This window comes from Salvelinus alpinus, chromosome 4, assembly GCF_045679555.1.
Source record: "Salvelinus alpinus chromosome 4, SLU_Salpinus.1, whole genome shotgun sequence".
NCBI lineage: Eukaryota > Metazoa > Chordata > Actinopteri > Salmoniformes > Salmonidae > Salvelinus > Salvelinus alpinus.
In genome coordinates this window covers 71,079,516-71,186,608 of record NC_092089.1, presented here as the reverse complement: position 1 = coordinate 71,186,608, position 107,093 = coordinate 71,079,516, and the positions used below count along the sequence as shown (strand labels likewise).

Below are 107,093 nucleotides of genomic sequence, written 5' to 3'. Positions count from 1 at the left end.
GGTGGGAAGCCAGGGTGCTGTAACCCCGGATAAAGCGTTGATAAAAGTTTTCAAATCCCAGTAAACATTGCAGCTGCACCCTGGACGTAGGCTGGGGCCAATCCACCACCACTCTCACCTTCCCGGTATCCATCTATACACTCCCTGCAGCGATGATGTACCCCAGGAAGGGGATGATGGAGTGATGGAATTCGCACTTCTGCTTTCACAAAAATCTGGTTCTCCAGGAGGCGTTGGAGAACCTGTCGGACGTGGATCACATGTTCTTGGGTGGAGCAGGAGAAGAAGAGGATGTCGTTGAGATAGATGAAGACGAACTGGTTCAACATGTCGTGGAGAACATCATTAACCAGAGCCTGGAACACAGCTTGGGCGGTTGTTAGGCCAAATGGCCTGACCAGATACTTGTAGTGACCGCTGGCCGTGTTAAAGACAGTCTTCCACTCGTGCCCTTCCTGTACCCGCACCAGGTGGTAGGCATTCCGTTGGTCCAGCTTGGAGAACACCGTGGCCCCCTGGAGCGGCTCGAAGGCCGAGGAGATAAGTGGTAGCAGGTAGCGGTTCTTCACCGGGATGACGTTAAGGCCCCGGAAGTCGATGCACGGGCGCAGGGTTTTGTCTTTCTTCTCCACAAAGAAGAACCCTGCGCTAGCGGGCGAAGCAGAAGGACGGATGAACCCTGCAGCTAGTGAGTCAATGTAGGTCTCCATAGCCTTGGTCTCCGGACTGGACAGAGAGTACAATCATCCCAGGGCGGAGTGGTGCCTGGAAGAAGGTCATTCCCGCAGTCATAGGGTCGGTGCGGCGGAAGCGAAGTGGCCCGGGCCTTACTGAACACCTCCCAGAGGTCCTGGTACTCCGCGAGAATAGCGGAGAGGTCCAGAGCAACTTCCGAGACCCCAGGAAGACATCCTGGGGCAGGCTGCGCTGACTTCAGGCATTGAGCGTGGCAGAACGGGCTCCCACCCTTGATGGCACCAGCAGTCCAGTCTATGATGGGCTTGTGTCTCTGGAGCCAAGAGAATCACAATACCATGGAACCTGAGGAGACTTACTGAGCAGGAATTGGTCCGTCTCGCTGTGGTTGCCTGACACACGTAGGTTGATGGGGGTGGTACTGTGGGTGACCCGGCCTATAGAGCGCCCGTCCAGCGCTCTAACGTCCATGGGAATGGAGAGGGGCTGAGTGGCGATGCCCACCTCAGACACCAGGGTAGCGTCCATAAAGCTCTCATCGATGATGAGTCGATGAGAACCCGGAGAGATTCAATTGGTTCCCCCACAGCAACATGGCATGAAAAGGAATGCGAGTAAGGGGAGAGGAGAAGTTCTCCGTATGGTCCACCAGAGTACGCGTTCCTACTGGTGAGCCTGGTCTTTTAGTGGACAGGTGGAGATGAAATTACCAGTAGTCCCATAATACAGAAAACTCTTAGTGTGAAGCCTGTATAGCCATTCGGCTGGAGTCAGCCTAGCTCTGCCTAGTTGCATTGGCTCGGGAAGAGGTGAATCAGCAGACTTTGGAGACTCTCAGGGGAACTCCGGTTCTCTTGGCAACGGAGAACTCACGTACTTCCGGGATGCCTTGGAAGCGAGGCGGAATTCTTGGGTGGGCGAGTGAAATCAAATCTCTCCTTCGTTCGTTCCCATAGTCGCCCATCGATCCGAATGGTGAAGGCGATGAGCGAGTTGTGATCCGTCGGTAGTTCCCGGGCTGCAAGCTCATCCTTTACTTCCTCCGAAACTCTGTGCAGGAACATGTTGAACAGCACTTCTGGGTTCCAGCCATTCTCAGCTGCCAATGTGCGGAAATCCACCGCATAGTCTGCCACACTGCGGGAGTCCTGCCCGAAGCTCGAGTAACTTCCGGGCAGCCTCTCTCCCGGACAGTGGAGCATCGAAATCTTTCTTTACCTCCGCCACGAACTCCTCCAGACTGAAGTACACGGCCGACTGTTGTTCCCATACTGCCGTTGCCCAGGCGAGAGCCCTCCCACACATTAGCGTGATGAGGTACGCTATCTTAGAGCGGTCCGAGGGGAAGGAGGAGGGCTGCAGCTCGATGATGAGGGAACACTGAGTGAGAAACGCCTGACAGTTGTCCGACTCTCCATTGAAGTGTTCCGGGGAGGTAAGCGGGGTTCCCGGGAAACTGAGGTGGCCGGGGAGGCGGTGCTGCTAACAGCTGGGTTACTGAGGGGCTGGGAGGTTACCGTCGTAGTAGGCTGCCTAACAAACAACCAGCGGAATTGCTCCAGCAATGTGTTCAACGCTCGGTCATGGGATTCGGTCAAGGTCTGGAACTCTTCCATAAGACCACGAAGCAACTCATCGTGCCTTCCAATGGTGGCTCCTTGGGAGGAGGTGGCTTTGCGGAGCTGGTCTGTGTCTGCTCGGTCAGTCATGGCCAGTTCGTACTATCACGTTTTAGTGAAGACCCAGATGCAGACAGTGTCGAAGTAACAAAAGTTTATTACTAGAACAGGGTGCAGGCAAAACAACAGGTCAAGGGCAGGCAGAGGTCGGTAATCCAGATCTATAACGTTTCAGGTAAGACCCAAGTGCAGACTGTGTTGAAGTAACAATGTTTATTACAGCAACAGGGGCAGTCAACGACAGGTCAAGGCAGGCAGGGGTCGATAATCCAGAGTAATGGGGCAAAGGTAAAGGACGGCAGGCAGGCTCAGGGTCAGGTCAGGCAGAGGTTGGTAATCCAGAGTAGGGACAACAGTACAGGACGGCAGGCAGGCTCAGGGTCAGGATCAGGGAAAGGCAGACTGGTCAGGCAGGCGGGCTCAGAGTCCGGACAGGCAAGGGTCAAAACCAGGAGTGCGAGAAAAAGTGAGACTGGGGAAAAGCAGGAGCTGAGAAAAACGCTGGTTGAATTAACAAACAAGACAGGCAAGCAGAGATCAATAATCCAGTGTGATGTGATAAGGTACAGAATGGCAGGCAGGCTCAGGGTCAGGGCGGGCAGAATGGTCAAAACCGGGAAAACTAGAAACAGACAGGAGCAAGGGGAACAACGCTGGTAGGCTTGACGAACAAAATGAACTAGCAAGAGACAAACAGAGAACACAGGTATAAATACACTGGCGATAATGGGGAAGATGGCAACACCTGGATGGGGGGGAGACAAGCACAAAGACAGGTGAAACAGATCAGGGTGTGACATCTGCAGAGTATTGTCTACGTTGTTCTGTTCTGCAGAGTACTGTCCACATGTTGTTCTGTTCTGCAGAGTACTGTCTACGTTGTTCTGTTCTGCAGAGTACTGTTCACATGTTGTTCTGTTGTTGGGTTAAATTGGATTTAAAGGTGTTTTGTGTTCACATGTAGTGAGACTTTTGTTTGTTCAGGAGTCAGAGCAGAGAAGTGCTATGATGAGGAGAGGGAGAGTACGTGATGGAGGAACAGAGATAGAAAGCCAAAGAGTTGTTTTCCTTTTTTCTCTTTGTTCAGCGAAAGGGGGAGGTCCAATATGACCATTACCCAATGTGTGAGAAAAAGAGAGAGAGGCAGGGAGGGAGGGGGACAGAGTGACCTATGGAATGTACTAAATCATTACAAAGATAGAGGCACAGATAGGGTGAAACGAAGAAAGAGAGGACACAGGGAATTTATGCGAAAAGTCTTATCAGCAGCATTATGTGGTAACTAAATGCTCTCACTCACATACTTCTAAAGAAACTGATGCAAAATACACTTATCGCTGTAGCTGTCTCTCATATAGACACATGCACACATACACACAACCCAGCTCTCAGGATGCCTAAGATATGGGCCTTTATTACGGATTTCTTCACCTACGAGACGACCAAGTCGGTTGTGGTGAAGAGCAGGTCTGTTGGAATCATCAACCGCGTCGTACAACTACTCATCATCATCTACTTCCTATGGTCTGTACAACCTGTTTTTGCCTCTGTGTGTGTGTGTGTGATAATGTTGACCTCTCTTCTTCATCTCCTTTCCTCTCTCCAACATTCTAGAACTCTTGTTAATAATCCTCCTTCATTCCCCCCCCCCCCCCCGTCCTTCTCCACAATCTTCACCTCCATCTATCTCTCTTTCTGTTGTCGTTTAGTTGGGTCTTTTTACACGAAAAGGCGTACCAGGTGAGAGACTCGGGCATCGAGTCTTCTGTCATGACCAAGGTGAAGGGCTTCGGTTACCATAACAACCGTGTGATGGATGTGGCGGACTATGTCGCCCCTACACAGGTCTGTGACACCCTGACCCTGACCGTGACCACTAACCCTTGACCCTAATCTGAGACAACACCAAAGTTATACTGCAGCGCAACCGTACTTAGTTACTGTACACAACCTGTATATTGTACACTCCCCTCCTTATTTTTGCTCGATACTCATTTTGGATTTGAGATAAACTGTTTTATATGAGGTGGTAGTACAGAATGTCACCTTTTATTTGAGGGTGTTTTCATACATATCTGTTCTACTGTTTAGAAATGAAAGCACTTTATGTATCTAGTCCCCCCATTTGAAGCTGTCATAAGTATTTGGACAAGTTCACTTATAGTGTATTAAAGTAGTCAAACGTTTTTGGATTGTATTGTGTCCAATAGAAATTAATGATAAATAATGCACAACATTTTTTTATATTGGTCCCATGACTTGAATGGGATTTGTGCCACAAATGCTAAAACGTTAGCATGTGGAAACAGTGCCAAGGAAACTAAACCAAAGCATGAATTGCTGTCATGTCTTGTCCATAGACTGCTTACGGGGTAAGGAAACCATAGTCATTTTGTAATTTGGGTGAAGTATCCCTTTAATACATTATAAGTGAATTTTTCCAAATACTTATGACACCTTCAAATGGGGGGACTAGATAAACAAAATGCTTTCATTTCTAAATTAAATGAAAATAACCTCAAGTAAAAAGTGTCAATCTGAACTGTTGCCTCATATAAAACATTTGATCCCAAAACAAAAATTCTGGAGTATAAAGCCAAATTAAAAGTTTTTGCTTCACTGTCCAAATAAATAAGTAGGGGAGTGTAACTGTGTATACTGTGCAATATACAAAATATTGATTCAACTTTTGATTAAATGATCGCAATATGTAGGCGGAGTTCACTCAGTTGAAACATACCCGAACAGTCTTTTGATACTTGATATAAAGTGATTGAGCACTTAGTGGTGGTCATTTTAAACACTTAAAGGGAAATGTTTTGTGTGAGGTGATGATGGAAAAGTCCTTTGGTTGGGTGGAAGAAGTGGCTGAGTGGCTCGTGATGTATAGCTACTACGTCGGTTTACCATTAGCCCAACAAACGGGTTGAACAATTACAAACTCATGCATTGGTTGAGGCTTTGAGATGATTTTAGCAGTAGGCCTGATATGTTGCCTTGACGATGTTTAGGCTAAACTGTTGGTTTTGAATATGATCTGACAGGGTGCCGCAGTGTTCTGCATCATCACCAAGCTCATCATCACAGAGAACCAGTTCCAAGGATTCTGCCCGGAGGTGAGTCCAGTCCAGTATACATGTACCTACCTGCTCCAGCACTCTATACCAGTGGTTTTTGTTGTAGCCACAGACAAGCATATCTGATTCTACTTGTCAACTCATCATCAAGCCCTTGACACGTTGAATCAGGTGTTTTTGTCTGGGGCTACAACAAAAAGGTGTGCTGTTGGGGGTACTCGAGGACCGGAGTTGGGAAACACTGCACCTATGCCATGTTTATAACAATACAGTGTACTCTACTCTATGAAGTCCCGGCCATTACCACTGACAAAAGCCAAGGCATTTCATATTGGGTGGTGACAGAGTTTCTGAGTTTCTGTATGTATCAGGCCTGCCTCTATGTGCGTATCTGTACTGTCTGTGTTCAGAGTGAAAGCAAGTACAAGTGTGACACGGATGAAGAGTGCGACAAGTATTTGGGGAGCTCCACTGGAAACGGTGAGTGCCTCTCTTCTCTTCTTCTTTTCTCCATCATTCCCGTGCTGGGACTCCATTGTTTCTTTCTCCTCTCTCTCTCTCTCTCTCTCTCTCTCTCTCTCTCTCTCTCTCTCTCTCTCTTGCTCACTCTCTTTGTCACTACATCCGCCGAAGTCGGCCCCTCTCCTTGTTCGGGCGGAGTTCAGCGGTCGACGTCACCGGCTTTCTAGCCATCACCGCTCCATTCTTCAATTATCCATTGGTTTTGTCTTGTTCCATTCACACCTGGTTTGCATTCCCCAATCACACTACATGTATTTATTCCTCTGTTCCCCCTCATGTCTTTGTGTGTAATAATTTTGTGTGTTACTGTACGTGTTGTACGCACTAGGCTAAGCGTTTGTTATTTTCCGTGTGTTTTCACAAAGCTTATTTGTATTGCTATACATTTATGCTGTGTGACATTTGTGCGCGCTATACACTTTGCCTTGTTGGCTGGAGGAGGTTTTTGACGCAGCTGCGTCCATCTGTTTATCTCTCCTGCCGTAATAAAGTGTGCGCCTGTTCACAATTCTCTGCTCTCCTGCACCTGACATCACCACAAGTACGCACACGCCTGACACTATTTCTCTGTCTCTTTTTCTCTTCTTCTCTCCCTCCCTTACTCACTCTCACTCTCTATCTTCCCCCAGGAATAATAACTGGTGCCTGTGTGAACTCCTCTAAAGGACGACGCTGTGAGATGGAGGGTTGGTGCCTTGCAGAGGACGACAAAGTCAACATGTAAAACCTTTATCTCATTATAGAAAAACCCTTGAATGAGTATGTGTCCAAACCTTTGACTGGTACTGTATATATATATATACAGTGGGGAGAACAAGTATTTGATACACTGACGATTTTGCAGGTTTTCCTACTTACAAAGCATGTAGAGGTCTGTAATTTTTATCATAGGTACACTTCAACTGTGAGAGAAGGAATCTAAAACAAAAATCCAGAAAATCACATTGTATGATTTTTAAGTAATTAATTTGCATTTTATTGCATGACATAAGTATTTGATACATCAGAAAAGCAGAACTTAATATTTGGTACAGAAACCTTAGTTTGCAATTACAGAGATCATACGTTTCCTGTAGTTCTTGACCAGGTTTGCACACACTGCAGCAGGGATTTTGGCCCACTCCTCCATACAGACCTTCTCCAGATCCTTCAGGTTTCGGGGCTGTCGCTGGGCAATACGGACTTTCGGCTCCCTCCAAAGATTTTCTATTGGGTTCAGGTCTGGAGACTGGCTAGGCCACTCCAGGACCTTGAGATGCTTCTTACGGAGCCACTCCTTAGTTGCCCTGGTTGCCCTTAGTTGCCCTGGCTGTGTGTTTCGGGTCGTTGTCATGCTTAGGTTTAATTTGTCTAATCTTAGCAATTTCTTCTTAGCTAGCTACATAGCCGTCTTTGTATCAAAGATAATTGCGTAATTATCGTATTTCGTCGTCCTAACGCAGTCTACACTGCTATCTGCCATCTGCCCAGCAGCTAGCCAGCTAGCAAACATCCACCGTCTACCGAATAGCAGCACTGTAGCAACTATTACACCCAACTGAACGACTTGATTAGTGTAGTGTTAGCTAGCTACATAGTTGTCTTTGCTGTCTTCGTATCCAAGATAATTGTGTAGTTTAGAGTGTGTAGTTTTAGAGTGATTATCTTAATTTACCGAGGCTAGCTAGCCAGCTGTCTGTCGTCCTTAACGTAGGAGACACTGCTAGCTAGCCAACAGCTAGCCAACGTCTACCGAATAGAACTTCTGCACTCAACAACCCGGTCGCATTCCGCTTCGCTCCACAGGTAGTATCACATTTTCATTTCATTTCATTACAGTACAACGGTTTGATTTGTTTGATCGTAGCTAGCTACATAGCTAGCTACATAGCCGTCTTTGTATCAAAGATAATTGTGTAGTCTAGAGCGATTTTCTAGGTTAGCTAGCCAGCTATTGTCGTTCTCTTAACGCAACGTAACGTAATCAACACTGCTAGCTAGCCAGCTAGCCCCCGAATAGCAGCACTGTAGATACTATTACACTCAACGGAACGACTTGATTAGTGTAGTGTCAACAACGCAGCCACTGCCAGCTAGCCTACAAAGTCAACAACTGCCAGCTAGCCTACAAAGTCAACAACGCAGCCACTGCCAGCTAGCCTACTTCAGCAGTACTGTATCATCTTAATCATTTTAGTCAATAAGATTCTTGCTACGTAAGCTTAACTTTCTGAACATTCGAGACGCGTAGTCCACTTGCCACTCCAATCTCCTTTGCATTAGCGTAGTCTCTTCTGTAGCCTGTCAACTATGTGTCTGTCTATCCCTGTTCTCTCCTCTCTGCACAGACCATACAAACGCTCCACACCGCGTGGCATCGGCCACCCTAATCTGGTGGTCCCAGCGCGCACGACCCACGTGGAGTTCCAGGTCTCCGGTAGCCTCTGGAACTGCCGATCTGCGGCCAACAAGGCAGAGTTCATCTCAGCCTATGCCTCCCTCCAGTCCCTCGACTTCCTGGCACTGACGGAAACATGGATCACCACAGATAACACTGCTACTCCTACTGCTCTCTCTTCGTCCGCCCACGTGTTCTCGCACACCCCGAGAGCTTCTGGTCAGCGGGGTGGTGGCACCGGGATCCTCATCTCTCCCAAGTGGTCATTCTCTCTTTCTCCCCTTACCCATCTGTCTATCGCCTCCTTTGAATTCCATGCTGTCACAGTTACCAGCCCTTTCAAGCTTAACATCCTTACCATTTATCGCCCTCCAGGTTCCCTCGGAGAGTTCATCAATGAGCTCGATGCCTTGATTAGCTCCTTTCCTGAGGACGGCTCACCTCTCACAGTTCTGGGCGACTTTAACCTCCCCACGTCTACCTTTGACTCATTCCTCTCTGCCTCCTTCTTTCCACTCCTCTCCTCTTTTGACCTCACCCTCTCACCTTCCCCCCCTACTCACAAGGCAGGCAATACGCTCGACCTCATCTTTACTAGATGCTGTTCTTCCACTAACCTCACTGCAACTCCCCTCCAAGTCTCCGACCACTACCTTGTATCCTTTTCCCTCTCGCTCTCATCCAACACTTCCCACACTGCCCCTACTCGGATGGTATCGCGCCGTCCCAACCTTCGCTCTCTCTCCCCCGCTACCCTCTCCTCTTCCATCCTATCATCTCTTCCCTCTGCTCAAACCTTCTCCAACCTATCTCCTGATTCTGCCTCCTCAACCCTCCTCTCCTCCCTTTCTGCATCCTTTGACTCTCTATGTCCCCTATCCTCCAGGCCGGCTCGGTCCTCCCCTCCCGCTCCGTGGCTCGACGACTCATTGCGAGCTCACAGAACAGGGCTCCGGGCAGCCGAGCGGAAATGGAGGAAAACTCGCCTCCCTGCGGACCTGGCATCCTTTCACTCCCTCCTCTCTACATTTTCCTCTTCTGTCTCTGCTGCTAAAGCCACTTTCTACCACTCTAAATTCCAAGCATCTGCCTCTAACCCCAGGAAGCTCTTTGCCACCTTCTCCTCCCTCCTGAATCCTCCTCCCCCTCCCCCCCCTCCTCCCTCTCTGCAGATGACTTCGTCAACCATTTTGAAAAGAAGGTCGACGACATCCGATCCTCGTTTGCTAAGTCAAACGACACCGCTGGTTCTGCTCACACTGCCCCACCCTGTGCTCTGACCTCTTTCTCCCCTCTCTCTCCAGATGAAATCTCGCGTCTTGTGACGGCCGGCCGCCCAACAACCTGCCCGCTTGACCCTATCCCCTCCTCTCTTCTCCAGACCATTTCCGGAGACCTTCTCCCTTACCTCACCTCGCTCATCAACTCATCCCTGACCGCTGGCTACGTCCCTTCCGTCTTCAAGAGAGCGAGAGTTGCACCCCTTCTGAAAAAACCTACACTCGATCCCTCCGATGTCAACAACTACAGACCAGTATCCCTTCTTTCTTTTCTCTCCAAAACTCTTGAACGTGCCGTCCTTGGCCAGCTCTCCCGCTATCTCTCTCAGAATGACCTTCTTGATCCAAATCAGTCAGGTTTCAAGACTAGTCATTCAACTGAGACTGCTCTTCTCTGTATCACGGAGGCGCTCCGCACTGCTAAAGCTAACTCTCTCTCCTCTGCTCTCATCCTTCTAGACCTATCGGCTGCCTTCGATACTGTGAACCATCAGATCCTCCTCTCCACCCTCTCCGAGTTGGGCATCTCCGGCGCGGCCCACGCTTGGATTGCGTCCTACCTGACAGGTCGCTCCTACCAGGTGGCGTGGCGAGAATCTGTCTCCTCACCACGTGCTCTCACCACTGGTGTCCCCCAGGGCTCTGTTCTAGGCCCTCTCCTATTCTCGCTATACACCAAGTCACTTGGCTCTGTCATAACCTCACATGGTCTCTCCTATCATTGCTATGCAGACGACACACAACTAATCTTCTCCTTTCCCCCTTCTGATGACCAGGTGGCGAATCGCATCTCTGCATGTCTGGCAGACATATCAGTGTGGATGACGGATCACCACCTCAAGCTGAACCTCGGCAAGACGGAGCTGCTCTTCCTCCCGGGGAAGGACTGCCCGTTCCATGATCTCGCCATCACGGTTGACAACTCCATTGTGTCCTCCTCCCAGAGCGCTAAGAACCTTGGCGTGATCCTGGACAACACCCTGTCGTTCTCAACCAACATCAAGGCGGTGGCCCGTTCCTGTAGGTTCATGCTCTACAACATCCGCAGAGTACGACCCTGCCTCACACAGGAAGCGGCGCAGGTCCTAATCCAGGCACTTGTCATCTCCCGTCTGGATTACTGCAACTCGCTGTTGGCTGGGCTCCCTGCCTGTGCCATTAAACCCCTACAACTCATCCAGAACGCCGCAGCCCGTCTGGTGTTCAACCTTCCCAAGTTCTCTCACGTCACCCCGCTCCTCCGCTCTCTCCACTGGCTTCCAGTTGAAGCTCGCATCCGCTACAAGACCATGGTGCTTGCCTACGGAGCTGTGAGGGGAACGGCACCTCAGTACCTCCAGGCTCTGATCAGGCCCTACACCCAAACAAGGGCACTGCGTTCATCCACCTCTGGCCTGCTCGCCTCCCTACCACTGAGGAAGTACAGTTCCCGCTCAGCCCAGTCAAAACTGTTCGCTGCTCTGGCCCCCCAATGGTGGAACAAACTCCCTCACGACGCCAGGACAGCGGAGTCAATCACCACCTTCCGGAGACACCTGAAACCCCACCTCTTTAAGGAATACCTAGGATAGGATAAAGTAATCCTTCTCACTCCCCCCCCCCTTAAAAGATTTAGATGCACTATTGTAAAGTGGCCGTTCCACTGGATGTCATAAGGTGAATGCACCAATTTGTAAGTCGCTCTGGATAAGAGCGTCTGCTAAATGACTTAAATGTAAATGTAAATGCTGGAAGACCCAGCCACGACCCATCTTCAATGCTCTTACTGAGGGAAGGAGGTTGTTGGTCAAGATCTCGCGATACATGGCCCCATCCATCCTCCCCTCAATACGGTGCAGTCGTCCTGTCCCCTTTGCAGAAAAGCATCCCCAAAGAATGATGTTTCCACCTCCATGCTTCACGGTTGGGATGGTGTTCTTGGGGTTGTACTCATCCTTCTTCTTCCTCCAAACACGGCGAGTGGAGTTTAGACCAAAAAGCTCTATTTTTGTCTCATCAGACCACATGACCTTCTCCCATTCCTCCTCTGGATCATCCAGATGGTCATTGGCAAACTTCAGACGGGCCTGGACATGCGCTGGCTTGAGCAGGGGGACCTTGCGTGCGCTGCAGGATTTTAATCCATGACGGCGTAGTGTGTTACTAATGGTTTTCTTTGAGACTGTGGTCCCAGCTCTCTTCAGGTCATTGACCAGGTCCTGCCGTGTAGTTCTGGGCTGATCCCTCACATTCCTCATGATCATTGATGCCCCACGAGGTGAGATCTTGCATGGAGCCCCAGACCGAGGGTGATTGACCGTCATCTTGAACTTCTTCCATTTTCTAATAATTGTGCCAACAGTTGTTGCCTTCTCACCAAGCTGCTTGCCTATTGTCCTGTAGCTCATCCCAGCCTTGTACAGGTCTACAATTTATCCCTGATGTCCTTACACAGCTCTCTGGTCTTGGCCATTGTGGAGAGGTTGGAGTCTGTTTGATTGAGTGTGTGGACAGGTGTCTTTTATACAGGTAACGAGTTCAAACAGGTGCAGTTAATACAGGTAATGAGTGGAGAACAGGAGGGCTTCTTAAAGAAAAACTAACAGGTCTGTGAGAGCCGGAATTCTTACTGGTTGGTAGGTGATCAAATACTTATGTCATGCAATAAAATGCAAATTAATTACTTAAAAATCATACAATGTGATTTTCTGGATTTTTGTTTTAGATTCCGTCTCTCACAGTTGAAGTGTACCTATGATAAAAATGACAGACCTCTACATGCTTTGTAAGTAGGAAAACCTGCAAAATCGGCAGTGTATCAAATACTTGTTCTCCCCACTGTATCTCCCTCCCCCGTTCTCAGGCAACCAATGATGGAAGTGGAAAACTTCACCATCTTCATCAAGAATAGTATCCGCTTCCCTATGTTCAATGTTACCAGGTGAGTCCCACACACCTCCCATTTCTGGGGCTGTAATGGGCAGACCTTTATGAAGTTGTGCTTGAGTACTTTCAGGAGGTCTCACCCATATCCGCGGGAAGTTGTTTTGAGTAGTGAGGCTAACAATAAAATCAAAATTCCTAATGTGATGAGTACCCAGAGCATAGGACAAGATTGGTTAACAGTATCACTGCAGCCTCAGTTAATTTAACTCATGGCTGTTTGCAAAACAAAGTCTGTTGTGTACAGCACACATTTCTTTGTACTGCATAATTACAACAGGTGTGTGAGAGAGAGAGAGAAAACAAGAGGGGCGTTGTAACAAAATAAGGTTAACACAAGATTGTGCCTAATAAAAACTGAAGGGGGAAAAAACGGTTTCATGAACATAAACAGCTATGCGAGACATCTTGGAGAAAAGCCCTCACCTCGATACAGCACCGACGGGCCGCGACCTGTGTTGCTTTCTAGTGGGCTCATAAGCAGTATGTATACGTGTTTGACGTGGGCCGGAGCAGGCCTGTGAGCCGAGGGAGAGAGAGTGACATGTTCCTTATTTGATATTGGTCCCTTTTCGCCAAGTTTAGAATTGTGAATTGAAAATAGAAGACTATTGCGAGCACTGCTCCAGGTCACTTGATATTCACCTTAAGGGGAAGAGGGACAGGAAGAGGAAGAGGAGGGAGAGAGAACCAACTCAAACGAAACTGTCTATTGCACAGCAGAGCATGTGTCGGAATCCAACCCCCCTCAACTGAATAGATAAGGGCATAAATCATGAGCACATCACTTACAAAACAGGTGCTGAGCGCTCTCCATGGAGAATCGGGCCGGTGCCACCCAACTAAATCTAGCAAAGTGAATTCATTTATCACCAAAGCCTCCCACCAAAGCACACATTCAAAAACAAAATCTCAACAAACCACAACATAACACAAATGCGTTCAAGAAGAGAAAAAGCACAGTTGACACATGTTTTTAGCCAACACCATATTATCCACAACCCACTGGGCACACCACATCATTTCAACGTTTATAATTGGGTAATATTTGGTTGAGACGTTGATCAATGAGATTACAACCATATTCACCCATTCAAAAAGACAGCCAAAAGTTAGTTGAATTTCCAGTGTGCTTTCAACCATCTAAAAGCACAACCAAATTCCAATGGAAAAACAATGTCAGATTTTTGTTTAGTTGTCATATTAACATACTATCAGTGCTTTTTCAACCATTTATAAGCACAGCAAAGTTCAAATGGGAATACAATGTCAGATATTGTTTATTTATACAATCACTGTGCTTCATCTAATACCAGAACCAAATGACCTGGATTGCGGTTGAGATTACATAAAAAATAGATGGAGCAAGTGAACAATACCATTTGAGATTCTGCACAGATTATTATTTTAAGAGCACAAGGCGAGACCCAGATGCAGACACGGGAGACAGATGGTTTGAGTCTCTGATATTTATTATAATCCAAGGCGTAGGCAAGAGAATGGTCATGGACAGGCAAAAGGTCAAAACCAGGTCAGAGTCCAGGTGGTACAGAGTGGCAGGCAGGCTGGAGGTCAGGGCAGACAGAATGATCAGGCAGGCGGGTTCAGAGTCCAGACAGGCAAGGGTCACAACCGTGAGGAATAGCAAAACAGAGAGAAGGAAAAAGCAGGAGAATGGGGAAAAACACGCTCGTTGACTTGACAATCAAGATGAACTGGCAACAGGCAAGCAGGGAACACAGGAATAAGTACCCAGGGACTACTGAGGAAAACAGGTGACACCTGGAGGTGGGTGGAGACAATCACAAAGACAGGTGAAACAGATCAGGGCGTGAGTTACAGCAATTGTGAAGATCTCCACAGACCTGCGATGACCTATGCATTCTATAACATGCACGCTTTATATGATTGCATAAGACATTTTATAGTTACAGAAAGCTCAACATGTGGCCATGAATGTGTTACTCATTTTAAGGTTGAATGTTTCATTCATTTGTAAGAGCCTTAACTTTAAGATATAAAGTTTATTTTTATTTTTGTAAATGTATAAAACATTTACAACTGAAATACCACATTTACATAAGTATTCAAGCCCTTTACTCAGTACTTTGAAGCACCTTTGGCAGCGATTACAGCCTCAAGTCTTCTTGGGTATGAAGTTACAAGCTTGGCTCACCTCTATTTGGGGAGTTTCTCCCATTGTCCTGTAGGAAGGTGAACCTTCGCCCCAGCCTGAGGTTCCGAGGGCTCTCGAGCAGGTTTTCATCAAGGATCTCTCTATACTTTGCTCCATTAATCTTTCCCTCGATCCTGAGTAGTCTCCCAGTCCCTGCCGCTGAAAAACATCCCCAATGCAGGATGCTTCCACTAGCATGCTTCACCGTAGGGATGGTGCCAGGTTTCCTCCAGATGTGATGCTTGGCAATTAGGCCAAAGAGTTCAATCTTGGTATCATCAGACCAGAGAATCTTGTTTCTCATGGTCTGAGAGTCCTATAAGTGCCTCCTGGCAAACTCCAAGCGGGCTGTCATGTGCCTTTTACTGAGGAGTGGCTTCTTACTGGCCACTACCATAACGGCCTGATTGGTGGAGTGCTGCAGAGATGGTTGTCCTTCTGGAAGGTTCTCCCATCTCCACAGAGGAACTCTGGAGCTCTGTCAGAGTGACCATCGGGTTCTTGGTCACCTCCCTGACCAAGGCCCTTCGCCTCCGATTGCTCAGTTTGGCTGGGGGGCAAGCTCTTCTTCCATTTAAGAATGATGGATGCCACTGTGTTCTTGGGGACCTTTAATGCTGCAGAATATTTTTGGTAACCTTCCCCAGATCTGTGCCTCGACACATTCCTGTCTCGGAGCTCTACGGACAATTCCGTCAATCTCATGGCTTGGTTTTTGCTCTAACATGCACTGTCAACTGTGGGAACTTATATAGACAGGTGTGTGCCTTTCCAAATCATGTCCAATCAATTTAATTTACCACGGGTGGACTTCAATAAAGTTGTAGAAACATCTCACGGATGATCAATGGAAATAGGATGCACCTGAGCTCAATTTCAAGTCTCATAGCAAAGGGTCTGAATACTTATGCAAATAAGGTATTTCAGTTTTTATTTTTAATACATTTGCAAAAATTTCTAAACCTGTTTTCGCTTTGTCATTATGGGGTATTGTGTGTAGATTGGTCCATTTATTTAATTAATTTTAGAATAAGGCTGTAACGTAACAAATTGTGGAAAAAGCCAAGTGGCCTGATTACTTTCCGAATGCACTGTATCTACTGCTTGGATGGTTCCATCTGAGCACCTGGTTTAATCACATTCTTTAACAACATTTTCTGGTTGAGTTGGAGATGTGAATGCAACATATAATTTGTTAACTTGTCAACTAGTTAACGGGCTATTTACTGTTCCAGTTTGTCTATAGGTTAATAATTGATATGTTGGATATGCGTCTCCATCTCAACCAACAATCTCAGTTAAAGAAGACTAAAGAAGGTCCTATTCTTTAACTTAGATTTTTGGTTGAGATGGAGAAGTGGATCCAACATATCAATTATTCATTTGTTGAACAACTGGATATAAAGCCAGACTAAAATCAGTGGCAGAGATGGAACTATCCAAGCAGAAGACACATCTCCTTCAAATGTTGTTATTTGGTTATGTTGACAACCAAACACAATTCAATGTCACTAAATGTCATTACATTTAAAATCAACCAGAACTTAAAACCCTAGGCCTATATGTAAAATATAAACGCAACATGTAAAGTGTTGGTCCCTTGTTTCATGAGCTGAAATAAAAGATCCCAGAAATGTTCCAAACGCGCTAAAAGCTTATTTCTCAGACACTCTTATCAGGCACTCTTATCAGGCACTCTTATCAGGCACTCTTATCAGGCACTCTTATCAGGCACTCTTATCAGACACTCTTATCAGGCACTCTTATCAGGCACTCTTATCAGGCACTCTTATCAGGCACTCTTATCAGGCACTCTTATCAGGCACTCTTATCAGACACTCTTATCAGGCACTCTTATCAGACACTCTTATCAGGCACTCTTATCAGGCACTCTTATCAGGCACTCTTATCAGGCACTCTTATCAGGCACTCTTAGACCCTCTTATCAGACACTCTTAGACCCTCTTATCAGACACTCTTAGACCCTCTTATCCAGAGTGACTTACAGTAGTGAGTGCATACGTTTTCATTCGTACTGGTCCCCCGTGGGAATCGAACCCACAACGCTGGCGTTGCAATTTCCATGCTCTACGGGGCCATATATGAACTGTAACTCAGTAAAATTGTTGCATTTTTGTTCAGTATAGTTCAATTCTGGGTTGAATTGAAACAATAGCTGTTGATGACTTTGCAAATGCTATATAGACCTAAATAGTATCATTGATGACATATGTAATGAAGTATGGTTACATTTAATTTGCTCTGTTAAACCTACCCTGAGGAGGCTGGTGGGAGGAGCTATAGGAGGATGGGCTCATTGTAATGGCTGGAATGGATTAAATTGAATGGAGTCAAACATGTGGTTTCCATATGTGTTTGATATCTTTCCATTCATTCCATTGCAGCCATTACAATGAGCCCATCCTCCTATAGCTCCTCCCACCTTCCTCCTCTGAAGACAGCACATTAACGGCCCTGCTACACTACACCATCGGGTGTGGCTTTGCTGTCAGACATCAGCAATTGAGGGTATGCTTCCTTTGAAATCAATGAAAGCTGCTATACTGCCCGTGTTGCGTCACATCCAATGGCAGCGACCAAGCTCGACAATTGCGGAGGTTACATTTCTGATGGCTTGCCGGTAGTCATAAAACACCAAATGTGGCCTTGCGCTTGGGGGTGATTCTGATGAAGGCCCTCATCAGGGCATGTTAGTCTAATAGAGCCCCACATTGGAAGTGTCATGATACCCATAAAACCTAGCGGTCAAACAGGGAAATGGTTCCAATCGTTTTTCCAACATTCATTTTTCCCATAGGGAAAATAGGAAAAAGGAAATAGGAAAAACACTTAAAATAATGGCTGTGTTTCATGTAGGCTTACTCTGGCATGACGTTTTAAAAACTGTGTAAATCTCTCCAGGACAAGGTGACTTTTATCAATATATTCGGCTCGATTTGCTCTCAGATTCAAAAATAGTAATTAGCATCAAAGTAGACATCATGCAAGACAAATCCCTGCAAGCTCCTGCACATCATCTCTAGCTGACACCTTTGTTAACAGGTATTGCGTCAATTTCAAACTTGCACAAGACAGTTCACAGAATTGTCAATATAAAGAAATGTATTCATTACTAAATTTAGATAGTTAATCCAGAGATTCTTACCTTTGCCTCGATTCCTCAGTCTCATCCAGATCATCATGGCATTTGTAGTTCTTTATTATAGCCTCATTAGCAGCTATTTGGCATTTAATATTAGGGGGTAAATACAGGCGAATATTAATAAAAAGTCACCTTGTCCGAGAGAGATTTACACGTTATCAAAACATCACACCAGGGTCAGCCTACACGAAACACAGCCCTTATTAGAAGTGTTTCTAAAATCCCCTATGGGAAAAATTAATGGTGGAAAAACGATTGGAACCATTTCCTTGTTTGACTCAGGGGCGTAGCCAGAATTTTGAGGGGATAGGCCTAGAAAAATTTAGATAGGCATTTTTTTCTACTTATTTATTTAATTTATTTTGCAACGCTCACCGTATATTATTTAAGAATACAATCGTTTTACACTAGTGCATAGTACTAGGAGCAACCTCGTTACATATACAAATAATTACCTGTCCCAGCATATTAAAATAAGACAGTAACTTTAGATCAGTTGTCAACTTGCCAACAACATAAAACTTATCTTCAGATGCACTTTAATCTCGATGGGCAAGCAAGCCTATATTTGATGTTACAATTTATACCACGGCGGGCAGTAGTACTATAAAATGGTACCTTACCTTTAGAAGACGTATCATACGGCGTGACCTACATCACAAGGCGCAGACGGCGAGGCTTTGAGTTGAATATGATGATGATTTCATCATAATCCAATGTATCTGTCAGTTCACGCTCAAAAGACAGCAAACTGAAGTAGTTCAGCCAGGCGCTTGTCATTGATGTGCGAAGATTATTTATTTATCCTAGTTGTTGTTGAGAAAAGTCTCTCCACACTGCATGATGTCATTGGAAGTGTGACAATGATCCTTAACAGAGAGTTTATATTAGAGAAAATATCATCAGGGCAGCTGTCAAGTACACTCATTAGGGAGGAGAAGTCACTCTTTCCCATGTTCATTTTGCGACTGCTGAATAAAAACAGTGAATTCAGCATCCTCAATTGATTTTGCATAATGATCGCATGTGATCTTCAGCTGCTCTTTAAGGCCACAGGTTTGGGATTCTTTGGAATAAGAGTAATTAAAACATGCTAATAATGGATTTTTGAGTACACCAAAAAAGGTATGATAGACCTCTACTGGTATACCGTCAAGCCCTTGTGTTTTTCCACACTGAAAAGATTTTATTGCCTCAAAAAGTTCCTCTTCTGTAAGTTGGCCTTCACGCAGGTCTTTGTGTAAATTTGTTAATTTTACATTATTATTAGGAAAGAAATCCTTACAGTTAACATCATTCAGTGGAAAAGGAGGAGGCTAAAAAGAAAACATATGCTTAAAATATTTTGCTTCCTCTTTCAAAATATAATTTGGTGAATCATGGATAACTCCATTTGTAACGAGTTTCTGTACATTCTTTTTGGTAGAATTTCTATGTATTTTTCACCATTTTCCATCCAATTCGCATTATTTTTGTAATACATTACACTTGATCGTTCTTGAATAAGTACCTCCATTTCTTTTGTTTTTCCTCTAACCTATTTTGTGCCTCTATAGTACAGTTTCCGTTACCATCTACCTGCGCTGTTACTTCCTCTATTTCCTTTATTAGTCTCATCTCTTTTGACCTAAACTGCTTTAGTTTTAATGATGAGTGTTGTATTGAATGGCCTCTAAAAGTACATTTGAAAGTGTCCCATACAATACGGGGATCTGCTGTACCTATGTTGTACAAATAAAGTTAATTATGAAAAAACCCAGCGGGGTTGCAGTTCTTGACACACTCAAATCGGTGCGCCTGGCACGTTCAAAGGTGCTTAAATCTTTGTCTTGCCCAGTCATCCTCAATCCATGTCTCAATTGTCTCAAGGCCTAAAAAACATTATTTAACCTGTCTGCACCCCTTCATCTACACTGATTGAAGTGGATTTAACAGGTGACATCAATAAGGGACCATAGCCTTCACCTAGCTTCACCTGGTCAGTATATGTCATGGAAAGAGCCATTTAGTACACTCAGTGTAAGTATTGGATGTGTTTTAACCTTGAGTTGTCTGTGTCATTCGTTTAATAACATTTGATTTTAATACAAGCCTTGGCTGTCATCTCCTCCATGATGAGGTCATCTCTTAGTGCCCTGACCCGTTCCCTCAGCACATTTGCAGATTTTAGTGCTTTCCTGTCAACTCGTTGCCCTCTCTTTTCTGCTGAAGGGGATTTGGCTCTATCGCTCACGTTTTTACCTTCCCTCTCTCTCCCACAGAGGGAACTTCCCATCATCCCTGAATGCGACTTATATCAGGAGTTGTACGTATGACCCGGAGCACAACCTCCACTGTCCCATCTTCAAGGTGGGAGAAGTGCTGCGCTACACAGGACAGAACTTCTCCACCATCGCTCAGACAGTGAGACCTATCTCCTCCTGTCTTCCACCTCTCCATCTCTCTCCCCGAGAGTCTCCATCTTTCTTTCCTCTACTCTCCCTCTATCTATCTCTCTCTTCCTCACTTCTCCCTCTCCATTTTATATATCTCCAGTCCCACATGCTTCTCCCTACATTTTCTCTTCCCTCTCCTCACTTATCTCCCCGTCTCTTCCCTCCATCTATCTCCCTCTACCAGGGTGGAGAGATTGCGATCAACATTGAATGGCAGTGTAATCTGGATGAGTCAGAAGAGAGATGTGAACCACACTACTCCTTTACGCGACTTGATGCTGTGTTTCAGAAGAACGGCATCTCTAAGGGATACAACTTCAGGTACTGAAACCCTTTTCAGTTTAGTGTCGTTCAAGGGAATCCCCCTCTTTCTTCCTCCTTCTCCCTTTCTTCTGTCAGGTCATTTTCCACCACCTTTTTCTCCTCTCCATTTTCCTTACCCCCTCTTCCTCGTTATAAAGCTGTGTTCATTGACACTGTCTCCTCCCTCTATCTCCCTCCACAGATTTGCCAACTATTACAAAAATGAGAACGGGACGGAGTTCCGCACTCTCCACAAGGCCTACGCCATCCGCTTTGACATCCTGGTCACTGGCCTCGTGAGTGTGGATTAGGGTGTGTGTGTGCTTTTGTACCTGTTATCTGTGTATCATATGGGATTAATCTGTTTCTGTTCTTTCAGGCAGGGAAGTTCAACACAGTTCCTACTCTGATCAACGTAGTGGCAGCCTTTACCTCTGTGGGACTGGTAAGGCTTCTGTACTCAGACTGTATGTTTTAAAAGGAGGCCATGCAATACGTTTTGAATGTTACCACCATTAAAAGCAAATACAGTAAGCTCCAAAAGTATTGGGGCAGTGTCAAATGTTTTGTTATTTTGTCTCTGTAATGCAGCAGCACTTTGGATTTGAAATTATACAATGACTATGATCTTAAAGTGAATAGTTTTTAACCACTTTTTTCTCCCCAATTTCCTGGTATACAATTGGTAGTTACAGTCTTGTTCCATCACTGCAACTCCACATGGACTCGGGAGTGGCGAATGTCGAGAGCCGTGCGTCATCCGAAACATGACCCAGCCAAGCCGCACTGCTTCTTGACACAATGCCCGCTTAACGTGGAAGCCAGCCGCACCAATGTGTCTGGGGAAACACAGTACACCTGGCTACGTGTCAGCATGCATGCACCCCGGCCCGCCACAGGAGTCGCTAGAGCGCGATGGGACAAGGAAATCTCGGCCTGCCAAACCCTCTCCTAACCCGGACGGCGCTGGGCCAATTGTGCGCTACCTCATGGGTCTCCCAGTCACGGCCAGCTGTGACACAGCCTGGGATTGAACCCAGGTCTGTAGAGACGCCTTAAAACGCTGCAACACTCGGGAGGCCCCACGAAAATTGATTTTAACCTACGGGATCGCCCCCCCCCCCCCCCCCCCCCCCCACGGGACGGTTGAGCTAACGTAGGCTAATGTGATTAGCATGAGGTTGTAAGTAACAAGAACATTTCCCAGAACATAGACATATCTGATATGGGCAGAAAGCTTAAATTCTTGTTAATCTCAATGCACTGTCCAATTTACAGTAGCAATTACAGTGAAAGAATACCATGCTATTGTTTGAGGAGAGTGCATATTTGGGCAGTCTTGATGCAACATTTTGAACAGAAATACAATGGTTCATTGAATCAGTCTAAAATGTTGCATCTAGTGGCCAAAATCGAAATTGCACCTAACCTGGAACAATACATTGTGACCTTTCTCTTGCATTTCAAAGATAGGGGGGGGGAAGAAAGAAAAAATGCATGTTTTTACTATGTATTATCTTTTACCAGATCTAATGTGTTATATTATCCTACATTCATTTCACATTTCCACAAACATCAAAGTGTTTCCTTTCAAATGGTATTAAGAATATGCATATCCTTGCTTCAGGTCCTGAGCTACAGGCAATTAGATTTGGGTATGTCATTTTAGGTTAATTATCTTTGATTTTCCATCTTTATTATTTCCCCCTAAACTTACCCCCACCCCCCACCCCCCTAATTTGAGTAAACTAATGGACAACAATACTTAGGCTTCTACTTCCAGCTTATACAGTTGAAGTCGGAAGTTTACATACACCTTAGCCAAATGCATTTAAACTCAGTTTTTCACTATTCCTGACATTTAATCATAGTAAAATTTCTCTATCTTAGGTCAGTTAGGATCACCACTTTATTTTAAGAATGTGAAATGTCAGAATAATAGTAGAGAGTGATTTATTTCAGCTTCTATTTCTTTCATCACATTCCCAGTGGGTCAGAAGTTTACATACACTCAATTAGTATTTGGTAGCATTGACTTTAAATTGTTTAGCTTGGGTCAAATGTTTTGTGTAGCCTTCCACAAGCTTCCCACAATAAGTTGGGTGAATTTTGGCCCATTCCTCCTGACAGAGCTAGTGTAATTGAGTCAGGTTTCTAGGCCTCTTTGCTCGCACATGCTTTTTCAGTTCTGCCCACAAATTTTCTATAGGGTTGAGGTCAGGGCTTTGTGATGGCCACTCCAATACCTTGACTTAGTTGTCCTTAAGCCATTTTGCCACAACTTTGGAAGTATGCTTGGGGTCATTGTCCATTTGGAAGACCCATTTGCGACCAAGCTTTAACTTCCTGAATGATATCTTGAGATGTTGCTTCAACATATCCACATCATTTTCCTTCCATGATGCTATCTATTTTGTGAAGTGCACCAGTCCCTCCTGCAGGAAAGCACCCCCACAACATGATGCTGCCACCCCCGTGCTTCACGGTTAGGATGGTGTTTTTCGGCTTGCCCATCCTTCAGCTACAGTACCCTCAACCCCTCCCATCTATCTCTGAAGACCATCCAGTTTTGATTTCTAGCTGCCATATATTTTTAAACTATGCTGTAATGTTTCACAAAAGTGTCTGAACCTTTCTATTCTCATAGTTTCTACCGATTGTAAATTAAAGACAAAATGTTTTGCTAAGAGCATTATATTATTGAACAATTGACTATGACTTTTGAAATCACCCAGCAGTGCTAATTGCATAGTTAGCTCAAGGTAAATGTTGTAATTCTTAAGTCATTCCTGAACCTGCAACCAAAAACAAGCTACTGTACATAATATGGGCATAACCAAGACTATGGGCTGTACCAAAACAAGTGAGCTAGTGATTCTGTCTCTTCACAGCAAAATCTGCAGAGCTGGGATGGTTGTATCCCTCATAGATATAACATAATTTTGGTTTCAATACATTTTTTTATTCATTTCAATTGAAAAAGTTTTGAATCTGGCGTCGTTTTGTGTATCAGTTCATAAACCATGTGCCATGGAATCGATTAATCGAAAATCTCTTCCCAACTATTTTGCAACCTGTATGGCACAGCTGTACATTTTTTGGTCCTTAAATTAAACCAGTATACTTTCTTATTTATCATAATTTTCTTTAACCAATTTTGGTCTTTAATGTAGGTTCCTTACCTTGTCCCCCTTCCACTTTCAATTTTTGTGTTAATGCTGCAATTAGTTGGTTATAATTTTGAATAGAGCAGACATTTCCATATATTTTTGTTAGCTGCATGTGCGCCATAAGTAGCAACCAACTTTCTTTTCCATCTATTTTAGGGTACCAAAGGTATTGGGACAAATTTGCTTATAAGTGTATTAAAGTAGTCAAAGGTTTAGTATTTGGTCCCATCTGTAACTTTCTCTCTCATCATTATTCACGATTCAGTCAGGAATATCCATAATCATAGTAGCATCCACATTATTGTAGATGTGTTTTGAAACATATTATATTCTTATTTACAGTAAAAGTGACTCCAAAATGACACAATACATTATTTCCCATTAATTTCTATTGGGCACAAAATAATTTGAAACACAACAAAAACAAATGCATCCAACAAGTTTGTAGAGTCACAAGCTTGATGTAATAATTGCGTGCTAGGAATATGGGACCAAATACTAAACTATTGACTACTTTAATACACATAAGTGAATTTGGCCTAATACTTTTGGTCTGCATAAAATGTGGGGACTATACACAAAAAGTGCTGTAATTTTTAAAGGGTCCACTTGGTATGGATGAAAATATCCTCAAATTCAAGCTGACAGGCTGCACCATTTTCCTCATATTCATTGTGTCATTTCAAAGTGCTGGAGTACAGAGCCAAAACAACAACAAAATGTGTCACTGTCCCAATATTTTTGGAGCTCACTGTATTTCACGATTCGTTAAGTCAACTTGTATAACTCTTCGTTCTGACTGGCTGCAGGGTACGGTCCTCTGTGATATCATTCTTCTGAACTTCCTGAAGGGGGCAGACCAATACAAAGCCAAAAAATTTGAGGAGGTACTGTTTTAATTACTCAGATAAAAGTATATTGTTTTGTGTTATATATCGTTTGTGTGTGGGAGAGAGAGGTGAAGAGCATCTGCAATCTGTCTTATTCTCTCTTTCTCTCTACTCCATCTTCTCTCCCTCTCTTCCTCTCCCTCTGTTCCTCTACCCCATCTTCTCTCCCTCTCTTCCTCTCCCTAGGTCTCTGAGTCACAGATACAGATATTACTCTCTCTCGGTTGCAGCCAGCTTTCAATCCAACCAGAGGAGAAGATTTCAGACGACTCGGGAACTGTCTCCCTCTGCCTGGACCAGCAGCTTTGAGTGATTTGAGGCAGGGTTTGTTAGAATTTAATAGGGATTTATTTGTATTTCATTTTTTTATTTCCTAGTTGTACAGAATTAGGCAAACCATGATTGATGGCACACTCCAGCACAGTAGATGGCGGTGTGCACCTTAAAATTTTGTTTGAGGACCGCCATTATACAGAAGAAGAAGCTTTGAGTGACAGCCCACATCAACCCAACGGCAGAGAGGAAGATCCTCCCACACTTCCTTAGTTCATCAGCAGCTGTTGATATGTTCCATGTTCATGTGGGTGAAGCAGTGGCGATTTTAGCATGTAAATCTTGGTGGGGCAAACTCCCCAAATTGTTTTTAGATGTATGCCAGCAAAGACACTACACAACACAACACTTAACAATACATGAATTACACTATCACGGCGACAAGCGGTGCCCGCAAACTGTTAGGGCCTACATAAAGATGTCCCAACAGCAGAGCTTTCTTTCCAGCACCATGGAGTGAATCCTTACCACCGCTACACCTGGCAATCAGCGGAGCCTTGTCTGGCAGCAAAACAATTAATTCAGCCTTGTTTACTGCCTTTAAAAAAAACATAGCTGATAAAACAAATGTGGTTTCTACTGACAATTAAGATGTCCAAACTATGGCATAAGGGAACGACGAGCGGATAATAGGCATTCCGTAATATCGATTAAGACATTAATGACCAAGCGGCGACGGAGGTAGTCAATACAACTATGTTCAGCACTTTTGAAATGTACAGCGACAGAATGCAGAACATGGGCTGCTCTTGCAGAATTTTCCCTGTACACCAAGTCAGAACTGTAGGATAAATGAAGGGGGCATATAAGCAGACAATGAAACCTCTTACAATATTAGATTATATTTCTCAAAAGCAGGTTATAGGCTACATGTGCAGCACCACCGAGACAGAACAGTAACATTAGGCGAAATTAGAGGTGAAAATAGACCAAATTATTAGGGTGAGGAACATGGGCTACTGACAGCTTACGACACAATATACACTTAGTATTACTTCCTTAGCTATAGTATACATAGCTCCCTTGCATATTACATAATTTATGCAGCAGCATACAAGACATTTTTGGACTCACCTTGGCTTGTGATGTGCTCACTTAAACATGAAGGTGGCACAGCGTTTTTGTCATCAAACTTTGTCATCAAAGTCTGGCATTCTTTGGATTTATGGTGGGAACTCACAGCCACTCCATTGAATAGCTGGCTACTGGTTGCATTGCAATGCTTGCAGTTAGCCACTGATTCCTTCCAAACAACTCATTGTTGAATTTGCGATTTCCAACTTGTGTAATCTTTATGTCAAATGGCCGATGAGCACCGATACGTTTTATCTATAATTTCTCTTAATTATTTCTCTTCATATGACAAAGATTAAAAAGGATTTGCCAGTAGATTGCTGACTTGATTCGTGATGATGAATGCTAGCTAAGACATTGAAAGTAAGATGTTGACATGATCAGTCTAATCATAGCTACTGTACATATAACGTGATTTGACGTCATTTTATCTGTAGCCAATGACCTTGAGCCTTCTTGGAAGGGCACTTGTAATATAACTCTATGGCAGGACCCAAAGGGCTGACATTTTGGGTGTCTACCCTTACTAAGGACATAAACTTGGCCTGTGACGTAGTGTCCCCATGAGTGACAGAACACTGAGCCAATCACGGCGCAATGCTCCTATTTTTGCTGGCTCGCCCCACCACCACCACAGAAAGCACTGAGCTAGGCTGAAACACCTGCATTTTGGAGCTGCCTTACTCAAGAACACAAAAAAGAGACCATGTGTGTATGCAGATTTATTAACTCAATGATATATATATACATTTTTTTAACATATTTTTCAAACTGATATGTGACACATATTAATGCCAAAATAACATGCAAAACGGCAAGCCTCCCCAATTAAAAAAAATATACATGTTTTATTTATTTATTGCTAAAAATGTGGGGCTCAAAACAGATGGGGCTCTGCCCCACTTGCCCTGAATGACATGTCGCCACTGGGGTGAAGGTAACAACTGAATCTCTGAGTAACTTTTAAAATGTGTTTTTAAAATGTGTTCCGATCTTTGGGGGCAAACTATCTCTGTACGGTGGGATGAATACATGAGTAAAAACAAACTATTGTGGCTTAAAATAACTTTATAAACTGTTACTCTCAATATTATAGTTGTTACACAGTCTGCCGCCACATAAAAGCTTTGCCCTGGTCCCATTACCTTTGTACATACTCTGTAGTTCATATGTTATAGTTATCCGGCCTCATCCCTTTCTCCATCTCTGTCTTGCTCCATTTGTGAAGTACTATAACAATGGGGGGTATGAGAAAAGATGACGTGGTCCTATACTGATCTTGGAACCTGGTGGAAAACAAAGGTAACCAGGAATTATACAATTATCGGATTTGACTGAGTCGTGCCTGCTGTATTGGGTTTTTCTGTATCCGACTATTGCAATACACACCCAATATGCACGGACACATACACACACACACAACCTGGGCACTCCTCCTCTCACCAAGGACCCATCACAACACTAATAGATCAGCAAACGAGCTTCTTAATGGTCTTACACCACTGTTAGGTGAGGAGCGAGGGAGAGAAACGGTCCATTATAACTATTGTCTCCTGACATTCCATGCTAATGGACTTAGAACACTTTCATACGTAAAAATAACGATCATGTAATGACATGAGTTTATTTTTGTGTTTTGGCTTGTAGATTGATCGAAGTAATCTTGTTTCCTTTCCTCTTCCCGTCCCCATGGAAAGCATTAATAACTCAGTATCAAACATTTGAGTTGAATGAAAAAAAGATGCAAAAGTAATTACAAAGTGCTTTTACTATCTTGCCAAGTCTCTCTGGCAAAGGAGATTCTCAAGATAATTTATTGGTTAAATAAGGGTAGACAAGGATGAGCCTGTTATTGTTCAGTGTCTGTGTTTCTTCCTTGTCTTCCTCCTCAGAGCTAATATCCAGGCGGGGAGAACAGCAGCGGGCTGTGACATCATCGGCATAACTTTAACTTCCTCCATCACTGCATTCTCCTCTAGCGTGGAGTCCTCCTCTGTCCCACAATCCTCCTCTGAGTCGGAATACTGCTGGATCAGGAGGCTGGGCGGCATGGTAACTACCTCCTCAGAGAACCGCACGTGACGAGATTTTGACATCCGCCTCTGAGAAAGAGAGAGGAGAGAAAAGACACAGAAAGAGAGAGAGAGAGAGCGAGACAGAGAGAAGGATTGGGTGAATGCCCCAAGTGATTTTTCAATTTGCAGTTGTCCAAATGCTGACAGTGTGGGACAGACAAATGAGAGTAAAATCTGTACAAACCTTTTTGGTCACTGTTTCCATTGATATTGAGGACTCTGAATCTTGAAACACTGAGTGTCGCAGTATACTTCGGGTGACAAGGGGATGTGAGGTGGAGGAGGAAGAGGGGGAGGATGGAGGGAGAGGGGAAAGGGAGGATTTCAGGGGGTAGACAGGCATCATGAAGTTGTCCCCCTCTTCCCTCTCCTCCTCATCAGATGGGACTGAGTTGTCTTCTAATCTCTCTCCCCCCTCTCCTTTTAAAAATTCTCTCTCGTCTTTCCTCTCCTGTGACTGGTGCTCTCTTTTTCTGTTCATGTGGACCCTGCTCTTCAGGGCAGAGCTGTCCAAGACCTCCACTGGCTGTGGAACAACAAGGCACACTATTATCATCTTTAATCCTTAAGAGTCTATTATTGATGTACACGTGCATCAATATATGTGACGTAATAAAAAGATTCCCCATCACAATCTGTCAGTTTAAGATAGAGAGATTTTTATTTTTGCATGGACTGCGTCAATCCACCTCATCCGCCTATGTTGACCTTCTGCATCTGCGGTGGAAGGTGGCCAAACTACAGCAGTGTTTGTCAGACCCGAAAATTGGTCTTTCACTAAAATATCTGTAGCATCTGGTCTGGCCCCACTGGACTCATCTAAAGTCACTACCTCCGATGTGCCAACTTCTGTCTGTAGTGTCCGAACCGTTTGGGCTACACTCTATGGAAAGATAAGATTCTCACTAACACGTTGGTGTTCTCCGTTTTGTTCTACAACCTCCACAAGTGTCATGGGACTCGTCTGAAGATAACCCAGTACCGGTTTAAACAATCAATATTAGTATGGAGGTAGTTTTGTGCCAACAAAAAAAGGGGTTAAGTATGTTTCCAAAATCTTTTTTATAATATATTTTATCTCCTAGATATACGACAGACACTTCAAAAATGATTCCTTATGATTTATTTTTTGTCTGTCTGTTTTGCCATTTATGAATGTTATTCAATGTGTTTCTATGCTATAGTACAGTAGTAAAGGACAAATTCAATATGTTATCAAAATAAATGTATATATATTTTTTAGACCTACAGGGGTCCTAAAATTCCAAATTAAATAGCTAAATGATCCATGGTATGACCATCTTAAAACAATTCCATATGTTATCTTAGTAGAACCCCCCCCCCCAAAGGCATAGACTTTTAGTTCATCAGGATTAGTTCATTTAGGGTTACATAAAAGGCTAGTGATAGGGTTTAAATTAAGGCCTATAGGGGTGATTTCCTGGTCACAGATTAAACCTATAACTGGACTAAACTGCAAACTCAATGGATAATTACTTTTTAGTCCAGGTTAGGCTTAATCTGTGTACAGGAAACTACACAATAATGTTTGAGTGAAATCTTACCTTAATGAAGGAAAACTCTAACACAGGTATATGATTTGGCCTCACTTCATCAGAACTGGTTTGTGATTGGACATGACCGTATTCCTTTGGTGCTGATTGGATGAGTTCACATTTACTGTTCTGTTCTTGGACAAGGCTTGGTTCTGTGATATTCATATTGACAGATGAAGAAACATCAGCGCTTCTATCATAACTTTGGTCCAATTCACTTTGTCTGAAGTCCCACTGACTGTTCACATTTCCTGACTGGCTGACTCTGTCCAAGGTCATAGTTGATCGGCCACTCTCATGATCTTGTGGGCGGCTCTGGCTGGTCTCTAATTGATTGGTGACCTCTTCAGCTGGTGTTTGATTGGCTAAGGTGTCTACTTGTGATGGGTTTAGAAACCTGGCCCACTCCTGCCCTGTGAAGATCTCCTCCAACAAGCTAAAGGACCCAAGGCCGAACTCAAAGGAACTTGGGGATCTGTCATGACAAATAAGGAATACTAGATTAGATATATCAAACATGTACATACAGTATATAACTATCTAACAAAGCACCACTGTCTTACTCAATACTCACTAAAACAGGAACTGAGAACTTCCTGTGTGAGTGAGAGAGAGAGTGCGAGCGAGCGAGAGTGAGAGCACGTTAACAAGCGGGTAATTGACAGTAACTGTCAGTGACTAGGGTGTGTCTGACACCTCAAAGCTGTCAGTGCCCAGTATCACCCTGACTAATGTCTCTGCTATGACAACCTCCCTTTGCATATACCAATAGCACACAGAACTTACTCAGATGTGAAAGCAAGGTGTTATTCCTAGTTAGATCGCATAGTCAGAAGAATCTCCTGGCCCTGTATTTGTATTTACTAAGGATCACTTCATGTGTACGTGTGTGTAGAGTGTGCGTCTTATCATGTGTATGTGTGCCTGTACGTGTGTGTAGTGTGTGTCTTATCATGTGTATGTGTGTCTGTGAATGTACGTGTGTGTAGAGTGTGTCTTATCATGTGTATGTGTACCTGTACGTGTGTGTAGAGTGTGTGTCTTATCATGTGTCTGTGTGTCTGTGAATGTACGTGTGTGTAGAGTGTGTGTCGTATCATGTGTCTGTGTGTCTGTGCCTGTACGTGTGTGTAGAGTGTGTGTCTTATCATGTTTCTGTGTGTCTGTGCCTGTACGAGTGTCTCTTCACAGTCCCTGCTGTTCTATAGTGTATAATTAAGGCAAAAAGGTTTTCATGACCACCTGACCTGCCTAGGAAATACTCCATGCCGTAACTATAGGCAAACTGGTACACAAATTACATTTGAACCAATGCACATCAAATCACGAGACAGTAGTTAAAATCTACTTCCTTGGGAAATGAGTTAGCCATATGCACAGAGGCTGAACAACCACAAATATACAGTATCAGTTAAGCAAACCATGGCCGCTAACACATACAGTACCAACGCTGATCTGCTATACTGACAGCTGTTTGTTTGTCTGTTTGTTTTGAACTGACCTGAACTGACCCAATGTACCGCTGTCTTCTGACAGAGTGGGAGGGGCTTCCCCCTGGCCCTCTCTGATTGGTGACTGAGTGGTCGTATAGCCTTCTTTATTGGACATCTTAGTGACGTTATCATCTCTGGTTGACAGCTGAAACTGTTGAATGAAAAGTGTATTGAACGTTCGAGTGTAATGCTAGACAGTTAGCTAACAAAGGTTAGCAAAGATGTTACTTGTATTTGCTAATGAAACGGTCTGCATCATCAAATAAATATAATGAGTCAAAGTAAACTCTACTGTACTTACTTTAACTTGTTTTGCATCTTTCCTTTCTTCTCTCACTCCGTCCTCCGCTTTCCTTTTCTTCCCTAAACTCCCCTGCCTGTCCCTCCATTTCTCCTTTATCCTCTGTGTCAATCTCTTCATCGACTTAGTTGACGAGGTGTTTTCTGCTACACCTTGACCAGGTGACATAATCTTCATGACATCTCCATGTCCCGGAACCTCCGACCCCCCATTCCCCAAAGTCCGCCACCTCTCCATTTGAGTCCCCATGTCAAATGGAATAAAGTCAGAGTTTGACGTCATTAGAACCGACCGGTCATGGTTCTGAGCACCCTTGGTCTTGGAGCTGAGAGATGAGTTACTGAGAGGTGATGCGTCAATGTAGCCCACGTTCCCGGTTTGAGTTCCTGTGAAGGTCATCACTGTTGGCAGAGCCCCCACTGACCCCCCTGGGTCACCTCTTACACTGCCAGCGTTCTGTGAGGGGACGAGGACAGCGGCACCCTGAGCAGCTGAAGGGGATGACACCATATGTCCCCTGTCCAACTTGGAGAGACTGCCAGTGGGTTGCTTCCTCCCTTCCTCACCTTTCCCTTTCCGACTGGATCCCCCAAAATTACAGTTCCACACTGGTATCCCAAACTCCTCCCTGGAGTCCAACCTCCTCATCTCACGCTTCCTGGCCTTCTCACATCCCCCTTTTCCCTCAGCCGCTCTGACATCATCAGCCGGAGACAGCCCCAGAGCCCCATTGTCAATGGCGTTAGCCCAAGGTCTCCCCCCATCCTCCCCCTGGCCCTGGGCAGCTGTGGTGGGGCCGTGGGGGGCCTGGTCCTGCCTGCCGTGCTGGGTCTCTGAGCCAGGCTGGAGCCTCAGTCTCTGGAGCATGGACTGAAGCAGAGTCTGGGTGTCAACGGAGGGGCTTGGCTGAGACATTCAGGACAGAGAGCACTCTTACATCAGACCCCCTGGGTTAGACCAATGATGGTATATACAAACAAACATACAGTACATACATATGATATGCTGTATATGGATTATGGATTAGACAGACCAGCGGCTATTGAGATTGAGTTACAGAAAACAATCTGGAATATTCCTTGTGTTTATCCTCAGTCTTAGTACAGTTTCAGGCGTGTGCACTGGCGTCTTTTGTCTTGTTAGGAAGCATGTTAGGATTGTTTTCTTTTTCATTCCAGTTGTTCTCAATTGTCATACTTCACCAGTTTTTCCAGATGGATTGTTGACATATTCTTTCCCCTTATTTCCTCTGTCTGATGCATGGTCACTCCAGTCCTCCATGGGTTGTCAGAAAAGTTGCGACATCGCTCCGTAGACTCAGCAGTGTCAAAAAAACAGCAACGCTCAAACTCTTCTGTCTCTCTTACACTCACGCTCTCTCTCTCTCTATCTCTCTTCCTTTTCCTCTATCAAATTATCTCACTCTCCTGTTTGTTTGGTCTCTATCTCTAGAAGTCACGCGTGTCTATTTTCGTGGTGGAGAAGTTGTCCTTCTTTCGATTGGGGAGTGATCATGTCATCACTAGGAGGAGAAGCAGGGGAATAACATTCAACATGCCTTACAGACAGATAAATGCACCCAGACCAGTGAGGCTGGTCTATCTACTCTATAGCACTTTCCTCCACAAGTGACAGTGACTCAATCTCGCTCGCTTTTGTCTATCTTTCTTTCTCTTTCTCTCTCTCATTCGGTCTTTCTGTCACACGTGTACACTGGCACATGCCCTCTTTCTCTGAACAGTGTGGTCAGGAGGGGTTTTTTGGGGCATTTTTGTCTCAGCGAAAGGAGTTGGCCTCAAATTAGGAAAGACATTGCTTCTACTGTTCCACACGAAGATATATCTGTGATACATTTACAAAATCCTTTTTGTTCTTCTAGCAGACATTTGACCATGTTTTGAACATCTTTGAGATCTTCTCTGCAAATAAGTGTTTTTATTTGTTATTAATTAAGGAATCTACACTGAACAAAAATATAAATGCAACATGTAAAGTGTTGGTCCCATGTTTCATGAGCTGATATAAAAGATCCCAGAAATGTTCCATGCGCACAAAAATAGTATTTTAAAAAAAACTCATGTTTTTACATCCCTGTTAGTGAGCATTTCTCTTTTGCCGATGTAATTCATCCACCTGATAGGTGTGGCATATCAAGAAGCTGGTTAAACAGCATGATCATTACACAGGTGCACCTTGTGCTGGGTATAACAAAAGGCCACTCTAAAATGTGTAGTTTTGTTACACAACACAATGCCACAGATGTCTCAAGTTTTGAAGGAGCGTACAATTGGTATTCTGAATGCAGGAATGTCACCCAGAGCTGTTGCCAGATAATTTAATGTTCATTTCTCTACCATAAGCCGCCCCCAACGTCGTTTTAGAGAATATGGCAGTACACCCAACCGGCCTCACAACCACAGACCACGTGTAACCATGCCAGCCCAGGACCTCCACATCTGGCTTCTTCACCTGCGGGATCATCTGAGACCAGCCACCCAGACAGCTGATGAAACGGAGGAGTATTTCTGTCTGTAATAAAGCCCTTAAGTGGGGAAAAACGTCTTCTGAATTGCTGAGTAGGCTCCCCAGTGGGGGGGCCTATGCCCCCCCCCAGTCCCACACATGGCTGCGCCCTTGCCCAGTCATGTGAAATCCATAATTAGGGACTAATACCTTTTTTCAGTTGATTGATTTCATTATATGAACTGTAACTCAGAACAATCATTGAAATTGTTGCGTTTATATTGTTGTTTAGTATAGTTACAACCCCCAATTGAAAGCTGTGGAGTGTGTGAATTGATAGGACCAGTTTCTCTAATGAAATATTTACCGGTTAGACTTGATACTCAGCATTGTATGGAAGCTGTCCGAAGATCCAGTCATATCACTACATGGGCAGGCGCTGAATCACCAAGAACACGCCCATTCGGTTCTCTCATTGGTCGGTCGAAAAGACGCGCGTTATGGCGGCTTTGAAGTAAACAAAGTGAGTATTTACAACACTTTGCTGTGTATATTTATAGCTAGCTATGGAGGTTAGTGAATAGTATTAATTGCCAATATAATGCACAAGCCTTCTGCATATAGCCAATCGAGCAGGAATGATAGTTTCTGACTAAAATGCTAGCTAGCTAAACAGATTTCACTTTACTCAACTAGCTAACGTTAGCTGGTCCTGTTAGCTAACAAGCTATCCAGGCAGCAAGTACCCTTAGCTAGCTACATTGTGAACTGGTGTTATAACGTCGCTAGCAATCTTTGGTCAGTAAATAACTTTGCTAATTTGCCAGTAATATAACGTTACTCCTTTGGAATTACATTTGTAGCTGGCTAGCTTCCTTCTGCAATCATGTTGCCAAGTGCTAACGTTACCCATTTCAAAAGTGACTGGAGCAACCTTTGCTCACTGATCATTTGCTATCAAACAGAGAGTCACTTTGATATTTGTCAGCTTTCTGTGAGGGATGAGTAGCCAGGAAAACCCTTGTAACTGTAGCTATATGTCTCTGACTGACATACCCTTATTGTCCAGGCACTATGAAAGTGTGATCTGTACACCTGGATTGTAACTCAAACAAGTACTGTCATCTCCCTGACATGGACTGTGTTGTGACAGGGGGCAACGTGAAAGGTACTTATCCCATTTGACATTGAAGAAGACATTTTATACCACCACCTACAATACCAGTCAAACGTTTGTACACACCTACTCATTCCAGGGTGTTGTACATTGTAGAATAATAGTGAAGACATCAAAACTATGAAATAACACATATGGAATCATGTAGTATCCAAAACATTGTTAAACAAATCCAAATATATTTTAGATTCTTCAAAGTAGCCACCCTTTGCCCTAATGACAGCGTTGCATACTCATTGGCATTCTCTCAACTAGCTTCACCTGGAATGCTCTTCCAACAGTCTTGAAGGAGTTCCCACATATGCTGAGGACTTCTTGGCTGCTTTTGCATCACTCTGCGGTCCAACTCATCCCAAACCATCTAAATTGGGTTGAGGTCGGGTGAGTGTGGAGGCCAGGTCATCTGATGTAGCACTCCATCACTCTCCTTCTTGGTCAAATAGCCCGTACACAGCCTGGAGGTGTGTTTTTGGTCATTTTCCTGTTGAAAAACAAATGATAGTCCCACTAAGTGCAAACCAGATGGGATGGCGTTTCGCTGCAGAATGCTGTGGTAGCCATGCTGGTTAAGTGTACCTTGAATAAATCACTGGCTGATGTCCTCACTATTAGTTTACAATGTAGAAAATAGTAAAAATGAAAATAGAAAAACCCTTGAATGAGTAGGTGTGTCCAAACTTTTAACTGGTACTGTAGCTAGCTAGCTACATGCCTTTTTATTGAATGAAATTGGGATGATTTGTGTGTCTGTGTTTTACAGTGCTGGCCAAGGCCATCCACTCTCTGTCCAGGATAGGTGATGAGTTGTACCTGGAGCCACAGGAGGATGGGGTGAGTTACCATGATACACACACAAGCACACTTTAATATGCATACCAAAATACATTGACACTCATTCTCACTAAATTCTACAATATTGTTGCCAAGACATCATTGAGGCCCAGGGATTGGGCTGAAGTTGTAAAGTTTCTCTTTCCTGTCTCACAGCTGGCTCTGCGTTCAGTGAACTCATCCCGCTCAGCCTACGCGTGCTTCCTTTTCTCCCCACTCTTCTTCAGCAGGTATGGGGAGGGTGTGTGTGTGTGTGTGTGTGTGTGTGTGTGTGTGTGTGTGTGTGTGTGTGTGTGTGTGTGTGTGTGTGTGTGTGTGAGAGAATGCGAAAGAAAGAAAGGGTACACTACCTATGGCTGCTTCCATTCTTTTACAGGTACACCATTCCCTTAGGACATGCTTTTCGCTGCAAGATGGCTATCAAGGTACATTGACACATTGCTTTGACCCCAGGGTTGGGCGCAATTCAAATTGAAGGCAGTCAATCCAGGAAGTAAACTAAAATTACAATTCAATCATAAATAAGGGCATTTATTTTCAATTGCTTTCTCAATAAACTGAAAAGTATAAGCTATTTATAAAAAATAGAAATGATATATATATCATTTTTATCTTCTGAATTTTCATTCTAACCACTTCCTGAATTGACTGCCTTCAATTTGAATTGAGCCAACCCTGTTTGACACATTTCTGTTATCTACAGTTTAATACTCTTCTGTTATATCTGTAATGTCTACTTATTCTCTTCCCTCTCTGCCTCTCTCAGTGTGTGCAGGCTGTGTTCAGGTCCCTGTCGTCTCTGGAGAAGACAGTAGAGAAGTGTCACATTGAACTGGATGGAGAGACGAGTCGTCTCACCTTCACCCTGCACTGCAAACATGGTACAGACCGTTAAAGTGCCATAAAATAACCACAGAACAGTTTAATCTGGAGTTTTAACCACTTTAAACCTCCTCACACCGCATTCACACTGCATTCTGTAGGGCTGCTGAAGACACACAACCTGTCATTCCAGGACAGTGAGAGTCTGCAGGCCGTGTTTGATAAAGAGAGCTGTGCCAACATGCTTCGCGCCCAGCCCAGGTCAGCACATTCTCTCTCTCTCTCTTTCAGTGTTCTTCTCCTGTCATCTTACCTCCTATGCATCACTTTGATTTTTCCTTCTTTCTTTCCTCCAGGTTGCTGGTTGACACGGTGCTGCACTTCCCTCCCTCTCTGGAAGAGGTGAGTGTGTCAGTGAGTGGAGAACGAGTGTGGTTCAGGAACCATGTAGATGACGAGGCAGGTGAGGAGAAACCATTTTGTTTTTCTACTCTATTGAAGTGTTGGCGGTGTAGTTTTTATTTGGTATTTTTCAATAAGTCAATAACCCTGTATAGCAAAATGATAGTAACTTTAATCCCCCCCCTTCTCCTTTCCTCTCTCTCTCTCGTAGAGCAATCCAAAGCCATGCTGACTGAACTGTGTTTGAGTTCTGATGAGTTTGACCACTTTGCTGTCGGAGCTCAGACCAGCATCACATTCTGCCTAAAGGAGCTGAGGGTATGTAGGGTTATGTTACTTGTTAAATGGGTTATTTCCGTTTTTATAATCTGGCGTGCTATGTCATAAGTGATTTGAAGGCATCATAGCAGGCCACTTAATAAAGCGTTGCGTTGTCTTTCAGGGCTTGCTGGTGTTTGCAGAATCCACAGGTCTCCCAGTCTCAATGTATTTTGATGAGCCAGGCAGGTTAGGATACATATTCACCACTCACACATACCAATATGAAGGTATAAGGATATTTTGTTTCCCGTGTAGCATTAATTTCTGTTTTTGTCAGTCCTGTGGTATTAAGTGTAACAGACAGTGTTCTGGAGGTGAACTTCGTGCTTGCCACTTTGTCTGATGACTCCAACCTCTGTAACCATAACAACAACACAAAACGGTAATTGAACATTAACTGTCAAACATTCAGAACAGTCATGCCTCTTTGTACAGGGCCCTGTTCTTTACCCAGAATCCTCTCCGTTCTCCCCAGAGCTCGTTCGCCGCCACCTCCTGACGACTTTATGACTGACGACATTGACTCTTATCTCATCGCCATGGAGACCAGTGAATTAGCGGGTCCCTCCGATGCCCTTGCGCCCCGGTCCCCCTCGTCCAATCACACGCTTACAACTCAGCCATCTGCAGCCATGCGCAGTCTAGAGAGAGGAGAGGAGGAGGAGGAGGAAGATACCGAGGACACTGAAAGACCTCCAAATAAAAAGGTGAGCTTTGTTGTTAAAGGGCTTGCTGTTACTTACACAACTGCTGGGATCAATGTAAAACTAACCCCGTTCCCCCTCTCTTTCTTTATTCCCGCTCAGTTCCGCTCGCTTTTTTTCGGGTCAGTCTGTCCCTCTGATTCTCAACTGACCAATCAGACGATCAAGAGCCAGGAAGTGCTGGCCAGTGACAGCGAGGACGACACCCAAGCATCATTGCCGTGACCTGGGGTGGTGGAGTTGAAGCCACGTGTGTTTGTGTGTGTGTGTGTTTGGGAGAAACCCACTTATAGAATCCCTGCGAAGAGATATTTAAAAAGATGAAAAAAGGTATGCGTCTAATCTGAAGACTAATCACATTAGATGCAGAGTCTTACCCTTGGAATAATTTTTTCGAATATGGATTTGAAAAAATCCAGACCTTTCTAGTTCTAATGACCGTTGCAGCTTTGAGAAGAAAGTCTGCGCTCAGTAGGTCATCTGAGGGACAGTGATGGGACTTTCAGACTTTTTATTGGACCATGATATCACACTGGGGACTCTGGAATTATGAGGAAATGGACAACAAGTACTTCCTGTTTATGATGGCATGTCAATGATCAATGTACACAAGCTCTAGAATAAAAACAAAAACTTTTTTCCCCCCCTGAGTTTGAAAATATAAATCGTTTTATTTAAATTTTTTCTTCTTCAAGTCTACACTTGGATGAGATGCTTTATGGTAATTTTTGTGGTTTGTAAAAACTTTTAGTATGTCTATTTCTTTCCTTGCTTGTTAAAAGTATGTCTCCATAGATGGAGTTGAGTTTCTTTTGGAACCAAATGTCTGTGAGCCACTGTTTCCAGGAAGGGGAACACTGCTGTGTAGCACCTGAAAACTCTTCCCCCTCGTCTGAGGCTTCCTCCTCTCCCTCTTTCTCTCTTTCTCTAACTCCTTCTCCCTCTTCTTCTGTAACTTGTCCTCCTCTTTCTCCCTCCTCTCCTGCTCCCTCCGTCTCCTCCTCCTCTCTCTGGAGCTCAGGTTCTCCTCTTCCTCCCCCCTGACCGTGCTCCCCTCACCCGTCCCATCACTGAAGTCCTGGATCAGGATTTGAGGAATGGGGACTTTGTGCTCCCCTTTCTCCTTGTCCTGCCTTGGTTGCTCCCCTTTGAGCCTGCGGAAGAGACCAAATAGCCTGGGGGTGTCGGTAGGCCCAGTCTGAGGTGGGACAGTGTCCGGGTTGCTCCCTGTCACTCGTTTGGGTGATTCTGGGTGCTTTGGTACCTGAATGGGAGATGTGGGTTGTGGTTGATTGGACTGAATGAAGCCTATATTTGATTGATTGGATTGTGTGAAGGTGGGTTGTGATTGGTTGGGGTTAGTGAAGAGATCCTCAGAGAGCCTGCGGGTGAGCCTTCGGGAGCTGGAGGATTTGCAGAGCCGGAAGTCTCCGGAAGGGGTTGCCCACGGTCCATCACAGGGCGTAGTCCTTTGGGACGAGACATCAATTTGTGTGGACACCGAGTTGCCAGAGTCAGCCTTTGAGTCTGCAGGAGGGGGAGACTCACTCTGACTTTGTGACTTTGGGTTGTCAGGTATGTGAGGGAAGTCACCTGTCAGTGATTCCCTCTGATGTAATGGTGGAAGGATGTCAGTTGAGGCTTTCTCTCCTTCACTCTCTCTGACTTTCTGGGTCTCCTGACCTGGATGGATGGTGACTGGACTCTGGGCTTTTTCAGGAAGCTTCTGTTCTGATGAGTCCCTCTCCTCCGCAGGCTCAGTAGTAGATGTCAACTCTGGAGAAACCTGGCTCTGATTGGCTGGTATTATGCTAGAGGGCTCTGTGTACTGTACCTCTGTCTTTGCTGTCTCTGTGTGTCTCTGAATGTCATGTGGAGACTCCATGGTCGTCTCTATCCCTGTGTTTGTGTCAGTGGCTTTCTCTGTGCGCGTCTCAATCCCTATGTATACATCTACCTGTATCTCTGATTCTTTGTCCATCTGTGTTTCTGCCTCAATCTGTGACCCCAAGTCTGTCTCTGCCTCTACTCTTGTGTCTGCCTCTATGTGCATCGCTGACTCGTGTTCTTCCTGTCTCTCTGGTTCTGTATGTGTCTCTAACGCCGTTTCTCTCTCTGCCTCAGATTTTTCATCTGTGTGCGTCTCTGTCCCTTTGTGTGAATGGATCTCTGTACGTGCCTGTATCTCCTTGTCGGTGTGTGTGTCTGTGTCAGTGCCTTTGTCTCTCTCGGTCAGTGAGCCCGTGTCTGTTTCTGCCTCCAAGTTTACATCTGCCTCTTGTTGTGTGTCTGTCTCCGTGTCTGTATTCACATCTGTTTGAGTCGCTGTCTCTGTGTCTGTATTCACATCTGTTTGAGTCGCTGTCTCTTTTGACCCCATGTCCGTCTCGGTCTCTACACTTTTATCTGTGTGTAGTCCTTTCTGTACCTCTGCCTCCATTTCCTCCTCTGTCTTTGCTTCAATGTATGTCTTCAGTTCTGTGTGTGGAGCAGTTTCCTCCTCTGTCTTTGCTTCTGTGTATGTCTTCAGTTCTGTGTCTGTGTGTGGAGCAGTTTCCTCCTCTGTCTTTGCTTCAATGTATGTCTTCAGGTCTGTGTCTGTGTGTGGAGCAGTTTCCTCCTCTGTCTTTGCTTCTGTGTATGTCTTCAGTTCTGTGTCTGTGTGTGGAGCAGTTTCCTCCTCTGTCTTTGCTTCTGTGTATGTCTTCAGTTCTGTGTGTGTGTGTGGAGCAGTTTCCTCCTCTGTCTTTGCTTCTGCATGTGTCTCTGTCTCCTTGCTTTTCTCTGCCTCACCCTTCGTCTCTGTCGCTATATGCACTGTGATGATATTTGCACTCGCTGTTGACTGTTTGTTCAGTACTTCCTGTCTTTGCATGGTGTCTTTACTGTGATCAGTTTCCTGTGTCTGTCTGTCGCTGTGCTGCTCAGAGACCGGTGTCTGGTTGAAACCCCCCTGCTCCTCTCCCTGGCCCTGTGAGGTGACGCTGTGGTCAGAGGTGAGCTGACGCTGCTGGGAAGGTTCTCCGTCTGAATCTGGGGTCAGCTGGGTTTTCTGTCTTCTGTCCTCCTGTTCTAAAGGTTCTTTGTGTTCTAACGGTTCTCTCCTTTCCACTGGGGCCCTGTCCTCTGTAGGTGGACGTGGAACACCCGGAGCCCTCACTGGACTATCATCCATCTCACTTCTTCTCCTCAGATTCCCTCCCTCGCTTCTCTCCTCCCACACCTCCTCTGAAACCTTCCTCACCTCTCTGCCTTCTCCCTCCCACTCCCCTATGTCTGTCCTACTCCCTGTCATCCACCTCTTGCGGAGGAGCGAGGGAGAGAGAGAGAGGAGGGAGGGCGAGCGAATCAGAGGGAGGGACAGGTTCCCTTTCTCCCTCTCCTTCCTGTTCCTCTCCTCCTCCCTCTCTTGAACCCTCGCCCACGCCATCCGATATCCGTGGCAACGACCCCGGGGATCAAAGGTGGAGGCGGGCCGTTCCATTCTCCACTTCTCCAGCTCTCTCTCCGTCTGCCTCTCCAGATCCTTACTTGACAGGGGGACAGAACACACCTAGGTGGGGGTGAAAGGGAGATACGGGGGGAGGTGGTAAAAGTGGGAGTTTATCTACTATCACACAAGTGTGTGTATTTATATACATGGTAAGATAGTTCAAGTATAACTTGTGTACATGCGTATCGGTCCTGAGGCCAGGTGTCTGACCTCTGCAATGAAAGTATCGTCCTCCTGCTGCACCTGCTCCCTCACACCCCTCAGCCTCTCCAGAGTCTCCATCTGGCCCTCGCACGCCTCCCTCTGCTCCACCCGGCCCAGAGCCCTGCGCACCAACACCACCGCCACCTGGAACAACACACGCACTCCTGATGGAGGGGGGATAAAAACAACACAAGGAGGGAAACGGAGGAATCAAATCTCCTCTTAGAGAGATTCTTTCAATCTTGTGTGGACAGAAGGGCCAAGAAATAAGAATAGGTAGATTAGATAAGAGGATTGATAGAATGCATAAATATGACCATAGATGATGGATTAAGTCCCTTATTCAGGTACAGACCGTAGCAGAAGAACAGGTCCCAGACCCTGAGCAGGGTGTTAAAGGGTAGGTGGCGTGTGAACAGGCACATCAACCAATCGGTGGCGAACATCAGAGGCTCCACGCCGTGTCTCTGCAGGTGCTTGTGAGCCGCGGGACACGTCCTCTTCAGCACCCTGGTCAGCATGGCTGCGTCAAAGAGAACCCCCTCCTACCGACAACATTAGAGGGACAAGTGTCCGGAGAGCTGCTATTCAGCTATGTTACAACATCCAAACCCTTTACTGATGAAAAATATATGCACGTTACACTGTTGAGCACGCTGTATCACAAATTGATCATGTGTAGTAAAGTAACTGTGTAGAGCCATCATCTTACCAGAAGGGGACTGTAGTAGCCAGGGAGGTACTGTTCACTGATCTGCACCAGACACCAGAATGCCTGCTATAGGAGGAGAAAGCAAAGGTATTAAGAGAGATGGAAGGTCCAGTCCTTTCAACGTGATGATGAAGGATCACTGGTGATAACATGGTGATTGTAACAGTACCTCAGTAGGCATGTTCATCAGCAGTACAGCTGCTACAGGTCCCTGGGCCTGGCAGTAACCCTCCTCAGGCTTCAGCTGAGTAAAGGCCTTCAGCACCCGGAACAGACCACGCTGTCTGCCCACACAACCAACACAACACTCTGATGAATCAAACATTGACGGGATAACGCTCTAGATAATATTTATACAAAACTACAAGATGGAGAAAGATGTGTTTTAGTATGTCATCATTCCATATGTAGTATTATGAGTCTCTGTTACCCATGGCCGTCTCTGGAGAGGAACATCTCATGGAAGGGGAACTGGCGGTCTAAGTCTCTCTCTATAACGTCCACCCAGCTCTGTAGTGCGGGTCTGGAGTCCAGAGTCTGATAAAGGGGGAGAGATTTACCTGATGACTAGGTTTTACTCTGCAATATTTGTAGATTTACAGTAAGTATATCATGCAAATAGAACAGTAAGGTTCTAATTGTTGGTTCTATCTGTAGAGGTGGTTGCTCTCTTACCTGATAGAGGTCCTTGTTGTGGCGCATTCTGTCTGTGGCGCCACACAGCAGTGGCCAACACTTAGCCCTGAGGGATGCTGGGATGCCTTTCTGACACTGCTCTTTGACCTGAGAGACGGGTGGAGGGTTTGTAACGGTCATGCCAGAGTAAACACCTGGGTCTGGTGTTCCAGAAAAGGTTACATTTAAAAGTACACACCTTGCTGGACTTTTTTAGTAAGACACGATCCCATTGGCTTATGATGTTGATCCACTTGGCCTCTCTCTGTCTAACGAGCTCAGGGGGCGGGCCTTCACTCCTAACCAACATATCATCAGCAGAATAAGGTAAACACTTTAAACAAAACTGTCATAACATTTCCAAGTCAGTATATTTCTCGGGTAGGTAACAAACTTCTCACGATGGCTCGCTCTATCCTGTTTCTGTGGACCAAATGATCTGCAAATTTACTGAGATGAGTCAACTGCACCTTCAGTTCTTGACACAGAGAACGAAAACACCCACAGGAAACAGGAAAACCACAAGGTGGCGGTGCGACTGTCTCCATGGCAACGGGTCAGGATGTTCAACGACACAGGGTGAGTGAGAGAGTGTAGGAGGTGATTGTTATATTGGTGTTCTGATTCTACCTGGGTTAAGGCCCATTTGTACTTGCATCTATTGAAAAACAATTCTGTCTGATGCTGAACTGTCATCTTTCCTGCCATAACTGTGTTTTTTGCATTCAGTTGCAAGCTATAGGATGTCTTTAGTGTATTTTATTCACCAGAAATGCATTCTCTCAGTTTGTTTCTCTTAACTAATCAATCTTTTAGAAAAACAGAGAGACAGAGAATGGTCAAAAAATGTTTTTCAGTGCTGCTGAGCTAGAAGATCTGCGTAGTACTGACCCAGCAGTGGATCCATTCCCCAGGATGAAGCCGAAGCGGTCTGTCTCTGTGGCTGGAGCTCCAACACTGACCTCTGACCCCCTGTCAGAACCAGAACTGTCCTCTCCGCTTGGGGGCGTCTGGGTCGGGGTGGACGCACTCAGCATCTTACCTTACAGAACAGAGAGGAGAGACAATGGTCTCAGTTACAATATAGTGCACACGTGTGTGTGTGTGTCTGTACTGTTTGTGTTCAGAATGAAAGCAAGTACAAGTGTGACACAGAATACTCATCCTGTATATTAGAAATTAGGATGTTTAAAGCCTTTTACAATCTAGGCAACATACATGCATACAGTTGAAGTCGGAAGTTTACATACACCTTAGCCAAATACATTTAAACTCAGTTTTTCACAATTCTTGTTATTTAATCCTCATAAAAATGCCCTGTCTTAGGTCAGTTAGGATCCCCACTTTATTTTAAGAATGTGAAATGTCAGAATAATAGTAGAGAGAATGATTTATTTCAGCTTTTATTTCTTTCATCACATTCCCAGTGGGTCAGAAGTTTACATACATTCAATTAGTATTTGGTAGCATTGCCTTTAAATTGTTTAACATGGGTTAAACGTTTCAGGTAGCCTTCCACAAGCTTCCCACAATAAGTTGGGTGAATTTTTGCCCATTCCTCCTGACAGAGCTGGTTTAACTAAGTCAGGTTTGTGGGTCTCCTTGCTCGCACATGCTTTTTCAGTTCTGCCCACAAATTTTCTATAGGATTGAGGTCAGGGCTTAGTGATGGCCACTCCAATACCTTGACTTTGTTGTCCTTAAGCCATTTTGCCACAACTTTGGAAGTATGCTTGGGGTCATTGTCTATTTGGAAGACCCATTTGCGACCAAGCTTTAACTTCCTAACTGATGTCTTGAGATGTTGCTTCTGAGCGGTATGACGGCTTTGTGGTCCCATGGTGTTTATACTTGCGTACTATTGTTTGTACAGATGAACGTGGTACCCTTCAGGCGTTTGGAAATGGCTCCCAAGGATGAACCAGACTTGTGGAGGTCTACAATTTTGTTTCTGAGGTCTTGGCTGATTTCTTTTGATTTTCCCATGATGTCAAGCAAAGAGGCACTGAGTTTGAAGGTAGGCCTTGAAATACATCCACAGGTACACCGCCAATTGACTCAAATTATGTCAATTAGCCTATCAGAAGCTTCTAAAGCATGACATAATTTTCTGGAATTTCCAAGCTGTTTAAAGGCACAGTCAACTTTGTGTATGTAATCTTCTGACCCACTGGAATTGTGATACAGTGAATAATAAGTGAAATAATCTGTCTACAAACAATTGTTGGAAAACTTACTTGTGCCATCCACAAAGTAGATGTCCTAACTGACTTGCCAAAACTGTAGTTTGTTATTAACAAGACATTTGTGAAGTGGTTGAAAAACGAGTTTAAATGACTCCAACCTAAGTGTATGTAAACTACCTGCTTCAACTGTACATACATACATACATAGTGTGGTGCTACAGAATTCTAGCCACAGCATCAGCAGATGAAGTTGTTTCATTTGAAGCAGAAGTGATACCCTATCTACTCCTTGCCATGCCATCAACCGTGACTGTAACCCCACCTGGTAGTTATAACGTAGTAATGATGTAAAACGATGTAAAATCAAATACCTTTTAGTTCTCTCTCTCTTTGATCGCTGGATGTGAGGCTTGCTGGAGAGAAGTGTTTGGTTAGAACGAGATTGGAGAGGACGAGAGAAACTTCCGCTATTGATGCTGTCACTTGCGCTCTCTATCACACGCTCATAGGAAGTCATTACAATAATGCGCGTGTGCGAATTACGGTGTAATAGCATTTTATAGGAGAGTGATGTTGTGTAAGGAATACTACCATAGTTGATTATGCACAGGACAATTATTGAGAAATTAAGTATGTGAACCTTTGCCACATTTAAAATGGCGACAACGTCTACCCAGGCCTACACTGCTGTTTCCCACGCCTCCTCTGAGTTCCTCTGGGAGCGACAGTGCCAGAGCATAGTATTGGGAAACCGAGGATTTCCGCATGCTTCGGAGCTTTCACCAAAGTGTGCCAAAAAACTGTTCAATCTTCAGAGCTTTATCATGATCGTTTCAAAATGCACATGAGTGACATCTGCTGGTCAGCAATACATAGACGCATGTGATTTATTTGATTTTTTAGATTTTTTATTATCCGTTGTTTTCTTCAAACCTCCGTGGCGCAGCCTTCAAGTTTTTTGCCTTCAAGTTTACTCTTTTTCAAAAACGATATCTATTGCATTATTTAGGGTGCTTAAACAGACGCGTATACTATACTAAATACAACTAATTATTTGAACAACAGTGCAGAAAGTGTGGTTTCACATAAAAAAAACAAGTGTACCTTCAATGGGTTTCGACCTCCTACCCTCATGTCCCTGAATATGCCATAGTTCCCTACTCAACCTGCTAAACCAGGGGTTCCCAAACCTTTTCCCTCAGACCACGCTTCCAGCATTGGGGAACATTCTGCACGTCACATCTTTTTGTATGGTTACTTCTACACATTTTGTCATGTCAGAGAAAATGTTGCAGTTTTACAGCTAATTTTCTTGCAATTGTATATATTTTGCCATGTCTAATGTGTATTCATGTGATATAAGTGCCTCAAACATTATAACATAATCTTTGGGCTAAAAAACCTAGATAAGATACGTTAGCTGTCATGGGCTAGTTGATCTGGACATTTCTGGCAAGTTATAAATAGCTCTAAGGTATGCAATGACAAGAGGAAAACTGATTATGCACTACCCAATTTCAAAATTGCACCTTGTGCATTCTACTATTACAACTTTCAAGAGTAAGTTGAAAGCCGGACTGAGTTCCTAAAAAATAAAATGTTATTTAAAAACAATCCTGGGCTGGTGTGGTTACACGTGGTTTTGAGGCCAGTTGGGCGTTCAGCCAAATTCTCTAAAACAACATTGGAGGTGGCTCATGGTAGAGAAATTAACATTAATTCTCTGGCAACAGCTCTGGTGGACATTCCTGCAGTCAGCATGCCAATTGTGGTGTAACATTTTGTTGAGTGACATTTAAGAGTTACCTTTTATTGTCCCCAGCACAGTAATGACCATGCTGTTTAATCAGCTTCTTGATATGCCACACCTGTCAGGTGGATGGATTGTATGGGCAAAGGAGAGATGCTCACAATTTTTGGGGGGTGAGAAATAAGCTTTTCTATGGAACATTTCTGGGATCTTTTATTTCAGCTCATGAAACGTGGGACCAACACTTTACATGTTGCATTTATATAGTATATATACAGTGGGGAGAACAAGTATTTGATACACTGCCGATTTTGCAGGTTTTCCTACTTACAAAGCATGTAGAGGTCTGTAATTTTTATCATAGGTACACTTCAACTGTGAGAGACGGAATCTAAAACAAAAATCCAGAAAATCACATTGTATGATTTTTAAGTAATTAATTAGCATTTTATTGCATGACATAAGTATTTGATACATCAGAAAAGCAGAACTTAATATTTGGTACAGAAACCTTTGTTTGCAATTACAGAGATCAGACGTTTCCTGTAGTTCTTGACCAGGTTTGCACACACTGCAGCAGGGATTTTGGCCCACTCCTCCATACAGACCTTCTCCAGATCCTTCAGGTTTCGGGGCTGTCGCTGGGCAATACGGACTTTCAGCTCCCTCCAAAGATTTTCTATTGGGTTCAGGTCTGGAGACTGGCTAGGCCACTCCAGGACCTTGAGATGCTTCTTACGGAGCCACTCCTTAGTTGCCCTGGCTGTGTGTTTTGGGTCGTTGTCATTCTGGAAGACCCAGCCACGACCCATCTTCAATGCTCTTACTGAGGGAAGGAGGTTGTTGGCCAAGATCTCGCGATACATGGCCCCATCCATCCTCCCCTCAATACGGTGCAGTCGTCCTGTCCCCTTTGCAGAAAAGCATCCCCAAAGAATGATGTTTCCACCTCCATGCTTCACAGTTGGGATGGTGTTGTTGGGGTTGTACTCATCCTTCTTCTTCCTCCAAACACAGCGAGTGGAGTTTAGACCAAAAAGCTCTATTTTTGTCTCATCAGACCACATGACCTTCTCCCATTCCTCCTCTGGATCATCCAGATGGTCATTGGCAAACTTCAGACGGGCCTGGACATGCGCTGGCTTGAGCAGGGGGACCTTGCGTGCGCTGCAGGATTTTAATCCATGACGGCGTAGTGTGTTACTAATGGTTTTCTTTGAGACTGTGGTCCCAGCTCTCTTCAGGTCATTGACCAGGTCCTGCCGTGTAGTTCTGGGCTGATCCCTCACCTTCCTCATGATCATTGATGCCCCACGAGGTGAGATCTTGCATGGAGCCCCAGACCGAGGGTGATTGACCGTCATCTTGAACTTCTTCCATTTTCTAATAATTGCGCCAACAGTTGTTGCCTTCTCACTAAGCTGCTTGCCTATTGTCCTGTAGCCCATCCCAGCCTTGTGCAGGTCTACAATTTCATCCCTGATGTCCTTACACAGCTCTCTGGTCTTGGCCATTGTGGAGAGGTTGGAGTCTGTTTGATTGAGTGTGTGGAAAGGTGTCTTTTATACAGGTAACGAGTTCAAACAGGTGCAGTTAATACAGGTAATGAGAGGAGAACAGGAGGGTGTCTTAAAGAAAAACTAACAGGTCTGTGAGAGCCGGAAATCTTACTGGTTGGTAGGTGATCAAATACTTATGTCATGCAATAAAATGCAAATTAATTACTTAAAAATCATACAATGTGATTTTCTGGATTTTTGTTTTAGATTCCGTCTCTCACAGTTGAAGTGTACCTATGATAAAAATTACAGACCTCTAAATGCTTTGTAAGTAGGAAAACCTGCAAAATCGGCAGTGTATCAAATACTTGTTCTCCCCACTGTATATGTTTGTAAGTAGGTGTCCAGGCAGCTTAGAATCAAAGAAAGCACTGGAACCACGGTGAATTCAGTGGGATTTCGCATTTTGCGACACACTGTTTGAAAAGCACGTGATCAAACGAAGGTTTGGACGGGGGACAGAGATGGTCTCGCAAATGAGAGGAAGATGGCGGAAGTGGATGCTGAGTTCGAATTAAGCAGCGCGTTGAGCAAATTTGGTGAAGATGAATGTTCTGATTGGACAACAGTAGTATCAAAAACTGGAACAAAAAGGAAATGGTCTAAAATTGGAGTGGAGGATACGTGTGTAAATGATAATGAATTGCTTTTTGTTGGGATGCGTTTGTTGAGTAAGGATCCATATGTGGGAAACCCGTTTGAGGTGTCAAAAATGGTGAAGTATGCGCTTGTAAAAGTGGAGTCTGTCACAGTGACCAGGAGTGGTCTTGTTTTGATTAATTGTATTTCTGAAGAGCAGAGGAAGATTGCAGTGGGCCTTAAAAGAATGCAGACAACAAAAGTGTGTTCTGAACTTCGGAGTGGAGTACCAGTCAAAGGAGTCATCACAGGGGTGACGACGGATGTTCCATTTGAATTCCTGAAGATAATTCCTGGTGTGGTTGGTGCCCGGCGTCTGACCCACTGGGTGAATGGAGAAAAAGAAGAAAGTCTGTCGGCCCTGTTGTTTTTTGATAAAGAGCAAATACCTACGCAGCTTGGTTATGTAAGATACGCTGTAAGAGCTTTTGTCCCCAAACCACTGCAGTGTAAGAATTGTAAAGGATTTGGCCATGTTTCAAATGTGTGCAGACGAACAGAGTATATTGAAGAACGGTGGGTAGAAGGATGACGGTGTTGCAATTGTGGTGGGGATCAGGATCATGAGTTCCTGGAGTGCCCTGTAAGGTTGAAGGAAATTGAGGTGGCAAAAGTTTGAACGGTAAATCGAATTACCTATGTGGAGGCGATTATAAGAACTGAGAAAACAAGTGATGCTAGTGAAGATATGGTAGTAGAACACCACAGCCTGTAGTAAATGTTTTCTGCCAGACAAAAGTGTGTTAAAAAGATGGATTTTGTTGCATTCATTGCCACAGTTATAAACTGTACAGCACAAGTCTCAAAGAAGTCAAAGAAACGGGACATTATTGTGGCTGCGGCAGAAAAGTTTTTGATTTTACATCTGAAGACTTCCAAGGGGTAATGGCACCGGAAGACCCGCCCTCCTAGTTTCCCCTTGAGCCTGTGTAGGGATCTGATCTGTTTTATTTCTTTATTTTTAACTGAAAAGTTATCTGATTTCGTTTATTTTTTGGTAGTTTTTTTTTGTCCATTTTTGGTAGTTCCGTTTTTTGGGGGAATCCTGTTTCCATCCAAATTGTGTGATTGCCAATATACCATAGAAGAAGAAGAAGAAGAAAAAGAAGAGCAGCAGCTTTGCAAGTCACTTCTGATAAAGTGACATGTCTCAGCACACTGCTTCGCTGCTTACGAATTTGATGCATATATGGGAACTCCGTATCAAATTTAATGCCTTGACCACACCTACATTGCTTTTGCACAAAATGGTAAGCAGCATCATCTGGATATACAGTACCAGTCAAAGGTTTGGACACACCTACTCATTCAAGGGGTTTTCTTTATCTTTACTATTGTAGAATAATAATGAAGACATCAAAACTAGGAAAAAACACACATGGAATCATGTAGTAACCAAAAAAGTGTTAAACAAATAAAATTCAAAATATATTTCAGATTCTTCAAAGTAGCCACCCTTTGCCTTAATGACAGCTTTGCACATTCTTGCCATTCTCTCAACCAGCGTCACATGGAATGCTTTTCCAACAGTCTTGAAGGAGTTCCCACATATGCTGAGCACTTGTTGGCTGCTTTTCCTTCACTCTGCGGTCCAATTCTTCCCAAACCATCTCATTTGGGTTGAGGTCGGGTGATTGTGGAGGCCAGGTTATCTGATGCAGCACTCCATCACTCTCATTCTTGGTCAAATAGCCCTTACACAGCCTGAAGGTGTGTTGGGTCATTGTCCTGTTGAAAAACAAATGATAGTGGGACTAAGTGCAAATCAGATGGGATGGTGTATTGCTGCAGAATGCTGTGGTAGCCATGCTGGTTAAGTGTACCTTGAATTCTAAATAAATCACTGGCTGTGTCACCAGCAAAGCACCCCCACACCATCACACCTCCTCCTCCATGCTTCACTGTGGGAACCACACATGCGGAGATCATCCTTTAACCTGTCTCACAAAGACACATGCGGTTGGAACCAAAAATCTCAAATTAGGACTCATTAGACTAAAAGGACAGATTTCCACCCGTCTAATGTCCATTGCTCGTGTTTCTTGGCCCAAGCAAGTCTCTTCTTATTGGTGTCCTTTAGTAGTGGTTTCTTTGCTGCAATTTGACTATGAAGGCCTGATTCACATGATGTTGAGATGTGTCTGTTTCTTGATTTCTGTGAAGCATTTATTTGGGAAACAATCTGAGGTGCAGTTAACTCTAATGAACTTATCTTCTGCAGCAGAGGTAACTCTGGGTATTTCTAACCTGTGATGGTCCTCATGAGAGCCCGTTTCATCATAGCGCTTGATGGTTTTTGCGATTGCACTTGAAGAAACTTTTGAAGTTCTTGAAATTATCCGCATTGACCGACCTTCATGTCTTAATGTAATGATGGACTGTTATCAAAAACAACCAAGGCACTCTTCATATAATTAATTAAAATGCCTTTATATGTATGGCATGTTCAATGGAAACAAAGTTTAAAAACTCAGACGTGTTTCGGCTGCATGGTCTTTGTTAAGGAGTACAAAAAAATTATAATACAATGTCCTCTTTTGAGCAGCTTTTTCCAATCAGCCCTGGTTTGAAGAGGGAGTGGTTACAGAATTCATTGGACACACCTAGTAAGCAATACTATACACATTAAAAAGTGAAATGTAGATAGGTCATCAAAAAATTCAATTCAAAGCTAGAAGCATCAGAACGCCTAGAAAGGTAGTTCTAACCTTAAATATGACTGGGTGCCAAAATTCCAAGAATAGGAGAATGTTAGGAATTTTGTTAATAAATACTTAAAACAAATTCTAGCTTTAGATAAAACTATAACAAATTGAACTCTGCATGCCTGGTGAAAAGAGATTTGTGTTGTGGGTCATAAAATAAGCAGAAAGGGTCGTTAAACTATGGTTGAACTGACCCAACTTAGCCCTGAGATGTTTAGATAAGGCTGTGGGTCACATTTTAGGTCTTTCATTATCTTGAGTTGTCTGCTAAGTTCTCTAAAGTTCTCAAATTCTTATAAATAGACAGATTGAATTGAATTAATGAGTATATTAGAGGAATCATTTAATTCCACTAACAGAGAACCATCTATTCAATAGTACACTAGAACACAGAAAACATGGACAACAACAGTCTAAACATAGCTGAGGGCAATAGAGCAAAATGTCCATTAGATAACAGAAAATGGACCTATCACGACCTTACAGGAAAGGTGGGAAATCCATATCTTCATTTAAACCAGGGTACTTAGTGGCCTGTAGTTTGTAAATCCAAAAACGGTCCCTTTGGTTTAGCTGTTTAAGATGGTCCCCTTTTCGAATACCACGTACCGTCTCCGCTATGCAATCTGGTTTCAGAGCTGGTCATGGGTGCACCTCAGCCACGCTCAAGGTCCTAAACGATATCATAACCGCCATCGATAAGAAACATTACTGTGCAGCCATATTCGTCAACCTGGCCAAGGCTTTCAACTCTGTCAATCACCACCTTCTTATCGGCAGACTCAACAGCCTTGGTTTCTCAAATGACTGCCTCGCCTGGTTCACCAACTACTTCTCTGATAGAGTTCAGTGTGTCAAATCGGAGGGCCTGTTGTCCGGACCTCTGCCAGTCTCTATGGGGGTGCCACAGGGTTCAATTCTCGGGCCGACTCTTCTCTGTATACATGAATGATGTCGCTCTTGCGGCTGGTGATTCTCTGATCCACCTCTATGCAGACGACACCATTCTGTATACTTCTGGCCCCTCTTTGGACACTTTGTTAACTAACCTCCAGATGAGTTTCAATGCCATACAACTCTCCTTCCTTGGCCTCCAACTGCTCTTAAATGCAAGTAAAACTAAATGCATGCTCTTCAACCGATCGCTGCCCGCATCTGCCCACCCGCCTAGCATCACTACTCTGGACGGTTCTGACTTAGAATATTTGGACAACTACAAATACCTAGGTGTCTGGTTAGACTGTAAACTCTCCTTCTAGACTCATATTAAGCATCTCCAATCCAAAATGAAATCTAGAATCGGCTTCCTATTTTGCAACAAAGCATCCTTCACTCATGCTGCCAAACATACCCTCGTAAAACTGACCATCCTACTGATCCTTGACTTTGGCGATGTCATTTATAAAATAGCCTCCAACACTCTACTCAGCAAATTGGATGCAGTCTATCACAGTGCCATCCGTTTCATCACCAAAGCCCCATATACTACCCACCACTGCGACCTGTATGCTCTCGTTGGCTGGCCCTCGCTTCATATTCGTCGCCAAACTCACTGGCTCCAGGTCATCTATAAGTCCTTGCTTGGTAAAGCCCCGCCTTATCTCAGCTCACTGGTCACCATAGCAGCACCCACCCGTAGCACGCGCTCCAGCAGGTATATCTCACTGGTTACCCCCAGAGCCAATTCCCCCTTTGGCCGCCTTTCCTTCCAGTTCTCTGCTGCCAATGACTGTAACGAATTGCAAAAATCACTGAAGCTGGAGACTCATATCTCCCTCACTATCTTTAAGCATCAGCTATCAGAGCAGCTTACAGATCATTGCATCTGTACGTAGCCCATCTGTAAATAGCCCATCCAACTACCTCATCCCCATATTGTTATTTATATTTTTTATATTTTTTGCTCCTTTGCACCACAGTATCTCTACTTGCACATTCATCTTCTGCACATCTCACTCCAGTGTTTATTTGCGAAATTCTAATTATTTCGCCACTACGGCCTATTTATTGCCTTACCTCCCTAATCTTACATGCTGACCAGACCGACACGTCGCGTGCGCGAGCGTCGCAAAATAAATTTAGAAATCCATGTTATTCAATTATTGAACCCACACTGCTCGCCTTCGCCAACGAGCGTCTGCGATGCCTTGGGCTAAAATAGAACTCCTTTCTATTTCTGACGCAGATCGCGCTGAAAGTCCTGCCTCTCCCATCTCCTCATTGGTTTATAGAAGCAGGTACCCACGTGCCATCTTCTCATTGGTTATACCCACGTGGGTGATTGAAAGATTAACTGTTTTGCCGGTAGTCGTCGGAATACTATGAAAGTTTAGATGCCGATCACCATATAAGTTCAACAATGAAAAAGCTTGGAAGGTGGAGAGATGACTAGAAACGATTCGGTTGGCCGTTTTATGTGTGGATTAATTTGTCGGAGTAGAGGACCTTGTGCAGTTCAGGTAAAATAACAACTCAATGTTTATATCCCAGGACAAATTAGCTAGCAACAGCAAGCTAGCTAAATAGGACAAATTAGCTAGCAAGTGCAAGCTAACTAGCTAAATTGCCATACAGGTTTAATGCTTTTCGACCTGTCCCCAAATGAATGTCATTGGTTCAGAGTTTGTTTTGATATTTTAACCTGCGTGTCGTGATCGCGTTTGGTGTAGGGGGACAAAATACATTTATGCACCATAGCGCATGATGGTGCACGCGCGCAGCCGGTTTGGGTTCCGTGTTACTTCATTTGCACACACTGTATATAGACTTTTGTATTGTGTTATTGACTGTAGGTTTGTTTATTCCATATGTAACTCTGTTTTGTTGTTTGTGTCACACTGCTTTGCTTTATCTTGGCCAGGTCACAGTTGTAAATGAGAGCTTGTTCTCAACTGGCTTACCTGGTTGAATAAAGCTGAAATAAAAAAATACTGTATGTTTGAATGTCTTATGTCCATCCTACATGTAGTGTTGGTACATGAAATATTCCTCAACTGCATATATCATAAATTGCTATTGCAAATAGAAGTATTATGTTCAACAACTGACATTTTCAGGTATAATTTTGACAAACACACTTTGGTGCTTACAATTCATTCTCTATTGTCATAGATTTGGTGGGCACTGTCATTTGTGATATGACTTTCTTTAAGCACATACTGATGAAACTGTCACTTAATATTTTTTTCTTAAAGTCTACAAACGCTCTACATTTATTCACTCTGTGATAGGGTTGGATCCTATATACTACTTTTATTATTGTCCTGTAAATGGTTCAGTGCCTATAATTTAGGCTGTTTATGTAGAATGGGGTATAAAGGAAATTACCTCTACTAATAAATTACTATTAGATTATACTGATAAGGAAACGGCATCCAAATTTGGCTTGTGTATTCATTTGCCTATAACTAAATCATAATTCCATTATGTTTACATAAAAAAGAGAATACTTCAAAATGAGAAGATCCTGCCATGGAAAAGACAACTGGGTGTACATAAAGTGGAAAGGAGGGGAAATAACTCACACCATGCAGCAGGACACCTTCAGCTGCGGGGTCTTTGTAATGCAGGTTTGATAGTTATATTTTCAATAATGAATGGTTAGCTGTTATGTGACAATTAGGTCAAAACTCTATTTTATTTTTTGGTGTAGATGGGCAAGTAAGTTGTACAGAACTTCCCCAACATCCCTTCCCAAATTGATATGGAACCTTCAAAAACACATGGAGCAACTGCGAAAAGAAATGGCTGAGGATTTACTAAAAATGTCTGGTATGTAATGACATTTAATTCAAAGTAAATGTAAATTCTTTATTTGTATGTAGTTGTGTGGGACAGCCATATGTTCAGTTCATGCCTATGATTTCAGAGTTCAACAAAGCCAACAACTGCTTCATGTGTGCCACTGATAAAGAACCTGGATGTGGCCCAAAGACTGACTGGGTTAGTAACTTTATTTAACATGTTTATAATATTTTGACAACAGTGACGGCATGTAAGACAATTTATGATATAACACAATGGATGGCAAATTCATCATTCGTCATACTGCATTGATATTTTATATTATTTATAACGTGTTACGCTTTGTTTTGTTTTAGATTGAATGTTTTGCATGCCAACGGTGGTTCCATGTGCTGTAACTAGGAATGAAGACAAAATAGTTCAACAAAGTAAAGAACACAAACTGGAAGTGCAGTCTTTGTTGTTGAAAATGTATGCTATACCCCATCCACACTGAAGAGGCTCTGAAATGTACATCAACCAGGGATAAAGAGAAAGTTAACTCTGTGAAATGTTTCATACTTAATTGAAGTTATGTGTCTGTTGACATGGAAAAGATTAAAGGTCTACAATTTCTGTTTAATTTGTCAATATTACATTTTTATTCATTGATTTACTGGCCACCATTACTGTGGTTACATGTTCAGTATATGTATTGACCAGCAAACCCACTGTACCTAACTAGCTCACTCTCCATCCCTGCTTTGGACAATTAATAGCATGACTCTCGTACTTTGCCCTTTATGGTTGATATTAACGACGAAAGGAGATATTATCTGTCTCTCCTATTGTGTACCGCTGTTAAATACTGTGGAAAAATAAAAAACAGGGAAATAAGTACTTAGAACTACCAATTATTGTAGATAAATATTAAAGAAAAGGGTAAACAACACGGGACTGAACCCCCTAATTGTCAAACTAATATTAATGTACAACAATATAGAAGATACATGACTAGAGTTTATGCAATATGGGTGTATATCCACTGCATGCTTCTTAGGTGTGTAATTGACATGACCAAGGAACTATTGCAAATTTGAAACTATGAAAAATGTACGTTACACCGCGTGATTTTACAGTACACAAACAAGAGTGTGCAATATAGAAGGGTAGTCAAGGAACATTAGGTCACATGACCAAGAAGCTATTGAAATTTTACATTTGGAAAAATTCATGTGAGATGAAAATAGACAAACTAAAGGGTGTGCAGTGTGTAGGCCCACTGAGTGGATATTCTGAACATTGTTTGAAGTCACCAGGTCACATGACCAAGGAGCTATTGAAATTTTACATTTGGAAAAATTCATGTAAAAATGTGTGAGATGAAAATTGCCTAACTAAAGGATGTGCAATGTCTTGGCCCACTGAGTTGACATTCTGAACCATGTTTGAAGTCACCAGGTCACCAAGGAGCTATTGAAATTCTACATTTTGAAGAATTATTTTAAAATCTTGTGAGATGAAAATGGACAACCTAAAGGGTGTGCAATGTGCGTCTATGCCATCGGGTTAGCTACAACCAGTTTTGAAAGTGTTAGGAGTAATGGTTAAAGAGCTATTTAAATTTGATTTGTCACTATGTTGACGGTCCGTAACTGCTGTTGGTGGACGTAAGGAAAACTACAGGCGAAACTCCGTCGAATATCCTACCTGTAACTGTCTTTACCTCAGCCACTCCACTAAGTAGCAGGCTAGTGATTGCTTTGCAATGCTTGCAGTTAGCCACTGATTACTTCCAAACCACTCATTGTTGAATTTGCGATTTCCAACTTGTTGTGTAATGGGTATGTCCAATGGCCGATGAGCACAAATACATTTTATCTATAAATTCTCTTCATTAATTCTCTTCATATGACAAAGATTAAAAAGGATTTGCCAGTAGATTGTAGACTTGATTCATGATGATGAATGCTAGCTAAGATTTTGAAAGTAAGATGTTGACATGATCAGTCCAATCAAAGCTACTGTACATATCACGTGATTTGATGTCATTTTATCTGTGGACAATGACCTTGAGCCTTCTTGGAAGGGCACTTATAATATAACTCTATGGCAGGACTCAAAGGGCTGAAATTTTTGGATGTGAGCTCTTACTAAGCACTTAGACTTGGCCTGTGAGGTAGTGTCTCCATGAGTGACAGAACACTGAGCCAATCAGGAGCAATACTTCTATTTTCTTCTGGCTCGCCCCACCACCACTGAGCTAGGCTGAAACACCTGCATTTTGGAGCTGAGTTACTCAAGAAAACCAAAAAGAGACCATGTTTGAATGCGGCTTTATTAATTCAATTATATACTCTCTTTTTTTTTTTTACATAGTTTGCAAACTGACATATGCGACACATATTAATGCCAAAATAACATGCAAAAAAAGTGCTCTGCCCTAAATGACCTGAATGATGGGTTGCCACTGTTTATGTCATCGTTGTAATGTCTTCACTATTATTCTACAATGTAGAAAATAGTAAAAATAAAGAAAAACCCTTGAATGAGTAGGTGTGTCCAAACTTTTGACTGGTACTGTATGTGCAACAAAAGTTCAAACATTCACCTTCTGCTACCCTTTATGTCAAGCCGTTTACGCATAGAGTTTGATGCATATACCACGCCGACAGGGTCATTTCATTTTGGTACACAAGCATTACATTCATTTCCAATGAAAAGCTGCGTTTGCCTTGCAGCATTGCGTTGCAGAGGCAGTTGCAGTGCATATGTTGGATTTATCGAACGTATGCGTCAAACTGTATAAGTAGACAGCTTGAATGTGAATGTTGAACTTTGTTGCATACATAACCAGATGATGCTGCATAATATTTCGCGCAAGACACTGTCGGTGTAATCGAGTTGTGACTGCTGCCGCTCGAGTCTGCACATCCCAGGCAGGTTGTCGGAGCAGGTAGGTTTATTTATATATCTTTACAATGATTGATGCTGTTTGCAGTTCTATATTACAAAGTAGTAATTTATCATGTTTATTTCGTTTTTTAATCGGTATTCCTGCATTTCCAATTACTATCAGTGCTCAGAAAATATAAGGATATACTGAGCGCCGCTTGTCGGATACTTGGGAAGTTATCTGTCAGGTTTGGACAGCAATATTCAAGTGCGCAGCATGTAATTATTATTGACCGGACCCGCTCACCTGTCATAGGCTACAGACAGCTCATATGCCTTATTACCGTGCCTTATTATTCAATTTTTTTATTTTTTTATTATAGAACCGTTTTTCCATAAGGTTTATTCATCAAATCATAGCCAGTTAATGTTATATCCACTGTGCCAGATTTACGATGATCTGCACGCTTTTCCTTTCAACTTTGTTTGCCAGTGACATTAACCATATTTATTGCTACAGTATTATCCTATGCTGCAGGCCTAAATGTTCGTGCGGCTACAATTTTATGACATTTATTTGTAAGGTCAGTATGATGTAAGGGCCAGATTGGGGACGGGAGATTAGGAAAGTGCAGGGTAAATCAGCTGCCTGGCAGTCTGTTCACCGCTTTACACACTCACAAATAGCGTCTGTGTTTAGGATGTGCTCACTGGAGGTCACATAGAATGTTTTTTTTCTGCTGCTGGACATGTGGGATCAGAATCCAATATTTGGTCTATTTGACTCATTTACTTTTCAACAAATGCTCCATCTCTCTCTTTCACTCTCTCCAGTTTCTTCTTTCTGTGATGTCTACTGCATTGTGTGCTTTACTGCTCCAGGCCAGGTAACACGAGACACCTCTAAATCTAATTGCCCTGAAGCTTCCAATGTTAGTGAATTGTGGACTTGCATTGCATCCTTATGACAGTCTGCCTTAATTTGGGGGTGATGGATACCTGTGTCACTCTCCTCTCTGTTTCTTTGTTAGGCGTCTTTGCAGTCAACAGCCTTGCCTTGGTTCGACACTTCAGCCTCAGTATACAGAGAGGGATGTACAGTAAGTAACACAAATGTTGATATTTAGTAGCAATAACACAATTTTACATTTACATTTAAGTCATTTAGCAGACGCTCTTATCCAGAGCGACTTACAAATTGGTGCATTCACCTTATGATATCCAGTGGAACAACCACTTTACAATAGTGCATCTAACTCTTTTAAGGGGGAGGGGGGGGTTAGAAGGATTACTTTATCCTATCCTAGGTATTCCTTAAAGAGGTGGGGTTTCAGGTGTCTCCGGAAGGTGGTGATTGACTCCGCTGACCTGGCGTCGTGAGGGAGTTTGTTCCACCATTGGGGTGCCAGAGCAGCGAACAGTTTTGACTGGGCTGAGCGGGAGCTGTACTTCCTCAGAGGTAGGGAGGCGAGCAGGCCAGAGGTGGATGAACGCAGTGCCCTTGTTTGGGTGTAGGGCCTGATCAGAGCCTGAAGGTACGGAGGTGCCGTTCCCCTCACAGCTCCGTAGGCAAGCACCATGGTCTTGTATGGTCTTGCACAATTGATTGTGCTTCTGATTTAGGGCAGCCCCCCGCAACTCTGATTCAGACGGGTTGGGTTAAATGTGGAAGAGACATTTCGGTTGAATGATTTCAGTTGTGCAACTGACTAGGCATCCCCCTTTCCCTTCCCTTTCACATTATCTGCCTCTCTTCTCTTCTCTCTCTTTCTCTGTCTGTCTGTGTAGAGTATGTGAATGCCAAAGAGCTGCCCCTTGATATGAGGTCAATCACAGACCGAGCTGCTCAGACTCTCCTGTGGACCGAGCTCTTCAGAGGTGACGCACACACACACACACACACCATAGGCCTAAATAACATATTTCTTGTTGTATTTTATTTGACAATTTGTGGCATTTTTTTTTTTTTACAACAAAATAAACAATCATACATAGACAAAAACGATAAACAACTTAACGTTTACATACATTTCCCACCATATCCATCCCCAATGTTGTTTCTAATACTTGTAAGACTGCCCCAAATGACTTAAAATTGTGTTATGTTGTTTCTGTCTGTAGCCAGATTTTTTTCAATATTTAAATAATAAAGCATTTGCTTCTTCCATTCTCTTAACAGTGGAGTATAATTATTTAAGTAATAGCTTCTTCAATATAAGTGAGGAAAATAATATTGTCCAACCCATTGGGTATCTCACTGCACCCCCATATGCCATGTCTTGAGGTATGCCAATAGACCGATTAAAAGTAAATTTACATTGTAAAACTGACAGCCAGCTTTCTAACTCTGCCCGTAACTTTTGGACTTCATAGCACTACCAGAAGGCACTAATTAGTTTTACACTTAAGACATGACTCTGCTATTGTGCTGTAGCATTTGTCAATTTTGTCTCTTGTTTAATAAATTCTATAACATTCCTTTACCTGTCTTCCCACACTCCTCCAGGTTTGGGGATGACTATGAGTTACCTTTTCCGCGAGCCCGCTACCATCAATTAACCCGTTTGAGAAGGGTCCCCTGTCTCCTCGTTTCCGTGGTGAACACGCTCTGCGCCGGTACCCCAATGGAGAGGAGCGTTGTATCGCCTGCAAGCTGTGTGAGGCTGTCTGCCCTGCCCAGGTGACCTTATACACACCTACTGTACCCTATACACACACTGGCACTGACAATGCACTACACTGCCCTCAATGCCCTGGTCAATATACACACTGGTACTACAAACTACTGTATATAGGCCTATATATCAGTAATACTTCATTGTATGTACCTGCAGTCCACAACATTACCCAGGGTATAGGTAACTTCATATACTTTACTATGGAATGCTACCCCAACCAGGTAACCCCTATAAAGTCCAGGTAAGTTCCCCCCAGGTAATTTCCTACCCTCCTGCACAGCTCAATAGAGCCCCATAGAGTTCACATGGTTGACATTCCCTCCTCCTGTTCAATAAGTCCTCTCTCTGCTGCCCCTTGTGTCTGCCACAGGCCATTACCATTGAGGCTGAGACTTGTGCAGACGCAGCAGGAGGACCACTCGCTATTACATTGACATGACCAAGTGCATCTACTGTGGCTTCTGCCAGGAGGCCTGCCCTGATGATGCTATTGTGGAGGTAAACAGCTCACAACCCATCTCTTTCTTTCTTTTTTTCAATTCAATGGACTTTATTGGCATGGGAAACATGTTTACATTGCCAAAGCAAGTGAAATAGATAATAAACAAAAGTTAAATAAATAATAAAATTGTACAGTAAACATTACACTCACAAAAGTTTCAAAGGAATAGAGACTTTTCAAATGTCATATTATGGCTATGTACTGTGTTGTAATGATGTACATACAGTTAAATTGCAAAAAGGAGAATAAACATACATAAATATGGGTTGTATTTACAATGGTGTTTGTTCTTCACTGGTTGCCCTTTTCTTGTGGCAACAGGTCACAAATCTTGCTGCTGTGATGGCACACTGGGGTATTTCACCTAATAGATGGGGCGGCAGGGTAGCCTAGTGTTGGACTAGTAACCTGGACTAGTAACCTAGTGTTGGACTAGTAACCGAAAGGTTGCAAGTTCAAACCCCTGAGCTGACAAGGTACAAATCTGTCATTCTGCCCCTGAACAGGCAGTTAACCACTGTTCCTAGGCTGTCATTGAAAATAAGAATTTGTTCTTAACTGACTTGCCTAGTTAGTTAAATAAAGGTATAAATAGTTATGGGAGTTTATCGAAATTGGATTTGTTTTCAAATTCTTTATGGGTCTCTGTAATCTGAGGGGAATATCACTCTCTCTCAGTTTGTCAAATTCTAGAACAGAAAATTCAGCAGCCTATTCCAGAACTTCTGGATTATTCTAGGGCTAAGGGTTTCTGGACTTATTTCTCTCTTTCATGTCCCTCAGGGTCTAAACTTTCAGTTTGCCACAGAGACCCACGAGGAGTTGCTGTACAACAAAGAGAAGCTACTGAACAATGGAGATCAGTGGGAGTCGGAAATTGCTGCCAACATACAGGCAGACTACCTCTATAGATAGACCATCGTACTGGCAAACCAACCTAACTACATATACTATGCATACCGTAAACACTAAGACAATCTAATGTCAATGAATATTACACAAACAAACAAAGCCTTAGATCATACATTTAACATGGAGAGCCAGTGTCAAAGGGAAAAAAAACACACAAGTGTAAAAGTGCACACAAAAATTGTACATTAATCATTATTTGATGCACATTTTGATGCACATTTTGTCATTAACAAAAACTTTAAAGTATTATAACTGTAGATGAAATTGTAGGTTATGTACTGTATTTGTATGAAGAAAATAAATCATGTTTTGAAGGCCTCTTTTTGTGTATCTTTTCATCCACTTTTGGAAGAAGTTTAAAAATGATATCTTGGCACTGTAGATACTGTAGCTCGATTTGCCCTAATGAAAAATGTATCAACCCCTACAAAAATGTCCATTAATTATAATCGACATACTAATATGCATTTCCTGTTGCTGCAGGATTCTTTTTCTGTTCTAGCATACTGGCTCAAATTAAGATCCTACATCTGTGCCTGTATGATATCATCGGGAGTTGTAACAAAAAGCATTGCATTGCTGGCCTTGATCACATGACATGGGCGGAAACTGACTCAATTCCACGCTGAATCTCCCGCGAACGCAGCCATTTACTCTTTTTCTCTTCGTTTCAACGCTGGTGAGTCTGAACATTTTTCCTGATGTGATGCTTGTCTAAATTCATTTTTTAATCTTTGTGAATAAAAATTGGTTTAGTCGGAGACACTAAAGTATGTTGTTGGTGTACTTATACACTCAGTTTAGTAGTTATGTTGATAGTATGCGAAGTTATTAGACAATTTTATTGATTTCCAAGCCCATGCTAGCGAACGTTAGCTACCATGTTAGCTTGCAGCGAACGTTAGTGGTTCTGTTGGCGAAATGCTAGCTAACTGGATTGCGAGACTTTACCTAATTTGTTGTTTCTGCAATTGAAGCTAACTATTGTTATTGTCAATACAAATAACATTCGACCAGTTGTGTGCTTTGAGACGGAGTTAGTTTGTTAGACAACAAACGTTAGTCTTTTAGCTAAACGGGGGACAGATTTTAGCGCTGCACAGACATTGTTCCAGTCGAAACTAGAAAAGTGCGGCAGCCTCAGCCTGCTAAATCAATGGCGTACTCATCAAATGCTAACTGTTAGCTAGCCTTTCTCTGCGTTGAGGATGCATGCTGTGTTAGGTACAAATAAAACTATTTTATTTAGAAAGCATATATTTCTGCATTTAGGTTGTAATACTTCTGATTGTTTACACGTTTAAATATCGTGTTGTCAGATGTCTGAAAATATGCAATGTATTTGGAAGAAGTTGATACAATTAAAACCGCCCAAAAACAAGCGTTAGCTAGCGAGGTTACTTGTTGGTTAGCTAGCAGCTAGTTCCTGGGCGCGTGCTGCTGTCTCGATATGTCGAAAGTTAGTTTGTTGTAGTTGAGCGATCCCATCATCAGAAAATAGTTAGCAAACCAGTTAACTCTGTAGATAGCCTGTGTAGATGGGTCAACTATCTATGTAACTAGTTAACGTAACCATTCCGGCGCCTTGTTCTGTTTTTAGGAGAACATCAAAATCCACGACACATTTAACAATGGCAGAAGGCGAGCCACAGGTCCAGTTCAAGGTGAGGGCTATTATATCTCAGACGTCAACGGTTTTATAGCATGAAATTTGATTATATGTTTGGTCATGAGTGGGTAGCTGCTGTACCTATGTTTCAACTTCTATCCCTCTTCCCCTCTCAGCTTGTGTTGGTTGGCGATGGAGGAACGGGAAAGACCACTTTCGTCAAAAGACATTTGACAGGAGAGTTTGAGAAGAAATATGTTGGTAAGTCACTCCCATCTGCATGTAATTACTTAAACAACACATTGTTGTTGTTTTTTATATTGAGAACACAGCCACATGGGATGATAAATGGGTGTTAGGCCTCTGCACACAGCCTGTAATAGTAGAATGCTTCATCAGAGTTTGTCATTGGGAGGGGGCAATGTTGGCAGATTCAACTGTCAAAATGCAGAGGCCTCCAATATGAGAGGATACATGGAGGCACCAGATGGCAATGTGCAGCAAGGGTGTGACACTGAATGAAACAAACAGCCACCATTCTAGCATCTTCTAATCTCCAGTGTTACTAAACTGTCTTTCTCCTCTCATCATTTCTCCTTTGCACCCCAACTTTCTCTCCCTTATTTCTTGCTATCTCTCCCCTCATTTCTCCTGTTGGGTTTCCCCTCTATTCTCCCCTTTCCTTCCTTCTAGCCACTCTGGGAGTGGAGGTGCACCCGCTGGTCTTCCACACTAACAGAGGGGCCATCAAATACAACGTGTGGGACACAGCCGGGCAGGAGAAGTTTGGAGGGCTCAGAGACGGCTACTACATCCAAGGTATGGTATAAAACGGTACTTATTAGCTTATCCTAGAGTTTCTCATGACCAGGAGGAAGAACTCTAACTCTAGTTACTAAAAAATAACTAAAAAGGAACGAATGAATGACAATAGCTATTCTAGCAATGGGTAACCACTAGAGGTCGGCCGATTATTGGAGGAACAAAAAAGGCGGTACCGATTAATCAGTCTTTTTACATTTTTTTGTGTGTGTGTAATGACAATTACAACAATTCTGAATGAACAACAAACACTAGCATTTTAACTTAATATAATACTTAAATAAAATCAATTTAGTCTCAAATAATGAAACATGTACAATTTGGTTTAAATAATGCTGTTTGAATAATTTTTTCTCCGTGTTGGAGAAAAAAGTAAAAGTGCAATATGTGCCATGTAAAAAAGCTACCGTTTCAGTACCTTGCTCAGAACATATGAAAGCTGGTGATTCCCTTTAACATGAGTCTTCAATATTCCCAGTTTTAGGTTGTAGTTATTGGACTATTTCTCTATACCATTTGTATTTCATAGACTTTCATAGACTATTGGATGTTCTTATAGGCACTTTAGTATTGCCAGCCTAATCTCGGGAGTTGATGGGCTTGAAGTCATAAACAGCTGTGCTTCAAGCATTGCGAAGAGCTGCTGGCAAACGCAGGAAAGTGCTGTTAGAATGAATACTAACGATCCTGCTGCTGCCTACCACCGCTCAGACTGCTCTATCAAATATCAAATCAGACTAAGTCTAAATATTGCTGTTACATTGCACATCCTTCGATGTTATTTCATAATTATGTAAAATTCTGCCAAATTAATTGGTCTTTGTTAGGAAGAAATGGTCTTCACACAGTTCGCAACAAGCTAGGTGTCACAAACTGCTGCCTAGAAGTGACACAATTTCAGGCACCGCATTGATTATATGCAACGCAGGACAAGCTAGTTAAACTAGTAATATCATCAACCATGTGTATTTTGATTGTTTTTCATAAGATAAGTTTAATGCTAGCAAGCAACTTACCATGGCTCCTCGCTGCCTGCACTCGCTTAACAGGTGGTCAGCCTGCCACGCAGTCTCCCCGTGGACTGCAATATAATCGGTGCCCAAAAAATGCTGATTACCGATTTGTTGTGAGAACTTGAAATCGGTCCTAATTAATCGGTTGATCTCTAGTAACCACTTCCCCCCCTAAGGATGCTGTGTTGAGTAGATTCATGTTGTCATTCTCCCTCTCTACATCCTTTTCTTGCTTTCTTTGACTCTTCACTCCATCTGTGCTTTTCTCTCCACTCCTACTTTGTACTCTCACTTTCCACTCTCCAGCACAGTGTGCGATCATCATGTTTGACGTCACGTCTCGAGTCACCTACAAGAACGTACCCAACTGGCATCGTGACCTGGTGCGTGTCTGTGAGAACATTCCCATAGTCCTCTGCGGCAACAAGGTGGACATCAAAGACCGGAAAGTCAAAGCCAAGAGCATCGTATTCCATCGCAAGAAGAACCTCCAGGTAATTATTACACACTTTATTACAGTAGACTGTTCTTATGCAGTGTGTTTCTGTGCAAACTGAAAGACTAGCCCTGATTGAAATAATGGGTAAACAAGCAACATTTGTGACCTTGTGCACCACAGCAAGGTGATGATAATCCTCTCTTCTCATTCTCACCCCTTCTCTCTCAGTACTATGACATCTCTGCTAAGAGTAATTACAACTTTGAGAAGCCCTTCCTGTGGCTAGCACGGAAGCTGATTGGAGACCCCAACCTGGAGTTTGTGGCCATGCCCGCCCTCGCCCCCCCAGAGATCCTCATGGACCCCTCCCTCGCCGCGCAGTACGAGCACGACCTCAAAGTGAGTAGAACTATAGTGGCCCAGCACGGGTAGATGGACTGCATAGAGACCAGACTATCAGATGAAATTGGCTAGATTACATATCAGTGTCTCTAGTTATGTTGCTGATTGTAAATGGTGTATCGTCATAACAGTTATTCACTTTCTCCGCCCTCCAGGTTGCATCAGAAACAGCGCTCCCAGATGAAGATGATGACCTTTAACCTGTTACCTATGACCCCCCCCCTACCCCCGCGTGGCAGGAAGTTGTCTGAGTTTGGCCCCTTTACTGTAAAATCCCGTTGCAGATTTATTTTTGAACTCTATTTTTTTGTTTTGCTTGTGTTTTAAAACGGAAAGAAATACAAACATGGTGAAGTCGTGTGGTTCTCTAGTTTCACTGTAAGACACACCGCCCTAGTGTTGGCATGGCAATGTTACTCACCATCATCAAGCACCACCCTCTGCCCTTCCCCGGCACACACGCTGGGCTAAGGCCGACTGACCGGAAGCACTTGGGGGGGGAATAAACTTTGAATAAAAACATTCTCAATATAAAATGCAGTTCTGATTCATTGTTTTGCTAAATGTTTTAACGTGTGTCTAGGGGGTAGGCGTTAAGCACGGTACACACAATTCTTTAAGTAGCTGATAAGAGGCCAGGGTTGGAGTCAATTCCATTTAAAATCAGTGAGTAAATTACTGCAGGTTCCTTCATAAATGATTTACCAATTAGACTGAAGAATTAAGGGATTTGATGCAAGACCGGTCTAAATCCTTTTCTTTCACGGGGACCCCCTCATGTTGGCAAAATGTTTATTCCCATAGTCTTGTCTTAATCATCCGGTGAATGATAATAGCAAGGACTAGTAATCAACATTTAAAAATGTATATACATTTTTCATTATTTTGTCCTCCCCACGTAATTGGAAGAAGTGTAAACGGAGCCTATTAGCTACAAAGGTAACGCAAAACTGGGGCTGTGAAGAGTACGGAATTATGGGTAACTGGCCATTGTCATGCAAATAACCAGTTGTAATTGCCATTTAAAAAATGCGCTTGTAATGCATCTTGGAAAGACAGTGCCTAATGAATACAACTACGACATACCTAACTAATGCAGTGCCTTCTGAAAGTATTCAGACCCATTGACTTATTAGAATTTTGTTACAGCCTAATTCTAAAATGGATAAGTTTCCCACTCAATCTAGACAATACCCCATAATGACAAAACAAAAACAGGTTTTTAGAAATGTGAAATGTTTATCACATTTAAGTATTCAGACCCTTTACTCAGTAATTTGTTGAAGCAGCTATTACAGTCTCGGGTCTTGGGTATGACGCTACAAGCTCGGCGTACCTGTATTTGGGGAGTTTATCCCATTCTCCTCTGCATGTCTTCTCAAGATCTGTCAGGTTGGATGGGTAGTGTCGCTGCACAGCTATTTTCAGGTCTCCAGAGATGTTCGATTGGGTTCATGTCCGGGCTCTGGCTGTGCCACTCAAGGACACTTGTTCCGAAGCCACACCTGCGTTGTCTTGGCTGTGTGCTTAGGGTCGTTGTCCTGTTGGAAGGTGAACCTTTGCCCCAGTCTGAGGTCCTGAGCACTCTGGAGCAGGTTTTCATCAAGGATCTTTCTACTTTGCTCTGTTCATCTTTCCCTTGATCCTGACTAGTCTCCCAGTCTCTGCCTCTGAAAAAAAATCCCCACAGCATAATGTTGCCACCATGAGAATAAACCCTCAAAGCTGCCAATGTCCCTTAATGTTGTTGTGGTTGTTACTGACAAGGAGTGATGGCTGAGCTCTAATCACCACTTCATTAAGTCAGGATTCCTATTTGACTGCCATGCCTCCTTGCCCATCCAACATTTCCTCATCTCCCAGGTCTTCTAATATGACTATCCCCGATGCTCCTCCCTCTTTTTCCCCTACCCCTCTACAAAGGTTCTCCCTGCAGGTGGTCACTGAGTCCAAGGTGCTAAAGGAGCTCAAACTTGTCACCAAAAAACATCTGGTTTAGATCCTTTATTCTTTAAGATTGCTGCCCCTCATCGCCAAGCCTGTCTCCTCTCTGGGGAGGTTCCCATTGCTTGGAAGGCAGCCTCGGTGCATCCTTTATTTTAAAGGGGGAGATCAAGCTGATCCTAACTGTTATAGGCCTATCTCTATTTTGCCCTGTTTATCAAGTGTTGGAAAACTTGTCAATAATCGACTGACTTTCTTGATGTCTATATTATTCTCTCGGTATGCTATCTGGTTTCTGCTCAGGTTATGGATGTCACTGCAACGTTAAAGTTGCTCAATGATGTCACCATCGCCCTTGATTCTAAGCAGTGTTGTGCTGCAATTTTTGACTTGGCCAAAGATTTTGATACGGTAGAACATTCCATTCTTGTGAGCCGGCTAAGGAGTATTGGTGGCTGAGGGGTCTTTGGCCTGGTTTGATAACTACCTCTCTCAAAGTGTGTAGTGTATAAAGTCAGAACATTTGCTGTCTCAGCCACTGCCTGTCACCAACGGAGTAACCAAAGGCTCGATCCTAGGCCCACGCTCCTCTCAATTTACATCAACAACATAGCTCAAGCAGTAGGAAGCTCTCTCATCCATTTATATGCAGATGAAACAGTCTTATACTCAGCTGGCCCCTCCCCAGATAGTGTGTTAAAAGCTCTACAACAAAGTTGTCTTAGTGTCCAACAAGCGTTCTCTGCCCTTAACCTTGTTCTGAACACCTCCAAAACAAAGGTGATGTGGTTCGGTAAGAAGAATGCCCCCTCTCCCCACCAGTGTGATTACTACCTCTGAGGGTTTAGAGCTTGAGGTAGTCACCTCATACAAGTACTTGGGAGTATGGCTAGCTGGTACACTGTCCTTCTCTCAGCACATATAAAAGTTGCAGGCTAAGGTTCCATCATGACTTGGCATCCTCTATTGTAATCGCTCCTCTTTCACCACAGCTTCCAAACTAACCCTGATTCAGATGACCATCCTACCCATGCTATATTACTGAGACGTAATTTATAGATCGGCAGGTAAGGGTGCTCTCCTAGCGGCTAGATGTTACCAATCGACATCAGGTTTGCCACCAATGCTCCTGATAGGACACATCACTGCACTATACTCCTCTGTAAACTGGTCATCTCTGTATACGTCGCAAGACCCACTGGTTGATGCTTATTTATTAAACCCTCTTAGGTCTCTCTTTATGTAGTGTTATGGTGTCTTTCTTGTCATGATGTGGGTTTTGTCCTATATTTTTAATTCTAGCCCCCGTCCCCGCAGGAGGCCTTTTGCCTTCTGGTAGGCCGTCATTGTAAATAAGAATTTATTCTTATCTGACTTGCCTAGTTAAATAAATAAAAATGTTTCACAGTAAGGATGGTGCCAGTTTTCCAGACATGACGCTTGGCATTCAGGCCAAAGAGTTCAATCTTGGTTTCATCAGACCAGAGAATCTTATTTCTCATGGTCTGAGAGTCCTTTTGGCAAACTCCAAATGGCTGTCATGTGCCTTTTACTGAGGAGTGGCTTCTGTCTGGCCACTCTACCATAGAGGCCTGATTGGCAGAGTGCTGCAGAGATGGTTGTCCTTCTGGAAGGTTCTCCCATCTCCACAGAGGAACTCTGGAGCTCTGTCAGAGTGACCATCGGGTTCTTGGTCACCTCCCTGACCAAGGCCCTTCTCCCCCGATTGCTCAGTTTGGCCGAGCGGCCAGCTCTAGTGTCTTGGTGGCACCAAACCTCTTCCATTTAAGAATGATGGAGGCCACTGTGTTCTTGGGGACCTTCAATTCTGCAAAAAAATGTTTGGTACCCTTCCCCAGATCTGTGCCTCGACACAATTGTGTCTTGGAGCTCTACGGACAATTCCTTCGACCTCATTGCTTGGTTTTTGCTCTGACACACACTGTCAACCGTGGGACCTTATATAGACAGCTGTGTGCCTTTACAAATTATGTCCAATCAATTGAATTTACCACAGATGGACTCCAATCAAGTTGTAGAAACATCTCAAGGATGATCAATGGAAACAGGATGCACCTGAGCTCAACTTCAAGTCTCAAATCAAATTTTATTGGTCACATACACATATTTAGCAGATGTTATTGCAGATGTAGCAAAATGCTTGTGTTCCTAGCTCCAACAGTGCAGTTGTATCTAACAATACACAACAGTAAACACAAATCTAAAGTAAAATAATGGAATTAAGAAATATATAAATATTAGGACGAGCAATGTCGGAATGGCATTGACTAAAATACAGTAGAATAGAATAGAGTATATACGTACATAGGAAATTATTAAATCAGTAAACATTAAAGTGACCAGTGATTCCATGTCTATGTATATAGGGCAGCACTCTAAGGCAGGCCAGGGCAATTATTTTCCATGGAGGGCCACATTCAAATATATTTTTACCATCGTGGGCCAGAATCATATTACAGGATTATACATCATGTGTATGACTGTGTTGCCAGATATATCTACTGTAAATCACATCCAGATATGCTACTTATTTTACTTTTTTAACATGCACAGATATAAACCAAATCCATGTTCTCCTTTTAGTAGGTATTTTCATTATTACATATGCAATGAACTACACAGAGGGAAAAGTACACTGTGCATTCAGCACCACGCACAGAACTACTTTTAACGGTATGCACAAAAACACAGAGCTCAACATTACTATTTAGATTATTCAATCAGTGTGAGGAGTGAAGTCTCTGGCCATGCACGCCTCCAACTCAATCATCAAGTTTGAAAACGACACTACAGTGGTAGGCTTGATTACCAACAACGACGAGACGGTGAGGGCCCTCGGAGTGTGGTGTCAGGAAAATAACCTCACACTCAACGTCAACAAAACAAAGGAGATGATCGTGGACTTCAGGAAACAGCAGAGGGAGCAGCCCCTATCCACATCGACGGGACAGTAGTGGAGAAGGTGGAAAGTTTTAAGTTCCTCGGCATACGCATCATGGACAAACTGAAATGATCCACCCACACAGACAGCGTGGTGAAGAAGGTGCAACAGCGCCTCTTCAACCTCAGGAGGCTGAAGAAATTTGGCCTGTCACCAAAAACATTCACAAACTTTTACAGATGCACAATCGAGAGCATCCTGTCGGGCTGTATCACCGCCTGGTACGTCAACTGCTCTGCCCACAACCGTAAGGCTCTCCAGAGGGTAGTGAGGTCTGCACAACGCATCACCAGGGGCAAACTACCTGCTCTCCTGGATACCTACACCAGCCGATGTCACAGGAAGGCCAAAAAGATCATCAAGGACAACAACCACCCGAGCCACTGCCTGTTCACCCCGCTATCATCCAGAAGGCGAGGTCAGTACAGGTGCATCAAAGCTGGGACCGAGACTGAAAAACAGCTTCTATCTCAAGGCCGTCAGACTGCTAAACAGCAATGACTAACACAGAGAGGCTGCTGCCTACATTGAGACCAATCACTGGCCACTTTAATAAATGGATCACTAGTCACTTTATACAATGCACTCTAAATAATGCCACTTTAATAATGTTTACATATCTTACATTACTCATATCACATGTATATACTGTATTTTATACCATCTACTGCATCTTGCCTATGCTGTTCGGCCATCGCTCATCCATATATTTATATGTACATATTCTTATTAATTCCTTTACACTTGTGTGTATAAGGTAGTTGTTGTGAAATTGTTAAATTACTTGTTAGATATTACTGCATGATCGGAACTAGAAGCACAAGCATTTCGCTACGCTCGCATTAACATCTGCTAACCATGTGTATGTGACCAATAAAATTTGATTTGATGTCCACGGACGGTGAAGGCAAAATCAGCCAATCATTCTTTATTTTGCAGTTGGGAGAAATCCACATATTTTCCTTTCATTTGCAAAATGAAGGTCTTCAGGTCCCACACCCTTTTATAAGCACCTTCCCCAAAGTCAGCCATCTCACGTTTGTGTGGTAGGGGAGATCTGCATGACCCAACTCTCTCTTTCAACAGTGAGACAAATTGCCTGTGGTTTAAAGATCTTATGAAGTTTACCACTTTAGTGACTGTATCGAAACATGGCTCATTTTCAGAACACGTTTACAGAGCACCTCCTGATGAATTATGTAATGCAGGAAAATAATTTTCTGATCTGGGTTCAGCTCAGCTACTTGATCTTGTATCCTTTTCAAAAGGCCAACGTTTCTTTCTGTCAAATTTGGGCACCCATCAGTGGTCACACTGGATAACTTTTCAAAACTCAGTCCCAGTTTTGCCACACACGTATTAACCTCCTCCAATAAATATGTCCCAGTGGTTGTGCTCTTCATTGACTGCACCGAAGCAAACTCCTCTGTAATTTCAAAATCTGGGATTATGCCTCGTAAGAATATCAACAACTGCGCTGTGTCACGTGCATCACTGCTCTCATCCAGGGCCAATGAGAAATAGGTGAAATCCTTTTCAACTGTTGTTCCATATTCTCTGCGATGTCCCCAACACGCCGAGTCATTGTTCGTCTTGACAGGGAAACATTTACAAACAGCTCTTCTCGGGGCAAAGTACTGCTGCAGAGTCAATTAAACACAATTTAATTAATTCGCCCTCAGTGAATGGCTTGCTATGTTTAGCAATTTTGTGGGACAGTACATAGCTAGCTCTCGCAATTCCGTCATTTGATAAATGCAGTTTTGTTAGAAGTCCGTGCTGCTTTTGCAACTGAGAAAGCAACTCTTTCGATGCACTTGCCCTCTGCTCAGAAGACATATTCCTATATTTCTCTGCATACTTCGTCTGGAAGTGTCGGGACAAGTTGTAGTCTTTCAAGTCAGCGATGCTCTCTTTGCACACTAAGGACACAGCTTTCTCTGATACCTCAATAAAGAAATATTTCGATGTCCACTCTTGCTGGAACACCCTTCATTCATTATCTACTTTTATTTTCTTTGAAAACTCATTTTTGCGCAATTTCTACCGAGCTACTACTTGTAACAGTTCGTGGGCCGCATACGGCCCCGAAGGTGCAGGGTTGAGTTACCGGGGGAGCAAAGGGTCTGAATATTTATATAAATAAGGTATTTTTGGTTTTTATTTTTAATACATTTGCAAAAATGTCTAAAAATCTGTTTTCACTTCGTCATTATGGAGTAGTGTGTATAGATTGATGAGGAAAATGTTTTATTTAATCAATTTTTGAATAAAGCTGTAACGTAACAAAATGTGATAAAGGGGAAGGGGTCTGAATACACTGTACAACTGTAATGGTTTTCTTCCTGGGATGAAGGAGAGGACCAAAACGCAGCGCGGCTAGTGTTCAACATAATTTAATAAAGAATATGTGAACACTACAAACAACAAAACAATAAATGTGAAAACCGAAAACAGTCCTATCTGGTGCAGAACACAAAGACAGAAGACAACCACCCACAAAATCCCAACACAAAACAAGCCACCTATATATGATTCTCAATCAGGGACAACGATTGACAGCTGCCTCTGATTGAGAACCATATTAGGCTGAACACAGAAACAGACAAACTAGACACACAACATAGAATGCCCACCCAGCTCACGTCCTGACCAACACTAAAACAAGCAAAACACATAAGCACTATGGTCAGGACGTGACAACAACACAGCTTTGGTGACATCCCAGTCTCAAAAACTATTATTGGGTGAACTATATTGACTGGAATATAAAGTTGAATCTCCCTGAAATTAATGTAATTAAAACATGCTCCAGTACTTTGGCGAGTGAGAAAGTTTTTTACATTTTTATATTCCGCTTTGGGCTGGATGTGTCAATGTGTAGTTCATTCAGGCATAATCTAAGAGCAGAATTACTGTTTTACCTCAATTAGCCACACAATCCCTAGTTTGAAAGCAACTGTTTTCTTGAAGCTGTGCCACGCCATTTTCCCTACATTTTCCCCCATTTGCCCCCTAGCAATTCGAGTTATTGCCAATGAGCTTCAGTCCCTCGCATTTGAGTGAAAGCTAGCAAGAAGTCTGCCCAGTGTTATCAATGAGGTTGATGGTCCCGTGTGCCTCATTTAGTAGAGCATGGCGCTTGCAACGCCAGAGTTTGATTCCCAAGGAGGACCAGTACGAAAATGTATGCACTCAATACTGTAAGTCTCAAAAAGAGCATCTAATAAAATAGTAAAATGTTGCAGGGCGGGCCCAACAGCTCAGTGGACACAGCAGCTCAAGAGCAATGACATGTGACATTACATTTTCGGGGACCACTTTTGGCCCGTGAGTGCTACCTTCAGAAATACTGGCTAAAAAGTATACAAAAGTGCCAGAGAATCTCTTTAAGACGATTATTATACAATAATTGTCCCTGTCCTACTCCAAACACATGTTCGCCAATAGCAGCTGTTTATCTGGTTAATCATAGGTTAACAATGTGTTGGCAAAAATGAAGCGTCACTTGCTGGTAGTCATGGGTACTTTTTCAAAGCCTATGTCAGATACTCCAGTGTAATTATCTCCATTGAGTGCAATTTGCTCAATATTAGGAGTTGACAAATAAAGTTGACATCATTAGAAATAACTTATATTCCCCTCTGTTCTATTGTAGGTACGTCCTTCAAAATGTGTTTGTTGTTGCTAGCGATATTCAAAAAAACATTGAAAAACAAATATTTGTCCCTTTGTATATATACACTGAACAAAAATACAAATGCAACATGTATAGTGTTGGTCCCAGTAAAAGATCCCAGAAAGTTTCCATACGCACAAAAAATGTATTTCTCCTTTGCCAAGATAATCCATCCACCTGACAGGTGTGTCATATCAAAAAGCTGATTAAGTGGCATAATCATTGCACAGGTGCACCTTGTGCTGTGGACAATAAAAGGACACTCTAAAATGTGCAGTTGTGTCACACAATACAATGCCACAGATGCCTCAAGTTTTTAGGGAATGTGCAATTGGCATGCTGACTGCAGGAATGTCCAGCAGAGCTGTTTTGAATTTTTTTAAACTTTATTTAATTAGACAAGTAAGTTAAGAACTAATTCTGATATTCAATGATGGCCTACACCAGCCAGAACAAAGAAAGACGCTGGGACAATTGTACGCTGTCCTATGGGACTCCCAATCACGGCCGGTTGTGATACAGCCTGGCACACTGTTGCCAGAGATTTTTATGTTTATTTCTCTACCATAAGCTGCCTCCAACATTGTTTTGTAGAATTTGTCAGTACGACCAACCGGCCTCACAACTGTAGACCACGCGTAACCACGCCAGCCCAAGACCTCACCATCTGGCTTCTACACCTGTGGGATCAACTGAGACCAGACACATGGACAGCTGATGAAACTGTGGGGTTGCACAAGCAAAGAACTGTCAGAAACGTCTCAGGGAAGCTCCTCTGTGTGCTTGTCGTACTCACCATAGTCTTGACCTGACTGCAGTTCGGCGTCATAACTGACTTCAGTGGGCATATGCTCACCTTCAATGGCCACTGGCACGCTGGAGAAGTGTGCTCTTCACGGATTAATACTGGTTTCAACTGTACTGGGCAGATGGCATTGTGTGGGCGAGCGGATTGCTGATGTCAACGTTGTGAACAGAGTGCCCCATGGTGGCGGTGGGGTTATGGTATGGGCAGGCATAAGCTACGGACAATGAAGACAATAGCATTTTATCGATGACAATTTGAATGCACAAAGATAAAGTGACAAGATCCTGAGGCCCAATGTCGTGCCATTCATCCGCCACCATCACCTCATGTTTCAACATGATAATGCACGACCCCATGTTGCAAGGATCTGTACACAATTCCTGGAAGCTGAAAATGTCCCAGTTCTTCCATGGCCTGCATACTCATCAGACATTTCCATTTGTCTCATGCAGCGTGACACATCTCCTTCGCATAGAGTTGATCTTCGCATAGAGACAAATGGTGGTCACAGCAGATACTGCCTGGTTTTCTGATCCACACCCCTACCTTTATTTTAAGTTATCTGTGACCAACAGATGTATATCTGTATTCACAGTCATGTGAAAATCGATAAATTAGGGCCTAATGAATATATTTCAATTGACTAATTTCCTTATGTGAACTGTAACTAAAATCTATGAAATTGTTGCATGTATGATAATGTTACTCATGTTACTCAATTACTCTTCTCGAACTGGACGAAGATTTTTTCTTTAATGAGTCTGACGCAAAGGATATAATGTTGCTCCCAGACAAGGGCCAAATCCCCGTCATTTGCATGAAGAAAATAAGGAAAATGCATGGGGCAGAGATCAGGGTGCCTTGTGAGAATCACTAGAGAATAAACTGGATGAGATCCATTCGAGACTATTCAACCAACGGGACATTAAAAACTGTAATATCTTATGTTCCACTGAGTCGTGGCTGAACGACGACACGGATAATATACAGTTAGCTGGATTTTCCGTGCATCGGCTGGACAGAACAGCTACGTCCGGTAAGACGAGGGGTGGGGGTGTGTGTCTATTTGTCAATAACAGCTGTTATACGATGTCTAATATTAAGGTAGTCTCAAGGTATTGCGGTAGAGTAAATCATGATAAGCTGTAGACCACACTATCTACCAAGAGAGTTTTCTTTTTTTTTATAATTTTTTTTTATTTTTTTTTTTTATTCCCTTTTCTCCCCAATTTTCGTGGTATCCAATCGCTAGTAATTACTATCTTGTCTCATCGCTACAACTCCCGTACGGGCTCGGGAGAGACGAAGGTCGAAAGTCATGCGTCCTCCGAAGCACAACCCAACCAAGCCGCACTGCTTCTTAACACAGCGCGCCTCCAACCCGGAAGCCAGCCGCACCAATGTGTCGGAGGAAACACCGTGCACCCGCCCCCCTCGGTTAGCGCGCACTGCGCCCGGCCCGCCACAGGAGTCGCTGGAGCGCGATGAGACAAGGATATCCCTACCGGCCAAACCCTCCCTAACCCGGACGACGCTAAGCCAATTGTGCGTCGCCCCACGGACCTCCCGGTCGCGGCCGGCTGCGACAGAGCCTGGGCGCGAACCCAGACTCTGGTGGCGCAGCATAGCACTGCGATGCAGTGCTCTAGACCACTGCGCCACCCGGGAGGCCCTACCAAGAGAGTTTTCATCTAGATTTTTCGTGGCCGTCTATTTACCACCACAAACCGACGCTGGCACTAAGATTGCACCCAACGAGCTATATAAGGCCATAAGTGTAACGTCCGGGGTGTAGTGGGTGAGAAGTCAGGCGCAGGAAGGAGAAAGTTCAGGGTAGTGCTATACCTTTTAATGCACGGTGAACATAAACCAACCCCACGAAACACAGGGCGCACACCAAAACAAATGCCCCAAACACGGGGGACTTAAACAGTCCAGCAAAACCCATAAAAATGGGAAACCCGTAACTCACAGATGTGTACACACGTACACCAAACAATCCCGGTAAATAAAGCCTGACTAATCAGCCTAAAACACAAACAGGTGAAACAAATATACAGAAAGGGGAAAAGGGATCAGTGGCAGCTAGTAGGCCGGTGACGACAACCGCCGAGTGCCACCCGAACAGGAAGGGGAGCCACCTTCGGTAGGAGTCGTGACAATAAGTGTGCTTAGTCCCCTAATGTACTCCCTGTTCACACACGACTGCGTGGCCAAGCACGACTCCAACACCATCATTAAGTTTTCTGACGACACAACGGTGGTAGGCCTGATCACCGACAACGATGAGACAGCCTATAGCGAGGAGGTCAGAGACCTGGCAGTGTGGTGCCTCTCCCACAACGTGAGCAAGACAAAGGAGATTATCATGGACTACAGGAAAAGGAGGGCTGAACACGCCCCCATTCACATCGACAGGGAAGTAGTGGAGAGGGTCGAGAGTTTCAAGTTCCTTGGTGTCCACATCACCAACGAACTATCATGGTCCAAACACACCAAGAAAGTCGCGAAGAGGGCATGACAATGCCTTTTCCCCCTCAGGAGACTGAAAACATTTGGCATGGGTCCCGAAATCCCCAAAAATTTCAACAGCTGCACCATTGAGAGCACCCTGGCCGGTTGCATCACCGCCTGGTATGGCATCCGACCGTATGGTGCTACAGAGGGTAGTGCGTACAGCCCAGTACATCACTGGGGCCAAGCTTCCTGCCATCCAAGACCTATATACTATGCGGTGTCAGAGGAAGGCCCAAAAAATTGGCAATGACTCCAGTCACCCAAGTCATAGACTGTTCTCTCTGCTACCGCATGGCAAGCGGGAACCAGAGTGACAATTCTAGGTCCAAAAGGCTACTTAACAGCTTCTACCCCCAAGCCATAAGACTGCTGAACAATTAATCAAATGGCCATATGGACTATTTGCAATGACACCACCCTTTGTTTTTTCACTGCTACTACTCTCTGTTTATTATCTATGCATAGTCATTTACCCCTACGTACATGTACAAATTACCTTGACTAACATGTATCCCCGCACATTGACTCGGTACCAGTCCCCCTGTATATAGGCTCATCATTGTTATTTTATAGTGTTATTTTTTCATTTATTATTATAATAATTTTTTTTATATATATTTTTTTACTTTAGTTTATTTAGTAAATGTTTTCTTAACTCTATTTTCTTAAAACTGCATTATTGGTTAAGGGCTTATAAGTAAGCATTTCACGGTAAGGTTACCTGTTGTATTCGGCGCATGTGACAAATAACATTTGATTTGATGTTGCGTTTATATTTTTGTTCAGTGTATATATTTCCCCCCCCCCCATGCAGTACCTCCACGGACCCCTAGGGGACCATGGCCCCTCGGTTGAATACCCCTGATCTAAGAAATACTGTATACTGATGTACAAGTCCTAGTGGGAATATCTACCATCTGGTAAGATAAAGCTAAGGATAAAAGCAGGTGAACTAAAACATTTTTTTATTTTACTAGGAACAATTCTTATTTTCAATGACGGCCCAGAAACAGTGGGTTAACTGCCTTGTTCAGGGGCAGAACGACATATTTTTACCTTGTCAGCTCAGGGATTTGATCTAGCAACCTTTTGGTTACTAGTCCAACGCTCTAACCACTAGGCTACCTGCCTCCCCAATTGTAATAAATGGTACAACTCAAATATGTGAGACAATTATAGCACATCCAGTTTACAGAGGATGGCTGCATTGCAGACTCCTGGCAGGTCTTTCTTGAGACACCCTGTATGAGGTGCTAGTGCTACTACCAACACAGGCTTGAAGCTGTGTTGTCCCCACACAACTATATTAGGTTGCAGTTTGTCTCAAAGACCACCTGGTGTCAGGATTGTTGCGTCTCAGAGTAATCAACATACGTAACTATCCCCACAAGGCTCTGAATGTGGATAAATGAACAAAAATATAAATGCAACATGCAACAATTTCAAAGATGTTACTGAGTTACAGTTCGTATAAGGAAATCAGTCAATTGAAATATATTCATTAGGCCCTAATCTATGGCTTTCGCGACTGGGAATACAGATATTAATCTGTTGGTCACAGAAAGCCGATGCAATCCCCCACAGAAAGGTAGGGGCGTGCATCAGATAACCAGTCAGTATCGGGTGGGACTACCATTTGCCTCATGCAGCGTGACACATCTCCTTCGCATAGAGTTGATCAGGCTGTTGATTGTGGCCTGTAGAATGTTGTCCCGCTCTTCTTCAATTGCTGTGTGAAGTTGCTGGATATTGGCGGGAACTGGAACATGCTGTCGCACACATAGATCCAGAGCATTTCAAACATGCTCAAGGGTTGACATGTCTGGTGAGTATGCAGGCCATGGAAGCACTAAGACATTTTCAGCTTCCATGAATTGTGTACAGATCCTGGCGACATGGGGCTGTGCATTATGCTGAAAAATGAGGTGATGGCGGCAGAAATGGCACGACAATGGGCCTCAGGATCTCGTCACGTTATCTCTGTGCATTCAAGTTGCCCATACCATAACCCCACTGCCACCAGGGGCACGCTCTTTGCAATGTTGACATCAGCAAACTCCTCGCCCACTCAACGAAATACACGTTGTCTGCCACCTGCACGGTACAGTTGATACCCGGCTTCATCTGTGAAGAGCACACTTCTCCAGCGTGCCAAAGGTGAGGTGAAGGTGAGTATTTGCCCACTGAAGTCAGTTTTGAGGCCGAACTGCAGTCAGGTTAAGACCCTAGTGAGGACAATGAGCACACAGACGGTTTCTGACAGTTTGTGCCAAAATTCTTAGGTTGTGCAAACCCACCGATTCATAAGCTGTCTGGGTGACTCATCTCAGACCATCCCGCAGGTGAAGAAGCCGGATGTAGAGGGCCTGGGCTGGCGTGGTTGTCAAGGTCTGCGATTGTGAGGCCGGTTGGACGTACTGCCAAATTGGAGGCGGCTTATGATAGAGAAATTCTAATTAAATTCTCTGGCAACAGCTCTGGTGGATATTCCTGCAGTCTGCATGCCAATTGCAAACTTTCTCAAAACTTGAGACATCTGTGGCATTGTGTTGTGTGACAACATTTTACAGTGGCCTTTTATTGTCCCCAGCAGAATGTGCACCTGTGTAATGCTGTTTAATCAGCTTCTTGATATGCCACACCTGTCAGGTGGATGAATTTTCTTGGCAAAGAAAAAATGCTCACCTAACAGGTATGTAAATTATTTTGTGCACAAAATTTTAGAGAAATGTGCGTATGGAACATTTCTGGGATCTTTTATTTCAGCTCATGAAACATGGGACCAACACTTTAAATGTTACGTTTATATTTTTGTTCAGTATATATATACAGTACCGGTCAGAAGTTTGGACACACCTACTCATTCAAGACTATTTTCCACATTGTAAAATAATAGTGAAGACATCAAAACTATGTAATAACACATATGGAATCATGTAGTAACCCAAAAAGTGTTAAACACACCAAAATATATTTTATATTTGAGATTCTTCAAAGTAGCCACCATTTGCCTTGATGACAGTTTTGCACACTCTTGGCATTCTCTCAACCAGCTTCATGTCACCTGGAATGCATTTCAATTAACAGGTGTGCCTTGTTAAAAGTTAATTTGTAGAATTTCTTTCCTTCTTAATGCGTTTGAGCATTAGTTGTGTTGTGACAAGGTGGGGGGGTATACAGAAGATAGCCCTATTTGGTAAAATATTATGGCAAGAACAGCTCAAATAAGCAAAGAGAAACGACAGTCCATCATTACTTTAAGATATTGTCAGTCAATACGGAAAATTTCAAGAACTTTGAAAGTTTCTTCAAGTGCAGTCGCAAAAACCATCAAGCACTATGATGAAACTGGCTCTCATGAGGACCGCCACAGGAGAGGAAGACCCAGAGTTACCGCTGCTGTAGAAGATAAGTTCATTAGAGTTACCAACCTCAGAAATTGCAGCCCAAATAAATGCTTCACAGAAATCAAGAAACAGACACATCTCAACATCATGTGAATCAGGCCTTCATGGTCAAATTGCAGCAAAGAAACCACTACTAAAGGACACCAATAAGAAGAGACTTGCTTGGGCCAAGAAACACGAGAAATGGACATTAGACCGGTGGAAATCTGTACTTTGGTCTGACGTTTCCAAATTGGAGAGTTTTGGTTTCTACCACCGTGTCTTTGTGAGACGCAGAGTAGGTGAATGGATGATATCCGCATGTGTGGTTCCCAACGTGAAGCATGGAGGAGAAGGTGTAGGGATGCTTTGCTGGTGACACTGTCAGTGATTTATTTAGAATTCAAGGCACACTTAACTAGCATGGCTACCACAGCATTCTGCAGCGATACACCATCCTTTCTGGTTTGCACAGTGGGACTATCATTTGTTTTTCAACAGGGCAATGACCCAACACACCTTCAGGCTTGTGTAAGGGCTATTTTACCAAGGAGAGTGATAGAGTGCTGCATCAGATGACCTGGCCTCCACAATCACCTGACCCCATTTGGCTGCATGGCCTTCATCAGGGAGTACAAAGAAATGATAATACAATGTCCTCTTTTGAACATGTCACGATCGTTTGAAGCATACTCGGACCAACGTGCAGCGTGATCCGGGTTCCACAGCTTTATTTAGTGAAACGCACAAAACAATAAAGCAAGAACGAAACGTAACTAAGAGGTGAAACATACACTAACTCAAAACAATATCCCATAAAACACAGGTGGAAAAAAAGCTACTTAAATATGATCCCCAATTAGAGACAACGATAGCCAGCTGCCTCTAATTGGGAATCATACCAAACACCAACATAGAAAAACTAAACTAGAACCCCACATAGAAAATAATAAATAGAAAACCCCCAGTCACGCCCCGACCTACTCTACCATAGAAAATAAGGCCTCTCTATGGTCAGGACGTGACAGAACAGCTTTTTCCAATCAGCCCTGGTATGAAGAGGGAGTGGGTACAGAATGTCGTTTCTCTTTGCTTATTTGAGCTGTTCTTGCCATAATATGGACTTTGTCTTTTAACAAATAGGACTAACTTATGTATACCACCATTACCTTGTCACAACGCAACACATTAAGAATGAATGAAATTCCACAATTTAACAAGGCACACCTACCTGTTAATTGAAATGCATTCCAGGTGAATACCTCATGAAGCTGGTTGAGAGAATGCCAAGACTGTGCAAAGCTGTCATAAAGGCAAAGGGTGGCTAAATATAAAATATATTTTTATTAGTTTAACACTTTTGGTTACTACATGATTCCATATATATTATTTCATAGTCTGATGTCTTCACTATTATTCTACAATGTAGAAAATTGTCTAAATAAAGAAAAACCCTTGAATGAGGAAGTGTGTCCAAACGTTTGACTGGTACTGTATATAGTCTATGGCACGTGCCAAACTCATTCCACGGAGGGCTGAGTGTCTGCGGGTTTTCACTCCTCCCTTATACGTGATGATGAATTAAGGTCACTAATTAGTAAGGAACTCCCCTCACCTGGTTGTTTAGGTCTTCGTTTAAATGGAATGAGTTTGACACTCCTGGATAGTGTGGACTCATGACAGTCAGTGGTCAACATAAACGAATGTTCCACAGTTCCTCAAATTCACTTGAATAGGATTTGTGTTGATTGGCTATGCATGAGTGCGTGCATGTCTGTCTATGACCGAGACTTGTTTATTTTTTTTGCCAAAAACAGCTGTCAAGCTATCTGTCAAGGTTCGCCGTAATAAACCGTTTCCTATTAGAGAGAGAGATGACAGATGATCTGTGTGAGACTGTGAATGAGTGTGTGAGAGAGGAGGGGGATGGAGAGGGGGATTTGTTAATGAATGTTAAATCCCTCTGGATTGGAGAGTAGTCAGAATAGGCTATAAACATCGATCCTGTGTATTTACCAAACAAATACACGCACATACACGTGCGTAAATACGCGGAGAATGGGGCGCATTATCATGCGGATCGGCTGTTTATTCGAGAATAATGTAGGCTACATCATATTCACCCTGTCAACATGAAATCATGAACTTCACAGCGACTGTGCGTCCCCTTTAAATGGCATGGCAGGTCGGCCAACACACACAGGTATCACACTGGCCAGGGCGTGGCCCCGTATACGACAAGGCGTTTACGCATGCGTGAGCGAGAAAGTGCGTTTTAGGGTGATTACTGGGGGCGAGCGAGCGAAAGAGATTATGTGGGCTGTACACAACTGTTGTTTTAATCCGCAGAGCGAAGAGATTTAGCAAAAAAACCACGGGTTTCTCCCCTAGCAGCCATATTGTATGGACATTTGGTGGAAAAAGCAGTAGGAAAAAAACACTTTCAAGAAGAACCTTGCCAAGACTTTGAGATAGTTGATTTTCAACTCACTGGCGGTGGGATTCCGTTCAATAGCCAGCAGTCCAGCTGGTTGACGAATTTCACAGATTGGGGATCGTATTTAAAAAAAATAATTATAGATTACTATATTTATTTTTAGCTTGTTTTATTAACAGTCGGCAAGATGAAGGACCGATTGGAACAACTCAAAGCTGTAAGTGGGGTGTGGGATATGTTACACAGAGGCACCTTTCACAGAGCTAGACATATGTTATTACCTCCTGTGCAGCATGCAAATTACAAATGGTCTATGCAAAAAAAAAAAAAGAGTGTCTATAATTCGACAACTATGTTTTACCTCATTATTGGTCTTATTTGGTAGTGTACAAACTAATCAACATCCTATCCGAAGGCCTGTGGTCGACTAACGCTATTTGATTACAAAATTAGTCGCCTTAATTTACAAATCAAGAGAATGCCTAAATGAGAGGCGATGCAAAGAGAATAGTTTAAGGTTGTATGAACTGTATCAATTTGGATATGTTTTTGCGGTGTGTCTCTTGGGGACATGTTTGTGTTCTCTGCGGCAGTCAGACAGTGGGGGTTGGGTTTGAGGACAAGGTAACGGGACCACAGGTGTCATACAGTGTGTCACTGTGCGCTCAGGGGATTGGAGAATGTGGGAGAAAGGTGCAACTGCATCCAGCAATTCGGGGCGTTCTTGCATGTGGGCATTCCTGCACCTGCAGGAACCCCTCTTTATACGTCTATTGGCACATTTTTAAGCTATGACTCCAGTACATAGGCAGGGGCACTACAGTACAGTAGGTGGTAATGCACGATAACGTTGGATGCCAACTGCCCATAAACCCCACAGAAGAGGTGAGGGTGACTAGCTATAGGTAGTACACACCAGTAGTGACCTTTGCCCCCGCCTGTCGGCCACTATTTTCCCGCAGTTCTGTTAACGATGGTGAGGGCAGGTATTTGGCGGGAGGGAGCGAAGGACATTGCTAGCTTAACCAACTAGTCCTAAGGAGGACTCCGGTACACAGAAGGCGCAATGCGTGGGTGACACGTGCTAGCTAGCGAGCACACAGTGTCGCTAGCACATGGTGTCGTTCCCGCCTCTCGCCTGCTGTGTACCGGAGTAGCTAGCATTTTTCTCCAGTACACAGCAGGCGGGAGGCTGGGGAGACCGTGTGATAGCTAGCTAGTTAACACATGGTGTCGCTCCCGCCTGATGTGCTAGGAAGAGGCAAGGGCGAACGGTACAGTGTCCTTAGCCCTGCCTGTTAGTCACTGTTTCCCCACAGCACCGCTCGCATCGCAAAATAAATGTAGAAATCTATATTCAATTATTGCACCCATACTGCTCGCGTGCGCCAACGAGTGTCTGCGTTGCCAAGGGCTAACACGGAACCCAAACCAGCTGCACGCGTGCGCCATGGTGCATAATGTATTTTGTTTCCCCACACCAAACGCAATCACGACACAAAGGTTAAAATATCAAAACAAGCTCTGAACCAATTATATTAATTTGGGGACAGGTCGAAAAGCATTGCAGCGCGATCTGCTTCACAAATAGAACTGACTTCTATTTTAGCCCTTGGCAACGCAGATGCTCTCTGGCGTGCGCAAAAGTTTAACAATATATATTTATTAATTTATTTTGCAATGCGAGTGGTGTAGTCAGACTGTAAAATAGAAGTCAGTTCTATTTCTGACGCAGATCACGCTGCAAGTCCTGCCTCTCCCATCTCATCATTGGTTTATAGAAGCAGGTACCCACGTGCCATCTCCTCATTGGTTATACCCAGGTGGGTGACTGAAAGACGAACGAGGTCAGTGGCGGTAATGCACCTAATTTATGAAAGTTGCCAATCACAATATAAAGTCAAGAGAAGAAAAAGCCTAGGAGGAGAGATGACTAGAAACGATTCGGTTGACCATTTTATGTTTGGATTAATTGTCGGAGTAGAGGACCTTGTGCATTTCAGGTAAAATCACAACTCAATGTTTATATCCCAGGACAAATTAGCTAGCAACAGCAAGCTAGCTAAATAGGACCAATTAGCTAGCAAGTGCAAGCTAGCTAGCTAAATTGCCATAAAGGCTTAATGCTTTTTGACCTGTCCCCAAATTAATGTAATTAGTTCAGAGTTTGTTTTGACATTTTAACCTGCGTGTCGTGATCGCGTTTGGTGTGGGGGGACAAAATGTATGCACTATGGTGCACGCGTGCAGCCGGTTTGGGTTCCGTGTTAGGCAGGCAGGAGCGAGTGATGCCAGCTAGCAAAGAGGACTCGGATACACAGCAGGCAGTGGCGCTCAAACAGGAACCAATGGGATGTTCAAGGGGGTATGTGCTGTCAAGGGCTTTGAGGAGAAAACATCTAATGGAATTAAACAGAATTTCCTAGCAAAACTATTTACATGCACTAGCACTGCTTTCAATGGTTTTGGGTTGTACAGTGGGAAGCCAGAAGTGAAATACAATTCCATTTCAACTTATTGTGCCAGTGGGCAGGACTGTTGGTTATTATGACAAGGGGAATTCGAGACAACATCTAAAGGATCGTATTATTAACAGACTTTCCAAACGTAGGTCTGCCATAAACCCATTTTCTCTCTGCTTACCTCATTCCAAAATAAAAGTCCTGCACGTGCACCATATGTGGACACAAAAAAAGAGTAACTTTTATTTTGACATGAGGTAAGCAGACAGGAAGTTGGTCTACAACAGACCCATGTTTGGGAAGTCTTTTTAATAATACAATCCTTTAGATATTTTGTCTCAAATTCCCCCTGTTAACTTCTGTTTTCCCACAGACTACCTCAATTAGCCCAACTAACCGGTGCCTGTATATAGCCTCGCAACTGTTATTTTTCACTGTCTTTTTACTGTTTTTATTTCTTTACTTATCTATTGTTTACCTAATACCTATTTTTTACTTAAAAATCGCACTGTTGGTTAGGGCCTGCAAGTAAGCATTTCACTAAGGTCTACTACACATGTTGTATTTGGCACACATGACAAAAACTTTGATTTGATTGGAGAAATCAACGCGAGTATATGTAAATACACCTTCGTTGCTAAAAGCACCTAGGCAGACACGGTTGTAGGCTATTTAATTCCCACATCTATTTATACATCCGTTTCCTGTAATTAAACTGCAGGTGTAACTGACACCTATACTAATTAACAGTCAGTACCGTAATGCCTATAATGGTGAGATTGTTTACATGGCTGATCTCTTTCCACTATGTCTTTGGTCTGTACTCTCTTGGAGTGGACCTACTGGCCTAGAACCTGTATTGGGTATTTTAAGACATTATCTCTCTTAATAGCTTAGTTTCTAACACAAAAGAACCAGGATGTTCTGTCCTGTTGAAGAATGTAAGGTTCCCCTTTTGGTGAGGCGCTGCTGATCCATTCCAGCCGCGTCAGGATCTGTTACCATGGTCACCCCTTACTGTTGGCCAAATATTTGCCATGTTTAGTTTACCAATGCCTCGGTGCAGCAATTGACAATCTCGCAGGTACAATGGGTTTCTACTGGGAAGGGAAGTAAAGTCAAAATGGTGTGGCAATTTGTTTAGGGATGTGTTTTTATGGGAAGGCTATTTACATAAAACAAGACTGTGGAGGCAGTAGTAGACCTCTGCATGGTTTTCTATCTCTCTCTGTTGTTTTCCTTAATGTTAACTTGGTGGGGGCTGTATTGTTGTTCATGCTCGGTGCATAATCAGGCCACCTGACTGGTGCAGTAGACAGGAGAACAGACTACAACAGGAAACCGAGGATAATGTCTCTGGAGTCTGGACACCATATTATATTCAGTCTGGTTTCTGTAGTAGCTAGCTAGATCTCTTCGTAGATTGGCTTTTTTTGGACAGCATTCTGTACTGAACTGTAAAGACCAGAGAGGGTTCAGACACGCATCCCTTGGGTACTCGGTGACACTCAAAGTAGTAGGCTGTCTCCCATAGTGTTGGGGAAATCCATTTGAATTCAATCACTTTTTGAAAGCATCCCTTTTAATCTAAACAACTTTCCATACATGTTTGGCCATTGAAGAAGCGGTCAGAAAGTGGACTTTTTGGAACTGAATGACAACATTCAGGAGATAGAGGTGCTCAAAGCTGACCCATTTTGCATACCCCAACATACCATGAGATATCCATGTCTTCATGGAAAAAAACTAGAGTTTTTATTTGATAACGTCTTGATTCTTTTACATTTCTAAAAACTGACTTTTTTAATGTCTTTAACATCAATTATCTAAAAATGGCCCCATCCTTCCTCGCGTCAACAGTACAGGCTGATGGGAGAATGTTTTCTTGGCACAAGTTAGCTCCAATAATACCAATTGAGCAACGTTTGATCGCCACACCTTGTAGAATCCATGCCCTGAAGAGTTCAGGCTGTTCTGGAGACAAAGGTATTAGATGGGTGTACCTAATAAACAGGCCACTGAGTGTATGTTGTAGCTTAGACCCTACTTTACATCATCTGAGGTTTTTGTGTTGTGCTGCCATCGGTTGAGACACATGCTCTTGAATACAGGGTGGGTGTCATTTCAATCATATAAATATACACTGAACAAAAATATAAACGCAACATGCAATAATTTCTTAGATTTGACTGAGTTACAGTTCATATAAGGAAATCAGTCAATTGAAATATTCATTAGGCCCTAATCTATGGATTTCATATGACTGGGAATACAGATATGCATCAGTTGGTCACAGGTACCTTTTTAAAATAAAAATGTAAGGGTGTGGATCAGAACTAGTCAGTATCTGGTGTGACCACCATTTGCCTCATGCAGCGATGTCATTCACATAGTTGATCAGGCTGATGATTGTGGAATGTTATTCCACTCCTCTTCAATGGCTGTGCGAAGTTGCTGGATATTGGGGGGGAACTGGAACACGCTGTCGTACAAGTCAATCCGGAGCACCCCAAACATCCTCAATGGGTGATATGTCTGAGTATGCAAGCCATGGAACAACTGGGACATTTGTAAGCTTCCTTGTGACATGGGGCCGTGCATGATCATGCTGAAACATGAGGTGATGGTGGCGGATGAATGGCACGACATTGGCCCTCAGGATCTTGCCACGGTATCTCTGTGCATTCAAATTGCCATCGATAAAATGCAATTGTCTTTGTTGTACGTAGCTTAGGCATGCACATACCATAACCCCACTGCCACCACGGGGCACTCTCTTCACAACGTTGACATCAGCCAATCGCTCGCCCACACAACGCCGCACACGCTGTCCTACATCTGCCCGGTACAGTTGAAACCAGGATTCATCTGTGAAGGGCACACTTCTCCAGTGTGCCAGTGGCCATTGAAGGTGAGCATTTGGCCACTGAAGTCGGTTACAACGCCAAACTGCAGTCAGGTCAACACCCTGGTGAGGACGGTGAGCACGCAGATGATATTCCCTGAGACGTTTCTGACAGTGCAGAAATGTTTGGGTTGTGCAAACCCACTGTTTCATCAGCTGTCTGGGTGGCTGGTCTCAGACCATCCTGCAGGTGAAGACTGATTTGGAGGACCTTGGCTAGCGTGGTTACACATGGTCTGGGGTTGTGAAGCCAGTTGGACGTACTGCCAAATTCTCCAAAACAATGTTGGACGCAGCTTATGGTAGAGAAATTAACATTAAATTCCCTTGTAACAGGTCTAGTGGACATTCTTGCAGTCAGCATGCCCATTGCATGCTCCCTCAACTTGAGACATCTGTGGCATTGTGTTGTGACAAAACTTCACATTTTAGTTGCCTTTTAAAGTCCCCCAGCACAAGGTGCACCTGTGTAATAACCATACAGTTTAATCAGCTTCTTGATATGCCACATCTGTCAAGATAATCCATCCACCTGACAAAGGAGAAATGCTCACTAACAGGGATGGAAACAAATGTGTGCACAATTTGAGAGAACATTTTGTGCATATGGAACATTTCTGGGATCTTTTATTTCAGCTCAGGAAACATAGGACCAAAACTTTACATGTTGCATTTTTACATTTTTGTTCAGTTTAATTCATAGAATTAGCCTATCCCTTCAGTCCACTGCAATTTTGAATTGAAATACCATAAATATGGCCGCCGGTTTAACCACCTTTTCAAATGTAAACTTAAATGGTTGTCTAACCGTTTATCTCTATGATTTCAATAGGTTTCCTATGGAGGATTGACAGTATAATTTAAAACAACAGATATTCCCATTCAAGTCAACATTGTTCTGAAATGTGGACCTCCAACTATCTTTGTGATACCATTTGAAAGTTGAAACGTCAATTTTAATAAATATATCTGCCAAAACATGACATCCACCCTTAGGCGTTATATACCATTTATACTGTATTAACACACAGCAGGCTGCTGAGGGGAGAACGGCTCAAAATAATGGCTGAAATGTAGTGAATAGAATGTCACCAAACACATGGAAACCATGTGTTTGATGTATTTGATAACATTCCACCTATTACTCTCCAGCCATTACCACGAGCCCATCCTCCCCAATTAAGGTACCACCAACCTCCTGTGGTATACCGGGGTATTTTGAAAATACTGACGGGAGGTGTTTGTGGGTAAGTTATACGCCACTACTTATAGCTAACTGCAAGTTAAGTATAACTATGAAATCTAAGATGTGTCAAATAAATGATATCCAGTTCAGGGCTCCAGCTATGCAATTGTTTTTCTAACTTGCTATCTAAGAGACTTGGTGTCAAGATCAAGCTTCTAGGTTACAGCAGAGACATTGAATTGCCTCCTGGATCAACATCTCTGTTGCCTAAATTATTTTGTACATATAACATAAAAGATGTGTGTGTGTATATATATTTTAGTAGTGCCCCTTGTGTGGTACAGTAACTGTATAAAAATCTGGCTCCCACGGTTTGGATATCGCCCAACCTTACCCACCATGTCTGTATTCAAGACCATGTTGTCTCAGCTGATGGCAGGCACAACGCACACCTCGACATGATGTAAAATAAGGTCTAAGCTATGAAAATGATATCAACATTACGCGTTTTTAAATAATTGACATTTAAGATACATTTAAAAAAAAAGACAGAATATATTATACATTTTTTATTCCTGAAATTATAAAATAGTTTGATAACCCTGTTTCTAAGCTTTTAAATTATATCTCAACCGTTTATCTTTTCCAATGATAAAGACATGGATGTCTCATGGTGAGGTATGAAAACTGAGCACCTGTTAACTCTTGAATATTAAAGTTTTATTTACAGATTTACTGCAAGATATGAATTGCTATGCCACAATGTTTGTTCTTCAAATGATGTGTTTTATTCAAACTGAAACATTAAGTAAATAGCCCAGATTATCACTTTATTTTCTTCAGGTTTTTGCTCTCAAAATCATAGTTTAAAAAAAAAATAGAACATCCTATTTTGTTGTTTTTCTAGGTCCACAATGCTTAAACCACATCAGGAGACGTCTTTTGATGTCTGGGAAAAATCAGAGATATTTTGTGCACACCTAGCATGAGGCTTCTCTTTAGCTGTGTTTTTGTATCGTACATGTGATGGTAGAGTTTGCAAAACAAATACTCACTGGATTGATGAATAATTGTGGTATCATTCTGCCAGGTAAACAGGCTACTTTGTCGTTAACATGCTGGTTTTTGGGAGCGCCTTTCCATCTACCAGAAGAATAAGCATCATCGCTAACGGCCACACAAAGTGCTAGACGTGCGCACCACACACACATACAGATGGGTATTCTCATTGCCTACACAGAAAGTTGCCGGAAATATGATAAACATGGGCAAATTCGTTGGTTCGTACAGTGCCATGCAAAAGTATTCATCCCCTTGGCGTTATCCTATTTTGTTGCATTACAACCTGTAATTTAAATGGATTTTTATTTTATTTTATGGTCCCGTGTGGCTCAGTTGGTAGAGCATGGCGCTTGCAACGCCAGGGTTGTGGGTTCATTCCCCACGGGGGGACCAGGATGAATATGTATGAACTTTCCAATTTGTAAGTCGCTCTGGATAAGAGCGTCTGCTAAAATGACTTAAAAGTATTTGGATTTCATGTAATGGACATAGACAAAATAGTCCAAATTGGTGAAGTGAAATGAAAAAAATTGTATGTTTAAAATAATAATTTCAATGGAAAAGTGTTGAGTGCATGTGTACTCACCCCCTTTGCTATGAAACCCCTAAAATAAGATCTGGTGCAACCAATTACCTTCAGAAGTCACATAATTAGGTAAAGTCCACCTGTGTGTAATCTAAGTGTCACAAGATCTGTCACATGATCTCAGTGTATATATACACCTGTTCTGAAAGGCCCCAGAGTCTGCAACACCACTAGGCAAGGGGCACCAACAAGCAAGCAGCACCATGAAGACCATGGAGCTCTCCAGGTACAAAGTTGTGAAGTACAGATCAGGGTTGGGTTATAAAAAAACAAAACAACTTTGAACATCCCACGGAGCACCATTAAATCCATTATTAAAAAAATGGAAAGAATATGGCACCACAACAAACCTGCCAAGAGAGGGCCGCCCACCAAAACTCACGGACCAGGCAAGGAGGGCATTAATCAGAGAGGCAACAAAGAGACTAAAGATGACCCTGAAGAAGCTGCAAAGCTCCACAGCGGAGATTGGAGTATCTGTCCATCGGACCACTAAGCCGTACACTCCACAGAGCTGGGCTTTACAGAAGTGGCCAGAAAAAAAAGTAATTGCTTAAAGAAAAAATAAGGAAACATGTTTGCCAAAAGGCATGTGGGAGACTCCCCAAACATATGGAAGAAGGTACTCTGGTCAGATGAGACTAAAATTGAGCTTTTCGGCCATCAAGGAAAACGCTATGTCTGGCACAAACCCAACACCTCTCATCACCCCAGAACACCATCCCTATAATGAAACATGGTGGAGGCAGCTAGATGCAGTGGGGATTTTTTCATCGGCAGGGACTGGAAAACTGGTCAGAATTGAAGGAATGATGGATGGCGCTAAATACAGGGATATTCTTGAATGAAACCGGTTTGTCATCCAGAGATTTGAGACTGGGACGGAGGTTCACCTTCCAGCATGACAATGACCCTAAGCATACTGCTAAAGCAACACTCGAGTCGTTTTAGTGGAAACATTTAAATGTCTTGAAATGGCCTAGTCAAAGCCCAGAACTCAATCCAATTGAGAATCTGTGGTATGACTTAAAGATTGCTCTACACCAGCGGAACCCATCCAACTTGAAGGAGCTGGAGCAATATTTCCTTGAAGAATGGGCAAAAATTCCAGTGGCTAGATGTGCCAAGCTTATAGAGGCATACCCCAAGAGACTTGCAGCTGAAATTCCTGCAAAAGGTGTCTCCACAAAGTATTGACTTTGGTGGGCTGAATAGTTATGCACGCTCAAGTTTTCAGTTTTTTGTCGTATTTCTTGTTTGTTGCAAAATGTTTTATTGTGAATCTTCAAAGTGGTAGGCATGTTGTGTAAATCAAATGATACAAACCCCCCCAAAAATCTATTTTCATTCCATGTTGTAAGGCAACAAAATAGGAAAAATGCCAAGGAGGTGAATACTTTCGCAAGCCACTGTACTAATATGGAAATTTCAACGTTCTAATGGTATCACAAAGATAGTTGGAGGTCCACGTTTCAGAACAGTGTTGACTTGAATGGGAATATCTGTTTTTAAATTATACTGTCAATCCTCCATAGGAAACCTATTGACATCATAGAACTATAGGGTTAGATAACCCTATATCCTCTGCAGCAGAGGTAACTCTGGGTCGTCCTTTCCTGTGGGGGTCCTCATGACGGCCAATTTCATCATAGCGCTTGATGGTTTTTGCGACTGCACTTAACTTTCACAGTTCTTGAAATTTACTGCATTGACTGACCATGTCTTAAAGTAGTGGACTATAATTTCTCTTTGCTTATTTGAGCTGTTCTTGTCATAATATGGACTTGGTCTTTTACCGAATAGGGCTGTTTTCTGTATAGCACCCCTACCTTGTCACAACACAACTGATTGGCTCAAACGCATTAAGGAAAGAAATTCCACAAATTAACTTTTATCAAGGCACACCTGTTAATTGAAATGCATTCCAGGTGACTACCTCATGAAGCTGGTTGAGAGAATGCCAAGCGTGAGAAAAGCTGTCAAGGCAAAGGGTGGCTACTTTGAAGATTCTCAAATATGAAATATATTTTGAATTGTTTAACACTATGTTTTTGGTGTAGAAAATAGTAAAAATAAAGAAAAACCCTTGAATGAGTAGGTGTGTCCAAACTTTTGACTGGTATTGCATGTATCGAGTTGCATATTCCGAATCCTCTCAAGGGCACGTGGAGTCATAAATCACAAGATGAGTTAGCTACATTTGTGAGCCTGGTTGAGAAGGTCCTATAACCGACAGATGACTAAAGAGAGAGATTGAGACACCCTTGTAACCGAGTGGTCTCCGTGTTATATTGACACACTAAATCACAACCCCCTCTCTTTCACATTTTATTCCCCCTCCCTCGTTTTTGTTGAATGAGAGACTGAGTGAGTACACAGGAAGGGAAAAAGCGCATAGTCTCACTGCCGCAGCATTACCACTGTATGTGTGTCTGTGTCTAACTAGGCATGTGAGTGTCCATAAGTATGTCTTTACATGTATAGAGCTTTTGCTAGTGTAAATCATGAGTGAATCTTTATACCCCCCTTTGTCTCATGATAAAAAATATCCTGGTGAATTTAATTCCCCACCAAAAATCCTTATCTTGGAAGTGGAAGTCCTTTCCAGTTTTATGATTTTAAAAAGTACTGTATTTGGTGTGTGTCCAACCTGTATGCAGTGTGACTGACAGGGGAATCAGCTGACTCCGAGACCTTGAACTCAGCTGATGCATTTGTGGAATGAGTGAGCAAAGGGGAGGGACTGGGAATGAGGAGAAAAACAAGAGGTGGCACATCTTTGTCTTGACTTTGATCTTGCTTTTTGACAAGGAACGTAAAGCACTCAGACTTTGGACTCTCGTCATACAGTAGCACTCTAAGACAAACACTGACGTTCACTTTGACAGTTTAGCTGTTAGCTGAGGGGGAAAAAAAGACTGAATTCTGCAGAGGGGTAGACTGAATTCTGCAATGGCAAAGTTGACTCTTTTTAAAGGTAAAGAGGAGACTTGAGTCAAATTTCAAATAAAATGTAAAACAGAGCTTCCAGGCTACAGGTAGCTAATCATGTCAAAATGAAAAGGCTAATAGCACCAGAGGCTAAACATGCTGGTGTTATAGCCCTAGTGGCTAACAGCGGCTGAAAGCATGGTGGCTAAAGAGCAAAAGCCTAAAAAGCATGTTGGATTAAAGGCAAAGGCCTATAGAGCAAAAGCTAATAGCAAGTGATGCTTCCTGAATCACAAGACTATATAGTCATTCTGAATTGCATGTAAATGTATCATAACAGATGTTGGTTGACATGAAACGGATAACCCTTTAAATTGAACAATGAGAACACTGAGTGGACTTCAGACTAATGCTACTTAGTAATAATGTCCGGTACAGAGTAGTGTTGCACGGTGTACTGGTACCACGGTACCAAAACGTCTCATACGATACTACCAACATCAGTTTAAAAATATATATATAATTTAGCCGTGATGGCGAGCGGGGATGCAGACCCTGACCCTGATGAGTCTTCTGTTCTGTTAAATTTGTACATTTGTTACATTGGAGCAGCGAGCAATGTTGATACATTTCATGGCCTGTTGTAATCGAGAGCACAGAATGGCGCAGGCATGCTCACAACAGTACCCGCAAAACACCAGTCTCAATGTCAACAGTGACGAGGCAACTCCGGGATGCTGGCCTTCTAGGCAGAGTTCCTCTGTTCAGTGTCTGTGTTCTTTTGCCCATCTTAATCTCTTATTTTTATTGGCCAGTTTGAGATATGGATTTTTCTTTGCAACTCTGCCTAGAAGGCCAGCATCCCGGAGTCACCTGTTGACGTTGAGGCTGGTGTTTTGCGGGTACTATTTAATGAAGCTGCCAGTTGAGGACTTGTGAGGCGTCTGTTTCTCAAACTAGACACTAATGTACTTGTTCTCTTGCTCAGTTGTGCACCGGGGCCTCCCACTCCTCTTTCTATTCTGGTTAGAGACAGTTTGCGCTGTTCTGTGAAGGGAGTAGTACACAGCGTTGTACGAGATCTTCAGTTTCTTGGCAATTTCTTGCATGGAATAGCCTTCATTTCTCAGAACAAGGTTAGACTGACGAGTTTCAGAAGAAAGTGCTTTTTTTCAGGCCATTTTGAGCCTGTAATCAAACCCACAAATGCTGATGCTCCAGTTACTCAACTAGTCTAAAGAAAGCCAGTTTTATTGCTTCTTTAATCAGAACAACAGTTTGTAGCTGTGCTAACATAATTGCAAAAGGGTTTTCTATTGATCAATTAGCCTTTTTTTAAATGATCAACTTGGATTAGTAACACAACGTGCTATTGGAACACAGTAGTGATGGTTGCTGATAATGGGCCTCTGTACGCCTATGTAGATATTCCATAAAAAATCTGCCGTTTCCAGCTACAATAGTAATTTACAACATTAACAATGTCTACACTGTATTTCTGATCAAATTGATGTGTGTTTTTCTTTCAAAAACAAAGACATTTCTAAGTGACCCCAAACTTTTGAGTGTGTATGTATGTATTAAGTGTATGTACATACTCTGCATGTAGAAAACACCTTCCTAATATTGAATTGCACTCCCTTCTGCCCTCAGAACAGCCTCAATTTGTTGGGGCATGGACTCTACAAGGTGTCGAAAGCGTTCCACAGGGACGCTGGCCCGTGTTGACTCCAATGCTTCCCACTTTTGTGTCAAGTTGACTGGATGAACCTTTGGGTGGTGGGCCATTCTTGATAGACACAAGGAATTGTTGAGCATTCAAAAAAACAGCAGTGTTGCAGTTCTTGACACACTCAAACCAGTACTCCTGGCACCTACTACCATACCCTGTTCAAAGGCACTTAAATATGTCCCCCCCCCCTTTCAGGTCAGCTGACGATACAGACATGGTGGTGTTGTCTGTTTTACTTGTTTTGTCTGATGTTTATTCATGCAGGAGAGGTCAGCTAAAAACTGGTTCTGTTTCCTCCTCAGCCCTCCTCGCCCTTCTCAGTGTCGGTATCACCAAGTCTTGTGGTATCTGTACTTAGGCTGCTGTACGTTCTCTATTTACAGTTATGACGTCAGTGTGCATATGCGGTTGATCCACTGTGTTTGAATACAATACGTAATCTACTCATGCTGCCTTATGCTTTTCCTCATAGACATGCGACAATGACGATGAGGAAGTGGAAATTGCTATTGACAATGCAGCTTTTATGGATGAGTTCTTCTCTCAGGTGAGTGTTTTTGCAACGGGTGTGTCTGTGTGTGTGTGTGTGTGTGTGTGTGTAACTATTTTTTTTCACTCTGTTTCAGATTGAGGACATCAGGAACAGTATTGATAAGATTGATGAGAATGTCTCTGAAGTCAAGAAGCTCTACTCAGTCATACTGTCTGCCCCCACATCAGACCAGAGTAAAACATACTGCCTCTGCTACTCTCTATGCCCCCCCCCCCCCCCCCCATCTTTTCTACCCGTTGCCTGTTACTGTCAGTGTGTCTGTTTTCATTTGTGTTTTTTCCTCCAGAAACGCAGGATGACTTGGAGGCTGTCACCAACGACATCAAGAAGATGGCTAACAATGCCCGCAACAAACTCAAAAGTAAGACCCTCACACATGATACGACACAGACAGACTAAATGCTGATTGGTTAATTCGGGTATGGGCGAATACTGATTGGTGAATCATGTTGATTGGGTCTCAGCCATCGAGAGGAATCTGGAGTCTGAGGAAGAGGAGAGGATTTCAGCCGACATGCGGATACGCAAATCACAGGTCAGCTTCCGAAAGTTCTCCCCTAACCCTTTACGTAACCCTGTGCCTAACCGTCAATGTTACCATAGAAATTAAGAACTATTGGATTATTATAGCTTGTGGCCCTGTCTGTTTCATGTCCTCCCAGCATGCAGTGCTGTCCAGGAAGTTTGTAGACGTGATGACCAAGTACAACGAGGCCCAGCTGGACTTCAGGGAGAGGAGTAAAGGACGCATCCAGAGACAGCTAGAGATCAGTGAGTTACCCGCAGTCTTACACACTGTTTTATATACACACAAGTGGACCATAACCTCATGTATGTACTAAAATGATCCTCTGTTTCTCAGCTGGCAAAGCTACGACAGACGAGGAGCTTGAAGAGATGTTAGAGGGTGGAAACTCGGCTGTTTTCACTTCAGGGGTAAGAAAGTGTGTGTGTGTGTGTGTGTGTGTGTGCATGTACTAAGGGTCTCCTCTCTTTAGATCATGGACTCTGGGATCTCGAAGCAGGCTCTCAGTGAGATCGAGGCGCGACACAAAGACATTGTGCGTCTGGAGAGCAGCATCAAAGAGCTACATGACATGTTCGTGGACATCGCCATGCTAGTGGAGAGCCAGGTACACTCTGTCTCAGCCATCTATTCAGTCATCCATCCATCATTATTTCAGATCTCTACCCTACATTTTAACCCTACTGTGTCTAACGTTGTTTCTCTCCTGTTCGCTCCCTCTTTCTCTGTCTGCCTGTCTGTCAACCGTGCTGTTTTTCCCTTCTCTTTCCCAGTAACCTCTCCCTTTCTCCTGGTCGTTCTTTGTTCCTTCCCCCACTTCTTCTGCTGTGCTTTCCTTTCCCCATGTTTTGGGACAGAGTTCCCCTTGTTTCTGTGTCCATCTCTCTCCCTCCCATAACTCATTCATCTTCAGTACGAGTCTCCATTCTTAGTAAGAGTCACATTTGACGTAGCCACATTGGAATCGACACAACCCCCCCATACTGTATAGTCACCACAGCTACATATAATCTATGTAACCACATGTATCTTGTTGGTTATCCTATGCTGTCTGAGGGGAAGTCGTGTGCAAGGTAAGCATATTACCACTTCCTAACATATTCCTCTTTGTGACGTCGTTTTTTTGTGTCTGATACGCTCTGTTACCATGGGGATTCGAATAGATACTCCTGCTTTCTTATTGTTTTTTCTGTCTGTATACTCATTGTGTGTGTTTGTTTGTTTCAGGGTGACATTGTAAACAATATAGAAGCTCAAGTGTGTAAAGCGCAGGACCACATAGCAGTGGCTAAGACTGAGACCAAAAAAGCCATCAGGTACCAGAGCAAAGCACGCAAGGTACTGCACTCCATCCAACACTGTCTACCAACACCCTGATATTAATCATCAAGTAAACCCATCTACTAACTACCTTAACCTAAATCTACCGAGGTAACTGTCCCTGTTTCTAGGAAGCTTCTGTACAGTATGCAGCAATTTCTGAAGCACATCAACATTTTCACACCCCTTCACATTAATAAACCACGTGCACTCTAAGGACCGTATACACTCCCCTCACACACTGTTGATCACGCACACACCACCGTAAAACAATCTACTTTTGTCGTCTTTTCTGCTTTTCTCTGCACCCGTCTCTGTCACTTCCTCTGCATATCTCTTTCCTGCAATGTCCTGCCCTCTGCCAGGGTGGAATGATTGAAAGGATTGAGAGCAACATGGACCAATCGGTGGGCTTCGTGGAGCGGGCGGTAGCTGACACTAAGAAAGCCGCCAAGTTTCAGCAGGAGGCCCGTCGTGTGAGTGGCTATAGAAAGGCCCAAGTCCCACCCCCTGGCCTCTCCTCCTGCTCTGTTGACCAGCCTTTATTGGGCTGGCACCCAACGATCCCCATCCCAAACCTTGAACCCTCCTCCTCCAGATCTGGACCAATACCCCTCAACAGAGGAGACACACACACACACCTCTTTCTCCTTCTCTCTTCATTTTCCGCTTCCTTTCTAGCTTTCTTTAGCTAGTTAAGTCAGTTAAGAACAAATTCTTATTTACAATGACGGCCTACCCCGGCCAAACCCTAATGATGCTGGGCCAATTGTGCGCTGACCTATGGGACTCCCAATCACGGCCGGTTGTATGATACAGCCTGGAATCGAGCCATGGTCTGTAGTGACGCCTCTAGCACTGAGATGCAGTGCCTCAAACTGCTGCGCCACTCGGGAGTCCTTGATTTGGTGGTTGACTGTAGATTTGCATGTTTTAGAGTGATTTATGGTCACTTTATGTAACATTTTGCTCTGAGTCATGCATGCATGTATGTTTCAGGATGTTTAAAGATGTTTGTTGTTGCTTTGTCCTTTAAATTGTTAAGGTTGTTGCCCACAAATGGTCTTCATAGCAGACACTTAATTGTTCCCCACAGAAAATGGTGATAATAGTAGCAGTTCTGATTATCGTGCTGGCCATAGTGGCTCTGATTATTGGGTTGTCGGTGGGATTGAAGGAGAAATGAGACGTGTGCGATTTAAGAGTTGTGTAAAGGGTGAGTAAAGTTGGAGGAACTCTGGAGTGTTACAGTGGGTGTAGTGGGATCTGGAACTTTGGCCACGTTTTACATTTTCCTTGCCCTCGGCTGTGTGTGTGTGTGTGTGTTAAGGTGGTAAAATGTGTATGTGTTCATGCTCCTTGGTCTGTTTATGGGGTGCGTTTGGACTATCTCTGGGTACTGCATGTCTTATCAGGAGTTCCTGCTAAGCATACCACAAGTGCACTTGTTGCCTATGGTAAGGGCTGGGTCCATAGAAATTGCATTATTTAGCTCTATGGCCTGGTCACTGATTGGCACGGTGTGTGTCCGTCTTGATGGTGTCTTTGGGCTGTGTGGGATTGTATATGTGGGTTTCAGTTTCTCATTGGGGTCTTAAGGCTGTGTAGTGTGTCCTGTTTGACTATAAATGTGATGATGATTCACTGTGTTATGATGGGCGGGATCTTCATTTGCTGTCAATCACTGACTCGTATCGGACAATAAAAGCTCAATAAGAGCCTCCATTGGTCAGAATGACCTGATGATGGCTGACAGTGCATGATATTCCCGCCCATCACGTTAAGAGCTTCATTTCCCTCGGTACCTCTGTCTAACACCATCTCATTTGTTACCGTAAATACTGATGTATTTGTTCTCCCCTTTCTCCCCCTCTGTAGAAGACAATCATTATAGCAGTGGTCTGTGCTGTGCTCACTGTCCTCATCCTCGCCATCATCCTATCACAGACAGTAGGGTAATAGAGGGACCACGCCCCTAACCTCGCCCTCTTCATTCATCTTCATCACTCAACCTTGCCCTCCTCCAGCTGTGAAGGCAAAGAGGGGGATGAAGACTCAACCTATCCCTCCCCTTGCCCTTGGACACTCCCCCTCTCTTACTGTAACTATAGAAAAAGGCCCAGCCAGTGGGACTTCCTAGTTGGAGTAGGCTGGTGTCCCCCTTGGGGTGGCTGAGAGGATGAGCACCAGGTGGGAGAGAAACAAGGGGACCAAAGCTGAGACTGGTTATTAGCCCCTGATGAAGCTAAACAAAAAAAGGGAATCTGAAGAAGTGGAAATCTTCACCCTCACACACAACTAAATGGACACCATGCAACATTTCATTGAAATTCTCTGAACTGCTTTCTATTTTTCCAATAATGTCAATAATTTAATTGATCTTTGATCCACACTTAAGGGAACCTGATGCTCCTTTCCCCATTACAAAAACCTCCATCCACTTAATGTACCCCCGCCACCACCCTTGCCTTGTTGTCTTGCCATTATGAACCTCCAAGCTGAAAGGTAGCCTCCTCCAGCCCACAGAGGAATGGTACATTGTTTAACTCCCCTATGATTCTTGTATTGAGGGACACGAGTGGATTTCACTTCAGTCTATGTGAAAGCAATGACTCTGTGCATGTTTGACGCCACTTGAATAATATATTTTTTTAAATCCTAAAGCACACCTTACCTCTGAGCGTTTGGGAGATATCTTCGTCTAACATCTGATTTGCTTCCTTTACAATCTGTCCAATCAAATTAATTTCATGCACCCCACACCTCAGATGCGGTAGCCAATGACGAGGCTCTAAATGGGACATTGAGGGTCTGGAAATTTCAAGCTGAACATTTTAAGATCCTTTTTAAATGAATTTTTAAATGTAATCTTCACTGTAGTATTATGATGGATTCCAGAGATTTGAATGAAGGAATAAAATATTTAGTTTTTTAATGGTTTGGTTGAGACTGCTTTGTTTTCCTATGTTTTGTGATTCATGCTGCTCAAATCTGCACTGTGCAATACTGAGTTAGCAGACATGGCTTGTGTGAGTGAATCTTGTTTGACTGTAAGTGCATGTGTTTTTCTGAAGAAATGTGTATTTATGGTGATAGGTAATTATCAATCTGCTGTATTGTAATACAGCAAGTGGCGAATGACATCTCTTACGGCAATGGCTGCACCTAGAGCAGGGATCATCAACTAGAATTAGCTGTGGGCTGTTTTTCTTGAGCGGATGGTCAGGGAGCAGTAACATAATTATTAATAATTTGTAGACTGCAAATTGAATGTAAGAAGCCCAAACAGGTTTTTTTCTCTAAACATGGGGGGCCAAATAAAATCACCCGCAGGCCAAATTTGGCCTGGGGGCTGCTAGTTGGGGAACCCTTACCTAGAGTCTGGGTTAAAGGTACTGTGAAGTCAAGAGCAGGTATGTGTCTCTCTCTCTCTCTCTCTCCCTCTCTCAAAAACAGGCCATACTGACCCAGACACACACCCTCCCCCCTGCTCTCCCATGTTAACATGGTCCTTTGTATGGCATCCTCCTATGGGATGGCTGGAAAATTGGTTACTATCTCCTTCCATTGGAGTTTTGATGAGATGTTTACAGTCCTATCTACCTTGTTTTGCAATGTCTATTACTGATGATAAAATGTCACATTTTCAAAATGATACACTACCGGTCAAAGGTTTTAGAACACCTACTCATTCAAGGGTTTTACTTTATTTGTACTATTTAATACATTTGTAGAATAATAGTGAAGACCTGCATTAACCAAAGAAGTGTTAAACAAATCAAAATATATTTTATATTTGAGAATCTTCTAATAGCCACCCTTTGCCTTGATGACTGCTTTGCACACTCTTGAACTTCTCTCAACCAGCTTCACCTGGAATGCTTTTCCAGCAGTCTTGAAGGAGTTCCCACATATGCTGAGCACTTGTTGGCTGCTTTTCCTTCACTCTGTGGTCAGACTCATCCCAAACCATCTCAATTGGGTTGTGATTGTGGAGGTCTGGTCATCTGATACAGGACTCCATCACTCTCCTTGGTAAAATATCCCTTACGCAGCCTGGAGGGGTGTTGGGTCATTGTCCTGTTGAAAAACAAATTATAGTCCCACTAAGCCCAAACCAGATGGGATGGCGTATTGCTGCAGAATGCTGTGGTAGCCATGCTGGTTAAGTGTCCCTTAAATTCGAAATAAATTGCAGACCGTGTCACCAGCAAAGCACCACCACACCATAACACCTCCTCCATGCTTAACGGTGGGAAATACACATGCAGAGATCATCCGTTCACCCACACCGTGTCTCACAAAGACACGGCGGTTGGAACCCAAAAATCTCCAATTTGGACTCCAGACAATAGGACAAATTTCCACAAGTCTAATGTCCGTTGCTCGTGTTTCTTGGCCCAAGCAAGTCTCTTCTTATTAGTATCCTTTAGTAGTGGTTTCTTTGCAGCAATTTGACCATGAAGGCCTGATTCACAGTCTCCTCTGAACAGTTGATGTTGAGATGTGTCTGTTACTTGAACTCTGAAGCATTTATTTGGGCTGCAATTTCTGAGGCTGGTAACTCTAATGAACTTATCCTCTGCAGCAGAGGTAACTCTGGGTCTTCCATTCCTGTGGCGGTCCTCATGAGAGCCAGTTTCATCTGTGCTTGATGGTTTTTGCGACCGCACTTGAAGAAACTTTAAAAGTTGTTAATGTTCCGCATTGACTGACATTCATGTGTTAGTAATGATGGACTGTCGTTTCTCTTTGCTTATTTGAGCTGTTCTTGCCATAATATGGTCTTTTACCAAATATGGCTACCTTCTGTATACCCACCTACCTTGTCACAACACAACTGATTGGCTCAAATGCATTAAGGAAAGAAATTCCACAAATTAACTTTTAAGAAAGCACACCTGTTAATTGAAATGCATTCCAGGTGACTACCTCATGAAGCTGGCTGAGAGAATGCCAAGTGTGCAAAGCTGTCAAGGCAAAGTGTGGCTATTTGAAGAATATAAAATATATTTGTTTAACACTTTTTTTGGTTGCTACATGATTCCATATGTGTTATTTCACAGTTTTCATGTCTTCACTATTATTCTACAATGTAGAAAATAGTCAAAAAAAAAAAAAAAACTTGAATGAGTAGGTGTTCTCAAACTTTTGACCGGTAGTGTATACTGTAGGTTGTATTTAACGAATCAGTTAAATAGTTTAAAGTTTTTTGATTAACTCCAATAGGGATAAGCAATCCATTCTGTTATATTTTAACTGTGATGGGTTCCTATCCTCTTTTTTTCGTTTCTCACTTCTTTTGCTCTGTTGTTTTTTTGAATCTGCAGAAGAAGATGATGATCACATTGTGCTGTGCCATTATCGGGATCGTTGGGTTTTCCTATTTGTATAGTTTCTTCTCATAGAGGTTTACAACAGGTAAAGGACACACACACACGGTTATCCATCTAGCACCATTTAGATTACAGTACACATGACTATCAATAGAAAACTGTCTGTTTCCTCTTTTTTTTTCATTATATTTTTCCTTTCCCTTGCTTTCAGATGAACAGAAGAATGGCCTGTTTCCCCCATAGAACCTTTTTGACTGGTGTCCGTTTCTTCCTTATTACTCGAATCGAAAAATAAATGTAACAATAACCTTTACTTACCTCAGCCTCCCATGCTCCCTGACCTGGTTCTCTCTGTCCTCTTGCTGTAGGAAAATGTCTTATTGTTTTTTAAATGTGTTTTTATTTAGCTCACTGTTTCAATTTCTCATTCAGATGACATAGGGTCAGTGTGATATTCCATCCTAGGACTCAAATTAAAATCCCGTAGACCTATGAACTGAGATTGGCGCCCCTGGCGATGACAGGACCTTGTAGGAGTATCATCTGTATGCAAAATACGTTGGGGGTATATTTGGTTAAAGGTATCAATGATGCAATTAAAGGTATCAATGAAATATGTGCATAATAAAATATAGATTATATTATATTTTAGCACAAAATTCCAAGTTATAAATACAGTTATAGCCGTGATTCATGGTAAAAATCCTTAATTTCCCCAGGCATGTCTTTTATTGAATGTGTATTTGTTTCGTAAGGTTGTATGTATGTTGTCAGTCATACAACATTGTTTCACGGTATGCTGTGTCATGTATTGTGCTGAATTGTTAGTGATGGTATTTTCGCTGATGAGCGGTTTGTCATTCAGTGTGGTTGTGGGTCAGCCTAGTAAAACCTGTTACGTAATAAAATATTGTGTGTGCATAGTATTAGTGCGCCTCTTATCTTTGTCTTTGATTCTCTCTTTGTACTCATCTGAAATAATATGGATTTTTTTTCCGTTGGCAGGTGCTATTCAGACGAGTTGAATGGGACGAGTTGAATGGGACAACTATTGTCCCCTTGTCCTTTAATCAATCGGTCTTTACTGGGAGTCTTCGGTCTCAATATAGTCAGAGTCCGATATGATTGGTTTGTGTACGTAAATTGTTCCTCATACTGGTCTGATGATAGGCTCTCTTGTTGACCCAATTTGGACACTCCAGCGAATAGATGTTTTGCATACGTCTGTGGTCTCTACAGCCATAGGTTTACACACCACGTGGGCTCCGCCTGCTTCACGGAATGACATAACTTTTGCCCAATCACAACATTCGTATGTTGATTTATCAATTTACTATTGGAGGTCAGTGTAAATTGGAGGCGGATCGTTCTCGTTCGGGAAGGGGTGTGCGTGTGAGGGGATTCGATTAATCTGTCCCGGGCGTCCGGGTAGACGTGTTTTGCATGGACGAACGTTGATTCCATTCGTTTTGGAACCTTGCTGCTCCCGGGCGTGAGCCAGGAGCCCCGTTCAAAACCAGCTCAAAACAAACGTCACGTAATTAGCACATGGAGTAATGAGTAGGATTGATTTAGATAAAAACGCTTTATCTGCTTTCCCA

At 43.2% G+C, this 107,093-nt stretch overlaps 6 protein-coding genes and 1 pseudogene across 22 annotated transcripts; 5 read left to right on the top strand and 2 right to left on the bottom strand.

Annotated features, from left to right (window-relative positions):
* Positions 1–3,583: 3,583 nt before the first annotated feature.
* LOC139574333 (P2X purinoceptor 3-like) lies at positions 3,584–26,414 on the top strand. 2 transcript variants are annotated; one of them, XM_071398820.1, is made up of 12 exons: positions 3,584–3,899; positions 4,085–4,220; positions 5,420–5,491; positions 5,863–5,932; positions 6,604–6,694; positions 12,474–12,551; positions 20,154–20,295; positions 20,512–20,648; positions 20,833–20,926; positions 21,010–21,075; positions 24,610–24,687; positions 24,877–26,414. In XM_071398820.1, exons 1-12 carry the CDS (start codon positions 3,694–3,696, stop codon positions 24,997–24,999), a joined length of 1,293 nt encoding a protein of 430 aa, XP_071254921.1. In that variant the 5' UTR covers positions 3,584–3,693; the 3' UTR covers positions 25,000–26,414. The 2 variants fall into 2 exon arrangements, with proteins under 2 accessions (XP_071254921.1, XP_071254922.1); XM_071398821.1 differs by lacking the exon at positions 12,474–12,551.
* Positions 26,415–26,801: 387 nt separating this feature from the next.
* On the bottom strand, positions 26,802–33,158 carry LOC139574332 (uncharacterized). The gene is made up of 5 exons (XM_071398819.1): positions 31,523–33,158; positions 31,230–31,372; positions 29,738–30,203; positions 28,357–28,698; positions 26,802–28,199 (listed from the first exon to the last, which is right to left on the bottom strand). Exons 1-5 carry the CDS (start codon positions 32,435–32,437, stop codon positions 27,954–27,956), a joined length of 2,112 nt encoding a protein of 703 aa, XP_071254920.1. The 5' UTR covers positions 32,438–33,158; the 3' UTR covers positions 26,802–27,953.
* A 1,226-nt stretch (positions 33,159–34,384) lies between these two features.
* On the top strand, positions 34,385–38,892 carry rad9a (RAD9 checkpoint clamp component A). 3 transcript variants are annotated; one of them, XM_071398816.1, is made up of 13 exons: positions 34,385–34,508; positions 35,055–35,153; positions 35,923–35,993; positions 36,150–36,223; positions 36,370–36,418; positions 36,760–36,874; positions 36,977–37,076; positions 37,172–37,278; positions 37,429–37,535; positions 37,660–37,724; positions 37,816–37,920; positions 38,014–38,245; positions 38,345–38,892. In XM_071398816.1, exons 2-13 carry the CDS (start codon positions 35,120–35,122, stop codon positions 38,465–38,467), a joined length of 1,182 nt encoding a protein of 393 aa, XP_071254917.1. In that variant the 5' UTR covers positions 34,385–34,508; positions 35,055–35,119; the 3' UTR covers positions 38,468–38,892. The 3 variants fall into 3 exon arrangements, with proteins under 3 accessions (XP_071254917.1, XP_071254918.1, XP_071254919.1); XM_071398817.1 differs by lacking the exon at positions 34,385–34,508 and adding an exon at positions 34,539–34,557; XM_071398818.1 differs by lacking the exons at positions 34,385–34,508; positions 35,055–35,153 and adding an exon at positions 35,466–35,543.
* On the bottom strand, positions 38,890–46,016 carry tbc1d10c (TBC1 domain family, member 10C). 4 transcript variants are annotated; one of them, XM_071398813.1, is made up of 10 exons: positions 45,884–46,016; positions 44,218–44,368; positions 43,526–43,625; positions 43,327–43,434; positions 43,082–43,188; positions 42,821–42,935; positions 42,652–42,717; positions 42,295–42,484; positions 41,946–42,103; positions 38,890–41,795 (listed from the first exon to the last, which is right to left on the bottom strand). In XM_071398813.1, the coding sequence occupies exons 2-10, from the start codon at positions 44,361–44,363 to the stop codon at positions 39,018–39,020; spliced, it is 3,768 nt and encodes a 1,255-aa protein (XP_071254914.1). In that variant the 5' UTR covers positions 44,364–44,368; positions 45,884–46,016; the 3' UTR covers positions 38,890–39,017. The 4 variants fall into 4 exon arrangements, with proteins under 4 accessions (XP_071254914.1, XP_071254912.1, XP_071254916.1 ...); XM_071398811.1 differs by having other exon boundaries at positions 41,914–42,083; XM_071398815.1 differs by having other exon boundaries at positions 42,652–42,714.
* An 11,712-nt stretch (positions 46,017–57,728) lies between these two features.
* On the top strand, positions 57,729–62,878 carry LOC139572647 (NADH dehydrogenase [ubiquinone] iron-sulfur protein 8, mitochondrial-like; annotated as a pseudogene).
* Positions 62,879–63,393: 515 nt separating this feature from the next.
* On the top strand, positions 63,394–67,696 carry LOC139574328 (GTP-binding nuclear protein Ran). Of its 3 annotated transcripts, none has more exons than XM_071398808.1 (7): positions 63,394–63,554; positions 64,476–64,539; positions 64,661–64,745; positions 65,178–65,303; positions 66,626–66,813; positions 66,987–67,157; positions 67,316–67,696. In XM_071398808.1, the coding sequence occupies exons 2-7, from the start codon at positions 64,507–64,509 to the stop codon at positions 67,358–67,360; spliced, it is 648 nt and encodes a 215-aa protein (XP_071254909.1). In that variant the 5' UTR covers positions 63,394–63,554; positions 64,476–64,506; the 3' UTR covers positions 67,361–67,696. The 3 variants fall into 3 exon arrangements, with proteins under 3 accessions (XP_071254909.1, XP_071254911.1, XP_071254910.1); XM_071398810.1 differs by lacking the exon at positions 63,394–63,554 and adding an exon at positions 63,556–63,645; XM_071398809.1 differs by lacking the exon at positions 63,394–63,554 and adding an exon at positions 63,557–64,099.
* A 16,978-nt stretch (positions 67,697–84,674) lies between these two features.
* On the top strand, positions 84,675–106,418 carry LOC139574327 (syntaxin-3-like). Of its 9 annotated transcripts, XM_071398807.1 has the most exons (12): positions 84,679–85,110; positions 98,230–98,304; positions 98,384–98,483; positions 98,597–98,671; positions 98,775–98,845; positions 98,973–99,081; positions 99,173–99,246; positions 99,309–99,443; positions 100,064–100,174; positions 100,522–100,632; positions 105,487–105,577; positions 105,704–106,418. In XM_071398807.1, the coding sequence occupies exons 1-11, from the start codon at positions 85,081–85,083 to the stop codon at positions 105,562–105,564; spliced, it is 969 nt and encodes a 322-aa protein (XP_071254908.1). In that variant the 5' UTR covers positions 84,679–85,080; the 3' UTR covers positions 105,565–105,577; positions 105,704–106,418. The 9 variants fall into 9 exon arrangements, 8 of the variants coding, with proteins under 8 accessions (XP_071254901.1, XP_071254906.1, XP_071254908.1 ...); XM_071398805.1 differs by lacking the exon at positions 100,064–100,174 and having other exon boundaries at positions 84,678–85,110; XM_071398804.1 differs by lacking the exon at positions 100,522–100,632 and having other exon boundaries at positions 84,681–85,110.
* The last annotated feature ends 675 nt before the right edge of the window (positions 106,419–107,093 follow it).

What these genes read in the sequence shown, in the direction of transcription:
- LOC139574333 (XM_071398820.1), top strand. Translation starts at nt 3,694, where the DNA reads ATGCAAAATACACTTATCGCTGTAGCTGTCTCTCATATAGACACATGC. An exon ending in GAGGACGACAAAGTCAACAT is followed by an intron (nt 6,695 to 12,473) that starts GTAAAACCTTTA and finishes CCCCGTTCTCAG; the next exon opens with GCAACCAATGATGGAAGTGG. An exon ending in CCTATGTTCAATGTTACCAG is followed by an intron (nt 12,552 to 20,153) that starts GTGAGTCCCACA and finishes TCTCTCCCACAG; the next exon opens with AGGGAACTTCCCATCATCCC.
- LOC139574332 (XM_071398819.1), bottom strand. Translation starts at nt 32,437, where the DNA reads ATGTCTCAGCCAAGCCCCTCCGTTGACACCCAGACTCTGCTTCAGTCC. An exon ending in AAGATGCAAAACAAGTTAAA is followed by an intron (nt 31,373 to 31,522) that starts GTAAGTACAGTA and finishes TTCATTCAACAG; the next exon opens with TTTCAGCTGTCAACCAGAGA. An exon ending in TAGAGTTTTCCTTCATTAAG is followed by an intron (nt 28,699 to 29,737) that starts GTAAGATTTCAC and finishes GTTGTTCCACAG; the next exon opens with CCAGTGGAGGTCTTGGACAG.
- rad9a (XM_071398816.1), top strand. Translation starts at nt 35,120, where the DNA reads ATGGACTGTGTTGTGACAGGGGGCAACGTGAAAG. An exon ending in CACCCTGCACTGCAAACATG is followed by an intron (nt 36,875 to 36,976) that starts GTACAGACCGTT and finishes TGCATTCTGTAG; the next exon opens with GGCTGCTGAAGACACACAAC. An exon ending in ATGCTTCGCGCCCAGCCCAG is followed by an intron (nt 37,077 to 37,171) that starts GTCAGCACATTC and finishes TCTTTCCTCCAG; the next exon opens with GTTGCTGGTTGACACGGTGC.
- tbc1d10c (XM_071398811.1), bottom strand. Translation starts at nt 44,363, where the DNA reads ATGCTGAGTGCGTCCACCCCGACCCAGACGCCCCCAAGCGGAGAGGAC. An exon ending in GGGAATGGATCCACTGCTGG is followed by an intron (nt 43,626 to 44,217) that starts GTCAGTACTACG and finishes TATGTTGGTTAG; the next exon opens with GAGTGAAGGCCCGCCCCCTG. An exon ending in GCTACTACAGTCCCCTTCTG is followed by an intron (nt 42,485 to 42,651) that starts GTAAGATGATGG and finishes TGTTGTCGGTAG; the next exon opens with GAGGGGGTTCTCTTTGACGC.
- LOC139574328 (XM_071398808.1), top strand. Translation starts at nt 64,507, where the DNA reads ATGGCAGAAGGCGAGCCACAGGTCCAGTTCAAG. An exon ending in GTTTGAGAAGAAATATGTTG is followed by an intron (nt 64,746 to 65,177) that starts GTAAGTCACTCC and finishes CCTTCCTTCTAG; the next exon opens with CCACTCTGGGAGTGGAGGTG. An exon ending in AGTACGAGCACGACCTCAAA is followed by an intron (nt 67,158 to 67,315) that starts GTGAGTAGAACT and finishes TCCGCCCTCCAG; the next exon opens with GTTGCATCAGAAACAGCGCT.
- LOC139574327 (XM_071398800.1), top strand. Translation starts at nt 85,081, where the DNA reads ATGAAGGACCGATTGGAACAACTCAAAGCT. An exon ending in TGCCCGCAACAAACTCAAAA is followed by an intron (nt 98,672 to 98,774) that starts GTAAGACCCTCA and finishes ATTGGGTCTCAG; the next exon opens with CCATCGAGAGGAATCTGGAG. An exon ending in CCAGAGACAGCTAGAGATCA is followed by an intron (nt 99,082 to 99,172) that starts GTGAGTTACCCG and finishes TCTGTTTCTCAG; the next exon opens with CTGGCAAAGCTACGACAGAC.